Source organism: Pteronotus mesoamericanus, unplaced genomic scaffold (assembly GCF_021234165.1).
Source record: "Pteronotus mesoamericanus isolate MK-2021 breed Mesoamerican mustached bat unplaced genomic scaffold, CSHL_Meso_final scaffold_85, whole genome shotgun sequence".
Lineage (NCBI taxonomy): Eukaryota > Metazoa > Chordata > Mammalia > Chiroptera > Mormoopidae > Pteronotus > Pteronotus mesoamericanus.
The window spans coordinates 75,232,120-75,363,731 of NW_026555329.1; the positions used below are offsets into that span (position 1 = coordinate 75,232,120).

Below are 131,612 nucleotides of genomic sequence, written 5' to 3' on the forward strand. Positions count from 1 at the left end.
GCCCAGGCAGGTCACAGGAGGACAGCGTCACTGACTTCGTGCCTGAGAAGTAGTTTAGGTCCTTACTGAGGACACTGGTGGAGGCTGGCACTGGCTGCCACAGAGCACTCAAGGAGAGACTTCTGACTGGAGAGGCGGGGTTGCCAAGTCCCCGCGTGAGGCACGGGAGGGCCGGCAACATCGGTAGGGCCGTGGAACCCCTGGCGGTCTATGCAGCCCCTGCTAGCAACGTGTTCTTAATGTATAAAGTAAAATGCACACTATTTTAAAGGAATCCTGTTATATTAAATGCACATATATATACAAGTATTTAAAAAATTCAGTAATACGTGAGATGTTTATTTTGTTGGTTTTTGCTTGTCATAATTTTATTTCCATCAACTACGTGTCTCCTTCCCACAGCCACAGCCCCTAGTTCCAGTTTCCGCTCCTGGGTTTAAGCAATACCGTCTCCTCTGTCTGCACAGCCAGAGCGCGGGGGTTGCTTCCTGCCGTAGCCAACCACTTAATGGCCTCGGCGGCTCCTGGCGGACTTCTCATCCCCGTCCAGCATCTGCTCGTTAAGTCTGTACACTAATTCCCTTTTTGGAAAAACCTCATAGAGGACTGTGCTTTTTGCTTATACCTGACTTGCGCAGTAAAATAAGGAGCTTCCTTCAGGGTAAGAGATCCTGATATTTTAATTCATATTGAAATAGAATTCAATAATAACTTGGAGGTTTTTCCCCCACATACATGTATCTAACAGTATGTGTATCACATATACACACACACACAAAGTAGCATGTACATAAGCTAGGGTAAATAACGCTTCAATGGACAAGGGGATGCATTGCCATTTTCATTAGAGTTTTTTTTTCTTCAGATAAAACCCAGAAGTGGAATTGCTGGGTCATGTAGTAGGTCCACTTTTAACTTTTTGAGGGACTTACACACTGTTTTCCATAGTGGCTACACTAATTTACATTTCTACCAAGAGTGCACAAGGGTTTACTTTACCCCCTCACCAACACTTGTTATTTCTAATCTTTTTGATAATAGTCTTTCTAATAGGTGTGAGGTAATAGCTTATTGTTGTTTTGATCTGCATTTTCCTGATAATTAATGATGTAGAACATTGTTTCATGTACCTGTTTGTCATCTCTATGTCTTCTTCCCATTTTTATAATTGAATTTGTTTTTTGCTGTTGAGTTGTATGTTTTAGATGTCAACTCCTTATCAGATATACAATTTGCAAATATTTTTTTCTCATTTAGGAGGTTACTTTTTCATTTTATTGATGGTTTCCTTTGCTGTGCAGAAGCTTTTTAGTTTGATGTCCCAGTTATTTATTTTTGTTTTTGTTGCTTTTATTTTTTGTGTTAGATTAAAAAAATATTGCCAAGATCTATGTCAAGGAATTTACCATCTGTGCTTTCTTCTAGGAGTTTGATGGTTTCAGGTATTACTTTCAAGTCTTTAATCCATTTTGAGTTAACTTTTGTCTATGGTATAAGACAGTGGTCTAGTTTTATTCTATTATACGGGGCTGTTCAATTTCCCTGACAATATTTGTTGAATAGACTGTTCTTTCTCTATTGTATATTCTTAGCTCCTTTGTCCTAAATTTATTGACCATATATATGTGCGTTTAATTATGAGCTCTCTGTTTTGTCCCATTGACCTATGTATTTGTTTTTATGCCAATACCATACTGTTTTTTTAAACAATAGCTTTGTAATATAGTCTGGAATTAAGAGGAGGGATGCCCTCACTTTTGTTTTTATTTCTCAAAATTGCTTTGGTTATTTAGAATCTTTTATGGTTTCATGTCAATTTTAAGACCTTTTTGGTGAAAAATGTCATCAGAATTTTGAGTAGTATAGACATTTTGACAATATTAATTTTTCCAATCCATACATACAGACTATGTTTCCACTTATTTGTGTCTTCTTCCATTTTTGACTTTAATGTTCTGTAGTTTTCAATGTACAGGTCCTTTGCCTCCTTGGTTAAATTTATCCCTAAGTATATTGTAATATAATTGTAAATGAGATTGTTTTCTTAATCTGTCTTTCTGATAGTTTATTATTAATGTATAGAAATGCAACAGACTTTCATTTATACTAACGGTTTTTTGATGGACATGAAGACCTTTAGTCTAAGAAAGATTTTTTTTTTTTTTTTTTTTTTTTTAGCAGTAGCTCTGGGAAAGAGGATCAGTGGAGAAACTGGGTTTGTGGTTCCCTTAGTTTCTGTCTCTGGAGAAGAGCTGCCCACCTCTAATGACAAGCTTGCATCCTCTCCCCTCTTGTGTTAGGTCCACGGTTGGGGCATTTTATGCTGCTTTTGTCTGAGTGAGAAAAATGCAGAAGCGATCTGTAGGGTTAGGAGATTTGATCTAAGTCCCTTTGTCTCTCTGGGATTGTTTACTCCTCTGCTAAATGCTGGTGATTTCCAAACCAGGCGCTGGGCAGAGCCTCAGGTGCTCTGCTGCTCCCCGCGAGGGGAGGAGGAGGGTCGCAGGGCTCAGAGCGCCCACCCTGGCTTCAGGCATTCATTTATTTATATACTGGAATTAAGTTTGAATAAAGAATTTTATATATACACACACACACACATTCCCATATACTTTACATATATGATACATACATAGAAAGTTTGAAAATTAATACAACCTCAAACATTTTCATCCTAGGATCATTTTACACTCAAAAATTATTGAGGACTCTAGGAGCTTTTGTTTCTGGTGTTACATATGTTGATATTTCTCTTATTAAAAATTAAAAGAAGATGAAGGGATCAGCCAAAGAGCATGTGTGCATAACCCGCGGACACAGACAACAGCACGGGGTGGCCAGAGGGAAAGGGGGCGGGGCAAAGGGAGGGAAAGTGGGGACACCTGTCATAGTGCCAACAATAACAATAAAGTTAAAGGCATTAAAATGATAGAATATCTATGTTTTCAAAAACCAAAATAATTAGCATCATTGTATTACTTTACATTTTTACGAGTCTCTTTGAAATCTGGCTTAATAGAAAAAGCTGAATTCTCATTATCTGTGCCCACATTCAGTCTTCTGTGATAGCACATGTTATGCAGCCTCTAGAATACTCCACTATATGTCCCTGAGGGAAAGAGAGTAAGAAAGGCAAATATCTTCCTGGTGCTTTGACGAAAGCAGTTTTACTTTACCACTCCCTGAAAAGGTCTCAGGGACCTCCCGAAGCACACGCACACTTGGAGAGCCACCGCGCAGGGAGCCGTACCCATCTGGGGCCACCCAAGAGCAGCCGCTGCAACGTGGACTTGCACTCACAACCCCAGGCCAGCTATTAGGGGACAGGTCGGGGTCTTTTTGACATATTTTCTCCTCTCCAGATCACATAGTTTCATTTTATCTCTTCGTAGGTGTGCTGCATTAAAAAAACTAACAATCCTAAAGCCTTTCACTTAAGGAGGAAGATTTATCCCTTATGAAAAGCATCATTATAACATTAATTATCATAGGTGCCTACAGAAACAAGATTGTGTTGACCTTGACGGATATGGTTCAAGTGTCACCAACATTCTCTTCTTGCCATTGCAGTGACGTCATTGAGAGTTTGGCCGTGGGCCTTGCAGGATGGTGCTCTGAGAGTTAAACGTCATGCATAATGTTGGTTTCTGCCTATTATGAGCAATGCTGCTATGAACATAGATATACAGGGATTTTTTGTGTAGACATATATTTCCGATGACTGCAACTTTCTGCTTGCTTTGATCGCCTTATGAGTTCTGCTAAGAGCTGACATCACCACCATGCCTTCCTTACTAATAAACAACGGAAAGACATTGGCTCGCAAGCCTGTCTCTTACCTCCAAAATACCTCTGTTACTTTTCCATTGGTCAACACGAGCATGTGACCCAACATCTTCCAGTTGCCAGGGAGCAGGAAGGCAGGGCAAAGCGAGTTATTGTCTGCACTTTAAAACACAGGTTACAGCTGGGGTTGCCGGTTAGCACTGTAATGCGAACAACGCCACGAATGAGCATGGGATGTGGGGAGTTAAGAGGAAAGTAGCACCGAAAGAATAGAAAAATCTTATGTAATAATAAATCTCCTTCCTTGATCTTTTGCCAAGTGCATTTCCCCTCTAACAAAGGCTCTTTTGTACTCGCACGAAGGTAAGGGGGAGAGTTCACAAAGGTAGAAACCAAGTGTGTGTGGGCAGGCACATGGGCGCGTGTCTGTGTGTCTGTATGTGCTTGCCACACACTGAGCTTTGAAGCAAACATGGGCTACTGTGGGTGCTACCTCACTTAATGGATCTTAGATGCCATCAAAAGGTGGCATGCCTGTGTATATAGCCTATGTGGTATCCTATATATACTATATGCCCTCATGGATTGTTGGTGGGAATGTAAACTTGCCACCACTTTGGAAAACAGCTCTCTGGTTCTTCCAAAAGTTAAAGACAGAGTTACCGTATGACCTAGAAATGCCACTTCTAGGTATTTCCCCAAGAGAGCTGAAAATACAGGTCTACACAAAAAACGCCCTGTACATCTATATTCATAGCAGCATTGCTCATAAGAAGCAAAAAGTAGAAACAACCCAAATGTACATCGATGAATGCGTGGATAAACATAATGTGCTATATTTAATGAGTATCGTCCAGCTGCAAATAGGAACAGAGCGCTGATCCCTGCAGATGCTGAGACCTGCAACAACATGGATGAACATGAAAAACATTGTGCCAAGTGAAAGAAGCCGGACACAAATGGCCACATATTATGTGATTCTGTTTATAGGAATGTTCAGAACAGGCAAATTTATAAAGACAGAAATAGATTAGTGGCCGCAGGGATGGGGGAGAGGAGAATGGGGAGGGGCCACCACTGCATGCGCGTCTTCTGTCGGAGATAAAAATGTCCTGGAGGTCGAGGGCGGTGAAGGCCGCACAACTTGGCGCATGTACTAAAAACTGCTGAACTGTGCACCCTAAAAGGCTGAGTTGAACGTCATGGGTATGTGAATTACATTTCAATGTTTAAAAAAACACTCTCTTTCTTAGCTCGCTTAAGGAGAAAAGAAAAATGTAAAAGATGTTAATGACTCACTGAAACTCCAGGAGGGCTAGAGTATCAGGTTTGTAGGCGAAGTGGTTGGGGACAACAGCCCAGTTACCCTGTGGGGAGTCCACTGCCACTGTCCCGAGCACATCTGGCAGCTTGCCCATCCCCCCAAACCTAAGCATAAGGTGCCAATAGGTCCCCCGTTCCTGCTGTTTCTGAAACGGCCTCTTACCATCTTGAATTCCAAATGGCACCTCCTTCATTTCTCCACTGTCTTCTGGGTCACAGGCCACTGAAAGGCAGCCTGTGAAAGAGAATTTCCAGCCTCTCCCCTGGGGAGGTAGAATTCTCCAAGTAGGAAGTTCCTCAAGTATTAGAGGCTTCCCACCCCTCCCACCCGCCGCCACAGTGCTGATCAGTCAAAGAGCCTGAGAAGTTTCCCGGAGAGGTATCATCCTGCTTTAAGGTTATATTGTTTCTATTTTCATGGCGCTTCACTTTTCCAGAACGATTGGTGGGGAGGCTTATTTAAATTGATGAAGGGCCGAGTTATACCAAGAGAACTTGGGGAAACCAACATGGAGAAAGGAACAGTTTGGTGAACCAAGAGCTATTTGTTCTTTCACTTATTCAACAAAGAGCTGTATATTTTAAAACTCTGATGGGTGCCGGGCAAAGTCTAAGCATGGGAGATACCCCTGTGGAGATGATGCATAAGACCTTACCTCTTGAGCTCTTCCGGCTACATGGTCAGGCAAGCAAGAATAATGTTGCATGAGAAGCAAAGAAATTGGATATGAAGAGAAGCACAGAGGAGGCATAGCTGTTACACTGAAACTCCACCTTCCCCTTTTGTTAACAAATGAAGCTTCCTACATATCACGGGGAAGCAAAGGCCATTTATGGTTCTTAGGAAAATGCATTCCTCACCTCCAATTGCCATGGCTTTACAGGGCAATAAATCAATCCTCGCAGAAGCTGGTCCTGTCAGCGGCAGCCACCTTTGCTCAGTGCTCCCTAAGAAGTGCTGAGGGACAGACACGGCAAGTAAGAAGATACGGCTATGAGGTGAGTAATTTTTCTCATGCAGGTGGTACTTTGAACAAGTCGTGTCCCCGTGTTCTTGTCAAGTGTCCCTCTCTCCTTCTCTGTTATGTGATCTGGACAACCTGTACTTTTCCTCTGGACCTGATATTTCCTTCCCTTTACATAGACCATGAGGAGAGGGTAAGAGCTAGTGCGCGGCGCCTGTCTCCGATGTGTGCGGGGGACAGACGGGGAAGGTGCGATGCTTCTCTCTCACTGCGAGAAACTAAGGAAGGAATAATCGTATGGAATCCTGGCTGCTGCTGAAAGCGGCATGGGTTGAGAGTTAGGCGAACACATCTTTGCAGGCAGAGAGGGAAATGGCTATACAAGGATTAGGCTTTTACTAATAACCTGGATCTTAATTATTCTAAAATTTTGTTTGAGACAGAAAAGTGGCTTTGAGCAGGGAGGGTTTCTAAGTAGAAAAGAATTTCTGCCTTGAGGAATCTTCACTCCTACCTGCCTCCCGGGTGACAGTAGTTCCCATGGCAGGAAAATGCCGGGGGTTGTCCCCAGCGGGTCCCGAGCCTCAGCCTCAGGTGTTGGACCTGCTGCCCAGGAGACTTAAGCTTTGCAGAGGCTGGAAAGAAAGGGTTCCCAGTAGAGAGGAGCAAAGGAGTTTAACCGATGGCCAATAGGTTTGCTGTGTTATTGAATCATGCACTGGAGGTTGAAGAAATTAATTAGGTATTGTGAGCATGTGGGGGTGGGTTCCGCGCTGCTTTCACTTTCTGAAGTTTCATCTTTGGGGATTCAGCCTCTAGACCTTTAAGTTCTGCAGTCGAGGCAACATTGTGGAGAGAGAATTCAACGACTAATTCAAGAAGTAGGACCACTCTTATTTTGGCTTCACTTCTATTACTAACTGTGGTTAGACAAAATTCCTTAGCATTAATTTATCAAATAGGAATCTTAACGCCTGCCTTACCCTAAAAATAAAAAGCCAAAGTGGGAAGCAACGAGCATTTATTTGAGATCACACAGTTGCAACTCAGACACACAGATTCAGGCAGAAGCCCAAATTGTGTCCCAATTTCAGGGTGAAACCGCTGAGGGACAGACAGCAAGTAAGGGATGTTTATGGGAACAAGAAGGGCGATTATTACATGGACAGAGGAAAGGACTTGCTATTGTTGTTAACAACTGAGTTACTCCTTAGCATACATGGCTGGTTACTACTCCTAAGAAAAACTATAATAATTAGTCCTTGTGGTCAGGATGTCTGCTTTCCTGTTCGTTTGCAAAGAGCTGTTTGTAGAACAGTGTTGCTATGACCCAGCCCAAAGGTTATTTTGCCCATTTCCAACATTTCCAAGGTTCAAGGGCAAGATGTGCAGGGCCATTGCTCCGGCATGGCTTTCCTGGCTTCATTTTCAAATGGCTGAACTTATGTCCACTTTCACCTATGCCTGAACAACTTTGATGTAGGGATTTTATGGGAATATAATATGATATGTATCTTATCGGGATTAGAATAAACCTTAGAATAGTTTAGACTAGAGGAGAGACACCTAGTAGATTTAGGCTAATAAGAAGGAATAGTTATGCACTCCAATTTCAATCCCAAACCCCAAATCCAACCCCACCCCCCGCCTTGGAAAAGTATTTGTAGATTCTTGCTTCTCACCCCATATTACAATTAAGGTGCTTCTTTTTTTGGCTGGTTATGCATTAACCTAAAGGCTGCCTTCATTGACAAGTGAAGCTGTACGTATATGAAAATACTTAAAAGAAGTGGTTATGGCACTAGGCTGGGTTTGAGGCAAGTGGCAGGAACACAGAAATGGACATTTAAAGGAAAAGTGAAGTTAAAATAAAACAGAGAGAGAGAGGAAAAAAACATTGATCGCTTGCCCATACACACCCTGACTAGGGATCAAGCCCACAACCCAGGTGTGTGCCCTGAGCAGGAATCGAAACTGCAACCAGTCGGTGCATGGGAGGACACTCCAACCCACTGAGCAACCCAGCCAGGGCAGGAGTTCCCATTCTAATCATGATGCCTGTCTCTTCTTTCCAATTGAAGGGACTTTGTGGTCTGCTTTACTCTTGTTATCTGTGTCCACCTAGATGGCGAGGAAGCTCAGTGTGTTGGAGGTCATTCTGATCATCTTCTTCCTGATTGTATTGTCTGTGGACATCTTCTTGCTGTTCCTGGTGCTGGAGAAACCTTCAGGTAAGGGGGTGCCGTGGCTGCTGCGTGGAAAGGACTGGTAAAGGAAGCCCCTCCAGGAGGCCAAGAAAATCCTTGCCATGCCTTCGCTCTTCGGCATGCTGCCACATTGCCCGTCCATAACTCAGATAAGTCCATCTCCAAAAGAGAGGTTCTTTTTCTGCGGCTAAACCTCGAATGCTAGTGATAGGCAGGGTCTCACAAGTCCCATCTGAAGGAATTTTCACAGGATGCACAGGTAGGCTCATTAAATGCCTGTTTTTCAACTTGGAGTCAGGAAGTTATAGGCCTCAAGGAGAAAGAACAACGGAGGTAACAGTGCCCAATCCCATACATTACGGAAAAGGAAAGAAGGTTACCGGACAGTTGAGGGCTGATATACTTGACCTACATGTGTGAATTACAGTCCCCCACCCAACCCCAGCCCATATCCTGATTGGAATAGTTAGGATTTCTTCATAGAGACCTTTGAAACTGTTGTTTTGTTGCTCACAGAAGCATCAAGCAGAATGCCTCCTCCTCCAAGCACACACTATCCACTAAATAAGAAAAAATATGTAATACACATTATACTCTAAATATGTAATACAAAAATCTATTCTCAATTAAAATGAAATTGGAGGTTTATTCTGCTCGATAAAGCTCACTGTATAAATATAGATTAAACATACAGTAAAAAGAAATGATGCTGATAGCGGAACCCTACTTTGCTCAGTCTCTTCATCACTCTCCACAGTAAATTAAAGACTTTTGAGGGACGATTATGGCTTTGAAAGATTATTTGAAATCCATTGATATAAACTATTTTTGGCCTATGGCTTCTTTTTCCCTATAAAACTTTTTTTTGGGTAGCAAGTCTCATGAGATTACTATTCAGAGTATATGAATAAGCAGTGTCTTTTATTCAACACAAAATGAGGTCTGCACACCTCCTTCATTCTAAACCACACTCTCCTGCATGTAGAATAGTTCCAATTTTAATTGTTTTACACAGTGGACTGCTCCTGATGTGTTTTTTGAAGATATGTTTCTTCCATGAGTTGAAAAGGAATTTTTATTTAATTTTTTATTGTGGTAAGAACACCTAAATGAAATTTATCCTCTATATTCTTAATATGTTTTTCAGTGTATAGCGCAGCATTGTTATCTATAGGCACAATTTTGTACCTCAGATCTATGGAACTTACTCATTTTGCATAACATATTATATACATGTTAATTAGCAATAACCCATTTCTCCCTTCCTCCAGCCCCTGGCAGCTATCATTCTGTTCTTTGCTTCTGTGACTTTGGCTTATTTTTGATACATTATATAGGTGGAATCATACGGTATTTGTCCTCTGTGCCTGGCTTATTTCACATAGCATAATGACTGCAAGCTTTATCCAAATTGTTGCGAATGACCAGATTTCATCCTTCTTTAAGGCTGGACAATATTCCATTTCATGTAGTGAGAGCCCATGTATGTACCACACTTTCCTTACTCCTTCATCCATCAGTGGACATCGGAGTGTGTTCACATCTTGGCTATTGTGAGTAGTGCTACAATGACGTGGAAATGCTATTATTTCCTCTAGGTGTTGATTTCAATTCTTGTGGATAAATACCCAGAAGTAGGATTGCTGGACTGTATAGTAGTTCTATTTTTAATTTTTTGAGGAACCTGTATAATGTTTTCCATAGTGGCTGTGCAAATTGGCATCATTCCCACTATTAGTATACAGTGGTTCCAATTTCTCCACATCCTCACCAATTCTTGTTTTCTTTCTTTCTTTTGTTTGTTTTTTTATAATGGCCATCCTAACAAATGAGCTGATCTCTCATTGAGACTTTGATTTATATTTCCCTGATGATTAGTGACATTGAGCACCTCTTCACATACCTGTAGGCCATTTGTATGTCTTCTTTAGAGAAATGTTGATTCAAGCCTTAACCCATTTTTCAATCAGGTTGTTCATTTTTGTTTGTTTTATTTTTGCTATTGAGCTATAGGAATTCCTTAAATTTTTTAGAAACTGTCCCTTTTCATATACATGGTTTGCAAATATCTTTTCCCATTCCTTAGGCTGCCTTTTCATTCTGTTGATGGTTGGTTGATTGGTTGGTTGGTTGGCTTTTGGTGTGCAGAAGCTTTTTAGTTTGATGTAGTCCCATTTGTATATTTTTGCTTTTGTTGCCTGTGCTTTTGGTGTCATATCCATGAAATAATTGCCTAGACAAATCTCATGAAACATTTCCTCAACCTTTTTTCCCCCCTCAGAGTTTGCAGTTGCAGGGGTCTTACGTTTAAGTTTTTAATCCAATTTTAGAACTGTTTTTTAATTTAAATATATATACAAACAAGTGTAGCGCCATAAAGGTAGTAGACATGTTTTGAAGACTTCCTTAAATAAAAACCAAAGGTATTCAAGGCCTCTATTATGCCTACAGTAACTACGGCCTCAAACTTAAGATTGATTTGGGTTTTGGGTGCTCCATGGGGCTGGCTGAAGCTGATCCCGCTTCTGATGCTGTTATATGGAAGGGGGTGGGGGTTGTTCACAAACATGAGAAAGGCTAAGGTAAGGATAGCCAATGTTCAGTGACAGTCTATTTCAGATGGGGACAATAATGTCTTCCCAGTTTATCTCACAGATTGTTGAAAGTGAGTGGAAAAACAACAAATAAACAAAAAATTGTGGAACAACTGGGTAGTCACATGTAAAAAAATAAAGTTGGATGCCTACCTGATATCATATATGAAAATTAACTCAAAACGGATCTAAGGTTGAAATTTGAGAGCCAAAAATAACAAAACTCTAAGAAAGCATAGTTATAAATATTTGTGACTTTGTGTTAGGTGACAGTTTCTTAGATGTGACACCCCAAACCTAGCAACTGAAACTGAAAGAGGCAACTTGAACTTCAAAATTTAAAAATGTTGTGCTTCAAAGGGCACTATCAAGGAAGTATAAAGACAACCCACTGAACGGGAAAAATATTTACAAACAACATATCTGGTAATGGTCTGTTATTTGGAATATATAAGGAAAACTTACAGTTCAAAAATAAAAAGGAAAATAACCCAATTTTAAAACAAGCCAAGGATTTAAACAGACATTTCTCCATTGAAGATCAGAAATGTCCAATAAGCCATGAAAACATATTTAGCATCATTGGTATTTTGAGAAATGCAAGTCAACATGAAATACCCTTCATACTCATATAAAAACACAGACAGTAACAAGTGTTGTCGAAGATGGGGAAACACTGGAACCCTCAGCCATTGCAAGTGGGACTGTAAAACGGGGCAGCCACTTTAGAAATGAGATTGGCAGTTCCTCAAGAAGGTAAAGGTCGCGTTAACCATATTACTTAGCAAGTCCACTTCCAGGTATAGAACCAAGAGAATTTAGGATGCCTGTGCACACAAAAACTTGCATATAAATGTTCATAGAAGAATTCTGTGTAATAGTCAAAAAGCAGAAACACCTCAAATGTACATCCATTGATGAATAGATTTAAAATGTTATAGCCCTACAATGGCATATGACTCAGCCATAAAAAGAAATGAAGCATTGTTATACACTGAAACATGGACAAACCTTGAAAACATTACGCCGAAAGAAAGAAGTTAGACGCCAGAGGTTACCTATTTTATTATTTTGTTGATAGGAAATGTCCAGAATGGGCAAATCCACAGAGACTGAAAACAGTTTCCCAGGGACTGGGAGAAGGGGGAAGGGCATGAGCCCGAGTGGGTATGCAATTTCTTTGGGGGTTAATGAAAATGCCTGGAGTTGGAGAGTAGTGATTGGTTGCACAATTTTGTAAAATACTAAAAGAACACGCAATTGTACACCTTAAAGGGGTGAGTTTCATGGTATGTGAATTACATCTCAACAAAACCCAACCAAAGGCAAAGCAAACGTGTTTAACACTGGGCGAATGTATACAAATGTAGGTACCAGCTACTGGTGACCACTGCCTGGAGAACTGGCCGAAAGTCTGCCATGTCACTGCTGCCTCCTTCCAGGAACTGACATCGCGCTTCTGGTGTTTAACTTGATGCTTCAATTCCTCTGCAGACACTTCATTCACTCCACAGTGCCTGGCGATCCCCGAATCCGAGAGGATAGACTGTGCGCCTGGCCAGATCGTGACAGAGGTCAGAGAAATGGGCTCCCTGCTGTTGGCCAACGGGTTTTATTTATAAGAAATGAGTGTGCGAAGTTGGGGCGGGGTGCGTTGGTGGTGGAGTGGGTTAGGGGCCTCTGATGTGTCTGGAGTTATTCCGTCCTTGCCTTGTTGAAATAAACAACAGCCCCGTGGAAGTAGGGGAAACAGGGCAAGGCGAAGGGAAAGGAAGGGGGAGCTCGCAAGAACATTGGCCCAGGGCGTCTAAAGTCCAGAGGCAGGGGAAGTTCCCAATGTGGTTCAATGTGTTATGAGTGCAATTGCAAAGGCAGCCTGGGAAAGGTTTTTGTGGGCTAGACCATGTATCCTTTCAGAATAGAGGCCATCAGGTACATGCGGATGACCGAGTCACTTGGTGAACTCAGTGACTTGTTTTAACAAGAGCCTTCTGGAATCATATTACTGCTAAGAGATCCCTATGGACATGTGCTAAGAAACATAGATTTTCTCCCTGAGTAGCTTCTACAAGAATATCAGCTATTTGAATCCTGCTGGCTTTGATTAAAAGCTTTGTAATAAAGGTTGTATACACTTAGATTTTATTTCTTTACTTCATATTTTATATTCTATAGACCATAATATCCTATTGGGATATTAACAAGTACTGCATTAAATTTTAGGTTAAAATTAGACAGTATTGACCTCTCAATAATTCTGAATCTTCCTATTTTAAAAACATAAAAAGTCTCTCCATTTTAACTCATACATATATTTCTCAACTGAGTTTTATGTTTTTCTTAATATGCATTTTATTACATATACATTATGAAGTTTCCCCCTAGCTATTTCATATGCGTAGTTTCTATTGTAAATACAATCCATCATATTTTCTAAGTGGCGTTAGTCCGTGTTATTGTGACAGCTTTGGAAATGGACAAAGAAGGAGGAAATGCATAAGGTGGGGCAAACGTAGCTTTACAGCTGCTTGCATGGAAAATATTACAATAGTTAATAATTAATGCAAAGAATATACTGTGTTTTGCATACTCACAATCATAAACCCACTTTTTTTAAAAAAAGATTTTTAATTTATTTTTTAGAGAGGGTGGAAGGGAGGGAGGAGAGAAACACTGGTGTGTGAGAGATACATCAACTGGCTGCCTTTCACATGCCCCCTACTGGGGACCTGGCCCACAACCCAGGCATGGGCCCTGACTGGGAATCAAACCAGCAGCCCTTCAGTTCACAAGCCACCATGCAATCCACTGAGCCACACTGGCCAGGGCTGTATACCTACTTTTGCCCTACCCTGTATATCTCTCCAAAGTCTGACCTTTGGTTTCTTGGGTACCGATAATGGCTTAAAACTGAAAGAGGGATGTTAGGGAACTGCACGAAAAATAATTGTGTTAACCTGATGCACTGTATCTCGCATCGTACTGACTTTTATAGAAGTCTATAGACTTTGGAGCAATTTACGGCAATGAAACTGACCTTTTGAACTCTGCAGACCTCAGTTTCAGCGGTAGCACAAGTGTTTAAAGTGTGTCTCGAACTTAGGAATATCAGTTCCCCAGAGGCTACCCGTGCCCCCTATACTCTTCCACTTGGCCTTTTGTTATCTGAGTATCATTTATGTACATGGAGAGCAAAGGAAAACATTTAAGAAGACTTTACAGTCATAATGTGATTGCTTTGTTTATAATAGGCATGGAGCATTGATTTAAGTTATATTCCTGTTGTGATTTTTCAGAGCAATTACAGCCGATGTTGGCATCTAAAATACTTGTCAGGATTCTACCTTTTCCAGATGAGCAGTGTTGTGATATATTCTTTTTTTAGCACAATATATGTATGGATATATTCTTTTGATAAGAAAGATTCAGATATTACAGATATGTACAGAGAAGATGGAAAAGTCCTATCCATGAAGTTTCCTTTCTACCTCCAAACACCTCCCCCACAGAATCAGCCAATAGTTTGGTGTGTGTTCTCCTCTTGGTTTTTCTATGCTTTTGCATGTACTTATATGTTTAGCACATATATTTATGTACGTTTTACACAGATTTGATTATACTGTATATATTATTTTATAATTTGCTTTTTAAATTTAGGACATTTAAATGTACCACATTATTATATTTTTTAAATAGTTTGCTTCTGTTTAGATGATCATATGATTTTCTTCTGTCAATGCTGTAATTACGTTAAAAATTTCTTAATTTTGAACCACTCCCGCTTTCTCTTGATAATTGTTACTTGGCTATTATGCATTAATTTTTTAATGCACTAATGAATTCAAATCTAACATTTAATTAAAACTTTAGCCCTGATTGGTGTGGCTCAGTGGATTGAGCGCCAGCCTGCAAACCAAGTCACAGGTTCAATTCCCAGTCAGGACACATGCCTGGGTTATGGGCCAGGTCCCCAGTTTGAGGCATGCAAGAGGCAACCAATTGACATATTTCTCACACATAGATGTTTCCCTCTTTTTATCTCTCCCTTCCCACCTCTCTAAAAAGTAATTAAATAAAATATTTAAAAAATATTTTTATACATCATGTTTTTAAGTGAAATTGGCCTACTATGTATGTTTGCTTAATTATTTATTTGGACTTTCCTTGCCTAGTTTGTTATTAGAATTATTCCAGTTTAATAAAATGAGTCAGGAAAGTTTCTACCTTTTCCTATGTCCTGAAAAGACATATATATGTAATATAAAATATATATGTAATATATTCTATTCCCCAAATTATGTAGGCAAGATATCATTTTTTAGAGAAATATATTTGATGGCTTTTTATAGTTACCTATGGTTACTGGCCCATTAAAGGTTTTCTATCTCTTCTAATTTTCATTATTTAATGTTTTACTCTTTAAAGGTTCAAACTACATTTTCATATTCATTGGCAAATATATATACAAATAGTTATCTCATAATTATTATTTGTGTTAAAAGTCATATGTACCTGTTGTCATTCCCCATTTTTGTTTCAAACCATATTTGTCTCTCTTTTTGTCAAAATAGGGTTTGATAAGAAATACTCATATATCTTTGATCTTGTCCTTTAGATTTATTGGTCTGCCAAACTAAAAGCAAAACATATCCTCACACTATAGTAATCATCAGTGTGGAATTTTAGCAGAAATTGATACATATGCCATTGGAATATAATAGAACGTCTGAAAATGCCTCTTCATGTTCTCCTACGTGTGCGCTTACATTGTGTTCATAATGAAAGTGACATTTCAAATCAGTCATGGAAACAAGGCCTATTTAATTAACGGTGGCATCTGTCTCACTAGGCTTGCTGACAGCACCCTGTCACATGACCTTAGATGGCTACCTGGGACACACAGGTGCTCAGTTCCTGTTTTCACCTCCACGCTGACCTGGCTTAGAGCCCTGCTTTTTCTCCTGCTGTGCTCTAGGCTATGGATACATTTTCTCCCTTGAGTTGATAAGACCTATTTTCTGTGTTTCAGGAGCTTCATAACATTCTGGTCTGCCATACTGCATATTTTGCTGTTTCATAATGAATTTATATATATTTTTTACTGACACTTCTGTCAACTTCGTGTAAATTTAGTTGAGTGAAGAGGTGGGTGTCTGTGTTTATTTCAACAGTTTGATTCAGTTTGCCGTCTATTTGAGTTTTTAAAACAAAACTTTATATAAGTTCATCTGGAAGTGGTAGGGCCTTCAGAAAATACATCTCACCAAATAATGGTACTTATTAAATGCTATAACCAAACCACTCAGAGAAGCCACATGTGATTTATTTTGATATTGTGATTTTTTTTTATGTCACCCCCTGTCCTAGTTCTATCTTAAGTTTCTCTATTTTCCTTTGCTTTCCCTTTCTTACTTATCATAAATGCATTTCTTCCTGCCATGTTGTTCGCCATTTCCGTGACTCTTCCTGCTGAGAAAGTCCAATCTGCTTGGTCTGCACCCAGCTCTCCCCTGGCAGGGAGACCATGTCTCTCCAGCCTCATTGCTCTGACTCAGTGTTCTTGGCACAATGACCCAGTGGCTTCCCTGAGTCCACTTGGAATATTGCTCTACTGTCCTCCTGCCTAACTCTCCCTCATGCACTAGGGCTCAACTTACCTTTCACCTGCCTGGAAGCCCTCCCCTACCCCCGGCCCCCTGCCCGCCCCCCCCTCAGCCCCAGGCACAACCTATTGGAGCGCTGATCTCGTCATACTGTAATTGTCGGATTCGCTACTGGTCTGTACATTTGCTCAAGGCAAGAACTGTGTCTTATTTATCTATATTCTTAGTTCATTGTCTGGTAGGTAATAAATGTAGATTAGATAGCTAGGTAAATGTATAAATAAAAGAGGGATGGATAAGAGGCTGAAAGAATTACGAGCCATCTTAAATTCTTCTTGGGAAAAAATGACTATAAATAAATAGACATATAATAAATAGACGTATAATACTTTTCTTCTTACGTCCCTTGTCATGGTAACCCTGTGCCGTTGTTACAGGAAGACTGCAGGTGGCGATATAAGTGCTGCTGGAAGCCTACAGCGGACCTCAATGTCCCCCGGTGCTTCTTCCCCAGGAACTGGGGCTACGAAGTCAGGAGTGGCAGCCGGGAAAAGCAAAGCTCCGGTGAGCACTGCGTTCTCCGTCAGCTCTTTACGACCAGGTAAGTTAACTGCAAAACGAAGGCTAAGTGCTTGTCTCTCTCTCCCCCGCACCCCGCCCCCAGGGCTTACTGTCCTGTTGCAAAGGCTGCCATCCCCGTCTCTCTTTGGAAATGACATCGCCGAGGCCCTCTTCACAGCTGAATATCAGACATCCAACCGTCTGCGTTTTAAGGTTTGGTAGTTACTACGGACTGTATCTCTGCAGAGCGCGGGGCCGCATGCCGGGTGCGGCTCACCCTCCTTTACACACGGCGAGACGCGTGGAGGCGGAGGGTTCCCCTGTTCCTCTCTGCTGGGTCTCCGGATTTGATGGGCAGGCTAATTTTTATTTGATGAGGGGCACGTGATTGGGGGATTTCTCCTCACCCCTCGGGAAGCACAGGGTCAAGAATGAGAAGCTGTTCTCAGTGGGGGCGAGAATATTTCATAGCTCAATAAGGAAATGGTCTTATCTGGAGCTGTCCCTTCGTTTTTCTGTTTTTGTTTTTTCCTGACAGATCACTGATCCCAATAACAGGCGCTTTGAAGTCCCCCATGAAAATATTAAGCCGTTTAATGGCACTGCTGGTACCACCAACTTGAGCTATCACATCGCGGTCACTGATAAACCCTTCAGCATCAAAATAATGAGGACGAGCAACAACAAAGTCTTGTGAGCTTTTTGACACTCTTTGCATGTCTTTGAATATGCTGTCCCGAAGTCATTCATCCTGACTTCCTGTGGGCCTGTGATCGCTAAGTATAATAGGGAGATTGAAGCACAGAGAAATGTCAAAGCTTTCGGGACTAACCATTAACACTGTTAATCTGTTATGATTACAGACCAACGAAAACCAAACATGCAATGTGTTGCTTTGCTGAGTTATACAAATCCTCTTGTGTTCACATATACTATGAAATAGGGGATCTTATTATTTTGGATTATCATTCACACTGGAACCCAACTTCACTGTACACCGTTCCAAATTACTGTTTCCTGAGAAACCTACCACCAAGCCCCTACTGATAGCCTGAGCTTAAACCTCACATTGTACTGGAGGGATTGCAGCATTAATGTCAGTAAACCTGTCTCCGGACGCCTGACCGAGCGGCTCACCGGCCCGCTGTGTACGAGGCGCAGCGCGCGCTTCCTCAGTCTCGGTTTCCTTGTCCACAGAAAGGGAGTCAGAGCGTCACTGTGGCTACGTGTCCCGAGATAATGCCGATAAAGGACCCAGTGTAGTGTGTACATAAAGTGGATGCACAGAAAACGTAAGGTCACATCTGCTCAGGCCACACTCATCCCACGTGAGTTTCTAGTCCCACGTCCCCAGTGCTGGGCTCCTCTAGAATGAAAGAATCAGAGGCGCCCTAGGCAGGCTTTCTTCAAAAGCATTGAGGTGGATGGGGAGCCCTAAAACCACCGTCCTCGAAGGCGACAGGACGGCAGCAGGCAGAGCCAGTGGTAACTCTCGCCTTACTCCACGACCCAGGTTGGACACGGACATCGGGCCCCTCCTGTTCGCCGAGCAGTACCTGCAGCTGTCGTTCCGACTGCCCAGCGCCAACGTGTATGGGCTGGGAGAACACGTGCACCAGCAGTACCGCCACAGCATGGCCTGGAAGACCTGGCCCATCTTCACGCGCGATGCCGCCCCCACCCCGGTGAGCGTGCCTTCCTCCTGACTGCTCGCAGTAGGGAGGACCTTGTCTCCTCTTCAGAAAGTAGCCCCCGGGGGCGGGGGGGGGGGGGGGGGCGGGCGCGGTGACCTATGGAGGGAAGTGACCTTCAGAGGGGCAACTGTGCCGTCAGATCTGTCTGCGTTGGAGAGTGCTTGCTCTTGAGGTTCAGAAACTCACGATACTCATGTGTCAATTTTTAAAAGCACTTCATGTTTAACTAAAACATTAAGTAAAACATTTAATGACTCTATTATAGCTAGTTTGCCTCCTTTCCTTCCTCCTTCCCTTCCCTCCCTCCCTCCCTCCCTTCCATCCTTCCTTCCTTCCTTCCTTCCTTCCTTCCTTCCTTCCTTCCTTCCTTCCTTCCTTCTTAGCATTTTAAATTTAGTCTGTATTCCAGCCAAGTGCTGATGCTGTAACTTTTCCAGGCTATAATTTTAAACCTGGCCTCATTTTGCATAGGTCTGCTGATTGTCTCTACTTTACATATCATGCAGATTCTCTTTCTCCTCTCCTGAAATTTAGCATAATCAGTTCTATTGCTTTGCATACCAAGGACTGATTTTGCAACATCACACAGGGAACTTCTAGAAAGCTTTCTGTATATTATAATCTCATATCGTCTATTCTTACATCACTTACAATTATACACACTATCTCTCTTTATATAAGCGCCCCCATCAGAGCCCTGTGACAGGTTCAATGTATCTTTTTCGTTTAAAAAAATTTTTAACGTTATTACTATCTAAGCATCATACATTAATAATAGAAAAAGCAGAAAATACAGATAGGCATAAAGAGGAAATTCAAAAATTCCTCACAATTCCTCACAATGTTAGCAATCATCTTCTGCTAACATTGTATTCTATGTCACTGCAAATATTTTCCAGTTTTAAAAAAAATAACCTGATTGAGGTATGACTCATGCCATAAAATTCACGCAGGTGTACGACGCAATGATTTTAGTGCCTTCACCGAGTTGTGCAACCATCAACGCGACCCAGTTTTAGAGCATGTTCATTTCCCCAGTAGGGCCCCTTCTACCCTTTTACACTTAACTCCTCTTTCTACCCCAGTGCTGGCTCCTGCCTCAGACAATCACTACTCTACTTTCTGTTTCAATGGATTTGGTTTTTCTAGCCATTTTATGTAAGGGAGTCAGGCCCTGTAGGATCTTTCCTGTCTGTTTCTTTCACTTCGCACAGCATTCATGAAATTTATTCATGTCGTAGCGTGTATTAGCATTTCATTTCTTGGCATTAGAGTGTCCTCTTGTGTCCTGTGCACATTGATGCTACTACTGTCATACCTGCTTTGTACAATACTAACTACACCAAGTGTTGACCAAGGACCCGTTGTGTGTGGCTTTCGATTTTGTTTTGGGGTGAATGAAAACATTTGAAACCGACTCTATTATTCCTTTTCACTTTCGTTGACAGGGCATGATTAACCTGTATGGAGCCCACACGTTCTTCTTGTGCCTTGAAGACACCAGCGGCTCCTCTTTTGGGGTTTTTCTGATGAACAGTAACGCTCTGGGTAGGCAGCATCTCATTATCTTGGCGGGAATATGTTTGGGGGAAACTACTTTTGTAAAACTGAGTTGCATGGTGAGCTCAGCGTTCAACGGAAAGCGTATTGGACCCGCTGTGTCCTAAAGAAGCTAGAAACAGACAGTAGTTAACCTGTCTACAAATCCCGCTCATGCTAAAAGCTGCTTTTAAGGAAAACTGCCTCAGGGGTCTCCTTTCATGCAATGTCTCCCACAGTATTTTGTAGGTTATAGGGATCATTGATAAGCATGTTCCAAGGGTACCTGTGGGTTTCATCCTGTAAACCATGCTGTCTACCTCCTAGCCCACCCCTCCCCCACTCCAGAACCTTCCTCCTCCCGCTTCTAAACTAAAGGTTGCATTTTTTTTCTAATTGTAAGTAAAATCATCTAATAAGGTTTTAAATACTTTTTGATTATATCACTAGCAAATCCCAGACATTTGGATTTTTCCTATAGCCAGATTAAAATTGAATTTGTTCTTTTTCTTAAAAACACCAATGAGTTCCTCATTGGTGTTGTGTTCGCTTAATATTTTGGTAAACTTCAGCAATCATATAAAGGACCAGATGTGATTCTCATATCTTTCAAAATGACATCTAGACTGCTTGGGTAGCTCAGGTATTTAAATTCTGGAGAAGAATGTATTCGCTACCATGAAATCTTCATAGCTCATATTTTAACCCTTTCAGAGGCCGCCCTCCAGCCCGCGCCTGCGATCACCTACCGCACCATCGGGGGCATCCTGGACTTCTATGTGTTCCTGGGGGACACCCCAGAGCAAGTGGTCCAGGAGTACCTGGAGGTATGGCCTTGTAGTTAGATAGTCATTGTTTATTGCTGCTGTTATCTCATAGCCCAAGAAAAATAAAATTTTTGAGTAAACCATGGATTATAAACGCTGGGATGGTGAGTCTTTCATTCATTGTATGTCTGTTCTGATGCCCATTTATTGAGCGCCTTCTGCGTATGAAGGAGGCACCGTGCAAGGCTTGAGAAATGCAAACCTAAGTCAGATGTGATGTTGTTTTCAAGGAATGCACAGTCCATCTACGCATGACCAGTCATTCCAAAGATCTGAGGCCACACATCAGCAAAGCATATTCATTCATTCAATAAATAACAATTCAGTGAAAAGAAACTATGTAAAAGGAATTGTGCTATTTATTTTGGATTCAACCCGTAGGACAGGAAGGAAATTTAGACATCATTTGGCCAGACTTTCTACTTTGCAGATGAAAAAACTCAAGTACCAAAAAGAGTAGTGATTTGTTCAAGATGATACATAAATGTGTATGAAATATGGTCCAGGTGCCAGCCAATTTATAGTCACCTAGGAGAAATATGATAGCCTAAAATAATTATAATTGGAAGCACCTCATAATAAATGCCATTAATGAGGTGCCAATGAACTGTATGGGAATTCAGAGGCATGAAAGAAAGCACCGTACCAAGGGGACTGTCCTGTGGGAGGACAGGGCCTCTTAGGGAACAGCGTAGGCCAGGACTCTGTCCGGGATCTTCTCAGAACGTGGGCTCGAGTAGCCTGCAGACTTGGACTTCGAACATGCTGCAGCATGTCTTCACCCATCTCACTCTTCATCCTATCAGTCCTATGCCTTTATCCTTAGCGCACGCAACTATCTGAAATTCTATTAGACATTTACTTCTTTCCTTTATGCTCTGTGCAAGCAGAACTGTTGGCTTTATGCCACCGTATGCCAACTGACTACATCAGCACCTGTCATATCACCGACACTCAGAAAATATTTATTGTGTGAATAAATGTTACATGTTCCCCTCAAGATGATACTGCTATCCAAGCATGTTATGCAAATCCATTGTTCTCTGGTGCTGCAGCTGTCTCTGGGAGTGCATTTAGTACTTAGTAGAGAAAGATGTGAGCGATGGAAGTTTGCAGATTTCCCCAGGCGATTACTCTTGGCTTTGATATGTTAGATCTGGGAACTTAAGAGAAAATGAAATGGAGATAGTGTTGTCTGTGTTGGATGTGGTGCTACAAACAATGTTGATTCTAAATGCTTAGACATTTCTTAATCTTTCTAGCTCATTGGACGACCATTCTTGCCTTCCTACTGGACTCTTGGGTTCCAGCTTAGTCGCAGGGGCTATGGTAACATCGAGGGATTAAAAGAAGTTGTAAACCGAACTCGGAAAGCTGGGATCCCGTATGTAAGTTGGACCTTCTCTTATCCATTTTGTATCTTTTATTTTTTGTACATAATTCAATTTATTAGGAAAATATCCTAGATAGATGGGTCAATGGATGCATGGGTAGATGGAAGGACGGATAGATAGATAGGCAGACCTACTATTGTAAAATTGCAAATTAAACCAATGTCATCATGGAAAGAGAACAGTTGTGCAGTCAGATGGTTATGATTTTGAATTTTAGCTTTTCTTCTTCTAGTTCTATGTAATGGTGGGCCAGTTAATGACCGCCTCTGTGTTTTAGTTTCCCTCTTTATAAAATGAAAATGTAAGACTTCCTCTGGTGGGCTGGTTGTGAGGAATGCCTTATTCTATGCCTGTAAAGCATGTAGCCCAGGGGATGAACTCCATCAGAGTTAGGTGCTGTTTTATAAGAGTAAACAACACCCGGGAGACATGGTTAATAAGAGCTGATTATCATGACGATAACTTACGGGGAGTGAGTTTCTCATAGCAACCTTGTCTACTCCTTCCGGGTCTACCAGACTAATTTTGAAAGCTCTGGGGTTGTAAAGTATTTATGATGTCCAATGTCCATTAGTAAATAAAAAGATAATTATTAAGTATGTAATATTTGAAAAGCTCCCCCCTGGAAATGTATAACATGTGGTTAATGAAGTTATTAAAGCAATTCATTTTAGGCTTGACCTTTGGAACTATGATGCAAACATGTATTTGGTTAGTATCTGAAGGAGGATGTTATGGCTGGAAGTGACTTTGGCCTGAACTCAGGAGTGTTCAGTCCCCTCTCAGAGTAACAATGAAGTGAAATTTTTCTTGTGAGAAAACCTGCTCACTGTGTGTTGTTTTGTTGTTACGGAGAAATGATTATGTATTTCATTTTACTTCTGCCATAACTGCTAGCTGCAAACCCCCAATTCCAGGAGGAATCAGGCCAAATCTTGCCACATCTTCACTATTTTATAAAGTGCTCTCACATTCATGGTTGACTCTCACTTCCTGTATTTCGCAAATGAAGAATTGTAGATGTTGCATAGTAAATAACTTCCCTGAGGGCGCCACAGCTAGCCAAATGGTAAGACCAGGATTCAACAATAGGTCTTTTGGCTGCATGTGATAGTTTCAATCTACCCTCATACTTTGGATGGGGAGGGCTTTTTTGACATCTTGCTGGCTCAGAAACAAATGAGTTTTTCTTCCATGGATTGGCTCTTTCCCACCGTGTGTCTGTGGGGGACACCTGGGTCCTGAAAGTATTAGAACAGACGATGCTGCATTGGCAACAAGCCACAAGCCACATTTTCCTTCAGGCCTGTGAACTGCAGTCTCTAATGTGTGACTACACAAGGAACGCTTATTTTGAACACCTTCATATGACTTTGAAGTTGGGGCAGAGTGGAATGAACTAAAGAGCACGTGGAGTCAAAGTGCCTATCACCAAAGCCCCAGTTGAAACCCCCCCACCCCCGCCACCCCTGCATGTGACCTTGGGAAATGTCGTGATACCCCTTCATGTTTCACACTTCTTGTTACAAATAACTCCTGCCCCTTGCAGGTCGGTATGTAAACACAAAAATAATGTGTGTACGAGAGTTTGGTTAATTAAAGCTCTGTCCCTTGGTCAATTTTTTTTTGTTAATTCTTACCCTAGAAATTTTATAAGACAAAAAGACTCTTTCCTCCCTCTTGTTATAGTCTAGCTTGACGTCTAGGGTCCAGGTTAGTACATGGTTATAACATTACTCGTGGGCTCATTCAAACAAACATTGAAAGAGCCCCTTTTTTATTAGGAGCATCTAAACCCTCAAATTACAGGGACAAACAACCCACCATCCTCACCATCAAGTTTCTCCCAATACCTTATGATAGGCGTCTATCAAGGCAGAGACAACCTAAGAGCACCTGCATCCCTCAAGAAGGGCTTGTTGACTCCTAGGGAGTAGCCAAGGCCTGGAAGTTCCAGGGTTAAAAAGAAACTTGGCTTCTGTTTTAATGGTCAAGAACTAGAGTTACTGTGTCAGCGTGGTGATATTGCCTGGGTTCTAACTGGCCAGCACTGTCTTCCAGGACGTCCAGTACTCGGACATAGACTACATGGATGGAAAGAAGGACTTCACTATTGATGAAAAGGCTTTCCCCGGTCTCTTAAATTTTTCCAAGGACTTACATGAGCATGGACTGAAATATGTAATTATCATGGTATGTTCAAACACTTATTCGGTGGCCTAGTTTTTCCTTTAAAATGCAAAAAAAGAAAAGATAAAAACAATATTTTATTATCTTATTTGTTTTCTAGAATCCCAGCATCTTGGATGAGTTGAACTACTATCCGTATATGAATGGAACTAAAAAGAGAGTGTGGGTCTTGGGGGACAATGGCTTTGTCATTGGACAGGTAATTTCTCTCAAAAAAAAACAACAACAGGGTAAATGACAGTCATTTGGGGAAGTTTGTACATTGGGTGGGACAATGGGTAGAAGGAAGGCCAGTTACGGTATCATTACAGTATCACGGCTGTAGAGGTTTCTGTTATTATTTTTAAACAGTCAATATAATAGTAGAATGATTAAAACTCTTAAGGATTTATTTACTTTTTTAATTGAAATCTATTTGACAGATAACATTGTGTACATTTAAGGTGTCCAACATGTTGATTCGATCCATTTCACTGTTGCAACATGACTGCCAGCGTCACGAAAGCCCCTCTGTCACATCAGATTTTCATATATTTTATTTATTTTTTAGGGCGGTGCCATGACTAAGATCTAGTCTCTAGAAAGCTTGCCCCTGACTCTCTAACAATACAGATAGTTGAGAGACAATGTGTAACTAGAGGAAAGTTATCTTTATTCTTAAAGTCTTCCTGCCTCACAATTTATGTTTCTTTCTCAAGACAATGAGTTCAACCACGATAATGCAGCAAGATGCGTGTAGGCTGATGCGAAGCCTATCTCAGCTCATACGTTTTTAATTTACATGAGTCATGCAAAGCCCAGCCTTTATTCTAAGGTAGTGATTTCAGACATTTAAGTCGGCTGCTTAGGGACTGGTTTTTAGGGCAGTTGAGCTTTGGAAAACATTTTAAATCAAGTTATGCAGTCCGCCTTCTCTTCCGGTTATGTGTGGGGTCGGCCCTCGATGGCTGGGTGATGGGATTCTCACAAAAACTGGTATTTCGCCTGAAAGTTCACGTGGCTGTACTTGTTGTTGCTCTGGGGCAGTTAACTTTGCAAAACTCGTCTTTTCAGCTTATGGTGACCCCTTACCTAACTGCTCACTTAATCCTTACCACCGACTTTGTCTACAATACCTACTTCCATTTATTTTCTTTTTTACTGGTTTTAACTTTTCATGAAACAGTAGAGAAGTTTCCTTCTTTCTCCAACACCAATTATTTGATTTTACTATTTTGTTTGATGTAAACTTCTAAATGATCAGCTAGACCGATTTCATATGCAAGTATAATAGCAGGCCATGGTCGTGGAAAAATTGTTTTGTTTATCTGAAAAGTAGACTATCTAGACCTATGAGTCATTTCAGTGTCTTTCCTGTTTGAGTGGTATATCACTACGGATTTGAATAGAATCACAAAAATTTAATTAGATAGTTACCTCTATTGACCAATAAATAACAGGAATCATTTGATCTAAGATGTCTGCAGAGGTAGTAGTTCCAGAGGTGGTGTGGGTAAATTATAAAGGAATTTGGTTAAAATGAATGTTTCAGGGCCTCCTCTTAATACAGTGTTACTGTAGGTGATTGCTTTGCCATACCACCTGCTCCCTGAGGTTTACAATTACCTGTGATTTTTACATGGTGCCCCATCGCCTAAAACAAAGGACCAGGAGATAGATAGATAGATAGATAGATAGATAGATAGATACTTGTTATATTGCCTGAGCATCATCATGTTGCCTCTAAATGACCGCCTAACAAATTTGTTGGAAAAATAAGCAACAATGTACACACAAAAGCTGGTATACTGTTAATTCAGAATTTTCAGTAATGTGGCTATGATCATATCTTTGTGTTATTTGTGGAAAATGTCAAAAGCTAATCTTTGGAAGAAACAGACAGGAAGAGAAGTGAGAATATGAGATATTTGACCTGAGTAAGAAGCACAAGATTCATTTAACCATTTAAAAAAAATTATTTATATGTCCCAAACCAACATAATATTTATAAACAGCATTATTCAAAATGAGTTTAGATGATCTTCAATTAGCAACATATTAAACAAACTCAATCATTCTCTTCTAAAATACCTAGTTAGACTTTCCAGTATTTTAAACAGCTCTCTCAATCGGCCTGACATGATGAAATTTTGCATATTTTTTTAAACCATAGAAAAAACACCTTGGATGCCTCCTCATCTATATAAAAAGTTGGTTTTTTTCTTTTTTCCTTTTTTCTTGCTTTGTATCCTTGCATCTATGGTAACATTTAGTTTTGGGAGGAGAGTCACCAGTTGCGATTCTAAACTGGTGAGCTACCTGGGACTTCTAGGCGAAGGGACAGTAGCCAGTGGTGGATGCACGAGTGAACCGTCCAACACGCCGCCCCGCCTTCTTTGTTCCGTAGGGGTATCCTGGAAGGACGGTCTTTCCGGATTATACGAATCCCATTTGTACTCAGTGGTGGGCACAAGAGTTCCAAAAATTTAATGCGTCTCTGGAGTTCGATGGAGTGTGGATTGTAAGTCCGTATTCCAGGATTAAACTTATTTTGGGGACAAATATTTCAAATTTTGAGATTAATTTTCAGGCTAATCTGTAATACAATAATTTATTTGGCATAGTGATATTCAAAATCCTTTTACTTAATGCTGGGTTTATATGTAATAAATTAGATCCCTCAAAACCCTGGATTTTAATGCTCAATCTGCTACCAGCTGGTTAATATCTTTTTGAGAAAGTCTTTTGCTTTCTCATGGCTTCAGTTTTTTCATTCATTAACTCTCTTTTAGCTTGAAAGTACTATTTTATTAGAAACTACGGGTGCAATTATTTGTAACAATGGTTCACTAAAATTCAAAGTAAATCATTAGAGAATAATTTAGTGGGCGCCTTTTATTTTTTGGAGGATAGGAAGTGGGGAAGATTCTTTGAAATTTGAAATTTGTTAGCAGGATTGTGCATCACCTATTTTTAATCTCCTTTAAAGAAATGGATTTGATTTCAATTATATATTCTTCTTGCACTGCGCTGAGTAGAATGAAAGACATGGATACTTAAAAAATAGAATATTGTCCTGTCTTAGGTTCTCTAAAACAATACTGAAACAATATCAGTAACAATAAAATCACAACTTGTAAGAATTAGCCTTTGAAATAGTATTTCTTAATGAACTGATTGCAATCAATGTATAAAAAGGTTAAATGTACCTGGTATCATTTAGACTTGGAAGGAACCTTAGATACAATCTCATCCAAAAGATGAAACAGCGGTCAAAAAAAATTTACGATTACTTAAGATCCCAAAATCTATTAATAAGACAGCCCAGCTACCCAGCTTCCAGTTCAGTAAATGTTCCTGAATAACTAACTGTTTATCAGTGACATCTCCACTCTGTGAATTTTGTGTCTTCGAAGGAACTGGATGAGGTCTCTAACTTGGTCCCAGCTTCTAACCATAACTGTGAAGACAACAACTTGAACTTTCCTCCGTTCACTCCTCGTAAGTCTCTACCTGTCTGCAACGTTGTAGGCATGAGACAGTTAAACAGCCTCAGCGGAACTCAGGGTGGCCAGAAGCAAGTCCCCTTCCCAGTTTAAGGGACCCCTTGAAGTCCCCTGACCACCCCTCTCCTGGGGACCTTGCTGCATTGTTTGGTGTCTGGTTACCACCTCTCCACTGCCAACATCCAAGGGCAAGTGTGGGGAGAAGGCCTTATCTCCTGGGGCTGTGGCTCCTGCCTCGAGCTACATTCTCCCATGCTGTTCACTTCCTCCAAACCCCTTACACACATGGTTCAATTTTAAACTTCATGACCATGTCAGAATACTGGAAGAACATGTACCTTCCATGGAGTAAACCTGTAAAGTGTGTGTGTGTGTGTGTGTGTGTGTGTGTGTGTGTGTGTGTGTGTTGGTTTAGCGCATTACCAGCAGCACCAAGAGTTCCTGGTAGCCCTTCCTATTCTGAGTCCCATTTCTAGACGAAATCAATTTCCCAGGCCCTGATTTTGAAAGAACGTGTGCGTGTGTTTGTGAAACAGCATATTCTTTGTGGAAACCAATGAACCCCAGCATCTCAGTGGAGTACACACTACAAGTTTATTTTTTGCTCATAAAATGCTTCAGCGTTGGACAGACTCTCATCCAAGCAGTGACTTGGGAATCCAGTTAACTTCCATGCCCGGGTCGCCTTTCTTGGAGCCTTTTGTTTGCAGCTTCCTAGGTAAAGGAGAAGGAGGAGGCGAGTGGGGCCTTTGTGGAAAGGCCTGAAGTGGGGTGTGTTCAATGTGCTCGCATTTCTTTAGCCGAAATCCAGAGAGCCTCTGCCACACTTCAGGAGAAAGTGAATATAATCTCCTACTCCCAGGGAGAAGGCATAAGCCTGGCGGTCATCTGGTCAGTTTGGACCATTTTTTTCTGTTTTCTCCACTTGTACCCTTGGAGCAAGGCTTAGGGCACTGAAGGAGTGGAGAACTTTCTAGAAGAAATCTTGACTTCAAACCCTTTAACTTCTTGCAAAGGCTGTTGCTTTCCCCTGCTTATTCTTTATTCTTCTCTGCTCTTTCTTTGTTCCCTGATGTTTTTTTCACTGTAAATGAGTTTATCATGTTTCTCCTTTAATCTCTTAATCTTCTATTTAGCCCCAATGAAGTTGTTTTTTCTGACAGAACACTGCAGTCTCATTGACCTCCTGTCTGTGGCTGGCCAGCACCCCGCCCCGTACCTCCCAGCCTTTTGCCTACCTGCACAGGACAAGCCGCCCTGCCTCTGGTCTACCTTTAACCTTTTCAAGAATAGAAAGTACACATTACTTGAAAGAGATTTAGATATATCACCTTTGCCCATGGGACAATCTTAGTGTCCTGTCTTATAACAGAAGTGGTTGTAAAATTCAGGCCACCAACTGTGCCGTGTCAGAAATATAATTGTCTTTATATTAATCATTATGTCATAATTCCTTATCATTAAACGTAATTCCTCACTTCAAACCCTGATTCTGTTAGGCTGTTGGGAAAACACAACCTCAGTTGTTCCTGGTTCCACCTCTTTCTGGAACTGTGCACAGACCGAGGTCCGGTGAACAGGAAGGCTTCCCGAAGGGGGGCCGGTGTGGCCCCCAGCTCTTGGTCTGGAAGGGGGACCAGAATGAGTCTGTAGCGCCAAAACAGAAAACGCTGAGCATTTTAGGCATAAGAAAGGGAAAATACAGTAACAACGCTGCTTTCTAAAGGCAGGATCTAAGTTCTTACTCATAAAACCACCCAAGTGTCATCTCTTTCTCTTTTTTTTTTAAAAGTGTAACGGAGGTTGTGAATGCTTGTAATGTTGGAATGAATGTGTTCCCTTTTCATGGCCCTCACATCTGTTCTTTGTGGACTCAAGTCTCCTTGATTAACTAGATGTAGTCACGTGTGTGTGTGCTTCATTTATATTTTATCTCAGATCAACGTTCCATTGCTCTGAGCTCGCTCTGGGTCGCCTCCACTCAGCACCATTCTCTGTGAGCTCAAAAGAATGCAAAATAATTTGAATGATTTATTTCAGCGAGGGCCTTAGTGTTTGCCCCGGGTAGGAAGTGGCATTCAGGATAGGATTTAACATCTGGAGAGGGTTCTGTCAGGTGGAGATTGGTGGGAAGGTGCCGGCACCAGGAAGCAAACAGGGCAGTTACTTCGTCCGAGTGTGTTGACAGGAAGTGGTTTGCTGATGGCATTTCCTCACAGGCGTGCTGGACCGCTCGCTCTTCGCAAGGACCCTCTGCATGGACGCCGAGTTTCACTGGGGCCTCCACTATGATGTGCACAGCTTGTACGGCTACTCCATGGCAAGAGCCACTGACTCGTAAGGACTCGATTTCCCCCCTCGTTCCAGATGTGGGGAGCTGGGAGGTGGAGGGTATCTCTCGTCTTCTCTAAGTATATTTTTCAAATGTATTTTGTGGTATAACAGGGATCTAGAGACTCAGATCTTACAGGCTACATAAGAGGGCTACTCATATATTCCCCGGGTTTCTGCGAAGGGTTATTTTGGATTGGCTTGTGACTGAGGGCGCGATACCAGTAGGCAATAATGCGCAAGGCACTTAGAGCCCCGGCTGGAAGCCAGGCCTTGCTTGGGCTCTATTACCAAATGCGCTATGGTTACTACACTAGGGTTTCCTGGCTTAGCAAATGAAAACACAGGACACCCAGTTACATTTGCAATGGATGTAGATACACTAAAAATTATTCATTGTTTATATGAAATTCAAGTTCACCTGAGCAGCCTATATGTATATGGCAATGTCATACCCTACCCTCCTGGCTTCCCTCCCTACTGCCTGCCCCAGGCTCCCTCTCAGGTCTCCCCTCTGCCCCAAGACACGCACACCACCACCACCGTGACCACCACCACCTCCTCCCCAACAACGCCCCCCCAATCACCTCCATCCCTCCCCCTCGCCCCCCCCACCACGATGACCACCACCAGCACCACTCGGTATGAAAGTCTAGCAAAGAAACGGTGCTTCCTGCAAAGAATTCCGTCCTTTCAAACCTTGTCACATGAATTTTTTGCTGATGACTTTGTAAATGGAGGACCAGCTGCCTGCAAGCTCCCCCGACCAGGTTCCTTCCTTGGAAGGTGGTAAAATATAATCATTATATGTAGGAGAGAAGAAGTCCAGGGCTAAGCTTAAGACTATTTTAATTTTAATGTAAAAACAGATGGAGTGGCTTGGGAAAGGGTGTGTTAGTTTTTTTCTTGTTATTTCCTTTTGTTTCGATGTTTCTAGAACTCCATAGTGGGGAATAGGGACAGAGAGACGTCGATGTCCATATAGAACACTTTTCAATCCTTTCACTTGGCTTCCCTACAGTACATGACACCACTGAGCACTCCTTGGAAACTCGGGTCTTCTGGCTCTGAGACACCGCTCTAGCTGGGCAGGCCTGCGCCGTTTCCAGCTCTCCCTTCTTGACCTCTTCCTTTCCGACCTCTGGATCTTTTTCATCTACTACTCTTTCACTATTGGTAAGTCTTAGGTGTCAGTCCCTCGACTTTTTTTCATTCTCTGCCAGCACAAAGGTAATTTGTTTCTTTTCTGTTTTTACAGTAATTTATTCTGATAATTAAAAAATGTATAATTCCATAAATTTGTAGCTTAGGTCTCTGCCCGATTTTCAGACCCAAATATCCAAAACAACCTTCTGCTCTTCTCCACTTGGATGTCTTATTGTACCGCCAGCGCCATTCACCTTGCTCTGTTTCCTCTTCCTGCCCAGCGTCCACAGTCTGGCTAATCATTTTTGAAACTGTTTAACTACCTATCTTGGTTGGTAGCAACACCACCCCTGTCTCCCAGACTCCCATGTGAGAAACTTGGTATCATCCTTGAGTTATTTCTTTCCATCATACCCTCTTTTACAATCACTTTTCAATCCATTTGATTCTAAAGCATCTCTATAACCATCTCCTTTTCCCCTACTGACACTTCTTAGTGGAGGCCACGGTCAACACTCACGTGAAGCTTACGTGAGTTCCGTGACTGTTAGTCTCCCTTTTCTGACTTCAGCTTTGTCTCCCGCTCATCTGTCCTCTTTTCTTGCTCCTCAAAGTGTAGTCCAAGGACCAGGCACTTTAGCATTGCCCGGAAGTGTATTAGAAATGTAGCACCTTGGCTCTCACCTTAGACCTTGGAAAGGAGAATCTGAGTTTTAACAAGATTTCCAGGGGCGTTGAATACATGTTAAAGTTCCCAAAGCACTACCCACTACCGCTGTGGAGTGATCTTTCTGAATCACGTGTCTGCCATTTCTCTCCGCAGTGAAAATCTGCTCACCTCTCTCCCCACTGAAAAAATGATCTTTGCCTTGGTATCTCCTATACAATAAAAGCCAGTCACCCTGGCCAAACCTGTAAGGTGCTTCATAACATGACCCTTTCTTAGTGTTTTTCTTCCACCTTTGCTGCTCCTCATACTTTATGCTCTGGTAACCATAGCTGCTCGTTGCTCCCGAATCAAAAGGCTGTTCCATTCTTCCACGCCTTTGCCTGTGTTGCTCCCTTTGCACGGGACACCGTTCCCCGCCCTGAGCATTTTGCAAACAGACGCTCATCTTTAAAACCTCACCTCACCTGTTAACTCTGGAAACCTTCCTGGCAGTCCGAGGAAAATACTTCCTCCTCCCTCCCCTTTATTTTGTGCTACCTTTGTTCATATTGCACTACGCCAAGCATCTTGTATTATCATTTTTGTTGTTCACTTTTTTTCTTGCTGCACTGTAAGTTCCTTGAGGGCACAGCCACCCGCGTGCCCTTGGCCTGAGGAATTGTGGGTGCGTCCTAAAGGCAGGGCTGCTGAGTAAACGCCTGGCCTGGGGACGGGAAGAAGGGCAGGATGGGCCCAGGTGGGACCTGGTGACTCAGAGGCAGAGGCTGGGCGTCTTTTGTTTTCCTGCACCCTTTTGTCCTAGTGACTTAACTATTTTGCTGGCCTGTTCGGGTGAGAAAGAGTCCTCATCCAGTAAATGCAAACTTTTTATTTCAATAAATAAAAAGCTTCATAGAGAAGGATACACGTTTCTGATTTTATCTTCTCTTTTCTGACTTCTTTCTCTCTCGCTCGACCCCTCGTGATGGACAAGACAGTTCCCCCATCTTTGGAATGAGAGTCTTGGGTTGATGTTTCCCACATCCCTCCTTGTTGTGACCTATTTCCACTCACAGAGGCATCTGCATGAGGCAGGAAGTGGGGAGAGAGGGGGCAAATGGCCAGGGTGAGAAGGAAGGAGTGAGGGAGGGAGGGGCGAGGAGGGGGAGTTTCAGACAGCTGTATTGCTAGAGTTTCCATATGATAAAAGTGCTATCAAATCATGATGGGGTCGGTTAATAAGTCCTAATAGCTATGATTAATAGTTAAAAGGTCGAAGCTCCCAGAGAACAGCAGAGATAAGTGGAACTTGGCAATTGGGCGTCAGACAGAGTTGGTTAAAAACCAAATAAGAATCTCACTCAGTGGGATCTGGCCATCAGGAGAATTTAAGTCATAAATGTGATAAAGATTTGTCTTGCCCTTAGCTGGGGGTGAAGTCTGGGACAGTGGTTACTGGTCTCCCATGGCAATGAAATTCACTTCCCTCTGGGCTGAAGCAGAAAGAAACCAGTCCCTCTCAGAGACCACGACCTGGCCATAGACAGGCCAAACCGGAGGGATGCAACACAGAGGCTTGGGGATGTCTGAGCAAGATTTCCCCTCTAAGCTGGAGAAAAACAGACTGCTATCTAACCAGTGTTACTAGAATGGCGTGACTCTAAATAAACCCTAAATTCAGATAACTTCATTCCTGTTTCAGGGTCACTCTATGCACCTTGAATGGGTGTCTTTCATGACTGATGGTTGCAGGTGCAGTAAACCCTCTAGCCAGTGGTAATAAAGGCAAAGCTCTGCTAGTCTGATCGAAGGACACATGAGGACAGGAGTTGGAGAGCGAGTCCCCTCCCTTCTACCCCGATTTTTTGCTCATTAAATTGCAGGAATGGAGCGCTTCATTCTCTTAAGCCAGGCTCCTATTTCCGAATCAGCCCCCTTTTTCCCCTGGAAGTCGTCCTGCACGTATGTCTCCCCGTGACGTCCTTAGGGATACGGAGACGGGAAGCATGGGGGGTTGTGGGGGTGTCGCCAGGAACGGCCCAGGGCCTGCTGGAGCCCTTGTCCCAGGCCAGGCATTGGAAGGAGAGACAGGAGGGCTTGTCTGCAAAGAGCTAGAAGCGACTGTGGCTCCGCTGTCGCCATCCTCTGTTGTGATATCATTCAGTTTTAAAACATTAAAGAGAGGTGTGAGCTGTTTAGGAAGGGAGAGGGCAGGGAGAGGCCTGTGCGAAACAGTGCTCCGAATGAACGCTGGTAAGCTCGCCTACATCTTACCCCACCCCACCCTCTCTGAATTCCTCATCTGGAACTCCTTTGCTCTACTTTCTGTATAGTTTTATTTGATAGGTAATATTTTATAGATAATACGGTGAAAATATTTTGTATTTTAGTTGCTTTTAACTGCATTCAGAGGATCACATGCTACCTTTTGACATGTACTCGTTTTAATTAGTACTAGTTTGTGCAGATTAAGATTTCCTCACATTGGGAATTGCTTCTAATAAGCTCTGAAGCTCCAGAGCAGCCCAGATGGTGCGCAAAAGCTCCTCTCAGGCAAACGGCAGGTACAGGGTTCCGACCTGAGCTGGCGTTGTGCTGGACAAGATTATGAAGAGGCAGCAAGGCACGGAGCCCGGAGACACTGAGAAATCTTTTTCCAGCGGGAGAAGATGGGGGTCGAGAACCCATGGTTCCAACATATTGTCCTCCAGAAGGGCCAGGGCACAGCAGATCCAAGCCGCAGAAAACAATCCGGAGGGCGGGAGCCCAGAGAGAGAGTCCTTGGCAGTGCTGGACAGTAGAGGCTTGTCCTGTCTCATCTGAGGTCAGAAACTTTATCCAGAAGTGAGAAAGAAGCTCTTAAAGAGCCTGACTTAGTTTGCTCACCTCCATGAGCCCCTGACGTCTTTTCTCAGTTCGACTGGAAAGCACGGCTGCCTTGGAGTGGGTCAGCCCCAGGCGCCCACAGCTCCCTTCACCTTCGGTCACCTCTGCTCCTTTTCAGAGCCCTGAACAGTATCTTCCCCCAAAAGAGGAGCTTCATCTTGTCCCGTTCTACTTTTGCTGGATCTGGCAAGTTTGCGGCTCATTGGCTAGGAGACAATGCGGCCACCTGGGATGATCTCCGCTGGTCCATCCCTAGTGTCCTTGAGTTCAGCCTCTTCGGCATCCCCATGGTGAGTTTTGTCCTCGACCAAGGCACTTCCACCCTCTGTCCTTGGCCACTCTTCCCAGTCCCAGTCTTTGAGGCGTCTGAAAACCAAGCAGCATATGTCTCCCTGTGCCTTGCATTGCAAAAGTCCGTTTTTGTTATGTGGTATGAGCTGCTTTCTGAAGATAGGATGGTAGCGCTTTATCACTGGGTTGTCATCCATGGAATCTCTGAAGTCAGGAAGAAGCCTCCATGAGTAAAATGTGTTAATTATCACAGTAAAATGTCATCAACAGGGCCTCAATGACATTGGGAACTGAATATTGGGGATGCACCCTTGGTACAACAGTCGGTCTTCCTCTCTTCAGCCGATCCACGGTGCCACACTTGTTTTATTCTCCCCCTTGGCTGGGGAGGTTTGCCCTGAAAGCCTGGGATCTCTTGAAGCATGGAGTGACGGGAATAAGAGATTCCCTTTTCCCGCATCCCGCAGGTATACGGTCAGTTCTTTCTCCTCTTTCGCTGACCGCTGTGCTTGTATGTGTGTTAATTCTCCAGGTAGGCGCCAATATCTGTGGTTACACGAAAGATGTCACAGAGGAGCTCTGCAGAAGGTGGATGCAGCTTGGAGCATTTTATCCACTATCGAGGAATCACAATGGGCCTGGCTTCAGGGTAAGGTCCCCACAGAAGCGATGGAAACTTCTTGGGTTATCGTAGCTACTTGTTCTCAAAGAGGAGTTGAAGGACATCCTCCAGGTTGGCCCTAATTGCAGGAGCAGAATAGATATATTTTGGGTGATAGACATAAAAAGATATATATATGTATAATTGTCTTCTCACCTTTGTGTGTGTGTATATAAAAATATAAAAATATACACACACACAAAGGTGAGAAGAATTGTTGAACTTTCGATGGTACTGCTATCACACTTCTATTACCTCCTACATTAGGTGGGACAGTTGGTGGTCATTGATACTTTATTTCACAATACAAAGGAAACCACTCCTAGATATTGGGGAGTGAGGAGAAAAGATTTAGAGAGGGTTAGGCCTGTGGTCTGAACAGTTTTTTCACCTTGTTGCGACATTATATCTTTCTAGGAATGGTTTGGGAGACCACTTTCCACTACTTCTCATGACTTACCCCACCTTTCTCTTCTTCTATCCAAAATCACGTATTTGATAATTTTTGGCAAGTACATAGAAGTGGGTTCAAGGTCCCTCTTAAGGAGATGTTTCTGGTTATGGTAGGAACAAGTTAGGTGGGATGCCTTTCTTTTAATGAAGAAATCTGCTTATTGAGTGGTTTTGTTCTTAATAGGTTCATTAGAGTAACCTAGAATACCACTGGTAATCATTTTAGCTCCAGGTCTTGACTTTGTCCTATGTCGTGTCTCTAACCTAGGGATATTTGTAGTCAGATCTCCAAAGGGTTTTAGCCCCGGGCCATTCCTAGCCATTCGTGATCTAGACAGAGACAGACTCTTCCCAAATTCTAAGCAGGAGGCTGGGAGCAGGGAGAGTGAGGGCTCTCCTTGTAGAGGTGGCCCGGAAGGACTTTGGTTGTTAAGAGCACATGGGTCACTCAGGCTGTCTGGGTACAAGGCTGGTTTTCTTTCCTTTCAACTAGTGTTGACTACACAATGACAATGAGAGCCACACATGGAAGTTCAAATGCAAGTCCAAAAGCACAAAGAAACAGGAGCAATTATTTTTAATTTATTTTATATAACCCAATCTATCCCAAACATCATTTCAATGTCTATTTTATACAAAATATTAATTATGAGCTGTTTCATATTCTTTTCTTTCTATACTAAGTCTTCAAAACTCAGTGTGCATCTTACACTTGCAGTACATCTCAGTTTGGATGCTGCACTTTTAGCAGTAGGAGGGAGATGTAATCCCACCAAAACAGTAAAGTTGTGTTTCATGGAAAAAAATATTTTACATTGATTCAGTTTTTGGGTTTACATTTACATTAAGTACAATTAAATATAATGAAAAGTTAAGTCCCTCTATCTTACTATCAATAGCTCAAGTGTTCAGTAGCCCCATGTGGCTCGTGGTCACCTTGGGGGACAGGGTGGCTCTAGGTTTTCTCAGCTGGAGGCCAGAGTGATGTAAGATGTGGAATATTATTTTCTTCAGTGTTTGGCCTCAGGGTTTCCATTGAACACTACATTGGGGGCATAGAGTTCTAGTTGGAGGGGGAAATGGTCTACTTAAGGAACAAAAGAAAGGAATAAATTCAGATTTTTTTTCCTGAAATTCAGTCCCAGTAATACAATACAGGAAGACAAGTGTAAATATGATATGCACATCTTTCAAAGTACAAAGAAAATGAACAAAATGAGTGCCCATCCTTGAGGGAAAATTTATGTTTCTGGGTCCTAAGAGAATTAGATTTCCCTTGTAAAGGGGTCTTTCTTTGCTCTTAGATAAGATCTGCTAAAAACTCTCTTCGTGATTGCACTTCGTGTATTGAAGAATAAATAGAGGTCGCTGTCTTTGGAACAGAGAAATAAAACAAATTTTGATGATGAAAACATTACACACAAAACTAGACATAAATTCCAAAGAACATACATGCACACAGGCATAGCCCTCGGACACAGACGGTATTGTGGTGAAGGCCCAGTCGGGGGAAGGCTGAGGGGTGGGGGATGGGGGACATCTGTCACAGTATCAACAGCACAAAATAAAATAAATAAAATCAGTTACAGGGATGTAATGTACAGTGTAGGGAGTAGAATCGATAATAGAATTAACTGTGATGACAGATGGTTCCTGGACTTGCTATGGTGGTCACTTTGTAAGGTATACGAATGTTGAATCACTATGTTGTACACCTGAAACTGCTATAGTGTACGTCAACTTTAATTAAAATAAAAATTTTAAAAAATAAAGAAAATTTCAAATTCATAAAAGAGTCCGGAAAGAAAAGATAGATTCTAGATCGTGGTGGTGGGCAATGTGCGGCTTAAGGCAGTGGGTTTCAATTCTCTTTTTTAGCAGCAGCATGACTTTATTCTTCTTATTTGCCAAATGGCGCATGATGAGAAATCTCAACATATGAAATACACGGGGGCAGCCCTGAGGGGACAGAGGCCACGGACGCCCCTTGTCTCCTTGGCGATCTTGGCAGGTTCCTCTATCAGCCCTCGGCTGCCAAAGACAGATGTCAGAAGACATGTGTCAAATTTAAACTTTGCCACTTACATGAAGTTTTACCCTGGGAATGTCATGTAGCCTCTGATGTGGTTTTCTCCTCTATAAAAACAAAGGAGCGGGACCCAGCTCCTTTCCGTTCTGCAAATGCTTTGACATCTTCAAGTTCGAGAACAGAGCTCCTTTCTTTGAGAAAGCTTCTTATCAAAGGGAACTTTTAAAATGTGATAGAAATATCTAGTAATTCCTCACATTTCCTTCTAGGACCAGGACCCTGCTGCCTTTGGAGAAGACTCTGTGCTGTTGAGTTCCTCCAGACATTATCTGAATATCCGCTACACCCTGCTGCCCTATCTCTACACCCTCTTCTACCGCGCTCATACCCTGGGGGAGACTGTAGCCAGGCCCCTGGTCCACGAGTGAGTTTCCTGACCCGCAAAGACCTTTCAGATCATAATTCCACTTTCCTCGTTAGTAGTAACAAGGTTCCTTGTTGCCATACGGTGAGCTGCTCTCCTGTATTGGAGGCTTCACCTGCCTTCTTTGTTCCAGGTTCTACCAGGACCCAGCTACGTGGGAGGTGCACGAGCAGTTCTTATGGGGGCCCGGCCTCCTCATCACGCCGGTTTTACATGAAGTATGTTTATAATCTGAACAGCGGGGTGGGATATGTCGCCTGTCTTCATGGCGCTATAGCTGAATAGGCTGGAGCCTGAGTGTCTTTGGCTGAGTTTAAATATAAATATGAATATAAAGGAGAGAAAGATTATGAAAGTTTGGAAATTAGAAAAATGGTAACTCTTGGTCCCACTCCCTTACCAAGGAAAAACAATTCCCATTTTGCAAGGTTACATGAAGCCTGTGTCCTTACGCATAGGGACAGAGACAGGGGCCTCAAATGCCTCGGGCTGGCCACCTGCCTGTACTTCCCTTTGACCAGAGGGGATGTGACATTGGGGTTAGGGAGAGAGGAGAAGAGGGGCGAGGGGCAGGGAGGGAGAGGGAGTGCCGGGTAAGGGGGGGGTGTTACTGTGGAGTTTGTGGTGCGACCTGGGGCAGTCGTGAGTGGGGAAAAGTGGGGGCGAGAGGGGAACGATCAGGATTATGCCGATCAGTTTGTAAACACGAAAGATCACCGACGTACTCATGTCAAAGGCCCTTGGAGCTGGTGTTTTCACCCCACCATCCCATGGTGGGACCCGCCAACCAGCGAGTGGTCCTGCTGGAAGGCTCTCCTGAGTGTCTGACTCTCTGTCTCCTCCCACCTGTCAGATTACACAAGTACCACGGTGAATGAACTTCCTCTGCTTCTCTTAGGACATTCAGGAGCCCGAAAGCAAAACGAACTTAATTGCTGGCATGGCTCGACCTCGAGTGGCTGTATTTTTGTTGGTGGACCGGGAGGGCTGTTCAGAGGGGCTCAGGGAGCCGCACGTGGAGGTGTCGTGTACACTGTAGCGGGGAATGCTCATGCCGCTCGTTACTGTTGTTCCCCTAGGGTGCGGACCGCGTGAAAGCGTACATACCAGATGCCATCTGGTACGACTATGAGACAGTAAGTGAGGTGGCCCGCTTGGCCCGGGGGCCTGCCTCTAGCAGAAGACGGCCGTCGGGCAGCAGCTGTGGTGGGAGCTTGGGGGAGGACAATACTACAGGTTTTACATCTAGTTGTTTGTGGGTGCTCTTCCCTGTGGGAGGCCTTTCCAAAGTACAATGAAATAATTGGAATAACCGGGGTAAGTTGGCAGGAATTTTCATTCTGTCCACCTGGCCACTGTGCAGCTGTCAGGACGAGCCGTTGGCCCGAGGCTGCGGTAGCCTCGCGAGAATGGAAGCCCGCGGTGGGATCACAGCGCGGTGTCACACAAAGAAACGAGCCGGGTGGGGATCTCAGCTCTGCCTGTGTGCCTTGGACAAGTCACTTCACTTTGGGAGTCAGGGTTCTGGTTTTCTCTTATTTAAAATGAGGCAGCTAAGCGAGAAGATCTCCAAGGTCCCTTCTAGCCCAAACAGCCAATGATCGGATCTGTTTTCCTTTGCTGGTTAGGGGGTAGCCACCCAATGGAGGAAACAGCTGGTACAGATGCTACTGCCCCCTGATAGGATAGGACTTCACCTTCGAGGGGGCTACATATTTCCCACCCAGGAGCCAAGCACAACCACAAAGGACAGGTAAGCTCCTCACTCTTCTGAGGTGAGACTGCTCTCAAGCTCCAAGAGGCAGGGTGTTGTGGGAAAAGCGAATATAGGGACTAACTGTGGATACACCCAGGGAGGAGAACTCCAGTCAGGGGCCCTCCTCCCCTCCTTTCAGGGTTGACCCCCAATTAGCATCTTGGAATTCACTGAGCAGGGTGAAAGTGTTGCCTCTCTGCCTTTGCATTTCCATAGCCTTTCACTTGTCAATTGAGTCAGGTTACAAGGAGAGTCACATGATCGTTCAGGAGGAGTTTTTTATGATACAAAAATTGTCCTCAAGGAGATTCCCTTAGACACGAGAGAATGCAAGTTAAATAGGAGCCAAAGTCAACACAGCTTCAAGGTCAGAAAGTCAGAAAGTGTGGGTTCAAGCCCCAATTTTACAAAATACCTGATGCATTGTGATGGCCACTTACTCTATTTCTGCTTATCACTTGTAAACCGGGGATGATGACAGTTTGATTTTAGAGTTCTTATAAGGATCAAATGGAATAATATAAATGATTTAATGTATATAAGACCCTTAGAAGAGTTCCTGACATGTGGTGAGCACCTCGTAGTGCGCATGTGATTGTTGGTGTTACCACAAATCCAGTTTTCAGCGGGAACCCTCTCCTTCGACTATTCTTCCTCCGCTCATTCCCTACTAACTCTGCTGTCCGCCCACACCCCGTTCCCCTGTTTCCATACGAGGTCAGTATCTCCTCAGTTTCTAGGACAGACTCTGAGATGACCTGCCCGTGGGGCACGAAGGGGGCTGGTGTAACGTAGTTCTGTCCCTTCTTCGTTCTCTGAAACTGAGACTTGCTCTTTGACAGTCGGAAGAATTCCCTGGGACTCATTGTTGCCTTGGACCATAAGCGAGAAGCAAAGGGACAGCTCTACTGGGATGATGGCGAATCGGCAGGTGGGCTCCTTACGCACCGTCCCTGTGTGGCTCCGCGAGATAGTCATTGCAGGCCGCCCACTACGGCACGAAGGCTGTTGTCGTGGGTGCTTCCTTCTGTGGCTTAGAGCCAGTTTATTCTGAGGTTTGGATGGCCAAGCACAGTGCACTGAAGTAGATGTCAGGTGATCAACATGTATGTTATTGACTCTATCCAAGCAACAGACATTATTGGATTTAATTATTCTCTCCTCCGGGTATCCTTATTAATACATAAAAATACACTGGGCTAGTAGTTTTGCAAAAATACTTCTTTGGTTATTATTGAGGAGAAGCATCTCATTTGTGTAGTGTGTTTTCCCACTGTAGGATTTCCATGTAAGTACCTCACATACGCCTAGGGTCTGTGAGTATATAAAAATCCCACCCTGCACAGAAGTAGCACTTATTAATACTTATTGGCTATTTATCATTGCACTGTATGCAGGGGATAGAAAGGTGAATAAAAGGTAGACATTGCACTTGAGGAACTCCCGGTGCAACAGGATAGATACGCTGTGCTCGCGGATAACTATGATGTGAGTCAAATGTTTTAAATGCCAGCAAAATAGCACTTCAAAATTGCACTCTGAACTTCACCGGCCTTCGGAGGATGGGCAGTGACTGTGGCCTGAAGTAGGCAGGGAGCCGCCGTGGGGGTTTGACAAAAGTGGCTGAGAAAGATCCAGTGGCAAAGGTGTTCCCGCTGAAGAGAAACTCCTGTTCTTCCCATGTAACGGGGACTCCTCCCTCTCTCTCTTCCAGATTCTGTAACGACGAAGAATTACACTCTCTATGAGTTTTCTGTCACTTCCGTAAGTACCGTTTTGGAGGAACATACAGTGTGCGTTCTTTCCTGTGACTGCTGCTGAGTTTTGGGTTGGCTTCAGAAGCTGAGTCATGCAGGGTGGGGGCAGCGCCTGATTCCAATGAGCCCGGAAAGGTTGCCAGTTCAAATGGAAGTTTTTAACCTGTGTTAGGGATATGTCTATAAGAATTCGGTGTGAGTTCGGTGACGAAGTCGTGTTTTGTTTTGTTTTGTCTTGTTTTTCTAGAAAAAATGCCTTGCCTGTGAGTTTTATATGATGAGTCCTGGCTTCCAAGATGTGCCCTTGTTTGGCGGGGGTGGGGTGGGCACAAATGTGTGCGGGCTGTGGGTGGGAGTGGGGAGTGGGGAGTGGGGCAGTGCCTGTCTGAGGTTCTTCCAGAACGACCTTCCTTTCCAGCCTCTGGGCACGGGTATGAAGTGGTGGTTTTGAGAGGCTGGGAGATGCAGAACATCACTTGCATCGTCTCTGTTTCCCAGGGGGACAGAGAGGAAGAAAGGCACTTAGTTGACCAGGGGACGGGAGAATTCTCGTTTGGTTTTCTTAGAAGTCTGACAGTGCCTGGGCAGAGATTTATTTATGGGGTCTCTTCCTTATTTCTTTTCTTTTAAATTTATATTGTTTTTTTCAATGATGCATTTTATTTTGAGATGCCCGTGGAGTCCCGGGTAGTTATAAAAATCATACAGAGAGATCTCTTCTACTCTTTACCCAGTTTCGCCAATGGCAGCATCTTATAAAACCATAACACAATTTTACAACAAGAATGTTGACACTGATGCTATCAAGACAGACAACATTCCCTTCCCCACGGGGACCTCTCAGTTGCCCTTTCATAGCCACTCCTACTTGCCTCCCCCTCCCCCTTTTTTAGCCCCTGGCAACCACTATTCTGTCTGTCATTTCTATAATTTTCTCCTTTCAAGAATGTTCCCTAAATGGAATCATATAGCATGTAGTGTTGGGGATGGGCTTTTTTCACTCAACATAATTCCATCAATGTTCATCCATGTCGTTGTGTATCTACAGCCCCTTTCATTGGTGAGCAGCATTCCAAAACCTAGATGTTCAGCTTTTATTGAACCGTTCACTTAATATAAGAGCATCTGGGCGATTTCTGTCAGGGGCTATTATGAATAAAGTTGCTATGAATGTTATGGACAGATTTTTGCGTGAACATATGTTTTCATTTCTCTGGGACAAGTGTCCGGGAGTGCCAAAGCTCGGTTCTACAGTAAGTGCATGTTTAGTTTTATAAGAAAGTGATAGGCTTTTTCAGATTAGCCACACCATTTTTCATTTATACCACCAATATATGAGTGATCCAGTTTCTGTGCATCATAACCAGCACCTGATGTCATGATTTTTACATGTTATTTTAGCCATTCTCCTAAGGGTGTAGTGATATCTCATTGTAGTTTCAGTTTGATGCCTAAGGATGTTGACTATCTCTTCATGTGCCTATTTGCCACCTGTATATTCTCTTAGGTGAAATGTCGCTCCAGTTCTTTTGCCCATTTTCTAATTGGGTTATTTGCCTTATTTTTCCTTTCAGTTTTGAGAGTGTTTTTTAAATATTCTAGCAACCAGTCCTTTGTTGGATTTATGGTTGGTAAAGATTTTCTTTTAGTCTACAGATGTCTCTTTTCATCATCTTAACAAAGTCTTTCATAGAGCAAACATTTTTTAATTTGATGGGTCTGATTTATCTATCTATCTATTTATTATCTATATATCTATATATTTATCTATGTATCTATCCACTATCTATTTAGTGGATCGCGTTTGGTATCCAGAATAAGAACTCTTCCTAGTCCTAGAGCTTGAATATTTTCTCCTATTTTTACCTAAAAAATTTATAGTTTGACCTTTTTACACTTAAGTCCATGATCTATTTTGAGTTATATAATTATACAATATATGTAATTAAATGTGTAACTTTTATATTAGATGCGAATTCAGGTTAAGGCTTAAGTTTTCTCTATGTGCCTCCAACTGCGCTGGTACCATCTGTTGAAAAGCTGTCCTTTCTCCACTGTGTTGCTTTTTCACCTTTGCAGAAACCAATTGGTCATATTTGTGGAATACCTAGTCTTTTTATTTTTTACAGATTTTATTTATTTATGTATTTTGGAGAGAAGTAAAGGGAGGGGGGAAAAGAGGGAGCAAAACATCACTGTGAGAGAGAAACATTGGTTGCCTCTCACACATGCCCCAATCGGGGACCTGGCCTGCAACCCAGGCATGTGCCCTGACCGGGACTCGAACTGGTGACCTTTTGCTTTGTGTGATGGTGCTCAACAAACTGAGCCATGCTGGTCAGGGTATGACTGGTCTTTTTAAACATCAAAGTGACCCCTTTTTTTCTTTAGTCTTTGGCTCCACCTTCTTTGTTTTAGCTCAACTTTGTCGCATTTGAACTATGGTTCCCTGAACAAGTTACCTAATTTCTCTGGGCTTCAGTCTCCTCATCTGAGAAATGGAGATCATTATGACCTCATAATTTGTCGTGAGAATTGAATGAGATAATACATGTAAAATGCTTAGCACAGTGCCTCGCACATCAGAAGCATTTATACAATTAGTTCTTATCCACATTATCATTAAAATAAAAAGAAAAATTATTTGGGTGCTATGTTGTGTGTATGTGCATGTCTATACCTGTGTGTGCCATGGGTTTCCCGTGTGCTCGTGTGTTTTTGTTTGCTTTGTTAGTATCTCTCTTATCTGCTTTAAAATCCCATGATGTCAGGAACATATTTTCTGAGGAATAGAATCAATAAATAACCAGTGAACCAAAGCGAGCACGAACTATTACTAAAAGACTGAGGACTGTTAAGTGTCTGGGTTAATGAGTTATCTGGGATGATTGTGAGTCACCATTTAGAACCTCAGAGATAAAGGGCGTAACTTCGATCTCAGAAAGAAAGGTGTTGAGTGGTATCTGGGCACAATTAGAATCTGATGTACTTGTTCTCTAAACTGACTTTTTTTCCCCCCCAGAACCGTCTACAGGCAAAGGTCACAAATAATAATTATAAGGACAACATCACATTTACAGATATCATAATCTTGGGAATGGACAAGCAACCTGCTGATTTTACTCTCCTTAGTGATGTTTCCACCTCTATCTCAAATGTTAACTACAGCGCGTCAACGAAGGTGGGCGATTGTTCTACCCTGCCATCCCGCGGGTCCCTTGTGGAAGGCCCTGGCCCGAGACTCTCACAAGCAGCTCTCCCTTGCTCTGCTGAGGTTGGGTAGGCACAGAGACTACTGGCATGCTGGAAAACCGGCCACGCATAGGCAGGATGTAGAAGGAGAAGCACGTACCTGCTAAACACGGACCCCTGCACTTTGGGTCAGTGGGACCCCGAAAGAAGGCAATTCTTCTCTGGGCAAATCTAAAGCTAGACATGCTGGTCCCACATGTGATACAGTTGGTATACTATTCAAACTATATTATTTTTTATTTTATTTTTTAATTGATTTGAGAGAGAGAGAGTAAGGGGAGAGCAAGAGAGAGAGACATTGTTGTCTCTCCAATTTGTTGTTCCAGTTATCTCTGCATTCATTTGTTGATACTTGCATGTGCCCTGACCAGGGATTGAACCTACAACTTTGGTATATCGGAACAATGCTCTAACCAACTGAGCTACCCAGCCAAGGCTCAAACTATATTATTTAATACATCAGCTTAATTCTGGGGGTATTACCCATCTGCCTTCTCATTTAAGTTAAAGACTCTCTTTGAGACACAGCTGATAGTTTTCCTTAGTGTTTTCAGCAATTTTTATATCATGAGAGAAAAGGAGAGTTAAATGAAACACAAGGGATAGTTCAGTTTTGTCCTTATTGAATGATTCTCTTAGCATGATAATCTCAGACAAAATATTCCAATTGTTAGTTGATTATGTCAAGTGCTGGGAAATTCACAATTTCTTAGGGCAGCCTCTTCGACTTAGACAACAGGTATGGCAAAGGGTTGGAGCCTGGCTTCTAGAGTTAGGCCGAATGGAATTCCAATCCTAGCTCTGCCATCCCTGAGCTGTGAGACTTGGACAGAGCATTAAACCTCTGCGAACCTCAGCTTTCGATTTTACAAATTAGAGATAGCCATTTTTTTTTGCAGTATGGGATTGTTGCAGCATTAATAGAGAGCATGTACATAAAGTAATTATCACAGTGTCTGGCCCATACACATGCTCCATAAAACTTAGCTATTGCTGTAACTGCCATCATGCTTGAAAGGTACACGCATCGCTCCTAGAAGGCAGTCACCTAACCGTGACAGCCCTGCCCATGACCCGTGCTCCTCAATGCCATCGAAGGCCTTCCCTTCAGTGTCCCGCAGTGGCTCCGTGAGGAATGAGCCGTGTGCATTTTCCCGACAGGGATGTCAAAAGCCTCAGAGGAGAAACAGTAATGTCCCGACTATCCCGTGGCAAAGTGGTGGTGCATGGACGGCCAGCTCCCCTACTGCTGACCTCCAGACCGTCCAGGAAGGACATTATCCAGGTGTCTCTACCTCTCCTCATTTGTCACCATGGCCGCCTTTCTCTTTCCTCAGGTGGTGAAAATCACTGATCTCAAGGGCCTGGAACTGGGACGAGAATTCTCCATTGAGTGGAAACTTCCGGTCAGCGACCTGGAGAAGTTCAACTGCTACCCCGAGGAGCCGGGCGCCTCCGAGGAGAAGTGCAGGGAGCGGGGGTGCCTTTGGGAGGTAAGCAGGAGGGGCAGGTTACCCCAGCGAGCCGGAAGCTTGTCCAGTCTGCCCCACGAGGAGCTGGGCACCTAGAATACACTTTGCGAACATTGCTGGGTAGAGTGCGAATCACTCTTCAGGAAAAAAACAGTACCGTGCCGACAGCTGCATTCTTTTGTGAACTCTGAGAGGTGAGTGACCTGCGTGTTCCTCTGAGGGCTGGAATCAGAGGAAACTCGTCACTGCTCTGGCTCTCTCTTTCCTCCAGCCGCCTTATTTTAACCCCCATTTTTATTTTTAACATAACAATAATACGTCAGGCATTGTGTATTTTAAGTGATTTTTCCCCCCGTCCACTGGAGTCCAAGCAACAAGGTAAGGTACGAGTCTTCCTCTCCATTTGAAAAATAGAATGAAAGCCAGAGAAAAATAAGTGACTTTCCCCATGTCACAGTGGGGACAACTACCCCACGGCAAGGAGGTGTAGCTTTGGGAGGCTGGAGCAGAACCCCAAAGCCTTAAGACTCCAGTCTCCAGATTAGGCTTCCTGCTGACCTTCACTGCTCACCTCCTACAGGAGGCGCGTGTGTATGTGCGTGTGTGTGTGTTAAGTGGACATCTCGGGGTTTTAAGAGCTACAAGTTCAAAGTCAAAGTGTTGGCAGGGTTGGCCCCTGTTGACGGCTGTGAGGGAGAATCTGTTCCATGTCTCCCTCCTAGCTTCTCCTGGTGTCCTGGCAATCTGGGGTGTTCCTCGGTGTATAAAGACATTACCTCGATATCTGCCTTCACCTTTGCGTGGTGTACTTGCCCTGGGTACATCTCTGCCTCTGTGTCCAAATCTCCCTATTTAATAAGGACACCAGTTATATTGGAATAGGCCCACCCCAATGACCTCATTTAACTAGGTCAACTGCAAAGACCCTATAGCCATCCAAATAAGGTACCTGGCATTAGGGCTCAACATCTTTTTGCGAGGAATGCAATTCAACCCATAATAATAGGCATGGTGTTGAGACTGAGTCTGTGTTACCCAACTTCTTTAGTACTTAGAGTTTCAGAGTGTGGGGTCGGAGGCCAACTGAATGCACACCTCCTCTCGTTCCAGCACACAACGGTTCCTGGCGTGCCCACCTGTTTCTATGACACTATCCCTAATTATGCAGCCAGTAACATCCAGTATTTGCCCACTGGCGTCAGCATTGACCTCACACACCTGACAGCCTCCGAGTCCCCGCGAGCAGCAGCGCCGCCACCATCAGCACGGGGCGCACGCCCTCAGCCCGCGGCAGCCACGACCTCTGACCCTCTCTCTGCAAAGATCAGCTTCCTGAGGCTCAACGTGACCTACCACACAGAAAGCATGCTGCAGTTCAAGGTAACCCCCGCGTTGCAGATTCTGGTCCTCAACAGGGAGTTGCTATGGGGGGACGTCATTGGAACATTGTTTAGTCCAGATCCCTCATCTGAGAGATGAGGGTGCTGAGGCCCAGAGAGGGAAAGAAAGGTCAGCACCTTAGGAGGTAGTAGAGCCGGGGTGTGGCCTTGGAGCCACCAGGGTTGTCAATTTCCTACAATGATGGGTCCTTTACATCAGAAAGATCCCCCAAGAATCACTCCTTTGCCCTGAGAAAACTGTGTCTGCTCAGTGGTAAGCCCACTTGGGTGGCGTTAATGCACTTCCCACACTACAGTCGCTTCTCCTGCAGTTGGTACTTCAAATGAACGTGCATCGGAATCACCTGCAGATCTTGTTCAAACTCACGTTGCTGGGCCTCATGCCCAGGGCTTCCTGCCCAAGAGTTTGCATTTCCAACAAGTTCCCAGGGGAGTCTGAGGCTGCACACTAAGGGCCACACTTTGAGAAGCACTGCTCTACTCAGATAGAAAGACAATGGGAGGCAGGTATGCTTTCTAATAACCGTGTTTTTAAGAAAGTACTTGGAAAAAAATGCAAGTGAGATAGATTTTAATAGCATTCGATTCAACCAGTGTGCTAAAATATTTTCATTTCATCATGTAATCCAAATACAGTTATTGAGATACTTTTGAATCTTATAATCATAGTAAGTCTCCAAAATCTGGTGTGTATTTTGCATGTACAGTGAATCTCAGTTCAGACGAGCACATTCCAAGGGCTTAATGGCCACACGGGGGTAGTGGATACCACCCTGGACAGCTCGCCCTAGACATTGCTTTTAACATTTTAATGTGGGGGGAATCACCCTCGGGATCTTGTGAAAATGGAAATTCTGATTCAGAAAGTCTGGGGGTGGGGCCCAAGATTCTGCATTGCTAACAGGCTCCCCAATAATATTGCTGCTTTTGGTGTGAGAAACAGAATTTTGGGAATCAAGGCCTTCGACAAAATATGCCCCAAGTGTGGTACATGGGCTAATACTATTTTGAGAAAAAGGATGCTCGCTCATGGCAGTATGAGGGTAACACGACCCAGCCTTGCACAACACGCTGCCCTTCTCTCATTTTGCCTGCGCAGCAGTCCTGTTAGGTGGGTAGGAGTGAGCGGTGGGCACAAAGGAGCAATGTTAAGAACGGAGAAGCCGAGCGACATCTGGAAGCTCACCTAGTAGGAGTATTTCAATATCTATATGAAAGCTCAGTGCTCTGATTTCCAACATACACACACATGCTCACGCATAGTCTTACACAATTGTGTGCACAGACCTGTTCACATGCCATACTCATAAACACATGCATCCTATCCATGAGATTCGATACCCTTAAATGACAAATTCTTTAGAGAAAGTGCCCTCCCTGGCTTTGAATGCATTGTTGCTGAGGCATTTTTGTGGCTCAGGACTTGCGTTGGGCACAGTGGGTAGGCTTGCCTGATGTCTGTTTGCTTTGGGACAGTTGATGCCTCCTGATGGGAACTGAATTGTATGAGCTGGCATGAAGGCCATTAGGTTTGAGATTCCATCAGAAAGTCTCCTTCTCTCTCCTTGTCAGATCTATGATCCCACTAATAAAAGGTACGAGGTTCCAGTGCCTCTGAACACCCCTCCATCTCCTGTTGGCTCCCCGCAAAACCGTCTGTACGATGTCAAGATTCAAAGCAACCCTTTTGGGATCCAGATTAGACGAAAAGCCTCTGGCACTGTGATGTAAGCACTGTTATTTGGCTCTAATTAGTGATTTTTAGATCTAATTACACTGGTTCTAATGAATACAGGTGAAATGTTAACCTTGGAGACTCTATGTGTGTGTGTGTTTTTCTAAACAGAGAATACTTACTTTTCCCTGCTTCAGTGGGGATTTCATTTTCTATTAGTCATTAACTCAATGGGAAAAATTAATCAGAGGTTTGAAAGTACTAAGTTTGCTTGATTTCAGAAAAAGAAAATTACATGATCTACTCATTGTTCTTGTTAAGTAGGACAGAGCACTCTATATGCCTCATAAATAAACAATAACAGAAGAGTCAGGAGAGAGGGGTGAAGGTCACTGAGGAGACAGAAATGGCATCTTATAGTCTTTGCTTCTATTGACACTGTAGATTTACAGCTCTTTTACAACGTTAAGCATGAAAGAAATTATCACCTCTCACCCCTGTCCTGCTGCTGAATGGCATGAACCAAAGGTCTGGGTTTTGCCCGGGGCCGAAGCTCCCCATCCTAACAGAAACCATCACCTGTGTGTGCACATGTGGACAGGCTTCAGCTCTTGACCGTGTGTCTGACTTTCTCTCTGTTGACTTCCTTGGTAGGAAGCACCTTGGCCAATCCAGAAAAGTCTCCGTTTCATGCGTTCCTGTTGGAACATTTGCTTAGACCTTATGGATTGATTCAAGCTGATGTGCCAGGCAATGAGAACGAGAAACACAGAGATGAGTGAGACTCTCAAGGGTCCATAAATCAGAAAAGGAGGCGTCAGCCTTGCAAACCACAGAATAAAAATACAAACACGGAATCTCAGTAGTGAGTCATGGCCACTTATAAGACCTGGGTCAGCTCACAGTATTTGTACCTGGATCCAGGTGCACAGTCACTCAGAAAACGTCACAATCAGTTAGGCATCCTAATCGTATTCCCTGTTGGCTCTGGCCTGTGAGCAGCTCGGCTTGAAGGTATGCTTTTGTTTTGCAGTTGGGATTCTCAGCTCCCTGGCTTCACCTTCAATGACAAGTTCCTTTCCATTTCTACTCGCCTTCCCTCTCAGAACATCTATGGCTTTGGGGAAACTGAGCACACAACTTTCAGAAGAAACATTAGCTGGAACACTTGGGGAATGTTTGCTCGAGATGAGCCACCAGCGGTAAGCAGAGAATAAGATTATTGATCAGTTTCTCTCCATGTAAATTTATTTATTTGTTATTGTTATTAATCCACACCTGAGGATATGTTTACTGATTTTAGAGCAGGAGGGGGAGAGAGAGAGAGAGAGAGAGGGAGAGAGAGAGAAACAAACATCAATGTGGGAGAGAAACATTAATCAGTTGCTTCCTATATGCAACCCAATTGGGCACTGAACCCACAACCTAGGCATGAACCCTGACCAGGAATTGACCCACAATCCGTTTGGTGTATGGGACAATGCCCTAGCCAACCGAGCCACCTGACCAGTGCACTCTGTAAATTTATTTTAATTCATATATGGTACCCCCTATTCACCAACTACAGCTTATGTTGATAAATTCTCTCTCAAATGAAATAGGCCACGTTATATAATGCTCTTCCATTCATGAATGTCTTTTAGTCTTTTAGTATAGACATATCTAAGTATAATATGTACACTAATATATATACTTATATATGTATAATATATACACACATATATAGTCCATGTGTACTATGAATTTTATTTTATAAACTTCTATTTAATATACTCTATGTGCCAGGCACACATAGCATAAGACAGTCTGATTTAATAAGTCACTGTCTTATTTAACAAAGCACTGTCTTTGTTCTCCAGAGGATTATAGGCTTGTGAGCGCGAAGCAGAAGCAAGCATGGCAGTGTAGTAGCGCGATAACAGAACTGTGTAATAATAAACAAGGAGGGCGCGCAGGAGGTTGGCGCTCAGCTCTTTACTTGGGGTGGAAGGGGGAGGGTCAAGGAAGGCTTCCGAAGGGCATGGCAGTGCACTGAATCTTCAGGGCTGCGTAGGGGTTGGCTGTTTCTCCATGAGGTGGAAAGAGTCTTTCCGGATTTGCTCTTTTTGTTTCTCACCTACTTTCCCCATGACTCTCCCAGGACAAGAAGAACTCCTATGGCGTCCACCCCTACTACCTGGGGCTGGAGGAGGATGGCCATGCCCACGGGGTGCTTCTGCTCAACAGCAATGCCATGGGTGAGCCAGAGGCGCCTTCCTGTGTCCGCTTTACTGGGGTCTGGGGTATCAGGAGAAATAAGGAAATCCAGGGCCAAGGAAGGAAATGCAGCTCATCGCCAGACCTTTAATTCATTCATTTGTTTCTTTATGATTTATTAAGCTCTCTTGTCCAAGTATTAGAAGTGAAATTCTGACTAAACATGGTCCCTATTTGTGTGTGACCTTATTTTTCTGTGTGACACTTCAATTGCCTTTCATGGAGTGGTATAAAATGTTGAGACTGACGTTATTTTGGGGGCACCTGAAACTCTGTCTCTGATCCCACTGCATGGGGGAAGACTTTCTAGGGGAGCCGGGCATGAAAGGTAGTGAGTGAAAATAGCACATATTAGGGCAGACCCCCTGTCTGGGTAATTTATAGTTCCAAGGGTGCTCCTAACCTTTTTTTTTAACAGATGTGACCGTCCAGCCCACTCCTGCCCTGACGTACCGTACCACGGGAGGGATTTTGGACTTTTATGTGGTTTTGGGGCCAACCCCTGAGCTTGTAACCCAGCAGTACACGGAGGTGAGAAGTCATCCTATTCACTAACAAACCAACCAGTGTTTATTGGGTATTGCCACATTCTTAGCTCTGAGAATTGCCACATTCTTAGCTCTGAGAAAGGCCAATTTGGGGATGTTCCTACTACATTATTGCTGTCTTTTCTGAGAGTAGGGTTTTAGTGTTAAAGAACTATTAAAAGTGCATTGATATCCCATATGTCTCTTAATTATTTGCTAAAAATCAGTAAGAACCACTGAGTTCTCAGGATTTCCTAGAGTGGAAGCTCCAGAACACAGGGAGACTTTCCATCATCCTGCATCCCTATGGTTGTTCCAAGTTTATTTGACTTTCTTATTTTTCTTGAATGAGACCTCTTAGATCAGACAACACTCAGCGGAAGTGTTCAAGTTCCTTCAAGCATAAGCTGGCCATCTTTCCTTCCCTAAGAAATCTACCTGGATCCATTTTTCTTTTTTATTCTAGTTGATTGGTCGGCCAGCAATGATTCCATACTGGGCCTTGGGATTCCAGCTGAGTCGCTATGGATACCAGAATGACGCTGAAATCTCCAGTTTGTATGATGCAATGGTGGCGGCCCAGATTCCCTATGTAAGAAGCCCTCACCCAGCCTGTGGTTTAATTAGTTGTGGGAACCTGTGGCTTACTATTGGTTGAAAATATCTTCATAGAAATTACTGATGATTCCTTTGGTACAAAGAAAATGTGGCTGTGGAGGTAGTCCTGTGTGGAAACATTGCTCTTTAAACTTATTTCACGCTACCCTTTTAAATCAAGGGTTCAAAACTGAAGGGCGTGACTCCTCCAGAAGTTAGCGGAGGATATTGTTAATTACTGCCTCTTGCCAGAAATATCCTACAGTAGCCATAGTTGGTCTTAAGCCATGACTTTGGGGACTTGTAAGTGGGAATCATGTCAGGATTATGAAAATTGTAGGAGATCACACTGTGACTATTTTTGGAGAGAAGGGATATAAAGTGACAATATGAAAGAAAGTAGTTAAAATCAAGCCTTCCCTTTGACTTAAACACAAATACTCATATAACACAAATCCTACAATGACAACCTAGCTGCTAGATAAGCCCTGGGAATTGCAGCCAGTTGCTGTCAACAAGCAGAATTGCACAAATTACCTGCTCTTTCTCTCTTTCGAAGATAGAATTCTCATCCCACATTCTCTTTCTCCGCTTTTAACTCACCTCCTGAGATTTGGAGGACAATTAATGATTAGAAAGTGAGAATAAAGTGTTCCAATGTTCTCATCAAAGATAACTTGAAACATTCACCAAGGCTTAATTTTTTTCTTTTTATATACTGCTACATTAGATATTTATTAAACACCAATTAGAAAACATAGGTAAATTAAAAGATGAAAGAAATCCATAGGTCTATCTCACCAAAGCAACCAGTGTAAATAGTATATGTTGGTTCATTCTTTTCTAAGTTTTGGCTTATGCACAAATCTCTGCTCCCTCAAACAAGTTTTACTTAGGATCATAAGGCAATTCAGATGATTATCAACTTCAGACTAAAGAAAATGCATATCTCTTTTTTTTAACTGAGCACCATATTTTGCTGTGTATAAAGCACACCCATGTTTTTGTGCACATTATACATAGGATTATTATAACCATGGTATGTAACCATTATATCCGTGTATAATGTGCACCCTTATTTTTCCCTCAAAAATTTGGGCAAAAAGTACACATTATACAAGGCAAAATATAGTATTAACCACTTTAGCCATCATTCAACAACCTTGACCTGGGTACATTCCATGTGCAGAAACCTAGGTTGGTTTGTACTGTACTGAGGAAAGGGAAGACAAGGTTCTCATCTCAAAGACCATCCAGACAAATGGGGATGGTGGGAAGAGTTTACTCCTTTGTGTTTTAGGATGCTAGAAAGTAATGTTCTTAAATGTGAATAAATTCAGTCAGGTACACTGGAAGAGAAAAGAGAAAACAGGCACACAGCCTTTTAGCTGAGTCCTGCTTTCTACCCTTGGACATTTAACTAGCACTTTTTTTGGAAGGCTCACTAACTTTGAGATTGGAAGAGTCAGAAAGACATGAACTGAGGGGAGGAAAGGGGAGAGAATTCCAGGGTGGGAAGAGGGGCAGAGGGAGAAGGAGTGGGAACCGGTGATCTGTCTGCAGGAATCAGGTAGCAATTGTAATAAGCCAAATGGAAAAGTGCGTCTGGTGGAGTCATGAGATCAGTTCAGAGGGTGCTGGGCGGGGGTCAGCAAGCAGCAGCCTGGGAGCCTGGCAGAGCAGTTCGGTGCCCTAAGAGGTACTGCCACGGGACCCCAAACACCTTGCTTGTCCCTTCCTGTAGGATGTTCAACATGTAGACATAGATTACATGGACCGGAAGCTGGACTTCACCCTCAGCAGTAACTTTCAAAACCTTGGTCCCCTGATGGAGCGGATGAAACAAAACGGCATGAGATTCATCCTCGTTCTGGTAGGTGCTTAGAAAGATTAAGTCTCATTTTTCTGTTTCTGTGTTCATGGTTAAAAACAGCACCATTGGGGGCGGGGAGGCGGAGTGCAGGGCAACTTGCTGTGGACCTATAATTATTTTTGTTAGGTTTGAAAAAAGCAAACAAAGGAGAAAACTACAAATAAAAAGGGATTTAAAAAATGATACTTACAATCTTTATTTTTCATCACTGAGTTCTTCTTACTCTGGGTAGAGTTAGAAGAACTGTGGGCTAAAACACCAAATACAGCAAAAAAAAAAAAAAAAAAAAAAGTCTCACTGCAGCAGGCTGTCCCTTGGAATAGCTGTATCTTAGTCTTAGTTTTCTCTTTACCATAGGGATTTCAAAAACCTAAGTTTCATCATCACCCAACAATGGTGAGACCCAGGGGACTTACATGTCCTTAATTAAACTCACCAACAACCTAGTGAGGATCCAGAAGACCAACTTCTTATTTTACATTAGAAGTTAAATACCCAGGTAGTAACCTGCAAATGGCCCTCCCTTCTAACTTCCATATAGTAGAGCATCAGTTGCTGACTTTTGTTCATTCATTCAAGTACTTATTAAGCCCTGGGTCTTTGAAAGTCACTGTTCTCAAAGGAGTGTGTGTGTATAATCTAAATAAATGACATGCTCTTTTTCTTACAGGGATTATAATTTATTGGAGGGATATAGCCACTATATAAACATTAAATATGTAATTTTGGGAAGTGATGATTTATGTGACAATTGAGAAATGGGGCACTTATAGAAAGTAATTGGGGCAGGTAAGGGACGAGGTTAATGGGAAGGCCACTTTACATGGACAAGTCTGACTACAGATATAATAGAAGAAAGAAGTTTCATTGTTTTGAGGAATATCGATCGCTGTGATACTGTGGAAACACAACACATTGCCCTTCTCTGTTTGAAGGTAATGACTTGTTCACCTGGCTTATCTCCAGGACTTGTTTACAAACATTAGCATCCTTTTTTTCCCCTTCGGAGTTTTATAGAGAAACATTAATATATTCTATCACTTCTCAACTGCCAAGTAGACACAAGACATATTATCCATGGGTCTCATTTGTTGTTTGTTTGTTTGCTTGTTTTTATGAAGTTCACCATTTCTTTCTGTACTGTGAATTGTTAAAATTTTGGAGAGCTTTTTTCTTGGAAATCTTTTTCTCATGTTTTCTGTTTTTGACTCTTTTGTTGCAGGATCCAGCCATTTCTGGCAATGAGACACAGTATCTCCCGTTCACCAGAGGGCAGGAAAGCAATGTATTCATCAAATGGCCTAATAGCAGTGATATTGTCTGGGGAAAGGTAAGGACTGGGAGGAGATGCCTATAATTAATCAGCATCGCAATGTCTTGATGGAAAGATGCTCTTAATAAATCTTGGTAAAATATATCAGGTAATTTATAAAGTATGAATGAATACAAATCTGTCTCATACTGATTAGCTTAATGAATATTACTAAGACCAAGGTCATAGGTCCAGTCCTCTAAAATATCAGTGAGTTTTATCTTATTGCCTGGAAATATGATGGGGTCCTACTTCTTACGTGGGTCAGCGGCTCATTTAACACACATGAATGACCCCTTTGAGAGTGGCTCTGAAATCCGTGTCTCCCAGCCACCTGCTCTCAGGACTTGTACTCGTCTTTGGCCTATGATGCTCAATCAGCCTTCATATTTAAATAAATCACTAAACCTTATGTATTATCCTCCTTCTTTAGTCTCCTTTAATTCCGTCTCAGGGGCCCCCGTCCTCATCCTCGTTTGGTGTAGGGCAACAGGATTTTAGGTGAACTTCCTGACTCTAGGGGACAGTAGCCCTTAGCCAGGATTCACACTCTGCTCTGTAATGACACTGTGCTGCTTTCTCTCGCTCTCGGTACACGCCACGTCTGCTGTGCCTTTGTGTGTTGCCTTCTCCCAGCTTACTCACGTAATACATGTGCCGAGAGCAATTCAAACACTCCTTCTTAGGGAGCATTTTCAATGCCTAGTTTACTGTTCCTTCCTTTTCTCTATTGTTGCCCACAGAGAGTACAGCATACAACATAGCACTTATGTTTTGTCTTTGAACTCTTGGAAAATAAGGACTGTTTCCTACTTAAATCCAAGTAGATTCAGGCCACAGAAGAGCACCTGGCATAGTGAGGTGCTTACTAAGTGTTTCCTGAATGAACTGATTCATGTATATTATTAATGTCCTTCTAATTATAGATGAAATTCATTGATAATATGGATTTTTTTTAATGCTACATATACTTGGAGTTCCCAATAAGTCATGACGCTGCTTACAAGTATTGAGGCTAAGTTTATAGGTTGTAAGTGGAAATCGATCTTGTTTCTTTAGTCACATTTGTTATTTATAAAGGGAATTTTGTTATAGGTTCATGACAAGCATGTCAGAGAGTTGAGCAATCATTTGAAAGGCGATTGTTCAGAGGACTTATTTAAAATGGATTTAGTTGATCATTAAGTTCAAAATTGAAACTTTGATAACTTATGGCATAAGTCAAGACACCCAGCTTATTTTCACCCAACAGAATTTCGTACATTAAGATCACAGAATTTAATTAATGGCCAAGATCCCCGAGATTTTTATAGAGATGCATGTCCTTAGAGTCTAACATGTGAAACATCTCATCCACTGTATGTAATGTGTTTTAAAGGTTTTAATTTTTCTGTTTTTCTCTAGGTTTGGCCAGATCTGCCCAATGTGAAGGTGGACACATCCCTTGACCATGAAACACAGGTTAAGGTATTGTTACACAAACATTTTTTGTTTTGTTTTGTTTCGTTTTTTGTCTACATTGCCCTAAGTATCTAGATACTTATGAGTTTTATCTTGGTGTTTGGGTAAGTAGTTCTAAGTTGAGTGTGCTTGTCACCTGGTAATTTTCTGGCAGGAAAAAAGATCCTCAAATGGAAAACTCAACAAGCAACTAAACTGGAAATGTGTAGGAGAAAATCATAAATGAAATACCTTTACATGTGTGTGTGTTTTTTTTAAATTTACTTTTAGAGAGGGGAAGAGAGGGAGAAAGAGAAAGAAACATCAATGTGTGGTTGCCTCTCATGTGCCCCCTACTGGGGACCTGGCCTGCAACCCAGGCATGTGCCCAGACTGGGAATTGAACCAGCAAACCTTTGGTTTGCAGGCCAGCACTCAATCCACTGAGCCATGCCAGCCAGGGCTACCCATGTGCTTTTAATGGATTGTTTCATTTAAGTCTAATGCTGCTTGAAAAGTAATGAACCAAAGGCTAGAGCACTTTCACTGGGAAGAGTATGAACTGTCTACCTGTAACACAGTTGGAAGGAGCGATGTCTTTGATCTCAGCACTTGACGTCCCTTCAGCTTGGGCCTCTAGCATCCCGCCCACTCTGCAGCTCACTCTGCCCCGGGCGACTGGTCTTCATTTGATAAGTGTAGGAAAAAGCTTTTGAATCTCTGAAGCCTCCTAGTTTAGCCAGGGACAGTTAATTTTCCAGCGCCTATGATTAAATGCCCAGTCATAAAATGAATCCCATGTTGAAAAAGGACTCAAGACTATCTAACCTTCTAGGAAAGTAAAGACTGAAATCAGCTGTCTCTGGCCTCTGTGCCCACCTTGAACTCTGTGCGGTGGAAGCAGTAGGCCCGGCCAAGGGCTCACCCTGAGGGGGCGGTGCCTCGCACCGCACCTGCTCAGTCCCCCTCCCCCCACACCCCCATCCTGGTCCGGCTAAGCCCGGTGTGAGGGCGTGTGTTGCTTTTACAGCTGTTCAGGGCCCACGTCGCCTTTCCTGACTTCCTGCGGAACAGCACCGCCGCGTGGTGGAAGAGGGAAATAGCAGAGCTGTACACCAACCCCCGGGAGGCGAGGAAGAGCTTGAAGTTCGACGGACTGTGGCTCGTAAGTGCATCCTTCATCATTTTTCTTTGGAAACACCAGCAGTACAGACCTGGAGAGGCAATTCAGAGACTAACAAAGCAGGGAACTAGGAATGGAAGAGAGGGTGCTAGCAGAGAATTAAGGTGCTGGGACCACCAGGACAAGCAGAGGGTCTGCCCAGGGACACAGTGTCTGGAGGAAGTCATGGGGGCAGATGCTACCACTGGAGAGGATGTCAGAGAAAAAGGCAGCCAATACCCTGGCTTCTCTTCACTCCTATCCTCCAATCTCTTGCCACCACCTCCCTTTGGCCACACCTACCCAGAGGCAGCAGTAAGGGAGCCTGGCAGCCATCCAGTGACACCCGGCAGGGCTGGGGGCAAGGACTGAATCCAAGGCCAAACAGACATTCCCCACAGTGCTATGGAGACGCCTCAGATATTTGTTATACTTGTCAGCTGGGCGGAAGAGCAGGGCTTCCTGCCATGTCTCTGGGATATGCGTCCAAAGGCTCTTCTGTTTGTGTATTTCCAGGGATGGGAAGCGTAGGCACATCCCTGCTTCCTTCCCCACTGCCCAGTGGCCTGAAATCCTGAGCGGGGCCTAGGCCAGCTTTGAAGAGCCCCTCAGGTGTGGGCCGGGCTGCCTGTGGCTCACCCAGGGACAAACATCCGAGTCCCCTGGCAGCGCAGGGGCTTCGCGGTCGCTCACCTTCAGGATATCCAGACAGGCACCGAGCAGACACATGTGAAAGGCCCAGGGTACTGCAAGCAGGCCAAGCACACGGCAAAGAGGTGTGGCCGGCTCCGAGGAAGAGAGAGAGCCCTCACTTTGGGATATTTGTCCCATTGGAAGAAAGCTGTAGCTGAATAACTCAGAATTGTCAATAGTGTCCCAAATACCTGCCTTTGCCCTTTCGTATGTACCATTTAAGATAGCCCCATGTTCAAAATGTTAACTTTTCCATGGGTAAAGCAGGCAATGACCATTTGCCACAGGCATCTCTCGCTACTTCTTGCATTTAAGGAATAACCCCTGCAAGTATTCCTGACCACCAGATTTGTTTCTGAGCTGCCGTCAGCTTCTCGGGGCACAGACCGTGAGACATGGCCGCCTGTCCCCAGACTGCGCTGACGTCCGAACTAGCTCAGCTACTGGACTGAGAAGGAGCAGGGGAAGAGAATAGTGATCACTGGCCACCGATACAAAGGGAGTAAAAAAGCGAGGTGAGATGGGAGAGCTGACTCGAAAGGAGATTTCCTGAGGTCTTAAATCCAGCCTCATCTCAGCCTTTTTGCTGCTATGAAACTAACCTCAGAAGCTCAAAACTGCAGCCTCACCTGGGACTTGAACACTCCACTTAAACCAACATGACTTCTTAGGGTCCATTTGGGTCCACACCTGAGGTTAAGCTGAATCAGTGAATCAAGCAGTTGTGTGAGGGCTTAAATAAGATGCTTTTGCCTCCAGGAGGTCAGCGTGTCCCCAAGCTAAGGCCACACGGCCTCTGACATCACGGAATCTTTTTTTGCTGATTCATTTCAGGATATGAACGAGCCATCGAATTTTGTGGATGGATCTGTCGGGGGCTGCCGCGATGGAATTCTTAACAAACCACCTTACATGCCATGTATGTAAAATGATTACTTCATTAAATGACCTCCCTGCTCAAAAACCTTGAAAGTTTCCCCCTTGTTGTCAATGTGAAGCCTCATTTTGGAGAGAGAAAACACTCTCAAACATGAGATAAAATCCCAAATAGGATAACCTTGATAAGTGCAAGTAAATTACTAATCAAGCATAGAAATAATGGCTTGATGTGAAAGAGACCAAGCAATGTATGGTGCATCTGGTTACACGGGTAACTATGGACTGATGGCTAAAACTCTAAATAACCCCCTACACACATGCGTGTGCCCTGGTTATCATATGGTGCACACAGAAATGGAGACTCATATGCCTTGGGGGTCCAAGGCACTTCAGAAAGATGAACTCTCTCACCTTACAGAAACGTGGGGAAGGAAGTGAGTCACCTACCTAAAAGCACCATGTCAGTTACCTGTGAGATGAAATCTGGAAATCAAGGTTTTTAATGTCCAGGTCATGGCTATGCTTCCTATTGTTTGTTAATTTCCTCCTTCCTTCCTTCCTTCCTTCCTTCCTTCCTTCCTTCCTTCCTTCCTTCCTTCCTTCCTTCCTTCCTTCCTTCCCTCCCTCCCTCCTAACCCCTTTCTTCCTTCCCTCCTTCCTTCCTTCCTTCCTTATTTTTCTCCTTCCTCCCTTAGTTTAATATTTGTGTATCAGGCAAACTAGAACAATTTAGCAACATTAATACAAACTTGATTGAAACCAGATCTATTCCCTTGAGAACATCACCATCTAGTGGAAGACACAGTCATGACATGGAAGGAGTGTTCCTTTAGCAGCTCCGTTCCCTGTCCTTACCCTTCATTAGATGTAAGGTTACCAAACATTGATTTTTTTTTTCCTAGTCAAAAGAAATTCTTGAAATTGGAGTTGTTACTGGTAACAGGGTTGTTGATTGAAATAGAGCAGTCCGAAGATGATGGACATTTCTAGTGAACGGGCAGTTCAGTTGTTTAGAACATAACTCAGCATTTCCCCTCAGATCTGGAGTCCAGGGACAGAGGCCTGAGCAGCAAGACCCTGTGCATGGAGGGCGAGCAGATCCTGCCCGACGGCTCCCGGGCACGGCACTACGACGTGCACAGCCTCTACGGGTGGTCCCAGACCAGGCCCACATACGAGTGAGTGTGTTCAGTCATTGGCAGTAGGGATCCTTTTCCACATTGTTACTTCTGCCCAGTCATGTATAGAGTGACGCAAGTTTAATGGATGACGGTCAAAATATCAGGAGTGGTTTCCCAAGCAACCGCACCACCTCGGAGTTGCATTAACCGAGTAGGTTGCTAAATTCACCTATTTAAAGTGAGCAGGTACTAGTCATTGCAACAATGGCAATCTTACTATAATAGATAATGGAACAAATTAACATGTTGAAATTTACACGATGTTATATGTCAAATATATTTCATTAAAAAAAATAAGTAGTTCCTCTGTGTTTAGTATATCCACAGAGTTGTCTAGCAATAACCACCAATTAGCAGCCATTCTCCACCCTTGTCCCCACCTCCTCAGCCCCAGAAACCACCCATCTACTTTCTACCTACACCGATTGCATAATCTGGACACTTCACATAAATGGAATCATACCACATGTGGCCTTTTGTGTTCCTTTTCAAGATTGTTTTAGTTATTCTGGGTCCCTTAGATTTTATATAAATTTTAGGATTAGCTTGTCAATTTTTGAAAAACAGTAACAGGGATGTTGGTAGGGGTTGCACTGAATCTGTAGAGCTATTTGGGGAGTATTGCCATCTTCATTATATTGTCTTCTGATCCATTAGCATGGGATATCTTTCTATTTCTTTAGATCTCATTTAATTTCTGTCAGCATTTTATAGTTTTCAGCGTATAAGTTTCTTGGCATTATTTTTTAAAATATTTTTTCTACCCCTCTTTCTTTTCGCCTTCTGAGAGCCCAGTTATGTGTGTGTTGTTGGTACATTTGATGGTCTCTGAAATTCCGTTTACCCTGCTTCATTCTTTCTTCTTGTGTTTTTTAGACTGGATCACATCTATTGACCTATCTTCGGTTTTGCTGTTTTCTTCTTCTAGCTCAAAGCTGATGTTGAGCTCAGTCCCTTCAGTAAATTTTTAATTTTAGTTATTGTATTTTTCAACTCCAGAATTTTGTTCCTTTTTAAATAAGTTCTGTCTCTTTATGGACATCCTCTATTTAGTGGGAAATCATTGTCATACTTTCTGTTAATTATTTAATATGCTTCCTTTTAGCTCTTTGAACACATAACAACTAACCTAAAGTCTTTGTCTACTAAGCCCCTCAGCAACATTTTCTGTGGCTGCTTGTTTCCCTGTGTGTATAGCATACTTTCATGTTGGTTTTTTTGTTTTGTTGTTGTTCTGTCTTTTTTGCATGATAATGCTAAATAATACATTGTAGCAACTCTGACATAAAAATCTGCCCCCACAGAGTTTTTTGTTTTTGTTGTTGCTGTTTTTGTTTTTTTACTTGTTGCTTATTTATTTAGCAACTTTTCTAATTCTGTAGTTCTGGGGGCACAGAGAGAATTTACAGTTACAATTTTCTAAAGCAAAGGGAGGTCAGAGCCTGGTCTTAGAGTCAAGGAGAAGCCTGCCTCACGTTAGCAGCCTTAGTCACCTCAAGTGCTTCTCCTCTGAGCCTTTTACCCCTTGCTAAGGGGTAAGTATGAGAAGGCGCACCTTCAAGCTTCAGGCAGTTTGTAAGACAGCCTTTTACTGCCTGTTTGCTCAGGCTTTTCAGTTCAGGCAGAAGTCAGTCCCTGGAACCCTCTCCTTCCCTGGTTCTTTCCTGGGCATGCACAAAGCCTTGCGCTTATGCAGTCTTTTAGATCCTTGAGAACTTTTACCAAGTTCTCCGTGTTGATGGTAGACAGGCTGTGTCTGGTCCACCCAGCCCTGATGCTGTGGTTTAGACTGCAAGCGCCCCGGGACCTGGTCCCCTTTGTGGCTAGCATGGGGCTCAATAAACTCTTTCTCTCCAAAAAGCTTTCGGCTGTGAGAGGTTTTTTTTTTTTTTTTCCCTTTTCTAAAACAGGTTCTAATTCTCCAGGACTGACTTTCACATTACCAGCCAAGCTTGTGTTTGCCCCAGCTGAAGCCACAGCCTGAGTACCTGTGATGTGGCCAGAAAATTGCTATTGTTTTAGTCTTTCCCTGGTCCAGGGGAGAGGGGGAGGAATTTTTTCTCTCTGCTGAGTTGAGCTCTGAGTCTAACCAAATGGCCGCAACACCCTGAGAACGGAGGTTCTCCAGAGGGCTGGAAGTTAGAAATAAAAATAGAAATAAAAATGTTACCGTGTTCTGGGGATGGGGCTTTTAACAGAGCTCCAAAATCAGCCAGACCTCTCAGGCTGCTGCAAGGCTGCTGGCCTTTGGTGCCCGTGAGCTGGGGAAGGGTCAGCCTGGGAATCAACCACGTCGAAATCCCATATAACTCGCTGTCTCATCCGCATTTAGCAGTTTCTCCTGGAGAGACAATTTGTTTTGCTTCTTTGTATGGCTGGTTAATTTCTAAAGCTCTGAACTGGTCAGTGACAGAGTTACTTGTGTCACTCACACGCACTCTTACTCTCTGTCCCTGCCTATGGCAGGCCTGCATTGCCTCCCACTCGCATGTGTGCACGCATGCGCACAATCTCCATCCAGTTTTGGATTTATTTTGGTGTGAAATATTGGAAGAGACCTAAGTGGGCTAGTCTCTACTGCACTCGCTGGCTACTTTCCCTGACATTATTTATTGAGTAATTCATCTGTGTCTATTGATTTGTGATGCTTTATTTAGCAAATATTTGGATTGCATTATATACTAGCATCTGCTAATAGACTTTCTCTTTGGTTCCATTGATTTTTCTCTCACACAATTGTTTTTAATTTCTGACTGAGGCTGCATGTAGAAGATCCACCTTCCATCAAGAAATATTTAAACATCTTTTCTGATTATTTGTCTCTGTGCGCAAACTTGATACTGCTTTTTGAGGAATTGCATAGGAGAGTGAATATTACCAAAAAAATTAAAAATCTGTAGTCGTATGCACTTTTATTTGGATCCCATATCTGCCTCCTTGCTCTTCAAGTGACTTTTGACAAATTATCTAACTTCTCAGAGCCTCAGTTTCCGAGCAGTACAAGGAGATGAAGAAAATCTTCCTTGTCATATAGTGAGACATGCACATGAAAGTGACCTGTATAGTAGCTAAAATAGAGTAATTGCTCCACAAATACATCGGTCCTACACTTCACCCCACCCCTCCTCCTACCTCCATGTGGACAACTAGTTAACTCAATTTTTTCTTAAGCAAAGGAAGCCCACGTTTCAGGCGATGCCCTATCTCTAGTTGTCTGGCTCTGGAATCCCCCGGGAGTCTTAGCATCACTAGAAAATAGCAGGGGCTTCAGGGAGAAGCTCCTCTCTGGCTGACAGGTATCCCCGCTGCTGCCTCGTGGTCCAGGCTGAAGCCGCGCCCTTGGCTTCAGTGAAGTTCATCCTCCATCCTGTCTACCCTCCAATTCACAGCCGTTTCACCTCCTTCTGCCCCTCCATCCAGAGCTGTGCGGGAGGTGACGGGACAGCGAGGGGTCGTCATCACCCGCTCCACGTTCCCCTCGTCTGGCCGCTGGGGAGGACACTGGCTGGGGGACAACACAGCCGCGTGGGACCAGCTGAAGAAATCTATCATCGGTGCGTGGCTTTTCCCAGGGGCCCGTGCGTTGTTTGTGCCTAATCATCATCCTTGTGGGCAGTGCAACCAACAGGTGCTGAGTTCTCGATGGGCGTGAGCTCTGGTTTATACCCATCTTTTTATTTGTTCACCGCGACTGGCCCAGGGCTTTCAAATGGGGTACAGAACAGACAGGGCAAACCTACCCTCCCAAAGGGCTGCTTAGTCCAACATAGCTGCATGTTCTCGTTGCAGGCATGATGGAGTTCAGTCTCTTTGGAATACCTTATGTAAGTTACGTTGGGGCCACTGCTAATTACCCAGTGGGATTTCAGGGTGTCTGCAACGTACGACAGTCCCACCTCACGCCCCAATTTTGCATCTTCTCAGACAGGAGCAGACATCTGTGGGTACTTGGGAGATGCCGAGTATGAGATGTGTGTGCGCTGGATGCAGCTGGGGGCCTTTTACCCCTTTTCCAGGAACCACAACACCATCGGGACGAGGGTGAGCCAGCAGTTTCTGCCTCCTGTGTTTTATGTCCTTGGGTCACAGCTTTCTTTTGATGCTCCAAAGAACCATAATTATTTATTGAGAAAGCTCATACAAATCAACAGAACCCCCATACCTTAAGAAAATCCACCAAGTTCAAAAACCCCATAATTACCAACGATTTTTCAAGAATATACTTTTTCTCATCTCTCGGTGGGGCTGAAGTAAAAGAAGCCACTTTTGCCTTTAAGAATAGTGAATATGTATTTTGCTCAAATCCATCCAAGAAATATTGGTGCCTCCAAGAGACCCGTCGCTCCATACATGTTCAGGGCCAAGGGTGGACCTGAGCAGGGGACTAAGGAGCCCGTGACAAAGAGGAGGAAGCAAGACACTCTGGTTTAGTAAGAAGGCGGGAGTAGGGGAACGGGCAGGCCAGAAATGAAGAGGGAAGTGATGTGAAGCCCACCGAAGGGGTGTGTGCCTTGGGGTACTTCTCATGTCACCGGGACAGAGGGAAAAAGAGGTGCTCTTTCCTCCCGTCAGAGACAAGATCCTGTGGCCTGGAATTCCACCTTTGAGATGTATGCAAGGCAAGTCCTCCAGACAAGGTACAACCTGCTGCCGTACCTCTACACCCTGATGCACAAGGCCCATGCGGAGGGCAGCACTGTTGTGCGCCCCCTTCTCCATGAGTGAGTGCCCCTGGTGTCCCCAAGCAGCGGGTGTGGGCGTGGTCTGGGCATAACCCTCTGCCACAGTCCTCACAGTCTGTGTAGACTTTTTAATCCTTATTTTTAAAGGTTTAGTGAGGACAAAACAACGTGGGACATAGACCATCAGTTCCTGTTGGGCCCTGCTGTCTTAGTCAGCCCTGTGCTGCAGAGGGTGAGTTTTCCGTCCTTGGTCCCAAATCCTCCAAACATGTCACCTGAGGAGCAGGGTGGGCGTGGCAAAGACCATCTCGTCCAGCTCACTATTTCTAGAATATTTCAGGGGATTTTTAAATATTTTTTTTCAAGATCTCTGTTAATGAAAACTTAAGCTCAGTGGATTTCTTGGGTTTTTTTTTTTTAAGTTATCTAATTTTTTAATCCCCGATCAAGGGCATGCTTATTGATTATAGAGGGAGGGGGAGGGAGGAAGGGAGAGAAACATCGTTGTGAGAGAGAAACATCGATCAGTTGCCTTTCATATGCACCCTGACCAGGGATTGAACCCACAACCTAGGTATGTGCCCTGACTGAGAATTGAACCCGTGATCTTTGGGTGTACAGGACAATGCTCCAACCAACTGAGTCACACTGGCCAGGGCTGATTTCTTATTTTAATGTCTTGTCACCTTGCATCCTTATAAAGCTGACTTTAAAAAAAAAAAATTTTTTTTCTGTGTGTTTGAAATGAATTTCCCAAGGTCTTTCTCAACAAAACCTCCCCAATTCTGAAAATGGTTAATAAAATTCCTATTTTGATGTGTGTGCTACAGAAATAATGGTTAAAATTAAAATTGAATTGTTGAGATATTCATGAGGACCTGTGGACTTGTGTTTCAGAACACGTTTGAGATCCAGGCCTATTTCCCCGCAGCCCGTTGGTACGACTACAGGACGGTAAGAACTAAGGGAAATACTTGGTCGAGAGCCAGGTCCCGCAGGCCCGAGAGGTGGCTAGAGTTTCCTCCTGACTTCCCAGCACCTATTTGATGAGGCAATGAGTCCTCAGCCACGCAAGCTTTCTTTAAATAAAAGTACCCATGAAAGTATAATGCGGTAAAGTCTGACTCCCAAGTCACCTTGAGTCGTCCCCCATCCCCCACCTTTTCAGGAGAATAAAGAGAAAAGGCTAGATTCCCAGAAAATCGGAGGTTTTCTTGGGCGGTTTGCAGCGTTTTGCTGACTTCCCAGCACGGCCCCTGGGGAAGGAAGGGCTGTAGGAAGCGCGCCTTCCCCTCCCCGACACCGATGCTTGCCTGTGTTGCCCACTCTAGGGATCTGGCAACGTATCGGCAGGTGAGTGGAGAACCCTGAAGGCTCCCCTCGACCACATCAACGTTCACATCAGAGGAGGCTACGTCTTGCCCTGGCAAGAGGCTGGGATGAACACCCACTCCAGGTGAGGGAGCCCGGGGGCCGCCCGCCCCTCTGGGGCCCTGGGCAGGAGCAAGCCGTGTCCCCTCCCGGGCGGTTAGCTCACTCTGCCGAGTCCGGGAGGGCCCTCTGAGCGGGACAGCGGAGGGTGGGTCCCTCACCGTAGGGTCGGGGAGACCATTCCTCGGGAGCTCTGGTTCAGAGGGCGGGGCAACCATTTTCCAGGCATGGCAGCCTGTACCTCTTTCTGTCCTATGAAAAATTGGGGACGTACTGATGAGCTCTTTGAGTTGTGATGGCTATCCAGGGATTTAGTGTTCATTCCCTCTCCTGGAAGCTACTAAAAGGTGTGTTTTGGTTTTCTTTTATTTGGGGGGTGTCTTCTTCCTATGAAGTAGCCGCTCATCATATTACTTATAATATGTATTATAAGTAAAGGATGTGTATTTGATTTTCGGAAGTTGAAGTTTTGCCAAACGTTTCATTAAATTTTAAATATTATTTCTATTAGCTTTTAATTATCTTGTCTTTTATCTCGTATTACCTATTTTTGGAGCTTTATGTGCATTTTAACTCCATTACCTTTTTTTGTTGTTGTTCTGGATGCATATTTTCAATAGACACTGTGTTTTATTCTTACAACTTACAATCTCGAGAAAAAGAACTTTTTTTGTTTTCACAGTCGACGGAAATTGATGTCATTGATGGTTGCTTTGGATGACAGTGGGCGAGCTGAGGGCCAGATGTTCTGGGACGACGGAGAGAGCCTTGGTGAGTGTGACCGTTCCGGGTTCCCCAGAGGACACTCAGAAACACCACACCCCCGAGGCTCGGGATATGATTGGCACAGACTGAAAATCTCTCTCATTTCTGCTACTGTTAATAAAGTAATGGTATTGGGAGAGTTTTTGCAACTTCTGCCTGCTCATTTTGATATTACACTGTAATTATTATAGAAGAGTAGGTAGGTTTTGTAGGTTCAGCTTCGTAGGTTCAGCAAACTGACGTTATAGATTCAGCTGGGGTGAAAGATCTCTGTATAGCTTGTCTCAGTCTGATGACAAAAAAAGTGTGGATGGAGCTATCAGGCTGACAGTTCATTCATTCCTGGTGGTCCACGGACCCGGCTGTGCTGTTCGGGCCAGCCACGTATAGCCAGGCACCCTTTTCCTCCCAAGTAAGCCCACTCAGGAGACAAATTAGAGCTTAGAAAATTTTCTAGTGTTTCAGAAGCAGGGAATTTTATGTTGTCAAAAGGATACCTCTATCAAAGAACTATAACTATGTATGCTTTCCTTCCTCAGTCTGGGGACATGATAGCTCTACTTTAGATCACTGGTATTTGTCACTGTAATCAAAACGTCCTCTCCCTGAGACATTTCTATGGAAAACTGATGTGCTGTTAACCAGCCAACCCCGTTTTCTGATACTTATTACTGTGGACCAGACCATTCTAATCTTGTAACATGTCACATTTTCCAAGATTATAGCTTATTTTTCACTAGTAATGTTTCTAAAGGTTTCCTATAAACACCACTATGGAATTAGCATATTCCATTGAGAGATTATGCCATAATTTATCTAACTTCCTATAATTATTCTCTATACAGGATTCAGGATATTTTCAGTTTTTATTTTTGTAAATAACATCCTTGAGTATTAACCTTTGTTTTTATTTCAGGTTATTTCCATAGGATAGATTCCTAGAAGTGAACTTACTGTTTTCTTTTTGTTGTTTTTTGTTTTTAAATCAACTTTATGGAATTGTACTTTATAAGTTAAACTTATCCATTTTAAATATATAATTTAATAATTTTTGGCAAATGTATATAGTTGTTTAGCCACCACCACAATCAAGAAAATGGAATATTTTTATAAATATGGAGACTTCATTATATAGGCAGACAATATGTTTTAATATACAGAGAGGATTTCTGGCCCATGAATACTGAATTAAAGGTATTATTAATATGCAAGACAAATAAAACTCCATTATAAGCTTTTAAGGTGAGATATTTTATACTTAAATCATTGTGGTTACTATTACAACAAAACGTTCCAAAGTCAGAGAAAGATCGATCAGCCACCCACACCAGATTTTACAGGACTGGCAGGGCTTAAACCATGTAACAGAGGACTATGCCCCAAAGCCAATTTTAAAATGTAAGAACTGTGTTTATTAATGAATTAGAATGTTCCCATCTATTGGGAAGTACATAGTTTTCCTTCAGTTAATCTATATGAAAGATGAAATATTCATCAAGGATTTGTCTGATGAGCAAGAATTCACAGCACAAGGAGTTAGTGTCCATGTGGAGGTATTTGACACTGCCAGTTCAGGGACACGCTTGCCAAAGTGACTACAGATGACTTGCATTGTCAGACCACGCTAAAGATATACGTGGGTGATGAGGCAGGATGCATTGGCTTAGCCAAAAAGCCCATTGTTTTTTCTGTACAACAGCTCTAGTAGTGCTTAGCTGTCTTTAACGTCATTCAAAACAATTTTGTTAGATTGTCTTGTGACATCCATCATATCAGCATGCATTAAAGAAACATCAAAATTGGTGAGTTTTTGCACAGCCATCTTAATATTGAAGATGGAAGAAAATATGCAACATTTTTGGCATATTATTCTTTATCATTTCAAGACAGGTAAAAACACAACTGAAATGCAAAACAGACTTGTGAGTGTATGGAGAAGGTACTGTGACTGATCAAACATGTCAAAAGTGGTTTGCAAAGTTTCTTGGTACTATTGACATTTAGGCCAGATAATTCTTTGCTGTGGGGCTGCCTTATGCATTGGAAGATGTTGAGCAGCCCCCTGGCCTCTGCTCGGTAGAAGCCAATAGCAGGAGACAGCCGGCACACTCAATATATCCAAATCAATCTAGTTATTGGTGAAAGTGAAAAAATGTGTCGTTTATTTTACTGAAAAAACTAGACAGACTTTTTGACCAACCTAGTAATTCTGTCATCACGGTATAGGATGTCGGTGATAAAGCCAGTTTAGGGAAGAATGAAATATGAGGTCAGCTTAGCACAGATGGGGTCCAAGAAGCATGTGGAGTCTCCTGGCTGGAGAGAAACAGAACAGAGTTTGGAAACGTGGGTGTGATGATGGATTGAAACACCGGCAAGGAGCTGAGCAGTAGACCAGGGAGATAACAACGCATAAAAAGCATACACTGGGTTTTAAAGGTGAATCAGGAGAAATTATTTTTGAAAAGTATATTTTTATGAAAAAGAAATGTTTTCTTTTTCTTTTAGTTCTTGATCCTGACTTTAATTTTTTTTTAAATAATAGCTTCACTGAGATATTATTCACACACCAAGTAATTCATCCATTTGAAGTGTATACAATTCATGGTTTTAGTATATGCACCAAATTGTTTAACCATTGTGCAATCAACTTTAGAACAGCTTCTTCACCCCCCAAATAGGCCCTGTACCGTTTAGATATCACCCCTCTCTCCCCCACCCCCACTCACTACTCCCTCCAACTCTAAGAAACGCAGCCCTAGGCATTAACTAATCTACTTTCTGTCACTATGTATCTATGTATGCTGGAGATTTCATAGAGATGGAATTATGTGGAATCATATAAATGCAGTAAACATGGCCTTTTATGGCTGACTGGCTTCTTTCACTTAACATAATATATTCAAGGTTCAATCAGCATCTCTATGTTTAACTTTTTGGGGAACTCCCAGATTACTTTACAAAGAGGCCGTACCATTTTACATTCCACCAGCAGAGTATGATGGGTCTGGATTCTCTGCCTCCTTTTTAAGACTTGTTATTTTCTGCCTTTTTAAGAATAGTCATCCTAGTGGCTGTGACGTAATATCACATTGTGGTTCCAATTGATTTGCATTTTCCTGAAAACAGATGTCATGAGCATTTTTTCATGTTATTACCGGTCATTTATATATCTTCTTTGAAGAAATGTGTATTATAGACTGTGTCTGTTTTTAAATTAGGTTGTCTTTTTATTATTGAAATGTAAGCATTCCTTATATTCTAGATATATGGTAAGTCCTTTATCAGATTTATAATTTGAAAATATTTTCTCCAATCCAGTAGATTTTCTTTTCACTTATTAAGTGTCCATTTGGAACACAAAGGTTTTTAATTTTGATGAAGTCAAATTTATATTTCTTCTTTTATTGTTTGTGCTTTTTGTGTTATACTGAAAAACAGTTGCCAACTCGCAGGTCACAAAGATTTACCCTTTTTTCCCCCTAAGAGTTTCATAGTTTAAGCTACTATATTTAGGTCTTTGAGCTATTTTGTGTTAATTTTTGTATATGGTGTGAGGTAGGGGGTCCAACTTTGTTCTTTGCACATGGACATCCAGCTGTCCCAGTCTTTTTGTGAAAAGATTATTCCTTCACCATTGAATTATTTTTTCTTTTGGTACCGTTGTTAAAGATCAAATGATTTTAAATATTAAGGTATATATACATAACTGAAGACAGATAAAACCTTCACATTAAAATGATCATAACGATTAGATATAATTATTATATATAAAAGATTATGTGTGTGTATATATGTGTGTGTATATAATCTTTTTCACTCACTCTTATGCCAGTACCACACTGTCTAGAGTACAGTTACTTTGAAGTAAGTTTTGAAACCAGGAGGAGAGAGTCCTCCAACTTTCTTCTCGTTTTCAAGGAAATGGCTTTTTTAAGGCAGGTGTTCTCAATCTCAACAGTATTGACATTTTAAGCTCGGAAAGTCCTTGCTGCTGGGGGTGGCTGGGCTATTACTCCTAAGACGTCTGGCAGCACCCGGACCCTCTACCCGCTAGATGCCCAAATATCCCCTTTAACCCCAAGTTGTAACAAGCAAAGGTGTCTCTAGATTTTGCCAAATGTTTCACCAGCAAAATCACTGCTAGTTGAAACCAGTGTTTTATGTGGATTGAGAGTCTTTTTACGCAGCTTGGACGGACCAGGGTCAGATGATTGATGTCATAGTGGGTTCATGACCCCACACTTAGGGCGTCCGAGGGGCCCTCCGTGGACACCACACAAGGCCTGGCACAAACAACGCATCTTCATTACAAAGTCATGCGTGTCATTCTGTAACATGACAATATCTCACTCAAGCTCGCTGTGTGGCATTTTAAGTGACATGTTCAAATTAAAACTGTAAATCATTACACTCTACTATTACCCTACGAACCACACTCACGTGGGCATTACTTCTGCCGGACCCTGTATTGCAAAAATTCAAGAGAAAAACCAATTTTCTATGAAATTTTAGGTTTCTGCAATGAACAGGTTTTAGTCGTGGGGTTAAAAATCAATAGTTCCTGAAAGTTTTCAACTTTTTAGCTTCTATAGAGAAGCTCTCTGCTTCACCAGACTTATAAATTCAAATTTAAAATAACAAGATACAATGTAAGTATAAATTTAATAGAAATTTTTCACTAACAGGCTTGTAACTGTTTGTTAAGCTTTTCCTTACTTACATAAGGAGATTTAATAGCTCGTTCAAGGATCATCTTAAATCACCTATGTCAACAGAGTCTCATTTTTAAACATTTTTTGAAAAGATTTTATTTATTTATTTTTAGAGAGGAGGAGGGAAGGAGAGAGGGAGGGAAACATCAATGTGTGGTTGCCTCTCACACACCCCATACTGAGGAGCTGGTCTGCAACCCAGGCATGTGCCCTGACTGGGAATCGAACGGGCGACCCTTTGGTTCATAGGCTCAATCCACTGAGCCACACCAGCCAGGGCTCATTCTTTAAAACATTCCTTAAAACTGCTCAAAGAGGCTGTAATATTTGCTTAGGTTCCATTTTCTAGCCCAGACTAAATTTAAAAATAGGCTCTTATGATTGTTCATTTCCACAAGAGTAGAGGTAATTTACAAAACAAGGAAGAGGATTTGTCGGTTCAGGGAGAGAACATGTCCTGGTATTGGTAGGAGGTGGGATGATGTCAAGGGCCAATACAGGACCAATGAAATGAAACTGACTTTTAGGAAATAGGAGGTATAGAAGCCACATGAGTATTAAAGGTTTAATATACCACGTCACCGGAGACTTTGAAAGGATCCAGTTCAGCAAAAAAAGGACACAGCAGCGGAAGGGCAGGAGATGGAGGATTGAATTATGACTTGAGTACACAGGTGTAACAAGCAGAGACTACCTTTCTTTTGGGACCTATGGCGCCAGAAAGGAAACATGGTAGCTTGGGTGGGGGCAGGGGGCGCTGGGGGTGTAGAATGCCGTGGAAGGGCGAGCTAAGAGTAGGGAGAGAATAACAACGATGAAGATGGTGGTGACTTCGGTGATGATATTGAACCACGATTTTTGAGCACTTACTGTGCACAAGGGGCTTGTTACGGACCTTATTGCCAGGAGCTACTCCTGTTTGTTTTTTTTTAATCTCTGTTTTATGGATGCTAAAATGTTAAGGAGCTTGCCTGAGTCTGCACAACTACTAAGGATAGGGCGGGGATTTGAATGTCAGTCGGACATGGAAGCCCCAGTCCCTAACCGCTCTCCTCTGCTCTGGGCCTGTCCCATCACAACCACGTGGACTCTCCTGGCTGCGCGCTTGCTGTGTGGGCGCAGAACATAATCAGTAGCCTTCACGCTGCTCCACCTGTGATAGGAGGCCTTGGTTCAGCCCAGGTTCTCCGGCCTTTTCAACCTCCTGATCTCAAAACGCGCTCTTCCGTGCGTACCTCCCCGCGGTAACCTGGGGTGGGACGCCCCTCAGCTCCTCCGAGAAGTCAGGATTGTCCCGATCAGGGGTTCCGATCCCGCTGAGCCATTTTTGGACTCTATGTAAGATGATCGGCCACAGTTGAAGTAATGAGTAGCTGCTTTTATTTTTTTTTCTTGCTTGCAGATACCTATGAAAATGGAAACTATTTCTTGGCAAATTTCACAGCAGCTCAGGTAAGACTTTTTAAATTGAATTTTAGAAATCCTCTTTCAGCTAGCTACAGGTTAAATGTTATTCATTAACTGTCTATATATAATATTCTACATCTTAATGGGAAGACCTTCCAGCTTTTATAAATCAGGTATGCTGATGTTAAAATAAGGAGTAAGCAGCCCTTGCTTTGATAATTATTCAATATACCCTCACTCTATAAAAAGAAGCCTGTAATTCATGTAATGCTGGGGGGAGGGGAAATCTTTTATGCATAACAGTGTTTCAAGTATTTGATGATGTCTATCATATATCCTTTTTGTCCTTTTTTTCTTGGAATTATACCCTCCAGGCTAACTTCCTGTGTTTTGTGCTTAAACTAGTTTTCAGATCTGATTATTCTGTTTGGACTACAGTTAGTATAGATTTCTCTTAAAAATGAGACCCAGGATTTAGAGAAATTCTTAGAGCTGCGTTATCCAATATGATAGCTACCTTAATGTTTGGCGTCGCCAACTTTATTGTAGCTGGTACTCAGAAAGTATGTCTTCATGAAGTGTTTCATTAAAAATAAAACAGCACACCTGTACAATAGTAATTTGAGGTTTCTTAACATTTTAATGTGGAATGCAGTTGACCAACAAATGTATTATGTATTTTTTACCGTTATGCATTCTTTGTAGAACACATTGCAAATCCAGACCATACACAATAAGTATTTGAGTAACTCGAATCCACTGAAAGTTGGATATATTGTAATCATGGGGGTCCAGCCTACTTATGTGACACAAGTCACTGTCACCCATGACAGCCAGCATTCCATGGTGATGAATTTCAGCAGTGACCCCTACCAACAGGTATGTCTCAAAATAACGTTGTTATATCATAAATTCTGCAAATATTATTCTGTAAGAGTTATCGCCACAATTATTATCATTTATATTGGAAAGGTTATAGGTATGTACAATAGATGTGTTCCTGAAAAGTTGCGAGTATTGAGTTATATTGTAAAGTATAAAATATGAGTGGATCTCCCCAGGGAACAGTGATCAATGGTCTCCTGAAACCCTTTCCATGCATTTCCCAAAGAAACTACGTTATATGTAAAGGTTGGTCTCCCAGGCGAGTGTGACAAAACTTATGTCTGTGGCAGAGACTCGAATAAAGGAAAGAGTGATCTAAAAAAAAAAAAAAAAAAAAAATTGCATTAACTCGCTCTCCACCCAGGGGTGAGGGGAGGGGTCAGATCGATCTTCTAGGTTGGTAAAAACTGGCAGTGAACTGGGGTTGTCATGAAAATGAGTACGTCCCATCCATGATGTGAGATAAATTACTCAGCTAACAGAACAATGACATAAATAGCAGACCCTACTAAACCCTCTCGTAAAGTGTGCTTTAGAGGCCAGAGACAACTAATTGGAAGACAAAATAAAAGTAGAGTTACCAAGAGTAATGGAAGAGGGGAAAAAATCCCACTTTTGAACACTACTGGATCTATCGTAAGTAAGGATTTGGTAACGCGTAGAGGGCGGGTTAGAAGTTATAGTTATAGTTATATAGTTATAGTTACCATTTTCTAAAAGGTAAAAAGAGTGCCATGCTGGTATTTGAATTTTGGAAAATGACCGTCTGAAGTTCAGATTCTCTCTCTGTAGTCTTCTGTAGTTCTTGACTTCAAAACATTTTCCTTGAACTTTTGAGTTCGAAACCATTCTTTGTAAGTAAATACTTGTAGTCAAGACCGGTAATAGAAGATGTCTGACTACCTTCTTTTTGGGAAGGTGTGCAGCATATCATACCTATTTGTCTTGTGCTGGTCTCAACCTGTCAATAACCCAGCTTGTGGCCATACTAGCTCTTGTGAGTTATGATGCCCTTCGGCAAGAACCATCAGGAAACTTTGAAAAGATACAGGCTCACAACTTACAAGTCCTGGACATTACACAGCACACCTAGGGCCATACAAGGGGGTCATGGGCAAGGGCCAAGGGTTCAGCTTTTTGGGGGTGAAGGGGGAATCTAGTGCTTCCAGGGCTCACTCTTTAGTGGTGAATTTAAAATGGTGAATTTTGCCCCAACTGGTGTGGCTCAGTTGGTTGGAGTGTTCTCTCCGTACACCAAAAGGTTGTGTGTTCAATTCCTGGTCAGGGCACGTACCTAGGTTACAGGTTCCATCTCAGGTTCAGTGTGTATGGGAGGCAACCAAATGATGTTTCTCTCTTACGTTAATGCTTCTCTCTTTCTCTCCCATCTCTCTAAAATCATTAAACATTTTTAAAATAATAAAACATAACACGGCACATTTCAAGCAGGGGAAGAGAAAACAAACAAGTGGCCCAAAGGTCAGTTACTGAAATCGATGAAGATCTCGAAAACAAAGCAGCCTCAATGGGCTTGAAGTGGGTGCCTCTTGGAAACGGACAGATACGACGATTGAAGCTTAAGTCAGACACACATTATAAACACAAGCCAACAAAAAAGCCCCCCAAATATCAGGGCCTACACAACCCTACTATGTGCCTGGCAGAATACTAGGTGTTGGGGTTGGTGAAAACAGGACACCAGCCTGCCCTCAGGAAAGTTAAAAGCTAGTGGCAAAACAAAGGGATCTCCAGGAACATTGGTTTTGTCAGAGATTCAAATACTTTTGAGCAGTGTGGCTACGACTGAGTGAAGTACGTAGTAGGAAACATTCCCAGCACAGGGATTTTTTCCCACAGCGCATGTCTCCGTATTTACGTGTCTAGGATCAGCGTGACCTAAGAAGGAGCCCCCTATTAATCTCTGGGGGGGAAAAAATGATACATCATTTCAGTGGTGGTTGTTAAATATGGTGTTGAAGAAGTTCTAAAACAGCAATGTTATTTCTTGTTTTCTGGCAGATACTATTTATTCAACTGGGTGACAAGACTATCAGCCTGGAAAAGTTAACTGAGGTCACTTGGATTCACGGCGATCCCATGGCTTCTACTACACTGAAGACAAGTACCATCACCCCAGCCACTGCACATTCTACGTATTCGACTGAGGCTGCCACTTCTGGGATGACTGTCACTAGTTTTGCTACTACAAGTACTACTGCTGTTGCCAGTGCTAGTACTGCCCTGCTTAGCACAACCACTTCTTACCTGACAAGTACTACAGAGTTGACACCAGATACTACTGTTCCTAATAGTACTACTCCTTTCCCTACAAATGCTACTACTGCTGAAACCAGTACTGCCCTGCTTAGCACAACCACTTCCTACAAAACACAGAGTTGACACCAGATACTACTGTTCCTAATAGTACTACTCCTTTCCCTACAAATGCTACTACTGCTGAAACCAGTACTGCCCTGCTTAGCACAACCACTTCCTACCTGACAAGTACTACAGAGATGACACCAGATACTACTGTTCCTAATAGTACTACTTCTTTCCCTACAAATGCTACTACTGCTGAAACCAGTACTGCCCTGCTTAGCACAACCACCCCACAACAACCAACACAAATGCTACTACTGCTGAAACCAGTACTGCCCTGCTTAGCACAACCACTTCTTACCTGACAAGTACTACAGAGTTGACACCAGATACTACTGTTCCTAATAGTACTACTTCTTTCCCTACAAATGCTACTACTGCTGAAACCAGTACTGCCCTGCTTAGCACACCTACTTCTTACCCAACGAGTACTACAGAATTTACATCAGATACTGCTGTTCCTAATAATACTACTCCTTTCCCTACAATTACTACTGCTGACAGCACTGGTACTGCCTCGCCTAGCACAATCACTTCTACAACAGGTACTCCTGACGTTACAGCTAGTGCTGCTACTCCCAGTACTACGGCTTCTTTCCCTACAAATGCTACTACTGCTGAAACCAGTACTGCCCTGCTTAGCACAACCACTTCTTACCTGACAAGTACTACAGAGTTGACACCAGATACTGCTGTTCCTAATAGTACTACTCCTTTCCCTACAAATGCTACTACTGCTGAAACCAGTACTGCCCTGCTTAGCACACAATCACTTCTACCACAACAGGTACTCACAGACTTTACACCAGATACTGCTGCTCCCAATACTACTACTTCTTTCCCTACAAATGCTACTACTGCTGAAACCAGTACTGCCCTGCTTAGCACACCTACTTCTTACCCAACGAGTACTATAGAGTTTACACCAGATACTGCTGTTCCTAATAGTACTACTCCTTTCCCTACAAATGCTACTACTGCTGAAACCAGTACTGCCCTGCTTAGCACAACCACTTCTTACCTGACAAGTACTACAGAGTTGACACCAGATACTACTGTTCCTAATAGTACTACTCCTTTCCCTACAAATACTACTGCTGCCAGCACTCGTACTGCCTTGCCTAGCACACCCACTTCTTACCCGACAAGCGCTATTGAAGTGACAACTAGCACTGCTGTTCCTAATACTACTGCACTTTCTCCTGCAAATACTACTACTGTTAGCCCTGATGTTACGTCTCCTATCACAACCACTCTTTTGCCAACGAGTATTACTAATACTACCACTGGTGCTACTGGTGTTGCCACTGCTCTTTCCCCAACAGGTGCTGATGGGACTAGCACTAATAATACTGTTCTCATTACAACTATTCCTTCTCTTACAAATACTGGTATGGACACTACCAGCATGGATTCAGTTCCTACAAATATGTTAAATATCACCACTGCAGGAAACATGAAAACAACTGCAGGCATCACCACAGCTACTTTGATTGCGAATGCTACTTCTGAACAAACTATCATCGTGCCCACCGCACCTCCTACCGGCGCCCCGGGTGCCACCGCCACCGACAATGTGTCTCCAATGGCACCAACCAGCATCAGCACCGTTACTTATCCAGACACCCCTACCCATGCTGCCAGCACTGCATCCGAGGGCACCAAAAGCACCACGAATGCAAATATTACCAGTATAATAACTGGTGTCACTGACATTACAAGAACTCCCAATAGAGACAGCCCAGCTACTGTTGATGTTAACATCACAACGATTGCTAATGTGAACACTTTTTTGACTACTCCAGACGCAGTAATTACTAGGACTGAAGACTTTGCCACTTCCTCACGTACCAACACTGCAGGTACTGAATCGACCACTGAAGCTACCGGAAAGGCCACCCCAGCATATACCACCACTCTCACAACACCTGTTTTCAGTGCTAAAACGTCAAATTCAATGACGACTTCTGACACAGTCCTCACAAACACTTCCATTCCAAGCACCACAGCTATTTCCCCCGCCGATCCTGTGAGGAGCACAGAGCACACGGTGACCACCGCTGCTGCAGGTGGCTCCAGAGGTGTGCCCGGGGTCACGACTCATGTTTCTATTCCTAATTCCACGATAGCCTCAGACACGTTAACATCTGCTCTTCCAGATACAGCAACTGACCGCCTTGTGACCATGAGTTCTACTGCCAGGTACTTACCTGTCATTGCAACTAACGCTACCACAGATATTACAAATGTTATCACGTATGCTTCAAATGCTGTCCTTGCTGATAGAACGGCAATGAATGCTGCTACTGCATTAGCTCATACTGCAAATACCACAAATACTACGCTAGCTCCCTGATTACCAATCAAGGCAGGATAACTACTACAGGCACCTCTTTAAAAACAACTATTACAGATATAGGAAATCAATGAACAGATACATGACTTTATGCTGCATACGTTTTCACAAACATTAGCACTAGCTTTTATAACTATGGCTAATCCAAGCACTGTAGCCATTGAAGAAAGATCTCAAGATGTACCCAGTACTAACTTTGTAGACACTTCTTTTGGAACCAAAATATGTACTACTATTTTTAAAATTATGGTTCTACCTTTGATAGCCCTATCAAATATAGATATTGTATACATGTTGCTACAGACTTCACATATGACTTTGATATCTTGGGTAACACTGTAAATACTATTGCTTTAGATGTGGCCATTGAAATAACCCTAACTGTTCTGTAATACTGTACCTCAGTTATGGTATCACAGGCCATAATACCATAACTGAGAGCACTGGTGACGCCTGCCACTCAAATAGCTGCTATAGAATAGTAATTAATATTACACTACATTATTTAATTCGAATGCTAAAAATTGCACTTTAGGTTCCTATAAGCTTTTCCAAGTACCATGGCTACCAATATAGTAATTTGCTATTATACACACAGAAAGTATTATTGCTTCTAAAGTGATCCTATCTATAGTTATAAATATGAAAAATGCTACCACTGTAGATTTTCTATATACTTTGATGCCAGGAAATGAAATAATTACATTGGGAATATTATAGGTTACTTTTACTATAATAGGAAGTAAAAATATGATTATAGATGTTAAAAATGTAACTTCCCAAACTTTACAACCATTGCTTCCATAGGTACTACTGATACTACAGAGTTGATAAGTACCTGTGTTTATAGACATTAAACATAATTCCAGGAAATTATAATTAATCTTACTTGTGAGATCACCTGAGATCCCTGCTGTTACCACTAATGGCTGGATTCACTTACAAGGATCTAACTCTTTCATAGACCAGAAGTCACCCAGGCAGAGGTGAGCATATGAAGACATGGTGTAGGAAAGAGAGTTTCTGCCCTGGCATTGGCGTTCATATTCTTATCTGCTTTTTCTTTTAGTCACAAGCTTTTCCTTTCTTATTTTACTCTCCTTCAAGGAGTTAGGACGCCCAGCATGTTGTTGGTCTTTTGTATCCAGATTCACTATTTAGCTTTGATCTACTACTTTCTTATGTCACCCAGACTCCTTTGAATAGACTCATGGTTGAGGGTTATTGAAGTCTTAACTCTAGTACAGTATTTTCAAAACGTGGTTTGGGGACCCATTGGATGGCTTCAAAACTCTTCCTTGGGTACACAAGCTCAAATCTGTTTTCATAATATTATGTTGTTATTTGCCTTTTTCACTCTCCTTCTCTCATTAGAATACAGTGGCATCTTCTAGAGACTCTATGCTCTGTAATGCCACCATACACGAATATAGAGACAGGTATGAGAATCTATTGCCTTCTGTTAGACCAGACACTAAACAGTTCTATAAAATATAAAATCATGTCATTCTTTTCACTCATTTTTTTTTTGCTTTGGACTATATAGTTGTTTTTCATTAAAATGTGTTATTTATGTTAACATGGAGTTGATATATTGTTATTTTTAATGAATTAAAAAATATTTTACAAATTATTGTACAAATGACTCTATTTTAATATCTAATGCAGTAAATATGAGTAGATATAACCCACCTAAACAAAGCATAGGGTCTTCACTAAATTTGGATGTACAGGGGCCCTAAGATCAGAGAGTCTGGGGATCACTTTCCTAGGGCAACTGTATCCTAGTTTCACTCTCGGGTGCTGATCACTTATGCTGTGGGCTTTCCCGGCACTTAGGAACTCCAGTACCTGTGACTTAAGGTTCTCTCTACACCCGACTGTCTACCACCTACTCTGAACACATTTGCACAGCTTTCTGACCTACTTGCACAGCTGTACTATTACTGTCTGGATGGCTTGATGTTGCCCCACACAAGGGGCAATCGGTTAGTTGCATTTGCCTTTTGGAATGCACCCCCAAGCGACAGTCCTCTGAACAAACTGATATGCACCAGAAGACACGTGCCTCTTAACATGCCCTTCCAACTCAAAGCCAAACAGAACTCCTGATTCTAAACCTTCCAGCGGATTTGGTCGTAAACTCCCTCCCTTGTACCTCAGCTGGGGCAGCCCCCGCTGCACTCATCTTGTTGGCACCGCAGGCCCGGACACGGGGACGGAGTGCTCCGGTCCTCAGGCACGCCGGCCCTGCGGCCAGCCCCACGCCAGGGCGGGCAGGTTGGCCAAAGCCTTCATTTAAAACACTGGCGTTTGGAAAACAGGATCAATTTGTCCGAACAGCCGTAGTCTGCAGTTACTGGAATTCAATCCTTCGCGTGTAGAATCAACAGTAATTAAAGCATGGGATTTCGAAAGCTAAGTACTCCTGGAAAAACAAAAACAGAACAACCAAACAGGAAAGAGAAAACCTGCACTTAACTTCAGATGTCCAAAGACACTTGAGAATTGAAACGCGAAGTCTATGGACGAGACATGGTCCTCGAGGCAGAAAACCTGGAGAGGGAAGAGGCGGAAGCAAACATGACCTCCCTGCTCTGACTCAGGGCTCCGCTGGCTCCGGGGCTTCCCTCAGACCCGACCACACACAGGGGTTCCATGGGACCAGTTCTGAGACCATCACCTGCTACCAGGTGGGCGCAGGGACCACTGCTCAGGGCGACACGCCTTTCCTTTTCTTTCCTATCTCAGTTTGCTCGTCGATAAGGCGGCGTCAACATCAGAGCTGCAGAGTTCATGGAAATGAACTGTCAGCCTGTAAAAGTCGCTGTAAGCTTTATCACGGCTACTACACATTCCCCGAGTGTTCCAGTGTTTATGAAACTCTTCCCTTGTCCTGCCCCTTGCCTTTCTTGATAGCAGGGCAGATTCTCCCTAGCACTGGAACTTCATAAGAAGGCTGCCCTGAGTCCCTTCCTCTCACACTGAAGTTTCGTACAAAAAAAAAATTCTCCTCCAGGAGCGTCTCTAGTGTGTCTCCTACTGGGCTTCCGGGGAAAAGGTTGCTTCCTGTTTGCTTATTTTTTTTGAGCTGAAACAAAATGTTTCACTGCTAAGTTAAATAATGCTCATCTTTCCTCACTTGACACAATAATTAAGTCAGTGGAATTTTGTTATTTTTCTTAAGCTTTTTATATGTGCTGTTATTCTTAGGTTGCCTCCTAGAGAGCTCTGGCTGAGAATAAAATGTACCAACAAATAAGGGGGAAGAAAAATTTTGAAATAGCCAATAGAGTTCATATGGGCTCTGTGTGTGTGTTCATGCACGTTATTTTATATGGTGTACATATTTTCTGCAAGTAAATTTTTTTCTTTGGTTTGTGTGACAAAATTAAATGTACCAGTGTTTCATCAGTTTCCCAAAGAGCCCTGTTATGTGATGGTGGTTCGCTGAATGAATATGAGCGCTACTGCGTAGCGAGGGCTTGGCTTAGCCCTGCCCCAGAGTGAGGCGCTGAGCTTCACGCTGAGTGTCCAGGCTCGGCTCTGAGGTGTGGGCAGGGCGATAGCTCTTCCTCAGTTCATCTGCCATGTGATGATCACACCGAGGGGAAGGGGTGTGAGGCGAGATGGGGCTGGTGCCATGTTGGCAGGAGCAAGCAGCTGGTGTGTTGTGGCTGGAGGTGTTTTGGTGACACTCGGTGACGGAAAAACCTCAGAGAAGTTGATCTCAACCCAGGCAGAATTGCCCACCTGAGCACAAGATGCCTAAAGATCTTTGGGAAACTACCCGAGGCTCGAACTTTTATTGTAGAATTACAAGAGTAATACGAGGGATACTAATTTCAAATTAGACTGGAGGTTATTTTTTTTCTCCCTGGCAAGTTATAACTTATGATTGTAACCATTCCCATGACCATGAATATTTATATTTCTAATTCCAGCTGAAGAAAAAATTAGATGGTAATACAGATGACAGACTGTGTTATGGATGCAACACAAGTTTATTTCCCACTATTGGCCCAGATAAAAGCACACCCAAAGAGGAACAGACATTAGATCTTATGTGGTTTGAAATGTCCAACTCCCAAAAAGTTTCCTCTAAACCAGATTTCTAAGTCTCATCAGCACCTGCACACTTCCTCAGGAGTTTGCCCGTTGAATTGTTGGGCGGCATTAATTTTTCTGATACGGAGACAACGTTTGGCTTCTTAGAAGTCTACTCAAAAGCTTGATTTTTTTCATCTTAAACTGTCTCTCTGTTAGCCTTTCATCTCTTCACTGTGGCTACTATTTTCCTACTAATCATCCAGACTAAAGCTCCCTGTTTCTCAAACATCCCTCTCGTGACCTCTAGTTAAAAAAAAAAAAAAAAAAAAAGCTGTTGAGTTCTATTAAATGTAGCCACTTCAATAACATAGCTACTTAAATAATTGTTTATAAAATATAGTGATTTGCAGCTCTGAGACATACATTATGTCCTCGCTTGCTCTGCCTGGCAACTGAAATTAACCAAGAGCATACACTACAGCCTGCAGACTGAACGTTCTCTGCTCAGACAGGTCAAAAACTCTTGCTTGGAAAAACTGTCAATTTTCTAAAAGGAAAGTCTCCATTTTCCTTGAATGATGGCTACAGAGATGCCCAAAAGGGAGAACAGCCTCTCTGGTTTCAGAAGAGCCTAGTTTTTCCCATTGTCCTGAATTTTGAAAGCCTTTTTGATTTGAAGACAGCAAGTCCCTCTGCTAAGCGGCCCCAGGAATTTCAAGATTGAAGCTACATGTGAGCGCGAAAGATTTTGCAGAATCCCGGAAAGGAGCACCCAGAATTCTCCCAAAGGAATGACAGCGAAGGTAAAGGGCTGGCTTCCTCCCATGCCCCTCATCATTCCCAAGAGAGGGCGACGCTCAGGCAGGGAATTAGATCCATCTGAACACCTGGGCGTAGCCAGAGTGGGGTCCCTTCCCGAGGGCGTGAACGATGAGTCAGGCAATTCATAGAGCAGCACAGCGACATTAAACCTTGAAGGGAAGGGTGGTACAGAGCTTCTCAAGCTGAGATGCCCAAGGTGCCACCAGATACTCTCAGAGCCGCCACCGCCACCACCGGCCAGTCGGCTGTGGGTGCAAACTGCCGGCTTTGTCCGCGTCAACCTCCTCGTTGTGGCCTGCACCCTGAAGCTAAGGACTACTCTCCCCACCTTGACCTTGATCTGTTCTCAGAGCCCAAATCCGCTGGCCTGGCAGGGGAAGGCTCTCCGCACCTGGTGACTCGAGTGTTGAGAATGTGACATTTGACGGGATAAATAAAGATCGTCCAACAGCAGAGGTGTGGTTGGACCGCACTGTATGTGGCATTTGGGGATGCCTTTCACTGACCAAGGCTCAGAGGAAAGAGATGGCACCAGGAAGCAAGTTGAGTTCTATTTAATGTGATGTCTTAAGCTTTGTCCCTTATACACACAGCCTCTGTCTGGACCCCACATCACCCATGTGGCTTGCCGTCTCTGCCTCATGGGGAGAGCTGGACAAAATGTCAGAAGAAGAGAGAAGCAGGAGCCCCCTCCGGGGCCTGCATGGGAGAAGGAGGGGTCCCAGCGCTCTCTGTCTGCATACGAGCCCCCTCTGCCCCACACGGCCTCCCCCACCTCCCCCGAGGGAGCCAGAGCATCAGGCTTCCCAGGGACTCCTTGCCTCACGCTCCGCCTTGGATCCTGGTTTCGTGAGAACATCTGTGGCCCCGCCAGCGCTTCTGAAGCTTCCGAGGATGAATTGCATCGCTTTATGGAGCGTCCCAGTGCCCACGCCTGCAGCGACGGGGCCTGGGCCACAGGAAGGGACACCGATGGGGGACTTTGGGGAACTGAAGCGGAGGGGAGTTTCTGTGTTTGATGGCTGGGGAGGACGGAGCAGAGAAGGGCCTGGGTGAGGGGGACAGGGTCAGACTCCACCGTGCAGGGTGACAAGGAGCCAAGAGAGGGCCCCCTGAGCAAACAAGGCGGCAGCCAGCAGGAGGCGCGCCGAGTCAGCTGCGGCTGCGCTGGAGGCCGAGAGGGCCGTGCGGGCAGCGGCCCTGAAGCCCGCAGGGGTCTCGTCCTGCGGCTCCACTTTGCCTCCCGAGGACTCCGAGCAGGGCCCCCGCGGCGAAGGGGTGATCTCCGGAATCCAGCCCGTCGTGTTTTCCACGGTCTCCTGCAGGAGAAGGAAAAACGTGGGCAGAGGTAGAAGCCTCCCTGCCTTGTTTCTCTTCCTGGGGCCTTACGTGGTCACCCCTATCCCCGCAGTCTCGTAGGCTAACTCGGAGGCTCCTGTCCCACCTCTGGTCAGCCCAGCCGTCTGCTCCCCAGCTCCCCCCGCCGGCGCTCTGTTCCTACCCTTGTGCACCTGCCTCACTCTTCTCTGTTCCTGGTTCCTCCCAGCACCATCCCCTACCCCTGCATCCCTGACCCTGAGGGGCGGGGCCTCCTGGGACACTCACGTCGATGGCCTTTATTATCACGGTCTGCTGGGCCTCCTTGCAGGCTTTCTCGGCCTTCCTGATGCTCTCCGGGGTCCACTCAACATTGTTCATGGCCATCATGCCCTCCATGGAACTGCATGGGTGGGGCGGGGAGCAGGGGCGGGGGTGGGGGAGAGTAGTTTAGGGTCGCCTGGGAGCTTTGACAAAACGCCTATGAAATCGCCTCACTTCTGTCAGCGTCAGTCCCACGTCAGTCAGGGTAAACTCTAAGGAACGTCTTGTGGCTCTGTGAGACCGGCAGGCGTTTGGCAGAGGAAGAAGCATCATCAGAACTTAGAGCTGAGGATGTTGAGGCGTGAGGAAGAGAAACTTCTGACCATTTAAAGAAGTGGCTCGTCACCTGCGGGCCATGAAGGTCCAAGGAGGCTGGTGCCGGGACTTCAGGGAACCTGTAAATGTCCTCAAGTTGTACGAAAAACGGGGCGCGTCTGCACAGACGTGCGTCTTCCTCACAAAGGAGTTTCAGAGGTCTCGCGAGTCTCAGAGAGGACCCTTGCCCCTGAGTAATGGAGAGTCACCACCGGAAAGTAAACTCAGCCTGAGTGCATCAGGCGACGCTGAGAAGGAGGAGGACCGAGAAGCCGTCCATAAGGGATCTAACTTCGAGAGGGCACGCCCGAGGGGTTCCTCGTCCAGGGTGACTCACTCGGACACCTCCTCCCCCAGCTCGTGGGCCACGGAGATGATGTCAGGGTACCCCATGCAGCTGGAGATGTTGTTCCGGGGATAGTAGAAGAGGAAGATGAGGCACATCTCATTGATGGTGCTGGGACCCCCCTGGAGAAGAAGGGGCACAGAGAAAAGGACACAAAGGTCTGCAGAGGGGACAAGGCGGGCAGGAGTGGGGGGGAGGGGTCGTCCTACCAATGGCGCCGCTTTCCTTTCCCTTAACCCTCCAGCCAGCTCACTGAACTTGCTTACCCCTCCTCACCGCACCTCTCCCTTCCTCCCCTCTTTCCGATTGGTGGACAGTTATGGATATTACTCCCCCCAAAACATCCCACATGTCTGCCCCATCCTTTATATTTCCACTCTCACTATTCTGGTTTGAGAAGATAAGACAAGATATTGAATTTTTTGAAAGAAGCCACTCCCTCGTGGAACTGCTCCAGAATTCCCCTCGGGTGCCCACCTAAAGCAGGACATACCCAAAGATGTCACACGTTCTCGCCACTGAGGTAGGACCTGACGGTTTCCCCCTGGGAGTCCCCCTAGGGCATTCTCTCCATCCTACTCTTACGGTGCATGTCGCTGCCCACCTTGTACGAGGGCTATTTGAATGGCTGCATTTTCCTCTTCGAGGGCAAGCAACGCCTTTTGTTTCCAGCACCCGTGGGGCCGTTCCTGACACACAATAGCTAACTCTACCTGAGCACCTGCCGCAGCTCAGACAATGGCCTAGATGTTTTACACGTGTCGATCAATTCTCACAACACTCCTCTGCGGCAGAGAATATTATTAGCTCTTTTATGAATTAGGAAACTGAGGCACAAAGAGGTTGAGTAACTAGTCGAAGGTTCGAGAGCTACTAATGACTGTGTTGGTACTCAGACCGGGGCCATGGGGCCCCGAATCCACGCTCTGAGTTGTGATCACGTGCTGTCTTTCGGGGAATCCTTCCGCCCAATTACAATCGCTGGTGTGTGAGGACCTCAAAACGCCCCTGTGAACGGGCGCTACCACTGGAGAGAAGAGGGGGGGTGTTCAGATGGCATAACTGGTCACTTGAGAGCCAAGGCCACGGATGCGGCTGTACCTTGAAGCTGCTGTCATGGAGACTATGGTGGGGAGAGAGCCACTTACAAAAGTCAAGGAGTCTCGGTCCAGCGTCTGGTAGTGACACTCCACCAGCAGCTCATCTCCCTATTTAGGGTGAAACACAAAGGCCGAAAGTAAGCCAGAGGGGCCTGGTGCAGCTTGAGCTCCCTCCTGGCTGGCAGATCTCTCCCGGCCCCAACCAGGCCTCCCCGCGCGCCCACCGCCTTGATCTCCACCCGGCGAGGTAAATCTCGAGTCTCCTGCAGGCTGAAGTCGTAGGAATCATCTTTGCAGATTGTTCGGAGCTGCGTTCCATTTCTGGAGGGAGAGAAAGGGGGAGGGGACAGAAAGAAGAGGAGGGTGAAGTGCGCGCAGGGTGTCTACCAATGAAGAAGCCGCGTGTGGGGTCCCTTTGTGGGTCCGGATTGTCCCTAAAGCAAGAAAGCTCCTCCCCACCGTCCTCCTCCAGGTGTCCCTCGTCTATAATTCTGCTGCCTCAGGGCTCCCAACCTTATACTGCAGAATCAATAACTGTTTCTGAGCTCCGTTTCCCACACGCACAAGGGGAACCTTCAGATCCGCGCCTCCTTCCCTTACCTGTACTGCACGGCCTGCAGAGCACGCCCAGCCAGGTGCGTGTGGAGCAGGTAGCCAAACACCTGTATGTCAGGCACCGGGGCCCCGTTCACCTGTGACAGGGCGAAGAGGCATCTGGTGGGGTAAGAACTCTCATCTTGCCCCGTCTCTTCATTTTCCGCCCTTAGTATGTGACACCTTCCTCTCAGGACTGACATGGACCCCTTTAGTTTCTACCAGGCCCTCCTGGCGGCAGTGCCTGCGCCCCCGTCCCCGCAGCCGTGACTGCTTCCACCCTGTGGGTCACCGGGGTAGTGGCTCCTGAGCACCAGGCTGTGGTCTCTGTCCGAGGGCGGGGCTCGGGCCGCCCGCGCCGCGGATCGGACCGGACCTGTGGCGGGGAACCAGCACCCCCTGGCGGCCGCGCCTGCCAGCCTCACCTCTTCAAACTTCTCCGTCTTACACAGCCCGTAGGACAGGAAGGACTCGGCGCCCGGGGGGATGAAGTGGATGGGGAACGTGAAGAAGCCCAGCTGCAGGACGCCCATGTCGTATTTGCGCAGCCGGGCCGTGTAGTACATCCGGATGCCCGAGGAGTCGTGCACGCCTGGTGCAGAAAGGCACAATCGGGGAAGGCGGGGGAGCGGGTCACAGCGTGGGGACAAGGAGGCGCGGGACAGCGCGGGGCGGGACGTGAGCGGAAGGAGTCGGCAGGCCTCCCGCAACCCTTCCCAACACGCAGCGGTGGCCGGCGGCCTGCGCGGCTCTCCTTCCGCAAACGCTGTAGGTGCTCACCCAGAAGGTTGTGAAAATTGCTGTAATGGATCTCCAGTCGGATCCACTGGGGGTCCAAGGGCGTCCCAATAGAGATGCCCACGTCATCTGGAAACTGGTAACTCTGTTGGGTGGAGGGAGAGGGACCGCGGGAAGGGCTGGGAGCTATGGGCAGCGACCCATCCCAGGCCTCCCTTGCCTCCCAGCCTTCCACCAGCCCGGCCCCCCCCGGCTCCCACAGCGCGCCCCCCCTGGCCACCTAGCGCCTCATCCCCGGACTCAACTGTGCCCCCGACAGCCCAGCCCACGACGACCTGGGAGCAGAGGGAGAAAGCGGGGTCGGCCCCGTAGCAGTCGCTGATGCCCGTGGGCAGGGCGCTGGCGTTGCCGCAGGCGTAGATGAGGATGTGGTGCACCATCGTCTCGTTGTGGTGGACCAGCTTGGGCTCAAACTGGTGGGCGGAGGAGGGCAGGGCACGGTCACCGTCGTCCACGTCCAATCCCAGTCCCCATGTCTCCCTGCCCCAAATAAAACTGCACCCGTCCCCTGCTTCTTTTTCTCTTCCATTTCTTCTCTCTTTTGCTTCCCACGCTGTTATCCCGGGAACCCTGCCTGACTCCTCTCTCAGCAGCCCCTCCCTGGGAGCATATCATGCTAAATCCCAAGATGTCGGCCTTTCCCTGAATTACCGCAGCCCGTTCATGCTGCCTGAGCCCAGAACTGCTCCTTGTTGGACTCTATAGAAATACGGCTCCCGCACATTTGCCACATATTGCAAGGCCCCACTTTTAGTTATTCGATCCAAACTGGAATCACCCAAATGTGAAATCGGGTGACCAAATTTGCGTTCCCTCCGGCCACGCCGCTCCCAGCCAACACCTCCTCCTGCGCTAAGGGCTCCATTCTGGGGCCGGGGAGCGGCTTACGCTTGGTGTTTTGCAAACGCTCACTAACTCACGTCTCCATCCGCATCTCGCCTGGGGTGCAGGGCTCGAATGAAACAATGCCGGGATCTGCCGCTCGGGGCTGAGGAAACCCTGACACTCCCACGCCCGCCCCACCTGGCCTGGCCCCAGGTTAGGCCACTGCTTCCTCCCCGCAGTGCTCTGGCTGACACCATCCCCTCAGGGTCCACGGTGCCCCATGGCAGCTGCGCCGCCAAGATGGTCCTTGTCGGCTTCCGTACCCTGTAGATGTGGTGTTTCTTGCTGACGATGGGGAGAGGGAGGAAGGTGCAGGCATAGGTGGTGTCGTCCTCTGGGATGAGGAACTGGAGAGAGAGACACAGAGGCTGGGCTGCAGGGGAGGGAGGCTTCCAGGGAGGCGAGGAAAGGCCAGGCCAGGGAAGGCTGTTCCCTCTGAGGCCATTTTGGCTGTCCTCTGGGGACAGAGGGAAGCCAGAGAAACCACAGTGCTAGGACGCACTGAGTCCTGGACGAGGGTCCGGCCAGAGTGAACGATGGGAAGGGGGCTGGAGAAGGCTGGGTGGGGTGGCGGCTCTCACATCAGTAATCTCCAGGTCATGGATGATGGTGTCCTCAGGGACGTCAAGGTCGTCCGGGTGGGCTATTTGTAGCAGGAAGATGGACTTGACAAAGGTACGCTCCCGATCCAGCTGCAGTGCATCGTCCAGGCCGTAGGCGGCCAGCACCCGCAAGGTGTCACTCTGCGGGTGTCACGGGCAAGGAGGCACTGCGCCCATGAGCAGCGCTTTGCACGCACCCATACCCGGGGGCCCATGCAAGCCGCCTGCTCCCGGCTACACAGCACCGCGGGGCAGGAAGGGCTTCTGTCTGGAGGGTCAGAACCAGCCAGGTCCTAGCTCTGCCTCTGAGGCCAACTTGCTGGGAACGTTGAGTAAGCGACATGCCCTCTCCTATTCCCTCTCTATGCCTGTGTCCACACCTTAATGACACTCTAAAGTTCAGTGAGACCGGGCAGGGCTCTTCAAGAGGGAAAGGCTGCGGGGGGTGGGGTGGCCGCCGGGTCATGGGGAGGTCACCCTGCAGACGGCTTGGGGGTTCCTGGAGGGGACAGTTGGGGTGGGAGAGAGAGAAGTCCTGGGAACTGTGACTGGCGACCTGAGACACACGGGCTCTTCCGCGTCGGGGTGACTACGCCTCCCCAAAGAAGATGCTGCTGGTGAGCCAACGCTTTTCTCTCTCCTGAATTTACCGTAATGTCTCGGTCGTGAGGGTCGCAGGAGCGGAAGGGCCTGGAGAAGCGCATGGTGGTGTAGACGGCGTCTTCCGTGAGCCCCAGCAGCTCAGCATCCTGGCTCCCGTCCTCCTCCAGGGTGTCTTCATCCACCAGGTGCTGATCCTGGGGTGCAGGGAAGGCCAAGGGGTAAGAACTGGGAGCCCCAAGTGCCCCGTTAGCTCCCCCCAAGGTACCAGCTTAGCAGAACTCAGGGCCTCTTTATTATGTCGTTTGCTCCTAGGACAGAGCACGGTGTCACGGGTGGAGCCTTGGAACAGAGGGACAGACTGCGTCTGATGGGAACTTCGCCACCTGACCTTGCTTGACTTCCATTTCAAAGCTCATCGCCATCCGTCCTAATATTCCTGTATCTCTAAGTCTGGAAAGCTCACTTATTCTTTGAACCCTGTGCTATCTACCCTGTCCTGAGGCTCTTAAAGTTGATGCTTCCTAACACACACAGTTGAGAGGGACCAGATCAGGAGATGAGTGAGCTTCCTCATCTGTAAAATGGGGCAATGATCGTCCTCCTCATAGTGATTCTATGCCTTGAGGCCTAACAGGCAAAGGATTTGGAGCAATGCCTGGCTACTCAAAAGTGCATGACAGTGTTAAGCTATTAAGGCTTCTGTGGCTGTGGTTATTAGACTATTTCATGCTGGGGTCTACCCGACAGAGCTTAAAGGAAAGTGAGGATGAAGACTGTATCTCAACAGCTGTGACTCTCCCCCAGGGTCCTGCGTTTAGTGGGCTATTAGCAGGCGTGTGGGTCAGGACCCTCTCCGTCCAGCGGGTCCGTTCCTTGGCACCTAGGGACATGCAGTCTGGAAGACATGGATGGAATCCTTCCAGTGGACCCTTTCTGCGGGGAGAGGCAGCTGCCAGCTGGTGTTCTGGGTGTGTACCTGCCCGTGTTTGGAAAATGTGGATCCTTCCTGGCCTCAGAGCTATCCTGAACCCTGGCAAGAGACCCTGGTCCTGGGGAGAAAGTCACCCTCGGACTTACCGAGAAATAAACATTGCCGTCAGGCAAGACTCCTCCAACAACCAGGTCGCTTCCCACGATGGTGTAGCGATCTGTGACCCCCAAGCCCACCCAGCCAGCTGTCCGGACCTGGAGCTCAAAGGTGATTATCTCAGCCTCAAGGTCAAAGTCCCAGCGCAGGAAAACGGCATTGGAAGGATCCAGGAACCTGGAATACCGTAAGCGAGACGCTGGGCGGAGGCGTCTGCCTTGGGAGGGGGCTGCGAGCAGCGCGAGGAGGAGGAGTCTGAAGCGGAGGGCGCCGGCCATGGCTCCGGGGTCTGGGGTTCTCGCCTGCGGGTGGACACTCAAGAGGTGTGGACTTATATGTGCTCCTCCCTGTGCCGGGCACCGAGCCACTGGGGAGGGACTGGCTGGGGCTCTTCTGATCTGATCATCCCCTGGGTTCAGCATGGTGCCACTTACATAACCCTGGAGGTGCGAGGTGTCCAGAGAGGGTGCAGAGCAGCTTGCTCTCGCCCTGGCCTGGGGACCTGGCCATGACACCCTCAGGAGTAAAGTTTTTAAACTCTTCCACCCCAACCTCATGCCAGTGTCCTGCCAGCAGGGACCTCACAGAATCGAGGCGGCCTCTCTCCTCTCCCTCTTCTCTTCTCCCGTCGGCTCTCCTCCTTCCCCTCATCCCTGGATCCCTGGATGTCCTTACTGAGCACTCTGTCCTCTGGCACATGTCCCCCACCCCAGTTTCTAGGGGCAGCATCTGTTTTGTCTCTATACAGCACTGGGGCAGGTGCAGGGCTGCCGTGGGGGTGCATGGGAACCTGCCTTTCAGCCCCCCAGCCCAGCGGGAAGGAGAGACGTTGCCGGGAGGGGTCAAGGGAAGGTTGCGATTTCCATCTCCCAGAGGAGTCTTTGCTGCTAATCCCCGAAAGGACATATAGAGGTGAAGGAGCCATAATCAGCTTTCAGGTGGGCGAGTCTGGGGAGCTTTGAGTTTCTGCACATTCCTGGGGAGGGGCAAGAGGGAGGGGGCTGTGAAGGGAAGAATTGGGAGGGAGGGGGATAAACTTGAACTCGCATTTGAGAGGCTTTGTGCTTTATCCTTCCTCCCACAAACTGCCTTCCAGAGGAGTCACCTGCAGGGACTGCCACTGGAGGCTCGGCCCAGTGTCCCCACGGGCCAGCACTTTGGTATCAGGCAGATAATAAAAGGCGGAAGGAATGTTAGAATATGAGAACGCAAGAGTAAAAAGGAATATTAGATCCACTTAATTTTAGAAAAATTCCAATCCAGTTAATTTTTAGATGAGGAAAGAGAAACACCAAGGGAAACAGGAGTTGTGTGTCACTGTCCGAGCAGAGCTGGCACAGGACACAGGGCCCCGCCTCCAGGCCAGGGCTGTCTCCACCCTCCACTTAGGTGGCCCCCAGGGCGCCAGCCCCTTGCCATGCATTCCCACCAGCACTCGCTCGTCCCGGAGGGAGCTGGTGCTGTCGCAGACTGCTTCATAGGAAGGGGGCCAACATCTCACCCTAACCCTGAAGTTCTTTCCTCCCGGGGTCAGACACAGCTCATCTACAGCTGGAAGTCACCTCACTGACCCCCCCGTGTCCTTCCTCCAGTAGACGATGGAGGGGCTCAAAATAGGTCACAAGACCACGGGTCCGGGGAGCCTGTCCCGGCACAGAGACTGGACCACCCACCCACCCACCTCCTCGCAGGAATTCAGCCCAACAGGGCGGGCAGGAGCTGGAGCCCCTCTTCGTGCCTCCGTTTGGAGCGCGCGTATTCGTCTTACTGCCTACCGAGGCCTTCAACGCTGCTAAGGACCCGGGTGAGGTGCTTTGCAGCTGCTTGAGAACCTGAGTAGTAATTGGGGTGCGGCGGGGGTGAAAACACGTTTCCTAGGGGGGCGACCACACGCCCAACTCTGGGCACGGGAGGAGCTAGGCAGCCACCTGGAAGGAAGAGGCTTACATTGGCCCCAGGCAGGTGCCAGGCCGAGACCAGGGAAGGAGCCTGGGGAGGCAGTGACCTTGAGGAGCAGGGACTCAGGGAGGAGATAACAGGGGTATCAGAGACACTCTGATCCCAATCACATTTGGGGATTAAGGCAAAGGGGGGTGTGGCAGGGAGACAGGACGGCCAACCCTGTAAACTGAGATGTGCCTGGGATCCATCAGGCTGCAATCAGTCCACCAGCCTCGGCTACAGCCTCAGGAGGCAGCCACTGAGACTCAGAGAATCTGCCTGCGGCCCCGGGGGGTGGCCGCCCACGGCCGCTCTCCGTTCCTCCTTTGTTCCCCAGCTACGGTTCCCTCCTATCCCCCCTCTCCTTTCCTCAGCTAATCCCCAGTGGGGCTGTGCCCCGCCCACAGCAAAGCACAGGATGGATGCAGGAGGCTTGCTGGGGTGAGGACATCTCTGCCTCCGTGTGTGCACTTCTCTGGTATTCGGGCTGGGTGACTTGCACCGTGCCACCCGGACCCTTGGCCCTTGCTCTCTCCAGGTGACGAGGCTGGGAACAGGTAATGGAGCAAAAAGGCAAACATGAATCAGGACATTACTTAGAAGGCAGTGCAGTGGACATTTGGTGCCTGACTAGATTGTGCGATCTGACTGTGAGATTTTGAAATAGGGTGATACAAAGAAAAGTCCACGAAGTCACTTTATGTACAAAGTTGTACAGAATGAAAATATTGTCTTTTAAATCAAGAAGCACACCATTTCAAAGTTAGCCAGCCAGGTGAATTTACAGACTGTATTATGCTGCCACCCAATGGATCCTTTGTCAACATCACGGGACCCTATTGCTGTACGTAGTAAAATTTCCAAAGAATAAAAAAAAAAAAAAAAAAAAAAAAGAGTGAATTTGGGAGGGGTAGATCCCCAGAGCACCAGGTCACTGCTGGGCCCTGACCTGGGGGCTCCCCAGGGACATGCAGTCCTGCCTCCTCCATTTATTGTCTGCGGAGAACAGGCGCCCACCCGGAGCACTGGTGTGAAGTCGTGGAGTTCAGTTGCTAACGCCTCTGTGTCTCCGTGCTGTTTTCTGTAAAACGCCGAGGCTGGAGAGAGGGTAGATCACTGGTTTCTGCACTTTCTGAAAAACTAGGCCTCCTAATGTTAAAACAGTTAGGAGAACCTATGATTTTAATTTCTGTTGATTACCTGGGGATCGCCGATTAGAGAAAGATAGATGCTACTGTCAGTTCTGTCATATTTTAATTGAATTTGAAATTTGCCATTGAATAACCGACGTCCACTTTACGAAGTGCTTACTCTGTGCCAAACTTTATTCTAAGAATTTTCCATGTGTTCTGAATTCATTCCTATGGAGTAGCTTCCATTGTTATCTGCGCCTTACAGATGGAGACCCCAAGGCCCAAGCTCACATGCTACGCAGCGGCAGCACCGTGAGTCGCTGGGAAATATAATTGAAAGCAAAATTTCCTCCCAGCTCAGAGGTCTTGTCACAAAGGCAGAAGGGAAAGAAGATCCTTCCGTTACTGAATCAGCATTAAATCAGAATGCCACACACGTCCCTGGCTTTTCTTTAAGAGATGGCCGAGAGAGAGAGAGAGACCTCAGCCTTTTATGCAGGCCGGCAGATACAGCCCATTCATTACACAAGTGTTCTCGAGATATGCAATGACTGATTCCAAACTAGAGGGCTTGACGGGACCCTGTGTTAATCCACAGCTCATCCCAGAGTCACTGGGTTACTGGGGTGTCCCTCGGTGTTTGCTAATTGGCTTTATCCAAAGGAAAAATAAACGCGGCTTCTCTTCATGACAGGGTGTCACCGGTGACTTGGTGTGAGCCATCTGCTCCACAGAAAGTTAGGCTCGTCTTCCTAGATGTTTAGATTTCAAAGAGACAGTTGCAGGTCTTTGAGAAAGGCCTTAACCCTGACAACGGCTGTTTATCTTTTTGTAAACAATTTTTCTAATCCTCACCAAAGGATTTTTTTAAAAATTTATTTTAGAGAGAAAGAAAGGGGGAGGGGGAGGAGAGAGAGACGGAGGTGGGGTGGGGAGAGGAACATTGATCAGTTGCCTCCCATATGTGCCCCGACAGGGACCAAACCCACAACCTAGGTATGTGCCCTGACCAAGAATCGAACCCGCAACCCTTTGGTGTGTGGGGACAAGACTCCAACCAACTGAGCTACCCAGACAGGGAGAGCTGGTTAGCTTTTTAAAAGATTTACACACATTTCAAAGAGGCAGAGAAAGAACTAACAAGTTATCTAAAGTAAACGTTCTAAGAAAACGGAGGGAGGGAAGTCTCTTCCTTTATTTTTAACCCGGAGGATTAAGCCTCTGATGAGGCATCTGTGCTTGCCCTATCGGAGGGGAACACGGCCAACTGGAGGAGAGGAGCGCCCCGGGTCTGCGGCCCAGGGGGGCCTGTAGCAGCCTCCGCCCATAGCTGAGGCACTGGGGGAGGAGAGGGACCTCCGCATGGTCTGCAAGGGTCCTTTGGTTGCACTGAGTTATTTTAATCCCTTGGGAAGACTTGAGGCACAATTCAGAGCCACCTTTCTAGGAATCTCTGGGATGCAGCTGGGAGGATGCAGGGCCAGTCGCTGGAGGCACTCGGTGACCCCGTGACCTGAGGAGGAGGCCTGCCCCTGTAGGGGTTGGGCCAGGAAATAAGAAACAGTCTCCAGTACGAGGTTTGCGGTTTGAAGATGAGACAGGACGTTGTGTTTCCGGGAAAAGCCACTCCATTTTGAGTTTCCAGCCCTGAGAGCATCAGCCACTAACTGCCGCCTTGCAGACCAGGGCCCCGCTCCGCTGCCCGGCTGCCCCCCGGTGCTGCGGGGGAGGACCTGTGGGTCAGGGAATGGCGGCCCTTCCCGTCCTGTGGGGCTGGGTGCTCGTGGCGGCCCTGAGGACAGGTCAGAGCCTGGCGGAGAAAGCCACTCAGTGGGAGGCGGAGGGGAGGCGCGCCTGGGTCCCTGGGGCACGAGAAGGTGCAGAAGGGTTTGCTTCCTGGTCCCAGGCTGGCCAGGTGCTCCCGGGCATAGCCCCCTCCTGAGGAGGCGTTCTTTCCGCTTCCAGGTGCCTCCTACTGGCAAATCCCCTTCTCAGCATTTGGCTGCCCTGGTTGTTTCTGGGGGTGACCTCCACCCCCGGTACCTGCAGCCTGACCTGCCTGCGTATTTCAGGTGCCGCCTCGAGCCTGGTGGAGCAGAGGCCCAGGTGGGCCCTGGTACGTCGTGGGCAGGCCAAAATGCTGCGCTGCTTCCTGCAGGACACCCAGTACCCATATATGAGCTGGTACCAACAGGATCTCCAGGGCCAACTCCAGCTGTTGGCCAGTCTGCGGTTTTCTGGGGACAAGGAGGCCGTGTCCCTTCCTGGGGCAGATTACCAGGCCACACGGGTCAATGCCGAGGAGCTGGGGCTGCACGTGGCCAATGTGACCCAGGGCAGAACCCTGTACTGCAGCTGCAGCAAAGACACAGTGAGAAACCCCTGTTAGACAAACGAATGAAAACCAGCCCCATTCTCACCCACGGGCCAAGCTCCTCCTCCTCTGCCCCGACAGACAGCGGAGCCTGCCTGTCCCCGCCCCAGGCCCTCCCTTCTGGCCTCTTTACTGCAGGTAGGCTTGGCTTGCATAGCGCAGGGATGGACCCCAGGCCCCAGAGGACTCGCTGCAGACCTTGGCGCTGCCACCTGTGAGCTGTGGGGAAGACGTCCTCTCCCTGGAACTTAGTTTCTGGGTCTGTACAAACAGTAGCTCCACCCAGCTCCGAGGGGCCTGCGAGGGTTAAACAACCCAGTTCAGGTAAAGCCTTTAGTGTCAGACACAGAGACAGGGGAAGCGCTTAATGAGTGTTAGCTCTTGTCCACACAGTCTGCATACAGAGCAAGCGTGTTGCACTTTGATAGCAGCCTCAGGGCTCAAAGGGCGCTGGAAAGAACCTCAAGAATTCTGGGAGCTCGGAAAGGGGGAGAATGAGTGTCTCAATCTGTGGCCCCACTTACACTCCTGGAGAAAAATAAACACGCCCTTTTCCAGTTAGACCCCCATTCTCAGCGCTCATGACCACCTCAGCTTCTCACACCCCTGTCTCGGGTGGATCAGGTTTTAAAGGTAGGATCCTCAGAGGGGGCCTGGCTTGCAAAGGCCCAGGATCCAGGGTCCTCAGTGGAAGGCTTACCCAACGCTCAACTTCTAAAAAGCTGCTGCTTAGAGCTGGGTCTGCACCTGGAGTCAGAGGAGGGCAGGGCGAGGAGGGCAGGGCAGCGAGGCCAGACCCCGGGAACATCTGGGAGCCAGCAGCTGGGAGGTGCATTGTGGGAGAGGTGCAGACCCTGAGACCTGGAGAGACAGGAGGCAGGCAAGGCTATAGGAGCGGAGCCACTCAGCTTCCACCTCGGAGCTTCTCCATCCCTAAGGGGCAGGTAGCTGGGGTGCAAGGCCAGTGTGAGTGAAGGGAGGGGCTTGCAAAGGTACCACCATCTCTCATGGTGGGGTGGGTGGCTGTGGTGCAGAGGGGCTGCAAGTGCCCTTCCCTCAGCGCTTGTGTAGAGAGAGCAGCTTTTTCCATCGGGGGGCGCCACCTGCCCACAGTTCGCCAAGACCTGCACAGAGGGCCTGGGATCAGTCCCAGGTGTTGGTCTTCTCTCAGCCCCCTCTCCGGTGTTATGGGAAATGCCTGGCCGGTTCTAGGGGCAAAGAGGATAGTGGGAGGAGGCCTGGAGCCCAGCCCGGAGCCCGGGGGGCATTTTGATGCCTGTGTTCTCGCCTTCCTTCAGGAAGGGTCCCTTTTGTTTGAAAGCAGCTTCACTGGGAGGTCCTTGGCCACCCAGAGGATGCTCAGTACAGAGGATCTGGCAAGGCCGGAGAGGCCCTGGGCAACCTGCTTTTAAAGGTAAGCCGAGGCCCCCTGCTGGTAACTCTTGAAACAACTACAGCCGAGCATCTCTGGCTGGAGTGATGGAAGCCACCCTTGCTCTGATGGGCCCCCTTTTCCCTCAGTCCCTGAGGCCTCCCTGGAGACCTCCCAGGTGCAGTTCTGCTTGCTTAATACCGTCACCCATCCTTGCTTCCACGGTGATTAAACTAGCCCTCCTAGACTGGCAGATGCTAAGGGTTCAAACAACGCTTTTTGTTGTTGTTGTTGGTATATCTTTTAATCCATGGTTTATAGTTTGGTTTTGTTTTCAATCCAACCTGAGGCTGTTTTGCTTTTCAATTTTTTTTTATGTTTTCAATTACAGTTGATAATGAATTTTGTATTCAACAAACAATGCTTTTGATTGAGTGGATTATGCTAACACTCAGATAGGAGATAGCTCTGTAATGGGAGTCTCCTGTCTTTAGGTTGATAAGAGTGATTTGCCCACGTCTTTACAAATTATACTCAACTTTATTTTTATTTATTTAAATTTTTTTATTGTTGTTCTATCACAGTTGTCCCATTTTTCCACCTTTGCCCTCCTCTACTCAGTTCCACCCGCCCCCAACCCCCGCTCCCCCAGTCAGTCCCCACTCTGTTGTCCATGCCCGTGGGTCATTCATACATGTTCTTTGACTAGTCCTTTCCCCTTCTTTCCACTGTGCACATTGGGGTGCACAGGTTCTTTTGAATTGGTGTTTCAGGATTCTTAGGGTATATTCCCAGCACTGGAATTGCTGGGTCAAGGGGCAGTTCCATTTTTAGTTTTTTGAGGAAATTCCATGTTTTTTCCACCATGGCTACACCAGTCTGCATTCCCACCAACAGTGCACTAGGGTTCCTTTTCCTCCACAAACTCACGAGCATTTGTTTGTTGATGTGTTAATGATGGTCATTTTAAGGTGATATCTCATTGTGGTTTTAATTTGTATTTCTCTGATAGCTAGTGATGTTGAGCATCTGTCATATGTCTATGGGCCCTCCGTATGTCCTCCTCGTAGAAGTGTCTATTCAGGTCCTTCACCCATTTTTTAATTGGATTGTTTGTCTTCCTAATGTTAAGTCAGATGAGTTCTTTATGTAATTTGGAGATGAAACCCTTGTCTGACGCTGACGTATCATTGGTAAATATGTTCTCCCATATGGTCAGTTTCCTTTTCATTTGATGTTTTCTTTTTCTTTTTTTTTTAAAGATTTTACTTATTTTCAGACAGAGTGTGAAGAAGGGAGATAGAGAAACATCAATGTGTGGTTGCCTCTCACGTGCCCCACACTGGGGACCTGGCCCGAAACCCAGGCATGTGCCCTGACTAGGAGTGGGACCAGCGACCCTTTGGTTCGCAGGCCAGCGCTCAGTCCCCAGAGCCACACCAGCCAGGGCCGATGATGTTTTCTTTAGCCATGCAGAAGTTTTTAAATTTGATGTAGTCCTATTTTTTTTTCCTCTATTTCCCTTGCCCTAGGAGATGTATCAGCCAAAATATTATTACTTGAGATATCTGAAATTTTACTGCCTATGTTTTCCTCTAGGGCTTCTATGGTGTCGTGACTTATATGTAAGTCTTTATCCATTTTGAGTTTATTCTGGTGTTCTCAATTTTACCTTCTCATTTAATACTTTTGAATACCTGGAATTCAATAGGACCAAGTAAGAATAGACCGAATTACACTAATTGAATCTAATCATTTGGAGGGAAAAGTAATATATATTCTGATTATGTGAATCTGATTCTGCTCCATAGTTATCCCAGCATTTGGATTAGTTTTAAGACTGTGGACTTGTAGAACTGGCAGGTGAATATAGCCACCTATGACACCTGTCTATTGATTTACCTTTGTCTCAGTCTTTCTCTGAATTAATCAGTGTGTAGACTGTTTACTCAGTGTTCAGTACTTCATTAGATATGGAGTTACTTTCAAGACATATAAGACATGTTTCTTCCCCTTGACTTCCTCCAAATTTTACCCCTCTTCCTTGCTTCCTTGTTATTTCCTTTAGGAGGTCCTCAGGGAGCAGAAAGCATGAACTTAAAATTTCACTGGCAGTTCTGAGAGGCAGAGAAAGGAGGACAAACACCTTATTATAATTCAGATTCTTGAGCCTGAGCAGAGCACAGCCTATAGCTATGGCCCATAGGCCATCATCTCAGAGCCCCTTAGCAGGAGAGGGACTGCAGGTGTGCCCTGAAGGTAAGGGCTTAGATACAGGTGTACCTGGGGAGAGGGGAATGGATAACAGGTTGGTAATTATTAGGGCTTCAGGATCCACGCAAATATGCATAGCACCCTAATGGGGGCTCATTAAGTGTAAACTGGTAATGTTACAGGACCCCAGCTATTCAGCCTTGATAATGGTAGGTTTAGTGGGTATTCCCTTACTCAATGGGACAACATGCTCCTCAAGTCCAATCATAATGCCGTTAGGATTTGAGGAGGTTAATAACGATACCGCTGTTTTCTCACATAAATTCTGAACAAATTGAGAGAGATAGATAAAGGAGGAAGGAGAGTGGAGAGGGAACTTTCTAGCGAAGTTACTTAAGGAGCTGATAGAGTATAGCTTAGAAATGTGGCAACCAACGTCTGGATTCCCAGTGCTGCAAGGCAAAATTAGAAAGACTTAGCCCGCCATTCAGGACACTGAGTGGATCCCATTGTATTTATAGAACCAAAATACAAACAAACAAAACGCCTGCCATGTGTGATACTAGTGGACTGATGTGAGTCAACAAAGCTCAGTTCGGTGTGTGAACTGACTGAATACCCCTGGAATGAAGGGGAGCCTGCCTGGGTACCCTAGGTAATGGATCCCCTTCTGACCTGGAGAGTCTTCCTGTTAGCCTGTGCAAAGGTGGCCTGCGTCTATTTGCTTGGCAACTTGTGCTCTGGGATAAGAACATAGCTAATGTTTGGAGATATCCTGGATTGAAATTAGTACAAATTTGTGCTGATGGTGTTCGTGGGGGAGACTTATTATCCACGCTCTCCATTGATCAGAGTGGGGCTCTTGGAAACTGAGGAAAAAAATGGATGTTTAACCTAAGTCTTTTCAAGAGTAATTTAAAAAAATCAGAATTCCCCCCCCCTGTTTCCTATGTACACTGGCAAGGGGCTGAGGAAGGAGCTGTAATTTTTTTCTACAACTGGTAGAACCTCTACAAGTGTTACAGTTGCTGCCTGGCCTCTGAAGTGAGGGTTTTTGTTGGGCTAAGCGGAAACTGGTGAAGTTTCCTGTTAGTAAATCTAAAGCATTAGCGCCTTGCAGTGTTTGGAATTGCCAGCACAGACTTGAAGTTTGCTGGCTGATAATTTCTATTATAATCCCATTTTCTTCAATGTGGCTAAGCCAGAGAGAAATGAGCAATGATAGTGCTTGATCACTGGATAAGCAGGAAGTAACAACAATTACAGTTGTTGTTCCGTATGTAGTCTCCTTACTAGAGAAAATCCAATCATTCACACTTGGTATGCAACTATTTACCTAGAAGGTGCACTTTGTACGCTGTCGTTGGGAAGCTCAGAATTAATTAGCTTTAATTTGGCAGGGACAGCAGCATATTTTTTCCTCCACGCTCAGGCAATCGCTGTCGCTCTGGCCCTGACCTTGACAATCTCAAAGGGTACCACATGGTCTGTTACAGTGATGATATTATGTTGATCGGACTAGATAACAGGAAGCAGCAGATTTCCTGGATGTCTTGGAAAAACAGTTACATGGTAGTAGGTAGGTATTGTCATCTGCTTTTATAATGAAACTTGTGGGCGTAGGTTGGGTTCTTCCACTGAAATGAACACGCTGTCGAACCTTGTGCTCTCTACTACTAAGAATGCCGCCTGAAGGCCTCTCCATTTTATAAGCAAAGTATCTCTTATTAGGATCTCATGCCCTGAGCCATTTAATGAGTGATCTAGAAGGTTGCTAAGTCAGTGTGAGACTAAGTCAGAAAAGACTCTCCACCTAGCACAGGTGGAAGTGCCATTAGCTGTTTCTTGGGTTTAAATTCTGTAGACCAGTGGTGCTAGAAGTAGCCTGAGCAGGCCCAAGGAAGCTCATGGCAAAGCCTAATAAGAAAATCAAAACAGGAATCCCTGAACAGGAAAGCAAAGTCATGCTCTTTTCTCCTCTTTGGGAGATGGCCTCTGGTTGCTGTGGTCTGGTGGAGACTAAACGTCTGACTCCACATTACCAGTTGGCCATGGAACCTGTCATAGGCAGTGCTGCCTCTCTGTCGTTGACTTGGATTCACTTAGCAGTATTCCATCTTCAACAAGAAGCATGAACGGAACAGGTGAATGAGGCCCTGAGGGCCCAAATAAGTTGCATAAGCCATTCCTCTGGGCCATCTTTCATCAGCCCACACTTACGACCTGAAGAAGGTTCTTCCATGAACAGTTCACTGAGGATGAGAAGACGTCACCTTGTTTATGAATAGTTCTGTTCGGTATATTGGTACCCGGTGCATGTGCACTTCTGTGATATTAAAACCCCTCAGACGGATGCCCTGAGGGGAAGAGGAGCAAAGGAATCTTCTCAGGAGACAGACATTCAATCAGCATATCTAGTTCTCTCTCTTGAGGTCAAGATGTATATCAATTTCTTAGGACTGGCTAGTGCTCAGAAGGGCATGATGGAGGGAATGAGGATACGCTGGTTGAAAAGAATTATGTAATATGGGTATTTGGGGTCAGCTTAAGCAGGAGAATCATTGTATCCAACAAGAATTCTCACCAAAATGCTCTCACTTAAGAAAACTGATAATCAGATGGACAAGCTGGTCTGCTCTGAATTTTTTCTCATTTTACCAAGTGTTTTCTCTGGCTTCATAAACAAAGGGGACAGTGGGACCAAATAAGACATGTACAGGGACCTCTTGCAAGCCTCACCTAGCTACCACCTTGCTGAAGACCCCATTGGCCAGAGTCAGTGACCAAACTCAGCCCTGATCTGCTGCTGTAGCCCCGGTATCCTGCCATCCAGGCGGTGGCAGGAGGTCCCCGTCCTCACTGAAAATGACATATTTTAGATTTGGATTTTCTTTCCCTTGCCATCCTCACTCCCAGCCCCACTTCCCTTGAATTTACTGAATGCCTTACCTATTCCACAAAAAAGGAATGCATTTTTCAACCGAGGAAGTCACTTTACAATGATAGTGGTCATACAGCAAGCTGGTGTCCAATGGAATTCAGTCCCCCGACACATGCTTCATCACCTCTTCTCATCTGAGCTTATAAGACATCACTGTGACCTATTGAAATCTTAGCACCATTTCAAGCTTGGAAACACCTCCAGAAGCTGAGGTGCTCACCTGCAAAAACCACCTGTTTCTCTCCAAGCTCAACTTGCAGCTGTAACCTACACAGAGGTGAAGCTCTTGTAATTGCATTTAATAACCCATGTGCCAAATGTTGCTTTCCAACTCTCCATGCTAGACTTCATTGACTTAGAGGTTTTAGAAGCTTAGAGAGGACAAAGTTTAGTGCTGTAGCTTCTTCTGCGCTAAGCCCCAGGGAACTTTTGCATTAACCTCTCACAGTTCAAGTCCCTGCCCAGAATCCTGCAGCATGAATGGCCAAAATCTGTGCCTGGTATAGAGAGTTGTGTGGGGGAGGAGAAACAAAGTGCAGTACCTCCCACAAGCTCCCTCCTTAAGCCCTGTCCCCTCACCTATGCTTCCATTTAGCTCATTCCTTGTCACACTTCCGTTTTCCAATTGACATGTGCAAGTTGCACGTGTTCAAGGCAAGCAGTAGGGGTTTTGACACCCAAACTGGCTACTGAGTGGCCTTTTTTTTTTTTTTTTTTTTTTCCCAGTAAGTCAGTGATCAATTTGTTAGAGAGGACACTATCCCCACTTCATAAACTTCATCTGCCTGAGGGGTATTGAGTTTGCTGTCTTCATCGGCAGGGGAAGAAGAAGGGCTGTCATGTATAGTCATGGTACAGGCATATACGAGTCACATTCTCTGTTGGGCAGAAGTGAGACAGGGATGCAGGGTACAACCCAAGGAGTCTATTTCACTTTGACTCTGTGGCTGGATGTGGGTACAGGCTGAGTCAAATGGCCCAGAATTCTTGCCATGGAAGCTCAGTTGCTTCGAATTATATTTTCAATCCACTGCACGTAGTTAAAGATTCTGGTATAGATGCCAACATCAGCTCTCAAAACACATCCATCTGTAAAAGTTAGGATTCCTTGAAGCACCCCATTGCAGACCGCTGGGGCTCCTGTGACTTCCTGCCAGGAAAGAGGGACACCGGGTTATCGCTCTGGCAGAAGGCGCGAGGAGCACAACGGGAACGGGAAGGTGTCGCGAGTGGCTTACCTTGCAGGGCAGCCTTCTTCCTGGAACAATGCCCACGCACAGCATGGCTTTTGTGATGCTGTGGCTTTTATAGGCATCGTGGCACTCAGCCTCGGGGGTAACGGAGATGTTCACGTTCTGCAGTGAGTCAGGGTCCTTGGCTAGAGGGAAGGGAAGCAGGATGTCCATAAGCATTTGTTAGAGACCAAGCCTTCCCCTCTCCTTCCCCTCTGTTCCCGCACATTCCTTCTCCCAGCAGAAAGGAAAAGAGGTCCAATATCGAGAGAAATCGGGGCTGTGGTAGCAGGGACAACAGAGAATTATCGGATTGACAATCTCTCATGATACAAGTGTCTGTCCCCTTACAAAATAGATTAAACTCTTGGAAGTTATATGTAAACATGAGAGATCTCTGCAACAACATGAAACAAATTACTTTGAAAATTCTGGAAATTTAAACCTTTAAAGAGTGTCCTTTGGGAGGGAATTTTATTTATTTGTTTAGCTTTTACATTTTATTATTTGTCCTGTATTTTAAATTCATCACTGGTGCTTTTCAATTTATTTATTGAAATATATTTAACTTGGCCCTGATCAGCGTGGCTCAGTTGGTTGGGCATTATCCCATAAAGTGAAAGTCGTGGGTTCGATTCCCATTAGGGCTCATGCCTGAGTTGCAGATTGGGTCCCCAGTCAGGGCACATACAAGAGACAATGGATTGATGTTTTTCTCTCACAGTGATGCTTCTCTTCTCTCTTTCTCCCTCCCTCCCTCCCTCCCCTTGGCTCTAAAAAGATAAATAAAATCTTTTTAAAAATGAAATAGATGTGACTTGCAAGATGGTGTATATTTAAGGCATACACCATGCTGATTTGATACATTTACATAGTGCTATATGATTGCCATTGTAGCAATAGTTAACATCAATATGACATCCAATAATTATCATTTCTTTTTAGTGGTGGGAATAATGAACATCTAGTCTCTTGGCATACAATATTGTTGTCTATATTCACTATCTTAAGCATTAGATCTCTAGGATCTACTTATCCACTAATTGCTACATGTCTGTTTTTAGTTTAAAGAAATTTAGAGTTCTCTAACCTTAGTTTTTTGTCAGATCAAAAAATCCAGAATCTTCTAAAAAGAAGTCACTCAACAAGTGATTTTCTTAAACCCATAAAACTAGAATTTGATACAAGGTCTATTGATTCCTAATTCAAGTTATTTTCTTTATACCAATGGTTTACAAATACTAGGGACTGTGCAGACCCATTTTCAATGTAACAGAACAAGAAAAACAAGAAAAAAAGTAATATTGATACATATGTTAGGTGTTCTTTACAAGGATTTTTCATTGGCAAGAAGTATTTTGAGATTTTGTTTTTCTAATGGGCGTGTGTTTATATGAATGTCCTTATTTGTAAATGGCATATTTATTCTTGCAAATAAAATGTTTGAAGTTCTTTGTTTTATTTTCCAGTTTAGCAATAATTGTGTGGGTCCACATTTCTTCCAGAAATGTATTTTTAAAATTAAAGAAAATTTTTTCAATTACATTTGACATTAAATATTACTTTGTATTAGTTTCAGGTATACAGCATATTGTAATTATGCAAATGCTTTTTTAAGAAATGCTTACTTCACTACTTCATGAGCCAGAACAAAATAAGCTGCATTCTTGTTTGGAAGCCACCGCTCTTTGGCAAACACTATATATCAAACATACTGCTCACCAGAGGGACATTTGCTTACTTTCAAAACTCAAACTTGACTCTCAAAAGAACAAAGACTGTCTCCTTGTCTAGAGGACACTGATAAACAGAAGAAGTCAGACACAGAAAGCCAGCTACTGTACGATCTCGCCTAACTGTGGAATTGAACCACGCTGAACTCAGGGAAACAGAGACTAGAAAGGCAGTTGCTGGGCCCAGGGTGGAGGACATGGAGGTGTGCTGACCAAAAGGTACAAATTGTCAGTTATAAGATGAATAAGTTATGGAGGTTCAGTGTGCAGCATGGTGACTATAGTGTGTAATATTATGCGGTATATTTTGTAACAGCATAGGTCTTAAGTACTCTTACCACACACACATACAAGTATACACATAGTGTATACATACATCCAAATATGTGTACATATGTCAAAATATGTGTACTTATATCAAAACATGGCATTATACATGTCAAATATATGCATTTTTGTCAATCATGCATAAATAAAGCTGGAGAAAAAATGATTTCTACTTTTTGATATATTGAACACAATGTACCCCAAGATCTGAAGGTATTTACCAAAGATGAGTTAACAAAGGTTTGAGTTATGGCAGCATTATTAAGATAAGTGTGTAACCACCTCTTGGCTTCTAGAAAAAGAAAGTCAAGGTAACTGGATGAATGTGACCTGAGAAGCTTGTTTAAAATGACTCTCCGCCCATACTATGGTGCCTGTTAGATGATGTATATTAAATATACTCAAATAAGTTACTCAGAAGTAAAATTCTATTGGTAATTTTTCTTAAGGGACAATATCATAGTTTTATTTTCCTTATAATTAATCAGCTCTCCTTCCACAGTGTTCATGGCTATCTTGAGTCATAGCTACAGAGAGTTGATTAGAATTTGCATGAAAATTCTGGAATGGGATAGAGGGCAGATAGGCACAAAACATAGACAAGAGAAAGCTGTCTTAAGTTATTCAAAGTTTTTTTTTATGGAACCTGAAAAATATGACATAGAAGAAAGCTTACAACATGTAGTTCAGTGGTTTCAACTCATACACAGGAGACTTACTGAAAAAATCATGAAAGCCATTTTTAGACTTCCTGGATAAATGAGAAAATGTTCAGAGTGTTATCAGTTCAAAGTGTTTCAGAAATATTTTTCTTCAACTTGTAATTATTTATCTGTATCACAGTCTTGCATAAGGAAGGTCTGCCTGATTAAGCAAAACATTATGTATATATCTCATGTTTAATACATGAATGTTATTTGATGATATTTTAAGGCTCTAAGTTTCTTGATTGCCTGAAATAGTTTGGAAACATCTGATATGGTTTGTGCCACATTTCAGAGTTAAGAAAACTGAGGGTCTAAATTGAAGTGGCCCACTGTCATGCAGCAAATTAGGACCAGAATGCAAATGTCTTCTGCCCGCTAACTCCACTTCTATCATATATGAAAGCAAAGATGACAGAGAGATACATTGAGGGGGGAAAGCTCAGAGGATTCTCCCCCCTATACCCTCAGTGAGGTACAAGGAAGGGGAAAGGAGAGGAAATGGATGAATAATGAGGTTAGAAGAAAGAATGGGGGAGACTCTTGGAGAGAGGCCAAGGGCAGACAAGGGACAGACGCATATCTGATTCTGAGAGAAGATGGTCTCGCTGTCACTCACAGATGTCACATCTGTTGAAGCCCCAGGTGGAGACGGTGCACATGGTGTTTTCAGTGGCAGGTTCTCGGGGCAGGCTGACCAGTTTCACGTAGTCATTGACTTCAATGTATCTTTCCAGCTTGATTAACATCAGGTTATTCTCAATAGAAGTGATCAAGAAGTATGGATGACTAATCATCTTCTCATAACCAACCTCTTCTACATGTTGTTCAGTGTGGCTCGATGGGTTTGTAACGCCCAACATCACCTTAAGGTTCCTGGAACAACATGGGTGTTCTTGAGAAGGCTAAACAGAGAGGGCTCACCCATCCATCTGGGCCTCTCTTAGCTCCTCCCATAGACTTATTTCTCTACTCCTGAACATCCCCAGAAAGCCTTTATAGCCCCATGTAATTAATGGGCAGTGGTCTCAGGCAGGGGCCTCAGCCTGGGTACAACCCAAGAACCCCAAGTGCAAGGGGGCTTTGGGTGCTTGTGACTCACGGTAAGTTGCAGCTGGCCGCTGTAATCACCCACAGGGGATGGATCAGGACTCCAGTGCAGGGCAAGTAATCTGATTTCAGGTAGGCCAAGTAGTGGGGAGTGATGCTATTTGTGTAACTTGGGTCATAGGTCAAAGTACCTGGAAAGAGAAACAGAAGACAGGAGATTGAGATTTTTTTTTTTTTTCCAGGAATCACTTGCAAAACAAAAACAAAAACAAAGGAAAATTACTTAATAGACCCAAATTTTCCCTGCATTTCTCTCTAGTACCTTTACAAATTCTGCAAGCTGAATTTGTAAGCTGGCTTCCTTTGTTGTAAAATATAAAGAAAACGATAGAAACATATTTTTCCAAAAAGTGGAAGGTGTTTTCCCGTTTAGTTTTCAGTCAATGTCCTTTCAGTGAAAACATAAGCTTTCCAAATACCTTCCACAACTCAGTGGATATACGTTAAATGAACTCACGAAGAACTGAACTATTTTTATCATTCTTAGAATGCTTTGACCGATCTTATCCCATCCTGCCAACAACAATGCAAGGCAGAATGGCCTAAGTGCCATTGAAAGAACAGACCAAATGCTAACAAGCGTCTAGGGAGGGACAATCATCCATTCATTCAGCAAGAAAATATGGAGGACCTACTGTGTGCCAGGCTCTGTTTGAGGTGCTTGTCTACCTAGTGAACAAGATAGAGAAATATTCCAGCTCTCATACATTCTAGTCAGTGGGGACATTCAGTAATAATCACCAAAATCCATAAATAAATGATTCTGTATGTTAGGTGGTGATAAGTGCTTTGGGAAAAAACTAGAACAGGGAAAGAAGGGAAGGTAGTAGCAGAGGTGCATGTGCACTCACATATTTAGGGGACGCTGTGCGGTATTCCATCGGTAGTCAGGGTAGATCTCATGGATGTGAGGGATGAACAGTGAAACAGGGCTGGGGGAGGGAGATAATGACCTGCCTGGGGAACAGGATCCCAGGCAGAGGACACAGCTGCAGAAGAGCCCTAATGCCTATTTAAGGAAGATCACAGAGGCCAATGTGGCTAGCATGGTGAGGGAGGGGAGAAGGGGAGAGAAGGAGAGTGGCCAAAGAATGATGCAGGCAGGGCTTTGTAGAGTGTTGCAAAGACGTGGACTTGTCTCCCGAGAGAAATGGGGTGTGTGGTGTGTGATAAAGCAGGGATATGACTCCCTTAGGGAGAAGTGCTGAGTGCAGAGGTATAAAGCAGAGAGGTCTTTAGGAGAATAATTTGATAATATAAGCAAGAGACGGTGGCTTGGCCCCTGGTGAGCAGTGGAGGTGGTGAGATGTGATTGGATCCAGGATTTGTTTAGAAGATGGAGTCAACATAATTGCCCTAAAAGCCTGCATGTGGTGTGTGAGAGACTTCTGATCACCTCCGCAGCTCTGGCCTGAATAATTGGAATCATGACTGGACTAGACCCCCAAACTCTTGAATGCTCTTCTGGGTCTATTATTTGGACCCCTGCTTTCAGCCCCTGCCTCCACTTCTCATTGTCTCAAACCAAAGTTGACCCTATTCTAGATAGGCCCAGGGCAACTCTTGGCCTTCCTTAGGAGCAGTTGTGGCATTGGGGGTCCAATGTCCATGCCTCCCCCCTAAAGCATACAATAGTCAACCTGAGGTGAGGCAGGTCGGTGATGTCACAGGAGGCAACCTGGTGGGGATGGTGGCAGTGGTGAGTGGCAGAGAATCAAGCCTACACTTGTAGCCTGGAACATTGTTCCTGTCTTTGTCCACCTTTTCTCTTCCCCCCAAGATTTCCCTTTGGCCAGTAAAGAAAAATGTGCAGACACTCACAAGGCAGATTCAAGGCCACCCAGAAGAGGATAAACTTCATAATGATGTCAAAAACCTTTCCAAAGGATGAGGTTCAGCTCTGGGTTTCTGGAAAGGATGAAGAGAAGAGAGACTGTAAAGGACTAAATAAGATAAGGCAGGACGAGGTTCTAGGGTTAGAAAAAAATCATCGTTTGAATTCTTGCAGTGGCAGGATTCAGTTCCAGAAGAGCTGCTTATATAACAGTCGGAGTAGGAGGTGGTATCACCAGAAGGACAAGAACAGAGATCAGGTGACTTGGGCCTAGACGCGGTAGAGAATAGATCATCTCTTTGCTCTCTGTCAGATTACAAAATTCCTAATCCGAGAGACGTGGAAGCTCACAGTGTGTCCACAACCTCCTCCTCTCTGGCCCCCGCTTTGTCAGACTCTGAAGTCACGTCCCTCTCTGAACTGCCGGCAGGACATGGGCCCCGCCCACCTATGTGATGTGAGCCCCTGGTTGTCTGCCACAGACATGCATCTCCAGTGGCTAGAACCCGCAACCTGTGCTCATCGCAGCCCCTGACACTCAACACCTCCTCGGGGTACTTTAACCTTTACCTTCTTGTCACTGCTCACGCCTTTATTTATTCAACCAGCCAGCCCACAATTTATATTACATGTCTGACTTATATAGGCTCTGTGCCTACTGCTGAGGATGCCTACCTGGGAAGACACTTCTTCTGCCTTGGGGCACAGAGTTAAGGACACTTTTATCTACAATGTATGTTAAGAAAGGAGTGCCCAGAGGTTACAATCTACCTGGGGGTTAGAGAAAGGGGAGGAGCTTGTCCAGCATAAAATGAGGAGAAAAAATAATTCAAGAGGAAAGAAAGACCCCGGTACAGGCACGCACATATGAGATGACATGGTGTGCTTGTGGGACCTTGAGTGTCACGGAGGAGCATTGAAGGGCTGGGTGGGGACCCGAGCAGGACTGAACCATGAAAAGCCTTGTACCATAAGCCTTGCCTATTAAGACTTGCAGGGGTCTTCCCTGTGTAGGAGATCAGGAGCCAGTAAATTCATTTTTTAACAAAATTCTATTTAATGTTGTGGAGGACAGACTCACTCATGTTTATACCCTGCATAATCCTCAGTTGCCTCCCCTTGAGTATGAGTGGGACCTATGACCTGCCTCTAACTAATGGAACATGGCAAAAATTATGGGATGTCCTTCCCATGATTATGTTTATATATATACCTCCACCTTGTTGCATGCACAAGGGAGATTCTTCCCACTGGCTTGATGAAGAAAGCCCACCTGGCAAAGAACTCTGTGAGTGGCCTCTGCGGACTGAGGACAATCTTAAGAACGCCAGGGCGGCTTTCAGCTGACAGCCAGCAAAAACCAGTGGCCTTGTGTCATATGACCACACGGAAGTAGGTTCTGTCAACTACCTAGATAAACTTAGAAGCAAATTCTTCCCTCAAAACCTTTCTAGACCCTAAAGAAAGGATCCACCTAAGCTATGCCTGGGCTCTTGACTTAGTGAAACTGTGATATAATAAATGTTGTTTGGGCTGTTTGATTTGTAGTCATGCTTTTATGCAGGAAAACTAATACATATGACTATTGTATGCTGGCATTTTATTAGATATTGATGGTTTAATGGCAAGGGAGATGAGAATCATGCCCTCATAGATCATAAAGACTAAGAGGGGAAACGGGTGTAATAAGACTTGCCACCATGAAATGTCACAATGTGGGAAGTAAAGAGAGAGAGAGAAACACATAATGGAGTCCCCATGTGAGGATAAGAAGAAGGCCACTTTGAAGAAGTGATGTTTGATTGAGGCTTGAAGGAGGAGTAGAAGTAATCAAAGGAAGACATGGTGGAAGAAATCACTGGGAAGAAGAACCAGGACTCAAAAGCGAGCAGGGCGCATCCCAGAGTATGAAGAGAGACAGAAGAAGTTTACAGAGCAGAACTTTCAGGGATTGTCAAGAACATCCGGTGAAGAAGACAGAGGAGGCAACCAGAGAGTAGATCCAGGGAGACTAGCCTTGGCCTCTGTAATGTAGAGGGGAGGGGCTTTATCTGGCTTAAATGGTGACAGGAAGAAGGCAATAGATTGAGGAAGTGGAAAAATAAGGTAAAGGAAAGGTAATCTATAAAGCAAGCCTGTTGGGAAGTCAAAGGGGATGAGAGCCCTGTGAAAGGTGGAGATAGAAGCTAAAGATAATAGGGCTTCACTCCCAGGAAGTGAGCTTGACTTACAGAAACTGTGATATAATGAATGGTTTTCCCATCCAGGAAGGGTGGGAAAAAAATGAATAAGAAAAAAACTATGCTTGCAGGTTGGGCGTTGGGAAGTGGCATGAAGCATCTTCTGATGGTTTCACCTTCCCTCTACTCCCAGAGATCATCTGCTGATGGTGAGCCCTGAAGGTTAGAGGAGAGAGGAGGGTGTTTGATACGGCCACTATGAATTATTACACAGACAATGGACTTGGAGGATAGAATTGTCAGTGAGCGTTGAAGACATAATTTCAGAATTACAGAAAGTGATCATAGCAGGGGGCATTGGGCAATGGATCAGAGGCAGGAAGCATGGAGAGACTTGGAATGAGGCTCCTAGATAGACAAACAGAGGGACTTGTGGTTTGGATGGGCCAAAGGTAATAAGAAAGAGCAGCAAAGTTGAAAGGAATGGCCTGGTGTCCAAAGTTGAGATAATTTTTGCATTTGTGAGTGGACTAGCCTGTGGATCTTACTCAGAACCCAGATCTATTTTTTTGTTTTGTTTTGGCTTTTGTAGGGGGTAAAAACCTCCAGGTTCACAGTATATCAGTGTCCAAGAACCAACCTACCTCTGCAATCTCTACTAGCACATGGATTCACTTCTCCCTCATAGGATGGATCACCAAGCCTCTTCATTCTTTGCAGAGTCTCTTTCTCCAATGGCGTGACTGCCTCCCTCCCCATCTCCCTGACCCAAGTTACATCACCCCTCTCCTACATGTAACTACATGGCCTCTCATATAGCACTCTGAACCCCAACTCTTATGTAACTCAGAATCCTCTCAATTCTGTCTTTTTAGGTATCTGGGGTCAGGGATGCTGTTCACCTCTCCACCATGTGCCACCGTGAGAGAAGGACAAAGCATTCATCAGAGCTCTTCTTCAGAGCCCAAAACTCTACCAAAGCCTGAATCTGCTCTCCATATAGACTTCCCCAGCTTTTGTTGCCTAGACATTATCTGAGATCCAGATCTTTGTCTCCAGCTGTCTGCTAGAATTGACAACCTCTGTGTCCTTCAAGGATGCCAAAAATAGCATGCCCCATCTCTCCTAATTCATTCTCATGCCCCTGATCCCCTAGAGATGGAAACATTGGTTCTGTTTATATGATCTTTGAGACCAGCCACCTATCTAGCTGCCCAAGTCAGAAACTTGGGAGTTAACCCAGATACTTCTTTCTCTTTTCTACTCACAGTCAAAAACATCTTCAGTTGTATGGATGCAGCTTCTTCAGTCTCTCCCAATTCAGAAAGGTGGTGATATTGTAACATGGAGGTGTTAATGATGCCCCGTCTGATGCCTACAAGATAAAAATATCTAGAACAGGGCAAGCCCTTCACTAACACCTGCTCACCTACAAACAGCAATCTTTTATCACATTCTCTTGCCGTTTTGTTTCTAGTATTACTTACGTATACTTTCCAGAACATGCCACATTGTTCATGCTTTTTCAGACTTTTACTTAACTACACCCTCAGTTTTACAATATCGTCTCCTACTTTGTCTGCGTCTTTGGTCACGCCTCCCCTGATATGTTCTTATTCTATGCACTCACAAAACTCATTGCTCGTCGTAATTATGGCATTTGTCACAGGCTGATCGATGGCAAAGACTATGTCATATTCACTCATGTGCCCTTAGCATATGCAGTGCCTTCTGGGTAGCCGATGCATTGCAACATTTTTGAATGAATGAATGGTGAGGATGTTGCTGAATTTCTCGTTCTCACAGTTGATAAGAAAAAGAGGTTAGGGGTCGCAACATGACTACTTATTGTCATTTTTTATTGGGTTTTACAATGTGGATTCTGTTCAAGAAGAAGAATGATCAAGAGAGTTGGGAATCCAGAGTAAAAGTCATGGAGGAACACGGGAGCCTCAGTGACTCTTAACGATTTTTAGGATCCATCTGGCATAGGGGTGAATTTCTGTGTAGAATCCTTCACCTCCCAGGGTGACACTGCCTTTGGCCCAGGACAAGATTCCATGCAGCCTCCCAGCACAGATGGCTGGAGCAGCTGCAACTTCCTGCCAGGGAGAGGGAACAGGAGGTCAATGTTGTTCTGTCCTCAGGGAACAAGAATAAATCCCAACAGGTGGCACATTATAGGAGCAGGGGCATTTAAGGGACTGGACTCATTTTCCTCGAGAGGTGAAAACCCTCTCTTCACATCCATGTAGGTCTCCCCCCTCTTGGCCCAGCCTGAGAGGAAGCAGGTGAAGAAAAGGACAGGTGGCTCTACTGAGAATTTCTTCCACTCTAAAGGAGGCTAAGGGAATCAATGACAAACCCAGGACTAAGTGGGGAGAAAAGAGGGACTTCAGGCCTTTTGGGTAAGTACCATTGGATTCCCCACAATCACCTCTCCTCCCCATGGGACCCTTGCTACCTTCCTGTCTGGGGAAAAGAAATATACCTTAATTTTATATACGTTGTTCAGAGGTTGTCCCATACACATCATGTTGACTGTCGTTCTTTGGGTTATCATGCCCCGGCACTCATGGGAGGGAAGAGAATACTGGTTTGTCCAAGTGAGGATATCAGGGTCAGTCACTGTGGGATGGAGAAGAGAAATGAAGTCCAGGCTTACTCTCTGGATCCACGTAGTTTTGCGATCAGCCCCAACTTTGCAAATGCATGGATCCCTGAGAATATCTCTTGCTGGTAGCACGCATTCCATCCTTCTCAGGGTTCATGTTCAGTAGCTCTGTGTCAGAGCAGTGGATTCGGGGTGGGAATTCCTCCTTCCATCAGACGTCGGATCTGGGGTTCTGCCTACCATGCACGATTTAGAAAACTTTGAAGACCCAGGAGAAAATTATGAGTGACCTTGAGAAGAGACAGACACAAAGCCTTGGTCTCCAAAAAATCTGTCTTTTCAGCACCTACTTCACCTTCTTTAATTTAGTCATAGAAGGAGAAAACTATTTTTAATGTGTTTAAAAGTGTTTTGTAATGTTTATTTTTAAATGGATTATTTATAAGTGTGTATGTGTGTGTGTGTATATATATATATATATATAAACATACATGTTTTCCCCTAAGTAGTTATTCATCTCTAAGATAGCAGTTGTTAGTATCATGTTAATGTCAGGATACAAGGGTTCTAATGTAGATATACAATTTTAATCTCTGGTAGAGAATAGCAAGGAGGAAACAAAAAAATTGACCAGAAGTTGCTCAAGCTAAACTTAGTGTTCTGTGGAGCAGGATTTTCCTCATGAAGTGTATCCAATCTAATGTCCTAAAGCAGATTAGACCAGAAAGTGATGCATCAGAAAAAAGAGCAGTTAGGTTCAATTTTAAAGTTTCAGGGGAATTGAATTGAAATACATAGAACAAGCTAGGTGAAAGCAATCTAGTTACTTGAAATAATGAATTCCCAATAACTATTGGGAGGACTGCACCAGAAAACTTACCACGATCCTGTGCAGAGTCTGTGTGATAAAACCTTTGTATAGTTTTGTTTTCCAGTGGTATGTCATAAATTACTTTTGTAAAATGAGATGCAATCACTTTTTATGCAGACTTATGTAGTCAAGGATAAAAATCATAAATCTTTGATGTGTTCAACAAATATATTCACTTAGATTCCCAGGAATTGGGCTTCTTAATTAAAAATAAAGTTGCCCAATGTGAAGAATATAAAAGTTCCTACTTTGTATTTAGAAAAGTTAACTTTGTTTGTTTGCAAAACAAAATTATTTTCAAAGCTCCTACTTTTTGCTTGTTCTTACGGAACAGATGACTTGTTCTGTAGCAGCCACTGGGGCTTAAACCTGATTACTGTCCACAACAGTTTGCCCCAGTGGACACAGCTTTGGTGAGCCAATCGATCAATGCCACTTTTTAAAGTCAGCCAATCAGACCCCTCCAAAAAACATGCCTCAGAGTGCCAACCAATCAACAAGAACCTCACCCTAGTAACCACGCCTCTACAGATGATGTTAACTCTCTTCATGCAAACAGACCTGGTGACAGGAGGGATGGCTGCCTCAGCCACCTCCATATCGCTCAGGGTCCACCTGAGTCACCATTGGCATAGGCTGGGCTGTCTGTGGTCGGGGGTGGGAGTATCCTCGGTTGCCACCCTATAGCACATGTTTTGTTTTGTTTTTCTCACTGCTGTCTCATAATTGCTTGGTGGACTTTCAGTAGCCATGCATGAGGCAGCGAGACACACCCCGCCCCCTCCACCCGATGTGCCTTGATATTGTTTTTAGAGTGAGCTACTCACCCACCTTTATTTAAATTCACTTTCCAGGATTCAGATCTTGATTCTGGAGATGTAACAATAACTGCCTGTTCTGTCTGTTGATGTCCAACTGGCTGACCTCTATCAGTCTCTTTGAATTTTATTTTTTGGCCTCTAATCTTGGTATATTAGGTCCTGAAAGTCATTGCTTAAAAGTCAAGAACATTACCTTAGGGCCCCTATTTCCCTCAAGTGTATCCCTCCCTGTTTTCCGCAACCTGAAGAACACACTTACAGTTTTTATATACATTCCACCTCCAAGTTGGGATAAAGCAGGAATCATTAAGTGCCAAAGGTTCCAGAGCTATGGCTATGGTTCCCACGTAGCGGTTGAGTACAGCAGCCTCGGACAGTTTTACCATCATCAGGTCATTTTCCAGCGTGTGCGCATTGAATTCAGGGTAGGGCACGGTCAACGAGTAATTCCGTTCCTGCTCTTTGGTACTTGTGATGCTGGGTTGAAAAACTCCCAGTCGAATTTTAACACTTTGGAAGAAAGAGGGCGGAGAGATGGTTTTAAAAAAACAAACTAAACAGAACAGGGTAATAAAATGTCAGAACTGCAAGAAACGTCTTAATTTTATCTCTTAGACCTGAGAACTGAAATGACCTTCCTGGGCCTATAAAATAGTAATAGCAATGGTTTCCAGGATTGTTATGTTAGAGTCAACGTATATATGAAAGCTGACATGGTATCTGCCACCTAGAACGTGCCTGTACAGTCTAGTTGTGATGATGATGGTGATGATGGTGATGATACTGCAATCCATTATTCCAGAGCCCTTTGCCTATATACTACACTATCTCAAGCAACTCTTGAGAAAGCATATTGCACTCTTTGTTTGTACATATTCTTAGGCCCTTTCCATTCCTCTCAGGTCCATGTCATTATATTGAACATGTGCTTCCTTCATTGACCCTAGATTTGCCAGACTCTTGGCACTCTGTGAGGGTTCCCATGTACCGTTCTCCATTATACTCCCTGGACAAACCCACGCGCTTCCATCGCGAGAAACCCAGTTCACGCAGAATATCAGAATTTCTTAGAGGGATGAACTGTCTTTATTTCCTTCATATTCCTCATAATGGATGCAGCAGGGGTTCCATCTGTGTTTGAGTCAATTGTCTTAAGAAACCGGGCGGCTGAGAGTTCTGAGTTTGAAATGACCCTTGCATGCCCCTACAACTCTGAGTAAGTCCCAATCACTTGGGACTTCCTTGGACCCAGTCACAACAGAGACGCTGAAATTTGCAAGGGACGGCATTATTCTGGGCCATGCACTCTAGCCTTCACCCTCATCCTGGGAACCCGCCCCGCACCCCGACCTGTTACACCCAGCCAGCACCAGTCTCTCAGGTATCCTGACTACACAGGAACTCCGTTCCCCAAGCTTGAGTTCCTTGGCTGCCTCCTCCTCTTCCTGTGGGTCCCTTCTCAGGAGAGGCCACCGCAGCCACCCTAACTGAAGCGGATCTCTTGTTTATTGCAGTGTACCACTCTTTTCATGTTCTCTTTCTGGCCACTTATTTCTTTTGGTTTTCTTCCTCTACCAGAGCGTCGTCTCCAGGATAGGAAATTTATTTCCGTCTTTGTCCCCTTGCTGTTATTCCCGGGCAAGTAGTGAGTGTCCAGTAAAGGCACTAAATGAAGGAATACGATTTACTCTCCATGAGAGTCTCCAGGAGCCTTCCTAGGGATCTCTCTCAAACGGACCCATGTGTGTGATTTTCTGTCTTTGGAAGAAGATCCTCTGTCTTCCTGGGCCCCCTTAGGCTCTTAGAATGCCATTTGCATGTGCTGAAATGCCCCAAGCCCCGCTTTTGTTTAACCACATCCCTCCTCAAGAGCAAAGAGCCAAGGGGTACTCACGGTAAGGGGCAGTGAGCAGCTGTCAGGACCCACTCGGGGTAAATGAGAGACCCCACGCAGGGTTCTGGGCTGGACTGCAAATAGACCAAGTAAGGAACAGTCAAATCTTCCGGGTGGCTCGACTCTTCATTTTTAGACTCTTTGACCAGAATGGCTCCTAAAGAATTGATGAGAGGTCACAGGTGGAAAGAGAGACAAAGAGATTGAGACATGAGTGTTGGCCAGGGTAGTTTTTCCCGGCCAAAGGTTTTCAAAGATAATATCAATGTCTTCACGGTATGTTAAATATTCATTTTAAATCAGGGGGAACGGAGCATGCCTCTCAAGCTCTACACTTTAAGGAAACTGACACCTGTCCTTGCCAGGCATGGAAGTAAAAAATTAAATACTCTCTGGCTTTGCAGGTGAAAGTGGTAGGTAGCAGCTAGGAATGAGCAGCTGGCGGAGAAAAAAGGAGAGAGACGTGTCTCACCCGTTGACCCAGCTGTCCTGAGCCTGGTCCGATAAGATTGCTAGGCATCCAGAGAATCACAAGCAAAACTATGATAGCTCCGAAGGAGGGGAGCCCTTGAAATTCTTATGTATCATCTCCACTAGCTGGGGAAAAAAAGCCCTTTAAAACGACGTGTTAATCCAAAGTCTAGATGTGGGGAGGAAGAGGAGGAATCTAGACACTGACTAAAGTACATAACCCCGGAACCCCAATAGCCAGCACACTCAGATGAACTAAGCATCCACTCGTAGCCAGGTGGTCAGGTGTATAGAACAAACTTACCAACAAACTTACTACGTTCTTTCCTCTATGTGTAGGGCACTCAGACTAGCCTGGTGCCTGCTTGTAGCTTTGTGCCTGTGTGTGTTTCCTATATAAACTTGCTATCTCATTTCCACTATATGTACTTGTCTCTTGCCTGAATTCTTTCTTGCAAGCAAGATCAAGAGTTGAGGAGGGAGATCTCCTGAGTCATGTCTTCCCAGTCACATCTCTTAGGAGGGGGATCCCTCTAACTTGGGTTTCCCTGGTAACTTATCAAAGGAATGGAAAAGGTTGCATGGGCCCACAAGGCTTGAGGGCTCCTGACCCAGCCCACCTTCCTTTCCAGTGCTCAGCCCACATTGAGGGAAGGCTTGCTTTTACCGTGGCCGTGTGGGAACCGTGACCACCCAGCATACCACACGCTCAACAATAGGGCACTTACTAGTGACACATCCCAAACAGGCTCCCAGGCCTCAGAGGGCGTGGAGAGAGGGCTGATGTGGTGGGCTGTGCCTGAGTGTGGTTCCTTCTGTTTCCTTTACCAGCTAATTGAAGGAAATGCCCACAGCTTCCTAGCTCTTCCCCCGTGGCTAGGTACCTCCCTTTCCGACCCTTTCCGACCCTCCCCCCACCACCCCTTCTCTCCCGAGGTAGCAACAAGGGCGCAGACGCTCACCCGCTGCACCCAGGAGAGTGAAGATGAGACAGTACTTCATGGCGGCTGCGATCTCGCCAGGAGCAGATGCGTTGGCTCAAGCTAGAAATGACCCCAATCTGTAGTCCAAGTGTCTCTTTTAAGAACAGCTTGTGGGGGAGACTTTAATTGGGAGTTAGGGGGAGCTCCAGGGATCTTACAGTAGTCTTCAAACTACTCTTTATCTATCCCTATTTATAGGACAGAAGCCGGGAGCTTTCTGCTGTGGGTAAGCGAGAGGAAGGAGCCTGCTCAATCAGGCCCTGGTGCCTCTTTTCTGACCCTAAAAATCGCAGGAGTGGTGAGTGGTGCAGGATCTGCTCACATTTCCTCTTCCCTCTCTGTGACATCGCCTTTCTCTGTTGTCCCCTCCTGCCTTTGTGACTGCTACCCTCTCTCCCTGCCCTCCCCTGCCACCACCCCTCCCCCAGAGACCCCCAGAGAGCCATTCTTGTAGACCCAGTGAATGCTGGGGTAGGAAACAAATGTAATCGATCGCCCCCCTGCCCTTGCCCCCCACATTTTAGAGATAAGGATGCTGCGGTCCTCAGGGAAGTCAGTGCAATGTCAGGACTTGGAACTGAGGCTACAGATTTCCCCTGGCAGGTTGACCTTTACCTGAGCCCTGGGCTCCAAGAAAACAGCAGTGGGTGAAAATATCCCCCGGGAAGTTTGTCTTCTGGGAAATGGCTTGCCACAAAGAAATACCCTCCCCCACGTGAGTCAGAGGAGACGTTCTCGTGGCTCCCACAGGACTTCAGAGGACTCCTTGGTTCCCCGTGACAAGGTCAAACACAGACCTTTCCCCTTTGCCCTGAACAGGACACAAACCCTCCAGCTCCTCACTATTTGCCTCATGAATGATCAGCTGAGCTGAGAACTGCTTTTCTTCTGAAACTAGCTAAATGTAGACGGCGGACGGCGAAGTCCCCTGACACAGAACAGCCTCACTGTAAGCCTCCCCACCTGTAAGTTGTCGGTGTCTCCCAATAAAAATGCAAGGCAAAACCATCCTGCTGAGATGGATTTTCGAGTCTGGAATGTCTTTTAATTGCAAGAATCTGAAGAAAATCCATCTCCTTACCTGTTCGGGTGATTTTGACACTCACTCTTTCCAGTGTACCACACTCGTTTTTATAAGTTAGCGATCCATGAAAACTTCCCAATCCCCCCTCCCTGAGATATGATACACAGGGGGTTCAGTCAGGGACTGGGGTGGTCAACCTACGGCCCGGGCGCTGCCTGTAGCCCAGGATGGCTATGAATGTGGCCCAACCCAATATTGTAAACTTACTTAAAACATAATGAGATTTTTTTGTGATTATGTGTCGCAGTGTATTTAATGTGGGGCCCAAGACACCTCTTCCTCTTCCAGCGTGGCCCAGAGACGCCAAAAGGCTGGACAACACCCCTGGATAGCCTTCTGCGCTGTCCTTCTCTGGCCTCGGTATCAGAGTAACTCTGGCCTCATAGGATGAGTTTGGAAGTGATATCTCTTCAATTTTGGGGGGCAGGGGGAGAGTTGGAAAAGAATTGGCATTAATTCTTCAAATATTTGGTAGAATTTAACCAGTGAAGTCATTTGGTTCTGGGGCTTTCGGTGTTGAGAGTTTGTTTGTTTACTTTTTGCTTTCTGTCATCTCTTTGCTGGTTATTCTTTCAGATTTTTTATTTGTACAGAGCTTAGAACAGTGACTTATAGTGGCAAATAGTAAACGCTATATAAATGCTTGTTAAATAAAATAACCGTAACCTTAGGATCGCCATATTTTCCAGGCTCCTAGGGACATCTTTTTCCCTTAGTGACCATGTATTGTTGTAAAGTCCTTAAATCTTTTGAGCATTTTCATGTTTGTTAATATAACAACATAGCAGCAAAGAGCTGAGATGCTAGAGTCAAACTTCAAGGGCTCCGTTCCCAGCCCTGGGACTTACCAGCTGCCTTGTCCTGAGAAAAACCTTTAACCTCCATGAGCCAGTATTCTAAACTATAATATGAGAAATGTTAGTGCCTACCTCACAGGATACTTGTGAGGATGAAATATTAAGTAGTATCTAAAAGCGCAAACATAGCATGTGGCACATAGAAAATACTTTAAAATGCTAGTTGTTGTTATTACCTATTTGCCCCTCTGCAGAAGCGAGAGATGCGCCCTGAATCCTCACAGGGAGCAAACCATCCTGGTCCAGCAGGGCCCCAGAACACGTTTCCTCCTGAAGTCAGGGATTCAAAATGGTCACGTGCCTGTGGGTTTAAGGTATCCCCAGTTCCGTACAGCTTCCTCTGCTGAGAAACTAGATTATGGAGTGTACCAGTTTGAGGTAAATTCCTTCTACCCAGTTTATATGTCCTATGTGAAAAAAATATTTACAGCTAAGCTTCTAAGTGCTGATATTGCTTTAGCTTCCGTACCTGCAAAATGTCATAACTTTGAAGTTGACAGGTGAGAGCTATTTCCTCAGAATTTTCAGGAGCAAATAATAAGTAAATTTGTCTGGTACTATAATTAGATGAAAAAAGAAAACAAAACAAAACTTTTGTCTCTTGGCATTGTCCGTAATCTTAGATGCCTCCCTCTTTACACTTCCTCATTTTTGCTACAAAAATACCATGTCTTTCTGGATCTTATTAAATCAGGAATTAGGTATTTATTTGTAATAAATGTATTTTGGTCAGAGCCATCTCTTCGGACTACAAAATGGCTTTTTATTTTAAATTGTAGTATGTTTTCATAGGTCTTCTGATGCTTTTCTTAGTATAATAGAAGCAGATCGCTGTTTTCCACTCGCCCATTCCTTTCTCCAATTTGCTAGATGGTGTGGGCATTGATCAGCATTATAGTCCATAATCTCTGTTTTCTGTTTACCCAGTTAGCACGCATATGCCATGAAGACAGAGCACTGTCTGACTAGGTGAATAAGTAACTAAGTAACATTTCATATTCTACCCTCATATAATGTATGTCTACCCGCTTACGCAGCAGACAGTTTCAAGGGAAAGTTGATGAATACCAATAAGGCCAGTTCTTGGACATATTTGGTGCAGAACAAAATGCTTTTATTTAGGTACTGTCTTGAGCCATAGGATGAAGGTGAAGTTGTCTAACAGGGAGAGGGCTTAGTTGGCAGCAATGGTCTCCTGAATCCAGCTCACGAAGTTGCAGACCTTGGTGTAGACACCAGGCTTGCCCTTCAAAGCACAGCCGTAGCCCCAGGAGACAATGCCCTGGAGCTGTCCGTTGCAGACCACGGGGCCACCAGAGTCACCCTGAGCAGGAGGGAAAAGCCACGTTAGAACTCTCAACCATGCCCCTTGGGATAAAGGTTCAATGTCCCTCCATTATCCTGGGGCCCTCTTTTCAGGCTGCTGGTTCTGCATAAAGCCCCTTCTCTTCCCCCTGGAAATCCTACCCTCCATCCTGTATCACATCCCCATTCTTCCTCCTCCTTCCCTCTAGATCCTTCTTGTTCCTTAGTTGCAGGGCCAAGAAGAGGTGAGGATGACCAAGTGTAAGGCTGTCCAGTTGCCCCGCCCCTTCAAAGAGTGTCTGTCTCCAATAGGCATCCTCAGAAGGGCACCTTAGATGTACTATTCACACATCATCTCCCATGTATCCTTTTACCCTTAATTCTAACCATTCACATAGCAAATAGAAAAATGATCGTTTATCACAAACCTATCCCTCACCCCTCGTGATCAATCCTAAAGAAAGCCTTTCAATGTTCTGTGTTTCAGGAGAGGGAATGTTTGGTGGAGATACATGAGATGGAGTTGGAAAGAGAAGGAATGCGAAGGAACTCACCTGGCAGGAATCCTTTCCACCCTCCAGGAAGCCCAGGCACATCATGTTGTTGGTGATCTGGCCGGGGTAGGCTTTGCGGCAAGCGCTGTCGGAGAGGATTGGGGCGTCCAGGCACTGAGGGAGCTCGGGGTAGTTAGCTGTCGGGCGCAGGGGTGAAAATAGAAGGTTATCCACAGGATTCCTGGGAAATTTCTGTCCTGCGCTCTCTCTCCTCCTTCCCAATACTCCCACGCTTTCATTCAGATTGCCAGTAACTTCTACTTTGGAAGAACAACTTTTATCTGGAAGGCCTTCCAAAGAGTTTTGGCCAACAAGTTGTTACCTCTGTGAGGCTAGCGTGAGTGACCACTGATCTCAAATCTAGAGACTTTATTTGTCAAGCCGGTCTTTGCCTCAGGCAGCCCCAACTCCCTTAGTCTCAGTTCTGTTTCGCCCTCAGCCCCCAGTTCTCTGCAAATCACTAATCACTTCACTTGACAACCTGGCATCTCCATTATGGTTCATTTGTGTTGCGTTTTTCACCAGAGGAATCTTCCTCATTTCCATTAATACCTTCTAAGGCTCCATAGGCCCACAGACTCCCTCTGGGAACCTTGTCCTGAGTGGCAGTTTGGACTAACTGACCCTCCACATGCCTCCAGGATTCTCAGACTTGGTGATTGTTTCGTGTGACACTTACTGCCAACGCTCTGGGTGTTGCCCCAGCCAGAGATGAGACACTGGGTACCAACATCTGCGCAAGTTCTTGGCAGAGAGACAGTGGAGACGCGAGAGCTGATGGTGGCAGGTGAGCTCAGTTTGATCAGCATGATGTCATTATCGATGGTCCTGGGGTTGTACTTGGGGTGGCGGATGATCTTGTCTGCATTGATGAATTGCTCATTGCCCTCAACAACTTCAATGTTGTATTCTCCCAGACGCACCTGGATTCGGCTGGATTGAAGGATTAAAAGTTCTGTAAGTTTTCAGCTGGAGCTTTTCCCCGTTACCAGTACACCTCCTTCATGAGCTTTGCGTGGATACCATCCCCGTCCAGCATTCACACACAGGTAGTCGTACCCCTAAAGCAGTCCCACCAGACACGGGGCAGTTAGAGCCTTGTTTAGGTGGGTGTCACTGCAGGCACAGACCCGCAGCGCCCCCCGTTGTTGGAACAGGAAGGCATAGGAATGGGAACCAAGTGACACCGGTAAACCAGTGGGAGGTGATAAGGGAGTTGGTGGCAATTAATTGGCGCCTGCCATTTCTCCCCTGATTACCAATTATTGTAGGGAGATGTGGTAGCAATCAGAGGTATGAACGCAGAATGAGTTGTGCTTATTGTCCATGCACTGGAAATTTCGTGTATTTTATTACCTCCATTGGGCAGTAGGTTCTGGGTGAGCTATAGTGATTAACGCTCTCCAGCTAGTTCTAAGTTTACTTCCCCACTCACTATGTCCCCTTCTGTGTCTTTATTGGGAAGGATGTCAGGGGACTCTAAGGGCACCGTGTGAAAGTCCTTCCACACATCTTTCAGTGCCTGGAGGATTAATGAGGCTCTTAGAACATGCGTGTTCACCCCTCAATCCTAACTCTGTCGTTTACCCGGCTTGGGCCGTGGCAGGGCTGGGGGACAAGTTAATTCTAAGAACAGGGATGTGAGCCTTGGTTACTTACGACTTGTAGCAATGAGCCGCAGACACCACCCACTGGTCGTTGATGAGGGAGCCACCGCAGAAGTGGTAGCCGGCGTTCAGGGACACCTGGTAGGGGATGGAGTTCTTTCGGCAGGTGTAGCCCCCGACGATCTTGTCGTCGTCATCATTGGGGAAAGCGACTGGCGAGGAAAGTTGGAGAACTATCTGTTAACAGGTCCATCTTGGAATTTTGACTCACCACCGAGTTTTTACAGATTAACCAGAAAAGATCAGATAGTGTTTTCCTGTCACACGTAATCAGGAAATGGTGATATTTAATGTAGTTTTCCCCAAAACTTAGTTTTTTTTGTACCTTTAACACATACCCTACTTATAGCATGGTTAAATATCTAATTCTTCTTCAATCTTTACCCAATAACAAGCTTATTGATCTTAGAGAGAGGAGAAAGGAGGGAAGGGGAGATAGAGAAACATCTCATCGATGTTTCTCTTCGATGTTAGGTTGCCCTGACTGGGGACTGAACCCACAACCCAGGCATATGCCCTGGCTGGGAATTGAACCTGCGACCTTTTGGTTTATGGGATGATGCTCCAACCATCTGAACCAGACCTGCCAGAGGCCTGATTTTTAGTTCATACTTTAAATTGGATAAATATATTGTTTTCTTCATATGTAATGCCCCCCCCCAACACACAGATAAGAGACTCTACATAATAAATCTCCCAAGTAACACTACCTAAGAATAAAACCTGCTCAGCAGCCATGCAAATGGTTTTCGGTAAAGCTTTGCAATACCCAGCATTATGTTTGTTTGTGGTGGTTGGTATGGGATATGTATGCCCAGGAGGCAACACAAAGAAAACTTTTAGGAACCACCTGAGAATGTGCTGGCCAAGGAGAAAAATGGGAAGTTTGTACTTCTATTCCCCTTCGCCACCCCAGAATTTCTCTTCTGGTTCTCACCTAAAGTTTTCACAAAATAATTTTATAGAACATTATAAGTTTTCCATCTCCAACCTGTTCCCTTATCCCAAAGATCTCTCCAACATTTTTCAATTTATACAGATATACTAAGATTTCTTATGGCTCCAAAACCTTTCATTATCTTATATGTGTATTACTGCTTATGTATTTTAAAAGAAATTTTGAGAAAGACATTTCTGGGTATACAGGCCACTGTATGGAATTTATACCTGCCCAATTTGGGAAAATTTAGTAGTGAGTTTTAGCAGTATAAAAATAGTCACTTCTCTCTCCTTCGATGATTGACAGGCATCCAGTTATTTTACACTGGAGACATTTAATTAGCAAAGATGTAAAACCCAACCCATGGCTTTCATTCATGAGACACAAAATATCCTTGTCTGTTACGATCCCTGCTAAGATGCCCTTTCGTCTAGAGAAGACTCAGGGTCTGACCGCCACAGCTTCCGCAAGGAGCACAAGATTCATCATTAGTCCTCGTTATTAGCTCTAAATCCTAGGCCAGGTCAGAACAGCATTTCCTCACGGTCGACTATCCTTTCCTTTTCTCTCATCTTCACAGATTTTACCTTGAATCTTAGGGCAGGTTCTGCCTCTTTATGTCTATCTACGCTGATTCCTTCTGCTCAGCGATCTCTCCCCAGCAAGTGAGACTTATTCCTCTATAGACATATGTACTATGCACTTGTTGTCTCAACATGTTAAGCTTCTGAGTACAAAAGAGATTATAGTCAACATTCATCGTTGTCTTCCAGAGTACGACATGCAAGCTTAAATACCTGCCAGAACACCTGCAGATTCCTTTAGTAATAGAGACTCACCAGCAGCTCCCAGGAGAGCGAGGAAGATGAAGGTCTTCATGATTGCTCACCAGATCAGATGCGCATAGGACGAAGGGTTTTCATCTTCTATTTATACCTCCAGGCTCGTCACCGATGCCATGGCCACAGGTGCTGGACACGTGACTTCACGAGCAACTCACACAGCTGAATTTAGAATTCAGTTCTGTATCAAATGGAAGATAATTCCACACTAAATGTAAACATTAACCACTTTTCCAGAAGGTTATGGGAATGAAAGTGAGGACTCCACCTGGTGGGAGCTGTTGCCCATAATAGAAAAGTTGCAATAAGGTCATAGAACAGGGATGCAGATGTCCTGATTCCCAGGCAGAAGTCTTTGGCAGTTGGTTGTTCCTCCGCCCACTCTGAACCTTTATCCTGAAGTCGGCCTTGAACACTACGCCCTTGCTGTTGAATTAACTCTGGCTCTTTTACAATTACATAACTTTTCTTGTGGCATCTCTGGTCTTGTATATGCTGGTTAACTTTTCATGACTAATAGAAACAACTCATTCCCCTGAGAAGAGAAAAATTATTCTGATTTAAAATTGCAAGAGATCTAAACAGGAGAGTGAATAACTTACATTTCTCTAGAACTATATATGAGGACTTTTCTAAATACTTTGCCGATATTAAGTTAGTAATTCTCACACTAACCCTACAAGAGACCAGTATGATTCCCATTTTACAGACGGGAAAATGGAGATACGAAAGTATAGAGAGCTTGACCCAAATCACACAACAAGTACATAGTAGGGTCAGGATCCCAACCCAGGAAATTGGGCTTCAGAGTCTGTGCTATTAACTACTAGGCAACCCTTCCCCACTAAGTTCACCGAAATCTGGAGACCAGGATGACACAGAATTCCTGGCCAATGATAAGACAATGGAAATTTGTGAGGCGCTCACAATACATCAAGCACTATAAACGGGATCTACGTACATCGACTCATCCAATCTTCACCAAAAACTGACTATTGCTATAATTTTTACCATTTAAAAAAAGATGTTATTTATTTATTTTTAGAGAGGGAGAAGGGAGAAAGAGAAGGCAGTATCAATGTGTGGTTGCCTCTCGTGCGCCCCCTACTGGGGACCTGGCCCTTAACCCAGGCATGTGCCCTGACTGGGAATGGAACTGGCAACCCTTTGGTTCACAAGTCGGCACTCAGTCCACTGAGCCACACCTGCCAGGAAAATTTTTACCATTTTTTAGGTGAGGCTTAAAGAAGTTTTGTGTTTGGCTGAAAGTTTTATAGCTATTAAGCGGTCAACACAGAATTCAAACTCAAGCAGCCTCATATTAGTTTTCATGTCTTCCACTGGGCTACCATAAACATAAGCAAAGAGAGCAATCTGAACTCTATCAAAATAAGATATGACTCAAGGGAGCATACAGAATTCGGAAAAATCCAAGAAACGGGCCTGGAGCAGGAATTATAATAGTGGGGCACAGAAGAAGTATCCAGAATATGTGACTCTCCATGAGAACTAACCTCAAGCTTCTACATCCACGGATACACCTGGATGGTCTGCCAGGAAGCTCTGTCCACTTCAGCAAACCGTCCCTCCAGAAGTATTTCCTGTTTCTTTTACATTCGAAATTTTGTTGATAATGAAGATGATTTACTGGAAGAGTCTCAACCCTATTGACATTTTGAGCCAGATAATTTTTTGTTGGGGGGAACTGCCCTGCATTCTGTACCATATTAACTATATGTATGTTTTTAATCCTCACCTGAGAACATATTTATTGATTGGAGAGAGAGAAGAAGTAGGGGAGAGAGAAACATCAATTGGTTACCTCCTGTACATGCCCTGACTGGGGATTGAACCCTCAACCTTTTGGTACACAGGGTG

General features: G+C 44.8%; 5 protein-coding genes and 1 gene segment (V, D, J or C); 2 read left to right on the forward strand and 4 right to left on the reverse strand.

Annotated features, from left to right (window-relative positions):
- The first annotated feature begins 8,199 nt into the window (after nucleotides 1-8,199).
- Nucleotides 8,200-82,287, forward strand: MGAM2 (maltase-glucoamylase 2 (putative)). The gene is made up of 51 exons (XM_054564228.1): nucleotides 8,200-8,305; nucleotides 12,370-12,449; nucleotides 16,916-17,042; nucleotides 17,143-17,252; nucleotides 17,578-17,732; nucleotides 18,553-18,724; nucleotides 20,182-20,281; nucleotides 20,987-21,099; nucleotides 22,362-22,487; nucleotides 24,555-24,686; nucleotides 24,784-24,882; nucleotides 27,070-27,183; nucleotides 28,079-28,163; nucleotides 30,388-30,505; nucleotides 35,299-35,470; nucleotides 36,004-36,120; nucleotides 38,884-39,038; nucleotides 39,172-39,256; nucleotides 40,118-40,174; nucleotides 40,667-40,791; nucleotides 41,637-41,725; nucleotides 42,509-42,558; nucleotides 45,574-45,732; nucleotides 47,141-47,296; nucleotides 48,386-48,655; nucleotides 50,248-50,402; nucleotides 51,384-51,552; nucleotides 52,491-52,587; nucleotides 53,025-53,137; nucleotides 53,600-53,725; nucleotides 55,475-55,603; nucleotides 56,826-56,933; nucleotides 58,320-58,382; nucleotides 59,386-59,520; nucleotides 61,045-61,129; nucleotides 62,129-62,267; nucleotides 65,691-65,824; nucleotides 66,060-66,094; nucleotides 66,195-66,311; nucleotides 66,843-66,991; nucleotides 67,100-67,184; nucleotides 67,850-67,906; nucleotides 68,284-68,408; nucleotides 69,066-69,154; nucleotides 75,266-75,315; nucleotides 75,976-76,149; nucleotides 78,175-78,508; nucleotides 78,562-78,660; nucleotides 78,867-79,046; nucleotides 79,455-79,646; nucleotides 82,268-82,287. The coding sequence occupies exons 1-51, from the start codon at nucleotides 8,200-8,202 to the stop codon at nucleotides 82,285-82,287; spliced, it is 6,231 nt and encodes a 2,076-aa protein (XP_054420203.1).
- Nucleotides 82,288-86,832: 4,545 nt separating this feature from the next.
- Nucleotides 86,833-94,014, reverse strand: LOC129063119 (putative DBH-like monooxygenase protein 2). Its single transcript, XM_054564166.1, has 13 exons — nucleotides 93,727-94,014; nucleotides 92,697-92,843; nucleotides 92,026-92,187; nucleotides 91,708-91,791; nucleotides 90,805-90,972; nucleotides 90,542-90,644; nucleotides 90,187-90,353; nucleotides 89,768-89,859; nucleotides 89,392-89,488; nucleotides 89,216-89,275; nucleotides 88,059-88,189; nucleotides 87,371-87,485; nucleotides 86,833-87,084 (listed from the first exon to the last, which is right to left on the reverse strand). Exons 1-13 carry the CDS (start codon nucleotides 94,012-94,014, stop codon nucleotides 86,833-86,835), a joined length of 1,866 nt encoding a protein of 621 aa, XP_054420141.1.
- Nucleotides 94,015-98,557: 4,543 nt separating this feature from the next.
- On the forward strand, nucleotides 98,558-99,199 carry LOC129063252 (T-cell receptor beta chain V region E1-like). The segment is given in 2 exon segments: nucleotides 98,558-98,612; nucleotides 98,883-99,199. Coding segments are annotated over 2 exon segments (372 nt in total).
- A 7,512-nt stretch (nucleotides 99,200-106,711) lies between these two features.
- Nucleotides 106,712-116,537, reverse strand: PRSS58 (serine protease 58). The gene is made up of 5 exons (XM_054564229.1): nucleotides 116,462-116,537; nucleotides 110,810-110,948; nucleotides 110,327-110,583; nucleotides 106,950-107,089; nucleotides 106,712-106,861 (listed from the first exon to the last, which is right to left on the reverse strand). Exons 1-5 carry the CDS (start codon nucleotides 116,535-116,537, stop codon nucleotides 106,712-106,714), a joined length of 762 nt encoding a protein of 253 aa, XP_054420204.1.
- A 246-nt stretch (nucleotides 116,538-116,783) lies between these two features.
- LOC129063365 (serine protease 58-like) lies at nucleotides 116,784-122,504 on the reverse strand. The gene is made up of 5 exons (XM_054564406.1): nucleotides 122,465-122,504; nucleotides 121,032-121,188; nucleotides 119,397-119,647; nucleotides 117,323-117,459; nucleotides 116,784-116,933 (listed from the first exon to the last, which is right to left on the reverse strand). Exons 1-5 carry the CDS (start codon nucleotides 122,502-122,504, stop codon nucleotides 116,784-116,786), a joined length of 735 nt encoding a protein of 244 aa, XP_054420381.1.
- A 3,025-nt stretch (nucleotides 122,505-125,529) lies between these two features.
- LOC129063364 (serine protease 1-like) lies at nucleotides 125,530-129,787 on the reverse strand. Its single transcript, XM_054564405.1, has 5 exons — nucleotides 129,732-129,787; nucleotides 127,945-128,104; nucleotides 126,965-127,218; nucleotides 126,286-126,422; nucleotides 125,530-125,750 (listed from the first exon to the last, which is right to left on the reverse strand). Exons 1-5 carry the CDS (start codon nucleotides 129,769-129,771, stop codon nucleotides 125,601-125,603), a joined length of 741 nt encoding a protein of 246 aa, XP_054420380.1. The 5' UTR covers nucleotides 129,772-129,787; the 3' UTR covers nucleotides 125,530-125,600.
- Between the last annotated feature and the right edge of the window lie 1,825 nt (nucleotides 129,788-131,612).

What these genes read in the sequence shown, in the direction of transcription:
- MGAM2 (XM_054564228.1), top strand. Translation starts at nt 8,200, where the DNA reads ATGGCGAGGAAGCTCAGTGTGTTGGAGGTCATTCTGATCATCTTCTTC. An exon ending in TGAAATATGTAATTATCATG is followed by an intron (nt 24,687 to 24,783) that starts GTATGTTCAAAC and finishes TTTGTTTTCTAG; the next exon opens with AATCCCAGCATCTTGGATGA. An exon ending in TACTACTGCTGACAGCACTG is followed by an intron (nt 79,047 to 79,454) that starts GTACTGCCTCGC and finishes CGAGTACTATAG; the next exon opens with AGTTTACACCAGATACTGCT.
- LOC129063119 (XM_054564166.1), bottom strand. Translation starts at nt 94,014, where the DNA reads ATGGCCGGCGCCCTCCGCTTCAGACTCCTCCTCCTCGCGCTGCTCGCA. An exon ending in AGAAACACCACATCTACAGG is followed by an intron (nt 90,973 to 91,707) that starts GTACGGAAGCCG and finishes TCCGCCCACCAG; the next exon opens with TTTGAGCCCAAGCTGGTCCA. An exon ending in AGACGGAGAAGTTTGAAGAG is followed by an intron (nt 89,860 to 90,186) that starts GTGAGGCTGGCA and finishes GCCCTGTCACAG; the next exon opens with GTGAACGGGGCCCCGGTGCC.
- PRSS58 (XM_054564229.1), bottom strand. Translation starts at nt 116,537, where the DNA reads ATGAGTGAATATGACATAGTCTTTGCCATCGATCAGCCTGTGACAAAT. An exon ending in TACGACGAGCAATGAGTTTT is followed by an intron (nt 110,949 to 116,461) that starts GTGAGTGCATAG and finishes TTCTCTTTCCAG; the next exon opens with GTACTTTGACCTATGACCCA. An exon ending in CTTCAACAGATGTGACATCT is followed by an intron (nt 107,090 to 110,326) that starts GTGAGTGACAGC and finishes CCTTCCCTCTAG; the next exon opens with CCAAGGACCCTGACTCACTG.
- LOC129063365 (XM_054564406.1), bottom strand. Translation starts at nt 122,504, where the DNA reads ATGAAGTACTGTCTCATCTTCACTCTCCTGGGTGCAGCGG. An exon ending in CACTCTCCTGGGTGCAGCGG is followed by an intron (nt 121,189 to 122,464) that starts GTGAGCGTCTGC and finishes TCAATTCTTTAG; the next exon opens with GAGCCATTCTGGTCAAAGAG. An exon ending in ACAACGTATATAAAATTAAG is followed by an intron (nt 116,934 to 117,322) that starts GTATATTTCTTT and finishes TCTCCCTGGCAG; the next exon opens with GAAGTTGCAGCTGCTCCAGC.
- LOC129063364 (XM_054564405.1), bottom strand. Translation starts at nt 129,771, where the DNA reads ATGAAGACCTTCATCTTCCTCGCTCTCCTGGGAGCTGCTG. An exon ending in CGCTCTCCTGGGAGCTGCTG is followed by an intron (nt 128,105 to 129,731) that starts GTGAGTCTCTAT and finishes TTTCCTCGCCAG; the next exon opens with TCGCTTTCCCCAATGATGAC. An exon ending in GTGGAAAGGATTCCTGCCAG is followed by an intron (nt 125,751 to 126,285) that starts GTGAGTTCCTTC and finishes CCTCCTGCTCAG; the next exon opens with GGTGACTCTGGTGGCCCCGT.